This window comes from Astatotilapia calliptera, chromosome 7, assembly GCF_900246225.1.
Source record: "Astatotilapia calliptera chromosome 7, fAstCal1.2, whole genome shotgun sequence".
NCBI classification, from domain to species: Eukaryota; Metazoa; Chordata; class Actinopteri; order Cichliformes; family Cichlidae; genus Astatotilapia; species Astatotilapia calliptera.
In genome coordinates, this window is record NC_039308.1 from 37592128 (window position 1) to 37717588 (window position 125461).

Sequence of the window (125461 nt, forward strand, 5' to 3'; positions counted from 1 at the left end):
AACTTGAAATGCAAATAGAAATTGTACATTTCTAAAAATTATGCACAAGTTTTGCAAACAACAAAGTTATATGGTACTATTTATCTGAAAATGCAGCCAAGGCCTCAGGCGTTTTTTATATAACCCTTTAAATCTTTTTACAGAACAATCAGGTGTGCTGCATCAAATAAGAAGGCACACAAATTATTTGTGCCAGTCCAAAAAATGTAGTTTGTGTTCAGTATAAGACAGAGGAGAACACCAAAGGCCTAAACCCTGCAGGTCTGACAGCAGGAGGTGCATCAGTCCAGTTTTCCATGCGGGAACAGCATTTACACTGGAATCTGCCTTTGACGGCTTTTTTTGGAGAAAATATGAAATTCAGCAATATAACTGACACACAATACAAGACAATAACTACACAACAAACTAACTACAGCCTCCAAACACGCTAAACGTCACTAATGTCTGACATATGAAAACTCGCGCTCTCTCTGTTTTTCGCTCGCCCGCTTTCCGTCGCGGGTGTCACTCCTAAAAACTTCCCCTTCTCCCTAAACATCCAAATGTCACATGTTGCCATATCATTTTTTTGATTGGCTGACATGGTAAAATCTAACACCAATAGGGAAGGGGTGTTTTTTCTTTTTTCACTCGCAAGCAGAGAGTGTTTGCTAGCACTGTCTGTAGAAAACGCCGTTCTTCCCGCTGTAAACACCGAGTGTTCGCCCAGGGCGCCAAACAGGCTAGGACCGCCACTGGGTGGAGGAACCTTAAGATCAGGTGTAGCGGTGCATAGTGGGAACAACAATCACCTAGAAATAAGTCATATAATAATTTGCGGTGTGAGCTTCAGTGGACTTTATTCTCTTAGAGTCTGTGATCAGCTGACCTGTGATGCTGCTGCTTGATATAAGCAGATGGATCCCAAACTATCAGCTGATGTTCAACCAACAACAGACATAATTCAGAGAGTGAAACTAATCAGCATCTGAAGCTTAAATTTAAATTGATGTCTGCTACCTCTGATGTAAGCTAACATGGACCATGAATGGAGAGGACAAGTTTAAAAAGCCAAATGGTAAAAAAAATGTTTTTTATAAATGAGGGTTGAAATATTCCCCAGATAAACATCAGTCATGACACAGCCTGCAAGCAAACAGATCATAACAGGTCAGTAAGCCTGGATCTTATTGCTTTTTTACCTGTCTAAATTACCACGGTAATGCTGTACACATCACCTACTGTAGCCCAGGTGATTTTCAAAGATTTGATTTAAAATCAGGTAAAAGTTCCACATTTTCACTGAGTTCTTTCATTTATTCAAAGTCTGCTTTCAGTGGGAAATCCTCTGCTGAAAGAGCTTTTTTTATATATCAGTCTGCACCTTTTTAACACAAACAATACACCTTTAATTTTTACCTGCATGAACTCTGAAGTGTCATATTAGAAACAAACGGCATCACTGAGAGCACATTCAGTAGTCCTGTTGTGAGTTCATCAGATTTAATGATTTTGTACTGAAGCATTCATTTTACTGATGCATATTCTTTATTGATCTCTGCCACCTGTTCCTCTAATAGTGTTTGACTGCTGTAAGCTGCTCAGCTGATCCACTTTGTGTAGTCAACGTGTGACGCCCCTCCTTTCATGTGAGCGCACTCAGAGCTTGAAGTCGAAACTTTGGTTGGCAAACACAGTTAATAACTGGTTTCCCGAACTATCAGCTGATGTTCAACTAATAGAATTCAGAGAGTGAATCTAATCAGCATCTCCAGCTTAAAGTTAAATTGATGTTTCAGACAGAAAGATGGACAATAGAAAGTGAATAAAAGAAAGTTAAGACAGAAAACATCTGACAAAGAAACACAAACTGTTCTTGTTTAACTTTCTTGTTTTTATGATGACTTTTACTTTTGTGATGATTTTCTGTTTTTAGCTCAGCTAAGTTTCACCGTTTTGTTTTCCTCTGCAGTTCATCCATGTTTACTATTCGTTTTTTATGTTTTGTTGTCTTCTTGTTCCACTTCCTGTTTATGTTAGTAGCTGCTTTTCTTTTTTTCTGTGTGTGGTTTTATCAGAATCAGAATACTTTATTGATTCCTAGGGGAAATAATTTTTCGTTACAGTGCTCCATTATAAACAAACATTAACAAAGACAGACAATACACTAACTAAGAATAGCACAATATATACAGGCATACTGGCCTTTTGGATCAGTTTATCAAGTCTGTTGGCATCTGCGACCCTCAGCCTGCTCCCCCAGCATGCAACAGCATAGAGGATCGCACTGGCCACAACAGACTCATAGAAAATCCTCAGCATTTTCTGGCAGATGTTGAAGGACCTCAGTCGCCTCAAAAAATAGAGAAAAAACTGGCCCTTCCTGTAAAGTGCTGTGGTGTTTTTAGCCCAGTCCAGTTTATTGTCAATGTGTACTCCAAGGTATTTATAGTCCTCCACAATGTCAACACTGACCCCCTGGATTGAAACAGGGGTCAAGTGTTTCCTGGTCTTCCTGAAGTCCACGATCAGTTCCTTGGTCTTTGCCACGTTGAGCTGCAGATGATTCTGCTCACACCACGTGACAAAGGAGTCGACCACAGCCCGGTACTCTGTCTCTAACTTCAGCCTGTGTGAGTGTCTGACCTGGCCTCATTATTTTTCTCTGCTGTTAATTATTTGTATCTGTTGTTGAATGTTCTCACCTCCATCTCATCTTCAGTTACTACAGTTACTCATATTTTGTATTTTAAATACATAACGCCGTACATGTATTCTGCTACTCCCCAACACTGCAGAACAATGAGGCGACTGCTGAATGTTACAGGTGCTGCCAGAACGCCACCAAAGGCAGATTACAGTGTAAACAGTGTCTCCAGGTTGTCAGACCTGCAGGTATCAGGCTTCTGATGTTCTCCTTTATAGTGGACAGGAATTATTTTTTGGAATAGCACAAATAATTTGTGTGGCATCTTATTTAATGCAGAACACCAGATTGTTATGTAAATAGTTTGAAATGGCTATTTTAAAAAAAAAAGGTAAATGACAGCAAATAACTTGCTGTTTGCAAAACTTGTGCATATGATTTTAAAATGTACAATTTAGATTTGTATTTAAAGTTATGAAATATGATTCAATAAACATGTTTGTGGTTGTTACAGTAAAAAATATAACTTTTTCTACTCTGATTTTATGTTTTTTGTCTGATTTTAGATCAATTGTGTTAATACAGTCTGTAAAAATGAAAAAATAACTCCAACTTCAGATACTTGATGTTATGCTGAAATGCAGTTTTTAGTTTTGTTCACACATGCAGTTTTAATTGACCTCTTTATGGTTACAATGAGAAAAAAAAACCATCTGTTAATATGAGTGCCATGGAGAATCAGTGAAGCTTTTAAGGGTATTTATTAGGAAGCATTCTAACTATTGACTGACCTTACCAATTACGACAGAAGCTAATATATGACATTGGGTAATTAGTGAGTGCTTCACGATCAGTGTTGGTCAAGTTACTTGAAAAAAGTAATCAGTAACTAATTACTGATTACTCCCCCCAAAAAGTAATCCCGTTACTTTACTGATTACTTATTTTCAAAAGTAATTAATTACTTAGTTACTTAGTTACTTAGTTACTTAGTTACTTTTTAAAAACACGATTTACAACCTGAATAGGTGATAAAGCGATAGATCTTTCAGCCCAATTCTACTTTTTCTACATAATCCATCATACAAAATGTAATCAAATGGAAAAGTCTCTTTTTAAAACTTGTTTTATCAGTTTTAATCTTTTAACTTTATGCATCAAGCAAAACATTTAATTATATGCAACATTCTCTGACTTGAATAAATTAGTTTAACATTTAAACCTATTTTCTACACATTCCAGCACATAAAATAAAATATTTTTTGTGTTTTCACTCACTCTTTCAAACAGATGCAAGTAAAACACAGCAGAAAATAAATAAAGTCAAAGACTCAGCGGTCCTTTTGCTCTATTTTCACCTGTAAAGCAGGAGCAGGGTAGGCGGAGGGTTACCCTGGTGCAGGTGTGCTGCGGTCAGTTGAAGAATCCGCGCGAGTGTCTCTGTGAGTTTCCCATCATGTCGTAGCTACTCGGTGCTTGCTCGGAAGTTTAGGGGTTTTTTTCGCTGTAAAAAGAAGTTTTCTTCCCACGCACGATGGACGCTAATGTTTTTGTCACTTTTTATGGAATCAAACTCAAAGTAAGGTCAGTACTTCCACGCTTTAAACGCTGCACGCTCATACTCTCTCCCGCACTCGATATATTATCCATTGTTGATCTGCACACAGCTGCTGTCACCAACGTCGCACTTGCTTACGTCACTGTCATGAGACATTCTCGCAAAAAAAATCACGGTTTTAGTAACGCAGTAACGCAGCGTTCCTATGGGAAAGTAACGGTAATCTAATTACCGATTTTGCAATAGTAATCCCTTACTTTACTCGTTACATGAAAAAAGTAATCAGATTACAGTAACGCGTTACAAGTAACGCGTTACAAGTAACGCGTTACTGCCCATCTCTGTTCACGATAGTATAAACTGCATAGTAACTTTAAGCTAACAGAAAGCTAACACAAAGATGGTAAAACACACAATAATATCTACAAAGGTATTTACAAAACTCATATCAATACTAATGTTACACAACAGTATTTTTGAAATGCTTACTGATGTACGCTAACCACAATTTATATTCTGTCCAGTTGAATCGTATTACCAATACACACGGACTCATCCTTTGTCAGCCAATTATAGTAAAAATGGATTCTTATTGGACTGAATCTGGAGTCTTCCTGTTTTCCTGTGTGTGATCATCCATGAATTGAGGAAACTTCTTGGATGAGAGGTGAAACATCTTCAAGGAAAATTAAAGAAGTCCAGATGCTTTTCTTTCCAAGCTCCTTAGACCATGTGAATAAATGATAATGAGAACTCTGACTGTCTAATAGTAGAGGATCCTTCCTGACCCATATCTGTGAGGTCAGGTGGATTAACAACCTTGCAAGCGTGTGGTATGATGACATGCGAAAGCATGAAACTAGCATTTAGGTTCATGAATGAACTGTACTTGTGCTACATACATGATGATGTCTGAGCTCTACACAGTGAGCTGTCTGTGAAGACTCTAGATTAAAACAGCAAAAATGTTCATTCTTTTTTTTCATTAGAAAGATAAAAACTTTCGAGATTTTAATGGCAGATTTAACACATTTGCTTCTGATCATCACAAAGACATGCTTTCTCTTCAGTAAATCTTCCTGCTCTCATTGATTTAGATTAGATTAAAATATTAGGACGATAAATAAAATCAGGTTCTCCATTCTCACTGAGACAGTTTGTTTCTTTTAGCAATAATGTCATCATCTTGTTACCCCAACATTAGAAGTGATCTTACGTCTGTTGTTTCTGGATGTTTGTGATGCTGAGGAAAGTGAAAGAGCAGAGAGGAAGGAGACAAACAGCTTAGAGAGGAGGAGCCACCGACCCATGTGATTTCTTGGAAATCGCAGCTTTAACAGGAACCCTTCAGTTTATGTTTGTTTGCTTGTGTGTGTGAGATTGTATGATTGTGGGGTCTTTACCTTACAATATTTAGCTCCTTGATGTGATTTGTGATTTTCCACTTTATATAAATCAAACAGAATTGAATTGTGTCTGTGTGAATTGCTGATGTCAGTACCGATGTTTCTGTGGATGTTTTCTGCAAAGATAAAACACATTTCTGCAAAAAATTGTGTTTTTGTGAGAGAATTGTGTGAGTATCAGTATCCCTGAAAGCATGCATTGAGCAGATTTCTCTCTAGGAAAGAACAATTTCATGGTTTTAGTAAGAGCATCATCACTATAGCATTAGTTTACCTTTCTGACGTAGTGAGGTAAAAATGCTGAATATTAACAAGGTTACAGAACAGAGAAGGTTTGTCAGGGACAAAGAGCTGGATAACCATGATGGAAAGGCATGGTATATTCCCCACCATTGGCTGTATTGTTCACAGAAGAATAAGCTAAGATTTGTTTTTGCTTGTGAAGCTCCATTCCAAGGAACATCTCTGGGTAACAGCTCTTTTTGAAGAATTACCCACACATTCTTCTCCAGTGGGCCTGTTACCGATTGAGTAAAGGGGGTTTAAATGCCCTCTAGGGCTTTAAGGCTTAGGCTCTGAGCATGCTCACATAAAAATATTCATATTTTGTAGGTCATATGACTCTTCTTCCACACAACATAGTACAGTACCTGTGTGCAGCAATGTAGCAGCAAATTGTTAGTCTGGCGATTTAGCGTGCAGAGCGGTCAAATAAACAATTTAATTCCAGTTAAATATTTTCCCACAGAGTGCGCTCAGTGGGAAATTCTGTTCAATTCCCTTCACAGTCTTCTCCATGCTTCTTTATTACCTTATTCAGTGTTAACATAAAAGTGGGTAAATAATAAAAACCTGCAGTTTGCATTGGAAGTAGACAATACAGACCATTCAGAGGACACAGTACAGTTAAAGTGAGAGCAGAAAAGGTTTGGGAATAACAAAGAAGTGTAACAAAACAGAACTTCAGGACCAGAGAGTTCTTCTCTGATCTGCTGCTCTTTACCCTGTCAGGAGCAGAAGAAATGTAACAAAGCATTCAGAGGACAAAGCAAAAATAATTATTAACAGTTGATATACATGATCTAACGAAAAGTACCAACAGACGCCATGAAAAACAAAGTAAGTCTGAAATCATGTTGATTTTTTAGTTTCCAAGTGGAGATGAGAGGATTATGATGATGTGAGAGGATGATGGCAAACTAGACGAGAGAAACAACATTTGTGTGCTCCGACAATATCTTTATTTCTTTGTTTGGTTCAGTTTGCACTTTATTACATTATGTTTATTACATTATTTTTCATTTGTGTTCTGAATACTTTGCAATATCTTCTTGAAGTAAGATTGAACTATTGTAAATGACAGTAATACTGAAAAGACTTTGCTGCTTTCCAAGTGGGTTGTTTTTTGTTTTTTTAGGATTTATAAAATCCTTGAAAGTCTGCAGTTCATCGTTCAGGAGTGAAGTTCAGCATTTTTGCTTTGAAAAGTTTTAAAATATCTTAAAATATGCAAAAAACCAACAACATTAAAACTGTTTTAATGTTTACTACTGTTAAAATTTCATTTTTTTCATACAGTATATCATTTTCTGTTATAGATTTGTTAAATACATATTTCTTTAGTTCAAAAGTCAAACACATGGTGTCCAGCTGAGTGGACATGTTTGTAACTCCATGAAAAATAGAATCACAAACAAAATTTCTATTATAAATATTGTCATGGTCCTGGGTCATTTTGACCCAGCGTTTTGTGTTTCCTTGAAGTTCAATTTTGTGCCTTGTGTTTATTCTGATTTTGTATTCGTTTAGGGTTGAACCTGAAGTTTGGTGCTCTGGGCCCTGTTTCAGGAAGCCGGTTTAGAAAACTCAGAGTGAAAAACGATACGCAGGGTTGAGTAACCCCGAACTGTCCAACTCGGAATATTCGGTTTCAGAAAGTGTTACGGCCGGGACCGTTTCAGACGAGTGACAGGACTCAAACGCAAGACGCCGAACAGCTCGAAAATATATTTTAAGAATAATGTTTAATGTGCACACAAAATATTCATAAACAAAAGGTGAGCGTAGACGTTAACTAAATAATGATCTGGTCCGGGTCCGGGGATTGGACTGGAAAGCAAGTCACAAAAGGTCCAGGAAAAGGTCGGGGTCACTGTAACAGAATGCAAATGTTCAAAACATAGATAAGGAGGCATATGAATATGTTGTTTGGCTCAAAATCCTCCTTCGTACTGCGTACTTGCCAACGGAGGTCGGAGATGACATAGAGGGGGAGTAATCCGGGTGTGTAAATCCAAAAACTCCTGGCGTGGAGGCAGAGAGGCAGGTAGGTAGTTTTGGTGGTAGCCTGAGGGACTGCCAGAAGGTCCAGCATCCAAGTAGAAGCTCTTCGCCAGGGGTTTAACAGTTAGGTGTAGCTGAAAAAGGGAGGCGCACAAAAAACAAACATACAGTGAAGCAAAGGTGATTCACAAAAAAACACGTAAGGAAATTATGGTGGTGGCCTGCACTGACTGATGTTTAGCAGAGAATCTGGCGAAGAGAGATTGAGAACGCTGGCCTTATGAGTCCCCCGGCTAATTACCCACAGATGTCAGCGATCAGCAAAAACACTGAGGCCCCTCCCAGGGGTGGAGACGCCGGCTCGGAGGGAGACACACTGGCACACACCCGGACCATGACAGAAAGGCTGATAACAAGTAGTTCAGTCAACGCGGAGTTGCTTTAACCCCAAGTGAAGCGCGCGGACGAGGATACATAAAGCCCTGATCAGTGGAGCACAGATTAAGCGAGTCACCATGGAGACGGAGGGAAAGAAGGCGCGGTCAATGTATTTTACAGCGCTTGAGGCCGAAATTCTGATGGCAGTATATGCCGATAACATGCAAATTCCGCGGAAAAAAGTAACACAGCCTCAGCTGCAAAAGAAAGGGAGCATGCATGGCAAAACATAGCCGACAGAGTCAATGCATGAGTGTTAATATAAACATTGATCTAGGGATTTCCACCCATTTAACACGTTATTTTATTCTATTTTATTTTATTTTTTATTTTATACATTTCATTTTGTGATGTGATGTGAGCGCAGGTGCAACCCAACAGGCCCCAAACGTTCCTGGCAGCAAGTAAAAATGAAATATAAAAATATAGTCCAAACAGGTAAGGTGTAATTGTATTATGAGCCACAGTGCTTGGTCAGTTTGTCCCATGTAAATCAATTGCAGTTAGAGGCTACATTAATTTTCTGTCTGTAAGCACTTATTGAAATTATCTGAGCACATTACAAGTACATATTTGCTTACTCTGTATGCTCAAATGTGGCCCGTTATAGCCAACAGAAAAAAAGCGGAGGCCCGAAAAACAGGTGGGGGTCCTCCACCACCACCACTCACAGAGGCTGAGCAGTTGGCCCTCAGCCAAAACAGTGGGCGCCCTGTGGCCGAAGGCATCTCTGCGGGGACATCCTCTGAGGCAATAACCCCGCAAGACACAAGTGCCTACATAGGGGGTAAATTCAAAATAATACATGATGTGCATACATCCTTTCTTCACAGTCACCTTTGCAGTGCTACTCATTCATTTGATAAACTCTTTACCATAATGAATTATTTTGTAGTGAAGTTATTTTCCTACTGATTTTGCCTTCCCTCAGTCTTGGTTGTCCTTGAGAGCATAATGACAATGAAGTGTAAGCTGATTGGTATGTTTGTTAATTGCCATTTGGTCCGTTGTAAGTTATAAGTGACCTGTATAAACCTCATATTCTATCAGTTGATGGTGGTGGTGTACTGCATCTGGTGCAGCCTCCTGTTGAGCCAGACCAACATGCAGTTGTGAGTAATACTCCACAGATTATATGAGTTTACAGTAGAACAGCAATGTTGTTTATTTCTTTACTACAGGAAAATAATGAAGAAACATTGACAGCTGTTACAGAGGAGGAAGCAACAGAGACACTTTATGAGGTTTACATCTTTTAATACTTTGTGTACAGGAAACACAGGCGACCAATAAAGCCAGTTGAACAAAAAATCTGTTTATTCTTCTTTCAACATGTTGAGGTGATGGGTCAAAAGAAATGATTGTGACATATGGTGTCTCTGACTGCGCTTCCATCTTGTATGTCCGTGGGAGGGTCAGGATGTTCATGGTTTGGATCACTGCTGATGTTTGGTTCAGAAGGACAGTGTTCTCCTCTAATTGTGGCAATGTTGTGAAGAATCACACATGCCACAATAATGTCACATGCCCTTTCTGGGGTGACCCTGAGTCTTTGCAGGCACTGGAACCGGGCCTTAAGCATTCCGATAGTCATTTCAACTCTGGCTCTTGTCCTGCAATTAGCCAGATTATATCGCTGCTGTGGGCCCGGTTCAGGGTCAGGGTAAGGGGTAAGCAAATAGGGTAAACATGGATACCCGCAATCACCAAGCAAGTAGCCAGTGAACTCTCCTAAGACAGAAGGATACACTTCAGTTCAAATGTCCCTGAAGCAATTGGTCTTTATATATTTTAAAGTATTCTCAACTCACCATGTCCAAATTTTGTGCTCAGTGTACATTCACGGAATATTTGTGAGTCATGGACAGAGCCTGGCCACTTGGCTTCCACATTTGTGATAATGTTGGCAGCATCACATATGATCTTCACAGTGCAGAGAACACAAATTAGCATCCATTACTATAATGAAATAATTTGTTAGTTTGAAATGCTACAGGGAACTATGTACCTGTACATTAATGCTGTGGAAAGACTTCCTGTTCACATAGTCTCCTTCATTTACTGAAGGAGCAATGATTGGAATGTGAGTGCCATCTATACAGCCAATCACGCCTGGGAACCCTGAAAATAAATGTAAAATTTAAGTAGTAGTTCAAGTATCACCACATCATAAATTAAGTTTTGGTCATCCTGATACCTGCAATTTTGTGGCATCCTTCTTTGATAAATCTTGTGGGTCTATGACCGGGGAACACAAACGAGTACAGGAGACGTTTCAGTGCAACTGTAACATTCCTGACTGCCCGACAGACGGTAGCCTTGGAAACGTGCTCAGCTTCACCAATATTATACAGAAGGCTCCCGTTTGCAAAAAACCGAAGTGCAATACAAATAATATGTAATGAACTGAGAGAATGTCCGCGATGTCACATGCGTAATATATGGCCTGAGGATGTTATCCAAATAACTTATAGATTGTGCTGAGAAACGGTAACGTTCACACAGAAAATCATCAGGAAATGATAAAATGTCCATACGCGCTCTGATCACTCTCTCCCGGCGGAGAGCTCTGCGGAGAATTTGGGCTTCACGATCTACTGGCTCTTCAAGGAAGGAGCACGCCATGTCTGACACTTCCTACTGTCAGGTTTCCGACAAAGGGGCGGAGACAGTCAGGGTTAGTTGTAGTAAACCTGCTAGGGGGCAGGTTAGCTTCACGGCGTGTGTCGTCATAGTGACTCACTCAGGCTTCAGCTGAACTCGCTTTGTGAAACCGAAAACCCAGAGTTTTCGTTAACTCAGGGTATACTTACTCAGTTTTTCCACTAAACCGGCTTCCTGAAACAGGGCCCTGTTCATGTCCCCGTGTTGTGTTGTAAATCAGTCTGTGTGTTTCCTGCTTTACTTTGAAGGCTCGTGTCCTAGAGTTCCTGTTTTGTTCTGAAAGTCTGTGTCTGTTGTCATTGTGTTCAGCTTGTCTCCTCCGGTCCTCATGTGTATTAGGTTCAGCTGTTCTTCCCTCCTGTGTGTGATTACCTGATTACCTTGCGTGTGTATATTTAGTGGGTGTCGGTCTGTGTTCGTTGTCGGTCTGTGTTCGTTGTCGGCTCGTCTGCGTTCATCTGTGTCTCTCTGCCTTTCACCCCGTGTCCTGAGGATTTCTAGTTGCTCTTTAGTTTTCCCAGTTTAGGTTTCCGTTAGTATGTCTCATGATTCGTTGTCTGTTCTGCCACTGTCACCTGTAAATAAACCCTCACTCATATCGTCGGCTGTCTGCATTTTGGGTTCTCCTTTTCCTCCACACCACACGGCTCAACCCGCCAGCCGTGACAAATATTTTCTAGGTCCAAAGAGGAATACATTTCTTCACTAAGGATCTAATAATTTATGCATAAAAGGGTTAATAAAAAGAATGAATTAAATATAAATAAAATAAACATTTCTATTTAAGAAAAAGCTCTTAAAAATAATTTTCTATATAATGAGAAAAGGAGAGAGAGCAACAAAACATGACATAAAGGTAATAAATAAATAAAAGACACATCATGCAAAAAAAAAATATATTCAAACCATTTTAAAACCATTTACTTATTTTAATACATTCAGAAACAATTTAAAAAAATAATAATTTCTTCTTCAAGTGTCCTAGAAATAAACTTCAAACAGAAAATATAAAATGCTTCAGTTTCTGCTTGTTTTGAATGCAGAGTCCAAAATACAAAATCCACCAAATGTAAACAAAGAAATCTCTCATCTCTGTAATAAACAGAGAGCATCCTGGGAAAGATTCACCCTCTTCTACATTTCCCTCCAACTCTGAGCCTCGTTCACAGACTTGTGGCATCTGCTCTCATCCAGTTTGACTCCTTTTGAATGTTGTGAGCATTATTGTGAAACATCTGGCTAAACAACCAAAGCTATAATAACTTTGTGTTATTCAAATGTTGCATGAAAATACTGTTGAGCACTTTTGTTCAGGATAAAAAGGTTTGTTTGCTGCACTGTCAGTACAGCTCTGTGTTGGTTGGTGCAGGGTGGCTGTGGTTTCATGTTAGCAACAGAAAATCTTTTTTTTTTCTTTTCTGCCTGTCCCATTTGGTTCTTTAGCCGTCAGAATTGTTGTCTGAAGACCAACAAGGATACCCAATGGATTTACTTTGCCAAATGGATCATCGTGGCATTGCCGTATTGGTCCATTTGATCGACCTTTGCTTTTATTATTTATTATATTTTATTTTCAGATGTTACAGACGGGACAGACATGAGTGAGGGATAGGAAAGGGAGAAAGAAAGAGGAAGGAAAGGAAAAACAGAAGGGGAGAGGGACAGTGAGAAAGGGGGGGAGGAAAAAAAATCTCCTGGATCACCTGTTGAGAGAAGAATAGAAAACAAGCAAAAAAAAAACAACAAAGCAACATACTAAACACAACACCATCGCATTAATCTAGCTAAGTGTAAACAGCAGTAAATATTAAATATTCAATGTTGTTGTGCAGCACGCAGGACAGACAGCGCACAATGTGCTTTGAAGTAGCAGCCAAGAAAGGTGTAATTTAAGTCTACGAGCAGTGAACATCCGTGTGCATACCTGTGTGGATCAGCGCGCTTGTATTCAAATGGTTCCCACATGTAATGGTCTGCAAGAGGATGTAGCGAGCCATAGCCCCGTCCCCCAGGGCATGAAGCAGGCATGGAGGAGATCCAGGCCCCAGACATCCAGAGGCCTCAGAGTGCGAGAGCCCAAGGAGGACCACCGGAGGGGCATCCGTGCCACCCTCATGGGAAGGGCTGAGGATCCCCAGACGAGGCGTCACCCAGTAGCCACCGAGCAGAAGCTAGAGGGGGCTGCACGGGCGTGCCCGCCGGCTCTGCCAGCAGCCAGCTGTGCCAGAGTGAACCGAGCCGCAGGCCCAGAGGCCGGAGGCCCGAGGGCCCCCCGCACCCCGGAGGAGGCCTGACCGAGCAACAGGCGCCAGGCCCCGCCAGGTAGCCACCGGGAGTGAGCTGGTACATACCTGAGTGCCCAGCCAAGACACCAAGAACCACCAATACACCGACCCCTGAGGGCATCAGTCACCGGCAGGGAGTGTGGTGAGGGGAGATAGGCCTTGGAGGGCCTGGGAGTTCCCAGAGAGGTGGAGTCTAAGACCCGACCTGAAATATAGACACAGACAAACAGGCACACACAGACACAAACATGCATTCCCACCCTCATGCACACATATACAAACACTCAGCACTCACCCAACGTAAGGATTGACATAAATGGACATGTACACACAATCACACTCCCCAAACATACTCTATACTCCGGGTCCAGGTACCCTCACCCCCAGAGGGGGAAACAGAACCCAGACCCAAGAGATGTTACCCTTCCCCCCGGGGTGGAGGCAAGCAGACCGCCTCAGGCTCCGCAGCAGCAGGGAGGCCAATCGGACAGCCAACATCTCCTCCCAGCCCCCCCGCCCCAATGGCCAGCAGAGAACGGGGGTGTGTGAAGACCCCATACCTCCCTCCTCCCGCTCATGTGTAATGTTGCTGCGTGTTGTTCTAAAGTGCATTTAACACAAGGGAGAGCATGGTGCTGCTGCCAGAGAGCAGCAGGTGTTAGCACGGCCCCTCCCGAGAACCCTCAATGTCTACATGGATTTAAAATTGAGAGGTGGGCACCAGCGCCAGAGGTAGGTTTGAGTACACAGACCGTCCACTGGACGCCGTTAACGTGCCCACCCTCAAGGCCCTATATATATGTGTGTGTTATGAGAGTGTAAGTAATGTGGATGTCTAAGTTGTGAGATAAAATTGAGGCACAGGTGGCCAGAAGGGGACAGAGGGGGGGGTAATGTCTCCCCTGCACCCTTGTGACACACCCGCACCCCAAGGCCCTACCTGTGTGGGTGAGTGTGGTGGAGCGGGAAGAGGGAGGTAGCCGGGGATGGGGAGGAAAAGGAGGGAGGGGAGGATGCCCCTCCCTAGGGCCAGCTCCCCTGCTGACCCCAGTAGGCACCCCTGTCCTCTGGTACCCACCAAGGCAAGGGAGCCCAGGTCCATCCAGACTGGGGCCTACGGTAGCACTGCCAAGCCCCACAGGACCCGGGGCAGCCCACCCTACCCCATCGCAGAGGGAACTGTACCCACCCCAACATTCAATCGTCTCCCAGACTACACAAGACAACAGACACCCAGGTTAAGTTTATTCTCCACCTCTCTTATGTCTCTCCCCCACCTGCAGAGTGGACTCCTGCAAGGATGGAACAACCTCCCCGCCAGTTGAAGAGCCCCCCAGTTAGGCCAATGCACAAGAGGCCCCCTGCGCCAGGGCTGAGCCCCCGTGCACCCACCCGCTCACAACCTCGGTGACACACCGACGAGGACCGAAGCCCCCAAGGCCCAGCCAGAGCCCCAGCACGGAGGCGAAGCACCCCCAAACCCCCACGCCTGCCCCGGATCCACTCAGGGGCAGCCAGGCCACCAGGCCAGTAACCTACGTCCACCAGTACAGAGGATGGTCTTCTCTGCTTGTGTCCTACATATCAGTCTGAAACTGAGGACATACATTAGAATTAGACTTTAAATATTTTTATTATCATGTGATAATAATATTCTATTGTCATATTAATATAACACAAGGTTCAGTTTTCTTGTTAGTAGTGTTGTCCTTCAATAACTTACTTTTACTTTCTTACTCTGAGTACTCTTCAGTAGGGGTGGGTTTTGATAATCGATTCATCGATTAAAATCAATTCTGGCTCGGATAACGTGATATCGAGTCATTAAAATCCTGAATCGATTTTTCAATATAAATGTATTTTGCCCAAAACGCCAGAATCTCAGGTTAAATCTCACAAAATTTCTGTTAGAGTGAATTGTTAAATGTTGTCATTTCTATGCTTGCCAACTCTGATGAAAGAAATTCCACTGTCCTATACCCCCAGATTCTCGAGGTTCTGGTGGGGGGCTGTAATGTTTTATTGCAGATACATCCTATCTGGAAGATCTGCTTCTTTTGATGTAAGATTCCAGCGTTTACGACCCTTTGGTCAACAGGAGGTCTGACACACACACACACATTCTTACAGAAGTTCACACATATACATACAAGGCCTTGTCTTAGAACCATGTGGGCATGGCTTTGTTCTGATGTTTTTTGTGTGAACTGTGTCTCAATAAAAAGGGCAGCAAGGGAGGTCGTCGTCGGGGTCATTTTCGTGGTGGACACAGGCCTCCCTTGCGCAAGTGATTGATCGGTCGACTGTCTTGTTTTCTTCATGATGAATAAGTCTCTAGAATTAGCGGGGCTTGTGGAAACACAGACCCAACAATTTCAACAACCACCAAACAGCTAAAACAGTAAATGAGAGCAGGTACACGGATTCTGCACAAAGACGTAAACACAAAGCGCGGACCCGCCAGCGGATCAGAATCAGTGAGATGTCGCTTTTCTAACCCGACGGCACGGACACGATTGGGGCTGAAAGCCGACAGCTCGCTCGATTCTGATGTTTCGGCAGGTCCGCGCTTTGTGTTTACACCCTTTTGCGCTGATTCTAAGGCTGTTAGTTTTATCTCTCTCCAAACAATACAGTGGGGCAAAAAAGTATTTAGTCAGCCACCGATTGTGCAAGTTCCCCCACTTAAAATGATGACAGAGGTCAGTAATTTGCACCAGAGGTACACGTCAACTGTGAGAGACAGAATGTGAAAAAAAAATCCATGAATCCACATGGTAGGATTTGTAAAGAATTTATTCGTAAATCAGGGTGGAAAATAAGTATTTGGTCAATAACAAAAATACAACTCAATACTTTGTAACATAACCTTTGTTGGCAATAACAGAGGTCAAACGTTTACTATAGGTCTTTACCAGGTTTGCACACACAGTAGCTGGTATTTTGGCCCATTCCTCCATGCAGATCTTCTCGAGAGCAGTGATGTTTTGGGGCTGTCGCCGAGCAACACGGACTTTCAACTCCCGCCACAGATTTTCTATGGGGTTGAGGTCTGGAGACTGGCTAGGCCACTCCAGGACTTTCAAATGCTTCTTACGGAGCCACTCCTTTGTTGCCCGGGCGGTGTGTTTTGGATCATTGTCATGTTGGAAGACCCAGCCGCGTTTCATCTTCAAAGTTCTCACTGATGGAAGGAGGTTTTGGCTCAAAATCTCACGATACATGGCCCCATTCATTCTGTCCTTAACACGGATCAGTCGTCCTGTCCCCTTGGCAGAAAAACAGCCCCATAGCATGATGTTTCCACCCCCATGCTTCACAGTAGGTATGGTGTTCTTGGGATGCAACTCAGTATTCTTCTTCCTCCAAACACGACGAGTTGAGTTTATACCAAAAAGTTCTACTTTGGTTTCATCTGACCACATGACATTCTCCCAATCCTCTGCTGTATCATCCATGTGCTCTCTGGCAAACTTCAGACGGGCCTGGACATGCACTGGCTTCAGCAGTGGAACACGTCTGGCACTGCGGGATTTGATTCCCTGCCGTTGTAGTGTGTTACTGATGGTGACCTTTGTTACTTTGGTCCCAGCTCTCTGCAGGTCATTCACCAGGTCCCCCCGTGTGGTTCTGGGATCTTTGCTCACCGTTCTCATGATCATTTTGACCCCATGGGATGAGATCTTGCGTGGAGCCCCAGATCGTGGGAGATTATCAGTGGTCTTGTATGTCTTCCATTTTCTGATGATTGCTCCCACAGTTGATTTTTTCACACCAAGCTGCTTGCCTATTGTAGATTCACTCTTCCCAGTCTGGTGCAGGTCTACAATACTTTTCCTGGTGTCCTTCGAAAGCTCTTTGGTCTTGGCCATGGCGGAGTTTGGAGTCTGGCTGTTTGAGGCTGTGGACAGGTGTCTTTGATACAGATGATGAGTTCAAACAGGTGCCATTCATACAGGTAACGAGTGGGGGACAGAAAAGCTTCTTACAGAAGACGTTACAGGTCTGTGAGAGCCAGAGATTTTCCATGTTTGAGGCGACCAAATACTTATTTTCCACCCTGATTTACGAATAAATTCTTTACAAATCCTGCCATGTGAATTCATGGATTTTTTTTTCACATTCTGTCTCTCACAGTTGACGTGTACCTCTGGTGCAAATTACTGACCTCTGTCATCATTTTAAGTGGGGGAACTTGCACAATCGGTGGCTGACTAAATACTTTTTTGCCCCACTGTATTGACCGAACCAGCAGCAAAAGAAGATCCAAACTACGCTTCACATAAACATCATCATGAATTCCCTCTTACTTTTGCTGTTTTGCTTCCACCAGGATAAAATCACACGTCATGCACAGCTCGCTCTCTCTCTCTCTCTCGCTCTCTCTGTATACTTCAAGAACAGTTTCCAATCTAAAAATCTGTTTTCTTCATTATTCGCTTGCTTGTTACGCACAAGTCTATGGGCTCAAATTGTGGTCATAAATATTTTGTACTTGTAAATCAGTTTTGTACTTGTAAATCAGGATTTGTATGTGTAAAATGAATTTGTGTGTACATAAAAAAGATTTGTGTGTGGACTTAGCCCAAAAAAAACTGTATGAAACTCTGCAAGTTACAAGTACGAATTTTAACCCTATTTTTCTTCCTTTCATCTGATTGGTCAATGTCATGTCAATCACAAATGTAACAATCCAATCAGAGAACAGATGGGTTTGGCTGTCGGAGGGGCGCTTCTTTGAACTTGTCGCACATCAGAGCAACATGGTTCTGTCAAAATTTAATAAGTACACCAGTTAGAGTATTTGTCAAATCTGGGCCCGACAGGAGATGATCATCTAGGCAAGTTCCCTTGTACTTAGCCGAGCAATCAAAAACCACTCAGAGCTTCTCTGGTTTTTTGGAATGATAAACTCCGTGGTGTGGAATATACACATCATTGTTTTTAATTACCTCATTCAAAAACATTACATAGTGAGTCTTGTAGTTCTTGTTGTTCAGCAGCTTTCGTTTGAGATGGTTGAGCCGGATGATAGCTAACTGCTTGTTGTTGGGAAGGTAGGGTCTCTCTTTAAAAGGGAGAGATCTCATAGTGACCATGGGCGTTCACGCGTTGAGTCTCGCGTTGGAAATGCTTTCCTTTAGCATATTCAGGAAGAGGATGTCATCTTGAGACACTGTTCTGCTGTCCTTGTTGATGTCCTTAAAGTCAGACTCAAGTACTTTAATGGCATCGGATGGCGTCACTGGAGGAAGCTCTTTGACAGTTACTCTATGGCATATGTTGGCAACAGGAGGAGATTCAAGGTGAGGTGGTGAGCAGCCAATGATGCTCCATCCTAGGTCTGTGCGGACTACATAAGGTTCATTATCTCTTCCTAGCATGACCTGTCTTGGTGCTAGTGCCTGTGAGCAGTTATAGCCTATTAGAAGACCAACTTCACAGTCTAAATGTGGCGGAATGTCATCTGCTATTGCTTTGAGATGATTCCAATGCCTCGCCGTTTCACTGGTAGGAATGTGCCTTCGATTCACTGGTATGCAGGCTTTGGTATAGGCAGGAGGGAGATCAATGAGATTTGTGGAGGTATAGCCACGCACTCTGAGACCTGAGACTCTTTCCCTGTTTGTTACTGTGTCCTTTCCGATCATGGTGGTTAGCTTTAGCCTTACAGGATAGGTCTTGGTTGTCAAGCTATGACTAACATCTTCATCAATAAACACAGTGTCACTCTGGGTGTCAAGCAGAGCATAGACAAGCCTTTCTATTCTAGCGTTTTTGCTTTAAAAATCTTAAAATGTGCAAAACCATCAACAACATTAAAACTTGTTATTTTCATTGTTTTCATACAGTATACCATTTTCTGTTATTGATTTGTTAAATACATATTTCTTTAGTTCAAAAGTCAATCACATGGTGTCCAAGTGGACATGTTTGTAACTCCATGAAAAATAGATTCACAAACAAAATTTCAATTATAAATATTTCTAGGCCCAAAGTGGAATACAGGATCTCATAATGTCACAGTCCCCGTGTCAGCCCGGCCAGCCCCGCAGGGCTACATGTGTTTTTGTTTACTCTTTCTCTCACCTCTCTGCCTGGGCAGAGCTCACTGCGTGCTCCCGCCCTTGGCCCACACTGTTAGGGTACCTTGGTCATTGACCCATTGTTCTCATTATGGTTTTTGGCTGCAAGTGTTTTGGGCTTCTGTTTTGTGTTTTCTTTGTCTCCAGTTCTTCTCGGTTTGTGATTTTCTAGTTCTTAGGTTTTAGTTTCTGTACTCTCTCTGTTCTCACAAATTATTTGTGCCACTCCAAAAAAATAATTTCTGTCCACTATGAGATAAAGGAGAACAACAGCCTGATACCTGCAGGCCTGACAACAGGAGATGTATCACTGCTGTAACACCTGTAACATTCAGCAGTCGCCTCATTGTTCTGACACACACAACAAAACTATTGACTACACTACACACTAACTACACAACAAAACACACTAACTACACAAGATTTGAGCTAAACGTCACAAATCTCTCACATCTCAAAACACCGGCATCACTCCTAAAACTTCCCCCCGTTTCTTAACTGAATGCCATGTTGCCATATCATTTTTTGATTGGTCGACGTACATTTTTCCACCAATAGGAAAGGGCGGGGTTTTTTGGTTTTGTCTTTGCTCACAGGTGGAGAGTGCTTTCGTTTTTCTTATAAAATGCCATTTTTACCGTTTCTCCCCGCAGTAAATATAAACAACGACAGTATTCAGGAAGAAAACCAAACATTGCAGATATTTTTATCACAACTCTGGTTTTACGTGGCCTATCAACACAATTTAAAAACTGGTATAAAGTCCACACTTTTTCCGTCAATTGTTCCGTCTGTCCTGCTCACATCTCCAATGGTTGTACACGTTGTCATTACCGTGGCTTCACTCCACATCAGCCGCTTTGCTAGCTAAAACACCGGCGTCGGCACATAAGGACGCTGTCATAGCCTGTCAACGTTGATTAGCTGCGTATATACGAATGTGAATCGCGTGATTGGCTGGACTATGGGATAAGGTGGCATCATTGTAATCCCATACAGGAGCAGCCAGTCACTTACTGACTAACACTGCAAAACAGAATTGTTAAAGTTTTAATTTTAATTTCAAATCAGGTTAGATCTTTTTTTTTTTGTGCGCAACGCAAATTTTCTGTGCGCAGAGACCGTGCCAGCAGTGCGCAATTGCGCACGTGCGCAGCTTAGGGGGAACATTGGTTATAAGTGTACTGGTTACAAAGGTTCATTGTACCACTGTTTGTGGGAGTGTGAAAAGATTCAAAAGTTTTGGTGCTCAGTGTTAAAATATATTTCTCAGATCACATCTTCCCTGTCCCATTAACCCTTTAGAGCCGGTCAGAGCGGGCACGCTCTGTTTTGCGTAACTATTTTTAAATCCCGGTAGCTCTGCAACCACGTAAGCTAGTGCAATAATTTTTTTTGCATATGAAACCGGAGGAGATGTACTTACATCTTATGCCATCAGCTTGAACTAGGTCACGGTTTCCTTCCACATATAGCTTTGCAAAAACTGCATAAAAAGCACTTGCAGCAACAAAAACATAATATTCCAGAAACACGCTTTGCCGATCCAATCAGCTGTTTGTAACACTTCCCACGTTGGAATAGACGTCAGCGCGAACTTTTGCCCGAAACCGGAAGTGACGTCGTTTTCGCGGAAATGTAGTTTTTTTTACCATCAGGGCCTGATGAGCCTATACTGGTGTTTTTAAAAGTTATCTTTGACTTTATGACTTTCTTTGTCTTTTCTGGGATGCTTAGGACTCATATTGCACTGCTGGAAATAGTTTATTTTGATGCATATGCTGCCTTTTTGCAAATTTGCAGTATAATATTTATTTTCGTTTTTCCTGCAGTATATAAAAATTGGTGTATTTAAAAAATAAAACTATGAAGGCACTCAAAATAAATTTCCTGTGGTGGAAACTATTTTGTGCAACTTTTTTGTATTTACAGTTTTGAGGGATAAGCCTCTTAAATTTCTCTAACTAGAAATATATGTTAAAAAAGCAAAAACGATTTTCAATTTTTTTGTAGTTTATTGCACTTTTTTGCAATTTATGTAATTACTATGCACTTAATGAATACATATTATTAAAATCTGGGCTATAATTGATGTATTGATGTATAGCAACTTGAAATGCTCCCAAAAATGGCACCACACCATGTAAAAATATAATATAAGCTCTGGCGGACTTGGTTCTATGGTAGGTCTTAAAGGGTTAAGTCCTAAGGTCTGTATTTTAGGCATTTATTCAGATGACTGTATTTCAACTCAGACAGAGAGAAAGATGGTTGACTTTTGCTTACTCCAGGCCAAACGTTGTATTGCTATATGCTAAAAGAATGTTGGTGGCCCCTCTTTTGACCAATGTTAAACAATGTAAATTTAGTTCTTGAGAAACTGACCTATGTGGTTAGGAAAAGATCATCAGAATTTTTTGATATTTGGAAGATGTTTCTGGAGCTTTTAAAGACCGGGGACGTTGAGGAACTGGAGAGAGAGTAATGTAATGAAAATATGCAACTAAATTTGGGAATGTATACAGTACAGACTATCCTGTACTTTTTTTTTTATTTTATATTTTTTAAATTTCCTTTAGTATTATTAACATTTTTTTATTTGTTTTTTGAATGTCTTGTGTTCTTAGTACTTTCTTACTGCCATATGTTCAAGTTGTTTAAAGTGTTGGATGTTTCTGAATACAAAATTCAATAAATATATGTTTAAAAAAAACAAAGAGGCAGATTTTCTCCATGTTTCAAACACTGAAACACATTTATGAAGCTCCAGAATCTGTTCAGCTAAAGTCAGAGAAGTAACATTGTAACACAAAGGATACTACTGCAGAATCATATTTAGGAAAATTTAAACCTGAATGTAAATTTAAGATATTTTAGTCTGAAAGACGTTATGGGGATGTTATTGTAAAATAGCTGCACACTGACACACTTCTCTAAAAAGGTTGTTATAAATATGGCTAATTCAACATGGCTGACCCCTCATTAAAAAGCCAAAAACAAAACCACTGTATTTTTAATATTTATTTCTTTATGCAGACAAGTCTTATCTGTAGTTGTAATACAAATAGATTAATTCCACCAGGACCAATTCATTTAAGCACACTTGATATGTTAGGGTACATAATCCCATGTTCAAGAAAATTGCAAACACTGGTTCTTAATATATCTTAATATCTAAAATAATGATAGACAATATTGGAAAAAACACATCTGCGTCTATACGTCACAAAAAGCTGCTTCCCCTTGGCAATTCTTCCTTTTCTCAATGATTAAGTTAAAAATGAGGATGATAAAAAAATCAACTTCTACATTAAATTTATCTTGATTTCCTGATCCCAACATTTGCAGTGATCTTACCTGTGTTATTTCAGGATGGTCAGTGATGCTGAGGATGCAGAAAGGGGGGTGAGGGGGAGAAACAGCTTTATACCCAAGAGACAATTCAAAACCAAACAGGATAAAAGAAAGTTAAGACAGAAGAGAACATCTCACAGTAACACAAATTGTCACCATAACTTGTTTTAACAACATAAAGCTGTTAAAACAGAATAAGTAAAATGATGATCAATGTTCAGTCTAAATCTCACTGGAGTTTAACCTGCTGTTGCACATCATGATACTTCCTGTGGATACTGTGTGACATAAAACCGCCATGAACTGTCATTTGTCATGTAAAAGGTAAATGGACTGATTGTTATATTTCTACTCTCCCAGAGCACTCAAAGTGCTTTGTACAACATGTGGCACATTAATCAGATTATTTCTGTGTATTTCTGGACTCTAGCTTTTGTTTCCTTTTGTATTTTGGTTTGCATGTTTTTCTTTGGCCAAATAAAAATTTCTCTTTTACTTTAAATCGGCAGCCTTGTTGTCCCAAATTTCAATTCCCTTCACACTCCTTTCCATGCTTCTGCAATTTACATTCAGTATAGACAATGCAGAGCATACAAAAGACAGAGTACAGCTAAAGTGGGAGCAGAAAAGGTACAAAGTTTCTGAGAATAACAAAGAAGTGTAACAGAATAGAGCTTCAGGAGCAGCAGCATCACTTGGTCTCAATAATCTGTTTTCTTCTGCTTTGAGTCTCTCTGCTCTTCTTCCCTCTTGCGTTTCTGGACTTGCTGTGATCCCTTCTCATTAGAGGGAGCTGCACTCATCAAGGACTGAGAGGATCCCTCTCCAGAAGATGGATTACAAGCAGTCTTTAGATTCTCATATAATTCCTTCTTTTCTCCTCTCAGTGTTTTCTGTACTTCTTCAATCTCGTCTTCATCTGCCAGCCGATGAAGGAGAGGTCCACAGTAAAGCCTGACAAAGCAGAAAATCTCAGTTAAAGTTGATGAAGTGTGTTAAACATCTGTGGAGCGCATCATTGGTCTGGTGTTTACCGGGCACACTGAGGTTCTGGTAGAGGGGAACACAGCAGCTGGTTCAGGTGGAGGCTCTGCCTCATGCAGCACAGCCATTGGCTGAAAGCATGAGCCACACGGGGCTGCCAGTTACTCACACCTTCATCCTTTAAAGCTTTCCTCTTCCTCTCAAACTCGTCCTCTACAGACAACATAAGACAAAGTTTCAGTGACACAGAACCAGAGACCAGCAGCAGTTTGTCTTCTTGATCAGGCTGATGTGGAAGCATCAGTGCTGCTGCTGTCACAGAAACTCTGACTACAGTCCATCTGCTGACTGCTTTCAGAGAGACTAACCTGCTGACAGCTGACCGTGAATAATAAACCGAATAATCAACTTTATGGAGCTGAAACTGTAGAGCTGTCACAAGTGTTCCTAATTAAGTGACTTGTAACTATGCATTTCGTTGTAAATATCCATCATGTTACCCAGTGAGACTCACCTGGACCATGTTGGTCAAACACAAACCCCAACAGGAGGGCGTGGAGGCAGTGGACAGTTTCAGGTTTTGGGTGGTGTTGTAGCCTCTTGAACCAGAAAACAGTCACACAGACTGGCAGCTTCAGCTGGTCGGGGATGTTTTCTAAGGCTGAAGTCTGAACCTGCAGAGCTTCTTCAAACACTCTGCGACGCAAACCCTCAGGAGCCTGCACAGAAAGGTACCACACAGACAAGATGCTCACGTGTACCACAGAAACACATCTATGACCTGTCAGAGTAATTAAACACATATTTCATGATTAACCTCAGTACCTTATGCAGACGCTCTAGTTGCAGTTGTTTCTGTTCATCACTGCTGAGGAGTATTGATGGGACACGCTTGTCTTTGATCTCTTCTCTATCCCTGTCATATTCAGTGCACATCTTATCTCCAATTAACAGTCCATAGAAGTACTGTCTGATACGGTAAGCAGCTGTGTAACTACTGTGCTGTGAAAAGTCCTCCACAACTGGAGTCAGCATCATTGTCTTCTGATCCACAACACTTGTGACGAAAGTGGTGAGTTCTCCAGACATCATATTTTCATGCATCCACGAAGGCAGATTAGAACTTGTTTCTTCTGGTTCAACATATTTTTGAATGGCAAGTTTGAATGTTTTGTTCTCTTTTTCACCAACATGACTTAAAGCTTGACTCAGAGCACGTTCTCTCTTCTGTGAGTCGTTCAAACCATCCAGTTTCACTTTACTTAAAAACCTGAGCATACCATCCAGTCTTTTAATGCTGTACTCACAAGATGAAGATGATTGTCTTGCAAACCTACCTCTATCTTCTAATCTTGAATAATCATTTCCTGCTATTGAAGCAAAGACTGGCATGAGAGCAGGGTCCAATTTAAAATGCTCACAAAACTTTGAACGTGTGTAGAGCTTAGCAGGAATTTTGCCATCCTTCTTTCTTTTCCATTCAAAGTTGTCGAGATGAAGGAAACCTTTGTGCACATCATAGATAAGGAAATCTGTGTCAGTGGCCAGCACAGCACATTGTTTCTGATTTGCAGCAGAAAAAACCTCAGGGTCTGCCTCTCCTAAACACTGTTTAAACTCTATGTCTTTCTCCTTCAAGATTTCTATGAAGACATCTTTGACCAGAGGTGGTAAGACGTTACATCCTTTTGGCACAGCGTCAGGCTCACTCTCTGCTATTGTCTTTGCTTTTTCTAGTCTATTTCCAAGGCGAGACACAACTGTTTTGTGCTTGTCAGGCCCTGAGCCTCCATCCAAGATGACGTACGGAGTGACTTCACAGTCCTGCAGAGTCTTAAAAAAGTTACAGACCTCATCTTTGAATCCAGGATAATCTCCTCCACAGCGCTGGTCCAGCTTTGGATCAGAGTTATAATACAAACAATAGTACAGAGCTGCACCATCAATGATGAGACCTGTTTTTTCTACTTTAACCTCTTCACAGAGACACAAATCATCTAGCATTTTCTTTAACTTTGAAACCCCCATGATTCCTTACGGTGTGGTGAAGGTGAGCGGTGGTTATTGTGCTAATGCCTTTGTGTCTGGTGATTAGTCGATGCTAGCAGTGATGTCAGCAGAGGGTGAGGGTGCACCACCAGATGTTCTAATACTATTCAAAGCAGTGGAAAAATGTTGAATCGACCTCCTGACTGATCAACTGGAAACTTTGCAGAAATTTCTACAAAAAAAAGAAAAGATTACTGCCGTTTACAATAGTTCAGTCTGACTAACAAGAAAATGTAACAAAGCATTCAGAGGACAAAGCAAAATGTATTATTAACAGGTGATATACATGGTCTTACAAAAAGTGCCAACAGACGCCATGAAAAACAAAGTAATTCTGAATTCAGGATGATTTGTTAGTTTCCATATAAGATGGGAAATGGAGATGAGCGGGTTATGATGATGTGAGGGGACGATGGAGGTGAAACATTTGTGTGCCCAGACAATATTTCTATTTCTTTGTTTGGTTCAGACGGCACTTTATTAAGACCTGTTATCTGAAAAATTTTCTGCAGGGATTTCTTCATCCTCTTATTGTCTTCACCATCATCACTTCTAACAGAATTGCAACCAAGGAACTTGGCTATGCTTGCTATGCTTCACAGGATCTGAACTTTCAGGGAAATTCTTAGAAAAAAAATCAGTTTTCAGGGCAGCAAAAATTATTACAGCAAAGATCTGTGAATACAGAGCCTGAACATGTTTCTCTTTGTGTACCAGCTCTGAGGTTTCTAACTCTCCTCAGGGCTCGCAAAATTTCAAAATCCCTGGTAGCCCTTCGGGCAGGGACTCTTCAGTTTTTTGTAGCCCAAAATAAATTTAAGTAGCCCGAATAAAAAAGAGCAATTTTTTGATTGATGTTTTGTTTCCTGTTTTGTTTCCTTTACAATATTATACATTAAAGTATAATATTGTAAAGGAAACAAAACATTAATCAAAAAATTGTTGAAAAACAAATTACAACATTGTATAAAAATTACAATCATCAATTCAAATACTTGGTTCTAATTGAACAGAAATTTCTATGAACTTGTAAGAACTGTGTAGGACATGAATCAGTCTGTGTCAGATCCTGAATTTGAAATTTCCACTGAAATCACAGGTAAGAGACAAGTGGAACCAAGATCGAGGCCATTTGCTTTTTGAAGTTTGCAAAGACTGCTAAATTGTGCCAGTGGTAGTTCACTCTTTGCAACATAGTACGCTGTTTTAGACTGATTTTCAGGTTTATTTTTAGTATGTTATTTGCAACTGGTGTTTGTTCTGGGAAAGACATTGCAGACTGAGCAATAATGCATTTCTTGCATTTCTCATGGGTTCTAATGGGGGCCTTTCTTAAAATGACTGGTCCCAGTAACAAAGATGCTTGTCGACTCAGAAATCGAGGGAAAACCAACAACACACCCGGCAGAACATCATGTTATTTACACGGGTGCACATAAGTGGTCTGCATGTGCGCAGCGCATTCGCTGTCAAAATAAAAGATGCGCACCAGATAAGAAGTTGCAACACGCGTTTGCGTCCATATAAAAAGCACTGTTTTTGTCCGCTAGAGTGGGATTTTCACGGCACATTCTGCACCACATCTCTGTGCGTTCATCATTTGTTTGAAGCCAGCTCACCTCCTGCAACCACTTTTTCGAGAATACGTGCTTCTTTTGTGGTTCGGACTCCTTCTGACATTTGTTTGGAGGTGGAGGAAAACCAAAGTAATTGCTTAAAGGAGCTTGCTTCTTCGACATCTTTAAGAGTGCTAAACAAATGTCTGTCCTCCTCCAGAAAATCTTATGTACGCAAACGCGTGTTGCAACTATTTTGACAGCAAATGCGCACCTGCGGACCACTTATGTGCACCACTGGTTATTATATAGCTCGTCATATTGCAGCCACAGAAATTCTTTTGTCCATGAAACCATAAAGCTGCACTTTCTTTTTGCCTTATAGTCTGATTTGTCATAACTTTTCCGTTTTGTGGTAAGCTTTTCTTTGGCTGTCACTTCTTCACCCTGACCTGTCTTATTTGGCTCAGCAGAACTAAAATATATATCCTGCTGCTTTTACACACGCACTCACATAACGCTCAGCGATTCTCTGCGCGATCAACCTCTCACATGTTTAAGCTGCGGGAGATTTCACTTGTCATGTTTGCATAGTAAGCTAACGATTAATAAGACGATGTCAGAGGAATTGGTGTGCAAATTATCATCACTCACCAATCAGTACTGTCCCTATCTATACACAGTTCGCGCGATTGCAAAGTGAAAGCAAAAAACAAGCGCGAATTCAATATGTCACATATTGACAGTGGCTCACCGATGCCAATGACATAATTACCCAGCTACATTTCCGAAAGAATGCAAAAGCATTGACATATATTTTTCCTTCCTACATTAGCCCGACAGGCAGGGCAGAGATGGTAGCCCGACTGGAAAAATCGCTAGCCCCGGGACGTCGGGCTAGCGATTTTGCAAGCCCTGCTCCTGCTGTGATGACGCAGATCAAACTCAGATCCCGTACAGATGAATACATCTGTTATGAAACTATTTTCAGTCTCTGAAAACTCTTCAGGAAAAACGTTTTTAAAAAAACTAAAATACTCAAAAAAAAAAAACACTTGTTGATGCTTATGTAACAAGTGTCACCTGGCAGTTTGTTGCTCGCTGCCAGGTGATTGGCTGAAGAGCTGTGAAAAGGTAGTGGGTGTGTGGGGTGAAGTCAGCGCTCTTCTGTGGAAAAAACCAGAGGCAATTAATTCACTCAGGTGCGAGTGGGTATACTGTCGGTAAGAGACTTTTGCCATTTTTTGTTTGGATCTTTTGCTATTGCATGTGCCTATTTTTTAATGTGTCATTGGACTTTTTTAGTGTGACCACGAATTTTAATAGAAGAATTGATCAAGCCCTAGATCGACTGCGCGCAGGGAAACTGATCAATATTGTAGGTATATTGAGTGTTTGTTTTAGTTTCATGATTTTGAATGGTTTTATAAAATTGCTATTTTATTGGGTAATATTTTAATTGATAATGTTGTTTGTTTTTCAGCTGTGCTGTCTCTGCTGTCCTTTTTTTTTGTTCTTTTGATTGATTTGTAATTTTGTTTTGGTTAGTCCGTCCAGCCGTAGAGGCGGTTATTGATTGAGAGTAAGTTTTGTAAGGGCGGACTAACCTCTCTTTTGTTTTTTTTATTTTTAATTGTTTGTGCCACTTCCCTTTATCTCTCAGATCACAGGCCATACATAGCACTGATTCCCAGCTGCGCTGAGACCCGAATTGTTTGCAGTGTGTGCCACGATTGCAGTGTCACTAAGCGGGGTGTGACGGGTTGTAGTGTTATTTCGCACAGTTTGTGTGGTAAGTCTCATGCGCAGCTGGGATATCGGCAGGATGTGTTGTAAGTCCTGTCTGGAAACGACTGGGAATTTGTATGTTTAACTTATGTAATAAATAAATGATCAATTATTTCTTTGCCCCGTTTACTCATCCCTTGTCCTCGGTTACACTTAGTTTCACTTTCATTTCGCCACGAACTCCAAACAGAGTTTATCTGAACATTATCTGAGTCCTCCTTCCTTCTTTGGCTCTCTGTCTCTCCAGCCTCTCTCTCCTACCTGCACAATCACTATGACATAACGAGCGGATTCTCACCTTTTTAGTCTGCAGAAGCTGAGAGTCCGAGCAGCTCCGACGAGTCACTCTTCAAAATGTCTGAGCAGTAGTGATGTTCGATTCGTGAACGAATCGTTCAATACTCGAGAATCACTTTACTGACTTGTGAATCATGATTCACAAGCCCAACTGACTCACTGACTCATCCCTGTTGCTGTTAGCAAACTAATTCCATTAGTAGAAATATATCTAGCTTATAATTAAAATTGTGGGGGGAAAAACAACAGCCAGTTTCGTAACAAAAGCATTTCTGCTCTGAACTGAAAGAAAACCCCCTGAGTAGAAGCTCACATCAAGAAAATAGCTCCTCGGTTCACAGTAGCATTGCGCTGCTAACATGCTAACATCACATTTGAGCTACTCACCCCCTCCCTTCCTGTGCTGAATCGTAAGCATAAGCGAATCACTCAGGACTCACTAACCCGAGAAGGGGGCCGAGCAAGATGGCGGCGTGATGAGGAGTGTCTTTTCGAGCTCTCAGCACTAGAAAGATATAAAGCATTTTTACAACGCTTATTTGACGTCTTTGTAACTTTCAAGACTTTTTTGAAGATCAACACACTAAACCTGCTAAACCTGAAACCAAATTCTGCAACAACAACATGTCGAAATCTGCTCAGAAAAGGCTGAGTAACTCGGGCAAACCACATGCAACTAGCATGCTAGCTAGCGACCATAGCTACATAAGAGAAATGGAGTGTCAGCAGATGGTTGAAGAAGAATTTCCACCCCTACCAGTTACGCCTTCCAAGCCTCCAGTGGCTAAAAAACCAACACTGTCTACCAGTCACTCTGATGACGATTCCCTGAAAGCTGATGCGGTCAACACTTTGATTAATCTGATCAACACCAGAAGTGACGCAATTGAAGAAATGGTAGGAACAGTTCGTACGGACTTAAAGGACATAAGTGATAAGATTATGGTCATTGAGAAAAGGGTTGAGAAAAACGAAACGCTTACACAGAAATGTGACGAACACATCTCTGAAGTTGAACGCTACAACCGCCGTTGGAATCTGAGACTGTATGGGGTACCGGAGTTGGAGAAGGAAGATGTGCGCGCAAAGGCGATTGGGATATGCCAAACGGTTCTACCTGCGGAGAAGGAAAAGTTTTCAGAGGTCTTAGACATCGCTCATCGAGTGGGGAAACCAAAACAAAATGACCCGAGACCCAGAGGGATCATCATCCGGTTCATCTCAAGGAGAATTCGTGATGCGGTGTGGAAAGCTGCCAAGAATAATACTTTCCTTCAAAATAATCATCTGAGGTTTACTGAAGACCTAACGAGAGAGGACAAAGAAAACAGACTGAAGCTGTGGCCCATTATAAAGAAAGCACGTGAAGAAGGGAAATCTGCTTACTTTATTGGAGGTCGAGGCTTTGTAAATGGTGCTGAAGTTCACACATAAACTCTTCAATATTCCCTGACCCTTAGTTCTTCTCAGGTTTGTTTACAAGGTGTTCTTTATATTGATGTGCCTGATATTTGTAGATATTAATAGTTGGCTGTCTAAATTGCTCTTTGGTGTTAGCAAAAAGCCAAATTACTGTTAAATAGGTAAAACCTTTTTTGTTATGCTTTTATTAGGCGTCTAAAGTTTTTTTATATATATATATATTTACTCTATACTGTGAACATTCTCATATTCTAGTGCTGATCTCAGTGTTAGGTTAAAAAGTTTATCTTCGATTTACTTTTTAATACATATCTTTTCTTTGTCAACTTGTGTTCTTTGTTTTTTGTTTCTATTAATGCTAGGGGTCTTCGTAACAACTTAAAACGTAAAGCCACTTTTCTTTATGCAAAGCAACTTAAATCTGACTTTGTGTTTTTGCAAGAATCTCACTCTACTATCGACGATGTTAGTTTTTGGCGATCTCAATGGGGAAATTCTATTTGGTTATCTCATGGAACTGAACGATCAGCTGGGGTATCAATCCTAAAAAACAGATATAATGGGGATGTTTTACATACAGAATGTGATTCTGCAGGTCATTACATATGTCAAGTCATAAGATATAATGATTTAGTCTTAATTGTTACTAACATATATGGGTTTAACACGAAGCTAGAAAATGATCATTTATTTTTGACGATTGAAAAAAAAATATCTAGCTGGTTAAATAAATTTCCAAATGCAAAATTATTACTAGGTGGAGACTTTAACTGTATTATGGATGCTGAATTAGATAAATTTCCTCCAGGACATTCGAAAAGAATTAATACCACATTGAAGGCTGTTATGGTACGCCTGAAACTTACAGACATTTGGAGATTCAAATTTCCTCAGTCCAAAATGTTTACTTGGTGCAACAATTCTAACTCGAGACATTCAAGGATAGACTTTTGGTTAGTCTCAGAGAGCTTTGACAGCAATAGCATAGATGTAGGTGCTTGGCCTTCTCCAGCAACAGATCATAAAGCCATATATATTAAAATAAATCTAACTTCTCTACCTAATTCTTCTGTTGTTAAATTTACATACTGGAAACTCAACAGCTCATTATTACAAAAAGACGATGTGAAAAAGGATCTTAAAGAACTGATCTCAAACTTTTGGTCTATAGCTCAAGAAGATTTAAAATATGGTAATAACTGGGAATTATTAAAATTTGAAATTGGCAAATATTTAAGAAAGATTGGCAGCCTTAATGCAAAATCCAAAAGATTGGAGGAAGAAAATATAATTTCTCAAATCACACAGTTATCTAATAAACGAATTGACACTTTAACTGAAGAGGATAAAATGAACCTTGCTAAATTACAAGATAAATTAGATCGTTTATACACAGACAAAGCAAAAGGCACTTTTATCAGATCAAGATCTAAATGGCTTGAAGAAGGTGAGCGTAACTCCCATTACTTCTTCAGTTTAGAAAAGAAACACTCAAGTATAAATAATATTAGCAAATTAATGATAAATGGAGTTATAACAGAGGATTACAGATTAATCTCTAAATATTGTAGTCATTTCTATAAGGAACTTTATAGTTCTACATTTTCTCAGGAAGATGCAAATCATCTCTTAGGATCGCTGAATGTTAAATCTATCAGCCAAGAAGAATCTATATTATGTGATCAACCCATCTCATTAGAAGAAGTCAAAGTTGCAGTTGGGCTATTGAAAAATAATAAATCTCCAGGTACGGATGGTCTTACTGCTGAATTATATAAAACTTTCTCTGAAGAGTTGTCTCCCTTTCTTCTTGAGGTATTTGCAGAAAGCATAGGAAACCAACAGCTTCCCACTACGATGAATCAAGGTTTGACTACATTGATCCCGAAGCCTAATAAGGACCTATTAATGATTGATAATTGGAGACCGATTAGCTTGCTAAATAATGACTATAAAGTATTTGCTCTAATTATAGCTAACAGACTTAAGATGGTTCTTGACTCTGTTATTGATGAAACACAATCTGGCTTTATGCCCAAAAGACACATAACTAACAATATCAGATTGGTTTTAGATGTTCTGGATTATTCTGACCTCATAGATTGCAATGGTTTCATATTATTTTTAGACTTCTACAAGGCCTTCGATACGGTGGAGCATGAATTTATATTTCAAGCTCTGGATAAGTATGGTTTTGGCTCTTACTTCTCTACAGCGATTAAAACATTATACCATAACAGTAACAGCAGTATTAAATTAACAAACGGTACTTCACCCAGATTTAACATACAAAGAGGGATAAGACAAGGCTGTCCCATTTCTCCATACCTGTTTTTGTTAATTGCCCAACTATTGTCTAACCATATGAAATCAAGCAATGTAAAAGGTATATCGCTAATTGGCAAAGATTTACTCATAACACAGTTAGCGGATGACACTACATTATTCCTAAAAGATGAACATCAAATCTCTATTGCTATTGACTCAATCTCCATATTTTCCAAAGCTTCTGGATTATACTTGAATATTCCTAAATGTGAACTTATGGCGATAAAAGACTGCTCGAAAACAGCTTTGTGTAACATTCCACTTAAACAAGAAGTTCGTTATTTAGGTGTCATAATAACCAAGAACCAGGAAAGTAGAATAACTCAAAATTTTTATCCTATTCTAGAGAAACTCAAACACAGATTTAATCAGTGGCTCTTAAGAGATTTGTCGTTAAAAGGAAGAGTATTAATAACTAAAGCAGAAGGCATCTCTCGTCTTACATACGCTGCATTGGCATTGCACCTTGATAAAAAGCTTATAAAAGAGGTTGATAAGTTAATTTTCAACTTTATCTGGAAAAATAGGACACACTACATTAAAAAAAACAGTTCTTATGAACTCCTATGTCAACGGAGGACTTAATGTGTTAGATTTTAACACTTTAAATAACACATTCAAAATAAATTGGTTGAAGAATCTAATTACTAATCCTACTTCCATTTGGAATGCTATACCTGTATTCATGTTTTCTAAGTTAGGTGGCACTGAATTTTTCCTTACTTGTAATTTTGATATTGATAAAATCCCGTTAAAGATCTCTGCTTTTCATCGTCAAGCTTTTTTAGCTTGGACCCTTATTTACAAGCATAACTTTAGTCCACACAGTTATTATATCTGGAATAATAAGGATGTTTTATTTAAAAGAAAATCTCTCTTCTTAGATAGTTGGTTTAGGAATGACATTGTTTTAGTCAACCAATTATTTGACTCAAATGGTATGCTTTTCTCCTATGAAGAATTTTGTTTACACTTCAATTTAGCTATAAATCGTCATGATTATACCAAAGTATTTGGCTCAATACCATCAGGGGTTTGTATGCTGTTTAAGAATCAACCTAATATCACTTCATTCCACAGGCCGTTGACATCTCCCATACAAACTTTTGTTGGCAAGATTTGCTTTTCTAAGCAATCTAAAAACAACAATAAATCGATTAGAGCTTTATTTCAGAGTACCATAACCACGCTACCATATGTTATTTTTTTCTGGAACCGGCTGTCAGATGGTATTATGTGGAACGAAGTTTGGAAACTCCCTAATCAGTTTTTAATTACCAACAAAATTAAAGATATTTCTTATAAATTAATACACAGAATTTATCCTTCTAAAGATTATCTTCAAAGCAAATTCAAATTAGACATTGATACAAGCTGTAGCTTTTGTAAAACTTCCAAGGAATCTACTACACATCTTTTTTGGTTTTGTAACCTTGTACAAGATTTTTGGCAGAGCTTATGTGTTTTTATTTCAGAAAATATATTTAAAGGATTTGTACTGTTTTGAAATATGTTTTGTTTGGTCTGCACAAAAATCAAAAACAATTCAATTTTGATAACAGATATATGATTAACTTGTTACTTTTAATGGCTAAATTTCATATTCACAAGTCCAAATATTTAGGAAGACATCCCTCTTTCTATGTATTCTCCTTTGAACTTGTACAGTATCTTAACTCTATTAAGAACTCCACTAACCCAAAAGCTATAAAAACTATTGGTGTTTGTGAAAAAATCAAGATCTTTCAATCACTTTGTTCTTTGGCTTGATTAGTTACTTTCCCCCTAGCATGTTTCTATTGTTGCTTTTGAATGCTGTTCTTGTATTTGTTTATCTATCCATACAATTCTTCTGTAAGTACATCACCATTATTATAATACTGCTTAATTCCATTTTGTATTGTACTGATGTTTAAATAAAGATTTTGGGAAAAAAAAGAAAAAAAAAAAAAAAAAAAACCCGAGAAGGGTCTGGCTGCAGCCACTGTGGAGCTCCATAGTAACCGGATACACGTGACCTCCACACTGACCGGAAACACGTGACCTCCACACTAGCCGTAAACACACATGGATACCATGGAAGTCTTGCAAGTTGATCACAAAGGTTGGTTAAGTCTTTCTTAAATAAATTTGCCGTTAGTGATTTTATAATTCTAGGAATCGTCTAGTTTTCTTACAATGATCATGTTGCCACTTATTTAGCGTTACAATTTATTTTAATGTTTTTTCATCGTGCTCCATGGCAGAGAAACACACAAATATGCTTTTTCCTGGGCCTGGTTTAAGTAAGAGAGCTGGATTAATGGCTTCTGTGGGCGAGAAGAAGCAAAAACCACATTTTGCATTAGAGTATGATTTATTGTTGGCGTCAGAGATGCAAAATAACGAATACTTCAATACTGTACTTAAGTAGAATTTTCTGGTATCTTTACTGCTGTACTTTTTTGTGCCTACTGTATACTTCTTTATACTTCTACTTCTCACATTTTAGCACGCCTATCTGTACTTTGTAATCCATACATTTGTAAATCAGCCCCCCGCGCGCATGCTTTGGACGCAAGATTACTTCAAAATTTTGTACATAAATTATATTTTAGACCCTGTACTTCTTACTTCGACTTGACTAAAAAGTCGAGTCAGTGCTTTCTAAACAGAGGTATCTAAACTGTAGTAAGGAACGTGTGTACTTGTGACACCTTTGGTTAGCGTCAACACTGTAAATTTCGTCACAAACAGATTTATATATTTATCAATACTTCTATTCGTTATTCTTTTCTGTACAGCTTTTTTTATTGCCCAGATTTTAGTTAGCCCCTGTTCAATTGACTGTTATATGTCAATAGAAACATGTCTCACAAATTAAAGTGTCTTGTAAAATATTTGTGGGGTTTTTTTCAAGAATTTTCTTCCCAAATCTATTACATGCCAACTGTAAATTGTTATTTCTGCTAAAACCTTAACTTAAATGTGTATATGGTGTTTATCTGTTTCTCTCTCTGTTTTAGATGCACTTATCAATCTGGAATTCGGGCTTAAAGCCAGAATTGCAGGAATGCAACACGTGTTGCAGAGGACTCTTTCACTGCCCTCTGTGCCCCACTTTCAGCCCTACTGTCAGGGCAAAGATTGAGGAGCATCTAAGTGTGCATATAAAAAAATGCTTTGCCTTTCAAAGGTATGTTTGTATTAAATATACGTTATAGTTATAAATATGCACTTTTTTAAGCACTTCTGCAGTATCTTTGTTGACTTAAAAGTTGCTGTTGATATTGTACAGTTCAGTGCATTCATCTGCAACAAAAATAGTGTTTTTATAAAATATATTTTTATTTACTTTTCACAATTTTTCTTGACATAAGTTTTGTGATCCATACCATTTTGCTTTCATTATTGAGGTTGGCTTGGATGTTTTTGTTAACATGTACAATCTGATTGTTAGACAAATTGATTGCATTCTATACAACTACATTTAAATTACATCTGTTTGTTTGTTTGTTTTTTTCTCTTACAGATAAAATGATATGCCGGTGCAGGCTGCCTTGTAGGACAACAGGACACTTTCACTGCCCTGTCTGTAAGATTACAATCATACGGCGTGGGGATATGGCAAGGCATTTATTGTCTTGTCAGCATTCTTCAATACCAAGTCAGCCACCATTATCAGGACTGCTCCCCGCTGAACTCTCCGAGGAGACCCGTATTCCTCCGGCAGTACTCTTCGAGGAGCCCCGTTTCCCCCCCAAGGTTTTGTCTTCGGTATCTGAACCATTTTCTGAGTCTTTGTTAGAACATTCATTGGCTCTACCCTCTGTGTTCAATAAAACTGCAGCTGATGGAAAGTCCTTGAAAATGACATGCCCTCACTGTGGCCTTACTCTTCGTAGCTCTGGCAAGCTATTTGCACACTGGCGAGAGGAAGCCAAAGCTGTGCTTGAAGGACAACACGTGCCCATTTTCAGACTGAAAAAGCACAAGTTCCAGGAAGTCAGTCAAGTCAGTATTCACTTTAAACAGTATAATTACATGGTTAGTGAAATTTGAATAACTGTTAAAAAACTGTTCTGCAACAGAGAAATAACTGTTTTCATCCCCATTTGCCTGACACAGGAGCCAGCAGTTGTTGAAGATCTGCGTCCTGCTGTGCAGTGGGTTGTCCAAAATAAGGCACTTTTCTGTGGACATGTAACAATGCCCAAATATCTGTCCTTAAATCAAGGGGACCAGCAGAGGGTCTTAATAGACATGTCAGAGGAAGAAGACACTGGAGCAAGGGACTTGTTCCTCTTTGTTTTTCAGTTTGCAGAGGACATGGAGCTCTTTTTGAAAGCATGTGCTGATGAGCAGGGGCTAAGGGTCAGTGCTATGTTTGACATGTAATGGACAAATGAAGGCACTGGCTGTGTTTGTTTGTTTGTTTAATATGTTGTTGTTGTTGTTTTTTTGTTTTGTTTTTTGCGTAGTACAAAATTCCAATTAAACTTATTTCAAAATGTTGTTCACTTTATTCTGTGTCCATACTTATAATAAAGGATTACAGTGTAACAGCATTAAATGTAAATGTAACAGCATTTTTTTTTAACTTGTAATTTCAAAATAAAAAGCTTATTGTTGATATTAACAGTAAAGAATTGCAATCAATAATATTTTTATACATTTTAAACATTAACACTCTGGGCTCTATCCTGGCCATCTGTGGACACTTCACTTATTCTTTTTTTTGACTACTGCACTGCAGTGGACCAAAAGAATGACACAGGTTTGATCTTAAGGATCTAATAGTTGTGTGTGTTGTGCATGACATTGCCACACAAATATGTATTTGCAAGATAGAGTAGAATAAATTATGACGCATGAAATATTACATAGGCTGCAGTGAATTTCTGTTGATACAGCCTATTGAGCTTTGAGTTTCCCAGTCAAACTTAGCTTTGAAGCACATGCTAAAAACACTTTTACTCTTGTACATTTCATAACAAGACACCATAGCCAAAATATTAACAAAATATATATTATTAAAAAATTCAAAGCTGCAGCACATACAGCAACAAACACCGTTAGTAAATGTGTCCTGGAGTTTATGCAGGTGCAGAAAGTGCTGATCAATTATTTTTCTGGAAAGATGGTAGGAAGGGCATCACTGCTCATTTCTACAATCTCCCAGATCTTGGAATACAATCCCTTTGTACCATGAAACCACTTCGCAGTACTAGGAGTCCACTAAAACCTATAAAGAGAGTGATCCCGGAAGAAATGGGGCACACACTAGTGACCTCAACAATTGCAAGACAGCCTTTTCCCCGATGCTCAGATACAATTTTGATTTTGATGAAAAGGACTGGTGCTATTTTAAAGAGTCACGTCGGCAAAAGTAGATAAATGTTTTAAGAAATATACATTTTATAGCATTTTGTGAACATACACAAAAAGTGGCCATTTTTGGCAACAAACAAGCTGAGAGAGAGTTTTATATTTTTTGCTCTCCTTGAACAAAAATAATAGTGCACAATAATCAATGTTGATGTTAATCAATTAGATGTCCCAGACACTACTATTAATAATACAGCAGCCCCTCGTTTATCGCTGGTGTTACGTTCTAAAAATAACCCGCGGTAGGTGAAATCCATGAAGTAGCCAACTTTATTTTTTACAATTATTATAGATGTTAAGACTGTAAAACCCCTCACTACTTGCTTTATACACTTTTCTCAGACAGGCATGAACATTTTCACACTTTTCTCTTTTGTTTAAACACTCTTAGAGTTCAAACCTTCGTAGAAACATAAGTCCGGATTATGGAATGAAACCTAAAGGTGCATTTGAGGGTGCAAAACGTTTCGTCGGCATTGTTGTGTTTGTTTGGGAGAAAACTTACAAACATACAGTACAGCACTTCAGAGTTACATTGCTAGGGATCGAAGATTTATGTAAATTCGACAAGCTAAACGCATTCTGTACTGTACAGCAGGAGTCCCCAAGCTTTTTGCACCACAGACCACTTTAATGTCAGACAATATTTTCAGGGAACGACCTTTAAGGTGTCGCGGATAAATACAACAAAAGAATTAAAAAAAAGAAACTGTGGTATTTTGTAAATATAATAATAAACGTGACTTGAGCTGTGCGCCAGCAACAATGACAGTGACATTCTCCTCTCTGCTTCTTAACGCTCTCTGGTCGCTATGGTAACGCGTAAATAGTTCTTTCAAAATAAGACACACAACTACAACCATACATTTCACACCGGAGGATCAACTCTCGCGGAACGGTACCAAAAGACTCACGGACCGGGAGCGGTCCGTGGGCCTATTAGGGACCGCTCCTGTACAGGAGACACTGGACTAGATTGATTGACAATGGTCTACAGCAATCAGAACGCACAACGCGATGTACTGTAAAAAATAAATAAATCAGCGAAACAGCAAGTGTCACTTTTGGCCACGAACAATTTAGGGGATGGTGAATTTTTTTGAACAAACCCAGAGTGTTAAAAAAAAAACCCCACTTAAAACCATTTTTATTTCTCAGCAGCATCAATAGTAACAAAAACGCAATTTAGTTTTCGCTGTCATAGTCGATTTAACTGAAGTTACGTGTTTCCGGTTACTGTGGAGGTCACGTGTTTCCGGTTACCGTGGAGGTCACGTGTTTCCGGTTACCGTGGAGGTCACGTGTTTCCGGTTACTGTGGAGCTCCACAGTGGCTGCAGCCAGGTGCTCTTGTGACTCACCCCCTCCCTCCTGTGCTGAATCATAGACCGAGCGAACGAATCACTCACTCACTAACCCCCTCCCTCCTGGCTCACAGCTTCTTCTTCTTCTTGGTTGGCAACCAATGTTCTTTGCAAGCTCCTTTGACCAATGTTAAGGCGCATTACCGCCCCCTGGCTCACAGCGCAGTGGACATTTAGATGAGAAAATATATATTTGACACACTTAAGGAAAATACAAATAAAATACAAATAAACAAAATAAATGTTTATTAAGCAATTTTGATAAGAAATTGCTTAATTTTAGAAATGTTTTTGCTCTTTGTTCTCTATAAAATAGTTGTTTGTTTTTTTTGTTGTTTTTTTAATCATTCATCTTAGCAGTGGGATTTACATGAAAAGGGAAACAAATTAAGTTTGAGTGAAAACGTAAAATTTTTGCACTCTCTGGTCAACTGACTCAGTGAATCAAATGACTCAAAACACCTGATTCACTTTGGTGAGTGACTCATTAACACTCGATTCAGTAAAAAGAATCAAATTTACCATCACTACTGAGCAGCTGAGATGTCCTCACTCAGTCCCACCATGAGGTTTGTTTCTGAAATCACATGGTCTCCAGTTAGCGCTTTTTAAAATTAATGTGGACCAATCAGAGTCACAGATGCTGCTCACAAACAGCATGAACTCTGATATCAGAGCATCGCCTAACTTTGAGGTTAAGTTTTCTGAACCAATGAAAGTGTCAGTGTAAAGAACTGAAAATGCACATTAAATGCCTCAATTATCTTAATAGAAGAAAAAGAAGCTCAATTTTAACAGTTCACCTAAATTTCTTTAGATGATAAAAAAGTATTGCTGTATGAAATGACAGAACTCTGTCCGCACGATTATAAGAAATAAATATTTAAAAGTATAGAAAATATTCTGGCAGTTCATATCTAAGGCTGTCCTCTAATTATAAAAGTTTTCTTCATACACAGAAAATCTTCTCTTTCTTTCTGTTTTCTTACTGGGGACCAATTTGCAAAAAAAGAAAAGAAAAAAATCTATTATATAAAATTACTGTTTTATTCTTTATTCTTCTGAAAGCTGTGAGTATGTTTAAAGTAACGAGTACTTTGGAGTATTTTGAAGAACAGAAATATTTAAATTTAAAATAAATACATTAAAATACCTCGGGATGTTTTTCTCTTGTGTTATTTGTGGTGTTTAGAGGTAAAGAGAATCTGAGACAGACGCTCACTTTCACCAGTAAGATATGCTTTAGTCTCCATGAGTCCGGTTATTGATTATCTGCAGCTGGACACATCAAATCAGACATAAAGGGAGTCCTCCTGCTCTGTGTGACACTGATGGGATAATCTGTGAGGGTTTTTCTCCTGTCTGTAACGTCTGTCCTCCTCTGGGCCAGAAACCAGCGTTGGCCCTCCATGCTGAAGAAGGTTTCTATCAAAGTCTCCTCATGTCATGGTCCTGGGCCATGGTGGCCCAGTATTCTTAGTTTTCATGTATTTGTGTATTGTCCCTTATTTAGGCCATGCTTCCTGGGTTGCTCTGTTACGTTGTTCCTTATGTGTTTTTCCCCTTGTGACTCTTACCCCCTGTCTGTCCCTCTGTGTATCTGTGAGCCCTCGTCTCTCCTTGTGTTTTATTCCATGTTTTCCCCGTGCTCTCTCTCCTCCTGTCTGAACCTCTGTGTACTTCCTGTTTTACTTTGACAGTCTCCCGTCAGTGTTGTGTTCACCCCTGCCCTGTCTCATTACGATTATCTGTGTCAGCTGTGTTCCCCATGTGCTCCCACTTCCCTCGTTTACCCTCTGTGCATTTATGTCCACATCTCCCTCAGTTCAGTGTTGCGTTCTCCCTCATGACTGTGTGCGTGCCTCTGTGTGTTTCCTATTTAGTCAGTTCCTTAGTACTTCCCAGTTTAGTTTCATGTTATTTTGTATTGCTGTTATCTTTTGTCAGCAATAAAGCTGTATTTTGAGTTCAGTCCTGTTTTCCCGTGAGTTTGCGTTTGGGTCCTATTTCCTGCCTGCCACACAGCCTGATCATGACACCTTAAGCTGTAAAAAGACATTCTTGTTTAATTTTATTCATTTGTAAAAACATAAAATTGTTCCAGTTTATTATAAAAACCTTAATCAGAACTGAAAAATGTGAAACACTCAGATGTTGTTCATACAATCTGTTTATTGATCATCATGAATCATTTTAAAGCCTCTGAAGAAGAAACAGAAGAGCAGCTTTTCTAATGAAATGGAGAAATAACTGGTCAGTGTTACAGAGTTCAGTCAGTTTAAATAAGCTGCTAAGCCTCTAACATAGAATTATTTCTCTGTCTGCTCACAGTCTCCTTCTTACATCATTAGACAATAATGATGTCATCATGTATTAAACTGTTTACCAGCTCCTGGTATTTATCAAACCTGTATCTCAAATCTGCTCTGCTTCCTTCACCCACTCTGCTCCTCATCTCCTCCAGTGTCTCGACCTTGTCTTTCTCCGTTCTGATTTATTCTTCTCAAACTTCTTCACATGTTTTATTGTCTTCTGAACTTGTAGGGCGAACTCGCTGTCTTACACACGAGCATCTGCAGAAGACTTGTTGATACAAATTGTGCATTTTCCACTTTTGATTTTCTCACAGTCCCTAGGTTTCTTTGCCTTTTTGCATGGCTTGTGACAGTCCTCCTCACGCTTAGTGCACCAGGTAACTCCATAACGTTAACTCAAATCTGCATACTCAAATATTTTTGTATCTTTGTAGAACTTAGCTTCAGGTCCTGTAGGTTGATTGTTCCCCATGTTCCTTCAGAGCTTCTTGATCCTGTTTGATTTCTGCCTGTGTCCCTCAAGCCAGGTTGATTCTGTCTTTTAGGGTTCGGGTGCTGGCAGTGCACTAAGAAATTTGGAGATCAGTCTATAGTTAACCAAGACAACTGGATCAAGTATTACAGCCAACTTTAATACTAAATTTGATAAATTTATCTGCATTAGCAGGGTTTTAAGCATTAAGTCTTGTTTGATCAGTGTTGTAACTTATGAATGGGACCTGTGCTGGCTCATGTGTTCAAACTGTTATCTATTTAAACAGCTATAACCTGTTACTCTAACGTAAATAACAAAGTCATAATAAAAGTCATCAGTTATACTTTCATGTGCCAGCAGGTTCTTATCAGTCAGTCTGAATTGCTCAACATAATATTATTATTGTAATTTTGACCTCCAGATCAGAGGTCAAATGTGACTTTTATTTTCTTCATGTCAATGACACACACCACACGTGTAAAAATCATAGTTCCCAGGTTAAAAGTCTTTTGTCTGTTTTCTACCAATTAATTAATTAAGACCACATCTGGATCCCCTTCAGTTCGCTTATCAGCCTCGTCTCGGAACAGAGGACGCCATCATCTACCTGCTCAATCGTGTCTACACCCATCTGGACCAGCCGGCGAGCACAGTGAGGGTCATGTTTTTTGAATTTTCCAGTGCTTTCAACACCATCAGGCCGACCCTCCTGGGTGATAAGTTAGCAGCGATGCAGGTGGATGCTTCTCTGGTGTCCTGGATTGTTGATTACCTGACAGGAAGACCACAATATGTACGTCTCCCACAGTGTGTGTCTGACAAGGTGATTAGCAACACAGGGGCACCACAGGGGACTGTCCTCTCCCCCTTCCTCTTCACCCTCTACACCACAGACTTCAGCCACTGCACAGAGACCTGCCATCTTCAGAAGTTTTCTGATGACTCTGCGGTGGTTGGATGCATCAGCAGGGATGATGAGACAGAGTACCGGGCTGTGGTCGACTCCTTTGTCACGTGGTGTGAGCAGAATCATCTGCAGCTCAACGTGGCAAAGACCAAGGAACTGATCGTGGACTTCAGGAAGACCAGGAAACACTTGACCCCTGTTTCAATCCAGGGGGTCAGTGTTGACATTGTGGAGGACTATAAATACCTTGGAGTACACATTGACAATAAACTGGACTGGGCTAAAAACACCACAGCACTTTACAGGAAGGGCCAGAGTCGTCTCTATTTTTTGAGGCGACTGAGGTCCTTCAACATCTGCCAGAAAATGCTGAGGATTTTCTATGAGTCTGTTGTGGCCAGTGCGATCCTCTATGCTGTTGCATGCTGGGGGAGCAGGCTGAGGGTCGCAGATGCCAACAGACTTAATAAACTGATCCGTAAGGCCAGCAATGTTGTGGGGATGGAGCTGGACTCCCTCAAGGTGGTGTCGGAGAGGCGGATGCTGTCCAAGATAAAGACAATGTTGGATAACACCTCCCACCCACTCCATGACATGTTGGTCAGCCACAGGAGCTCGTTCAGTGAGAGACTGAGATTACCGAAAAGCACCACTGAACGACACAGGAAATCATTCCTGCCTGTGGCCATCTCCCTGTACAACGCATCCACTTAACACACTGTTTGCTGCTACAGCTACACATGTTTCTTTTCCAAATATTTATTTATAAGTGACTTATGTATGTATGTATGTATGTATATATATGTATATATTGTACTATTCTTAGTTAGCGTATTGTCTGTCTTGTCTTAGCAAGCAATTTCCTAATGTTGTAAACCTCAACATCTGGCAATAAACCCATTCTGATTCTGATTCTGATTAATGTTGGTTTAAAATGGAGCACTGTAACAAAAAATAATTTCCCCCAGGGATCAATAAAGTATTCTGATTCTGATTCTGATAATGATTAAGTTGATGCATTTGGTTTATGTTGTCCTGGTAACCTGGATAAGTGACACAAAGTGGAAGGATGAAAGCAAACATGGTTGAAACACTGATGTCACCTCCAAAATGGACCCAGAATAAAACCAGCCTCACACAGAGAAAAAATATCAATCAGATTATTTCAAAGAATAAATTAAATGTTTTAAATAAATGCTACATTTTAATATGAACTGACTTCACTCAGGAGAAACGAGTATACATCTAGATTAGATATAACTCAAAAATGAAACCAGTTCAGTTTCTAATGCGCCTCAGCTCTAATGTAAGATCATCACATTATGCAGAGAACTCTTTTCTGTATTGTTTAAATCTGAAGCTCCTTCACAGTTTGAGCTCCTTCGGCAGAAAACCAGGAAAACCAGGCAGAATATTGCAAAGTTTTATTTCTCATCCTGTTCCGACTCACGGTTCTGTCCTGTTTCCGTCCAGCAGGTGGCGGCACTGAGCCGAAGCGGAACCTTGCTGAGCCGGCGGAATGTGTTTCCTGCCGGACTTGATTCCTCGTGGCTCCTTCGTGTGTGTTTTCTCTGCGGCTCCTCGCGGTGCGTGCTGTTTACCTGTGTCTCCCTGTCTGTTCGGTGCTCTCTTAGGTGTGCTGTTCTCCGGTGAGCGGACATGCCGGCCGGCGGCAGCTCTTTGTTCTCCGGTTTCCGGGTCCTGGGACTTTATTCCAACCACGTGCCGCACGCGCTCCGGTACCACTTGAAGCACCGGGAGTCCTATGTGGTGACGGCGGTCGGCCGGAGCTTCCACACGTTCAACGTAAGAACAGCCGCACGTGCTCACACACAGTCTCACACTCAGTGTAAACCTTACTAAGACCGCCTGCCGGACGGGGAAAGGCCGAGACTTTATAACCGCTTATAAACACACACGGGGTTACGGTGGCTTTACTTTAGGTTATGACGTTATGTCCACTCACCGCCCACTTTATTAGGCGCACTTTGCTGGTACCGGGATGGGCCTCCTGCTTTAAAATATTTTGGTTCATGTTGACATGATGTCATCACTCAGCTGCTGCAGATGTGTCATCTGCATCCATGATACAGATGTCTCAGCACGTCCCAAAGGTGCTGAGAGGGATTAAGATCTGGTGACTCTGGAGCTTACTAGAGTGCCGTGAATGCACTGGCATGTTCAAGAAACCAGCTTGGTATTAAATGAGCTTCATAACCATGTTCATCATAAGATGTTGATCCTCATCTGAGCGTCTGAGCTCCCTCTGTTTATACTCATTACTGATCTATGCTCTGATTGGTGGATTGCTGGTAGGTTTTTTAAAGTGCACCTGCAGCCTGAACACATTTTAAGACCCAGGTTTAATCAGGGTGGTTTGTAAAGAGTTATCCTTCAGTGATATGATAATCTTGTTATGACTGAGACATACAAAGAGGATCAGCGATGAAGGTTTTATTGATACCATCAGGAGTATTGTTTTATTTGCAGATTTCTGATCAGTTTCCTGTGTGGAGTCCATCCTGAGCGCCTGTTACTCTGAAAATAACCTGAATGCTGTGGCTGATATCTGTTGATTATTGATGATCTGTATTGGTCTCCTGCAGGTGAACAGGTTGGGGATCGTTGCTGTCAGTGAGTACTTAGATTTTTATTTTATTTTATTTCTCTCTGATTGGCTGCTCTGTTGTGATGTACTGTAATCAAATTGTGATGTTGTTGTCCAGGTAACAGCCTACCAGATGAAATCACCTGTTTGGCAGCCGACAGGATGTTGGTGTTCGCCGCCACCGGACGGCTCATCAGCGCCTTTGCCAGGAACAAAGAGGTACCAAAACTGTAACCAAACATTATCTTTTTTTTTTCTTAATTTTAAATTCTGACTTTTACTTTTTTTTTTTTTTTAGTTAAACAAATTATTTAATTTTCAAACATAAAAACAATCAAATATTTATAATGTTTGGTGCTTTTGCTTTTCTGAAATTCAAATTAGAAAACAAAATATTAAATGTTATTTAAATAACTAATTTAAAAAATCTGTTTTATTTCTATTTGAATAATTTTTTTCTTTATGGTCAGATAAATTAAAATTAAATAATAAAATTAAATAATAAAAACGAGCAGAAAATAAAAATGAACCAGTAGTTTGCTCTCCGTACAGGTGGTGATGCATTACAACGGTCATGAACAGGAAGTGCGCCTGCTGCTGCCTCTGGGTGATCAGCTGATCTCTGCTGACAGCGGCGGTGATGTCATCGTGTGGGATGTCCAGAGTGGGGGTGAGTCTGAAGTGGTGTGGCTTGCCCTGCACTCACCTGCTGTAGCATACATGTGCTCTTACCCATCATGCCTCACTCTCTCTGCCTCTCAGAGGTGTACCTGCGGCTGCACTTTGACCCATCAACCTTTGACGTATTGGCCATGATGCACCCGAGCACCTACCTGAACAAGGTGCTCCTGGGGAGCTCCCAGGGTGCACTGCAGCTCTGGAACATCAAGACCAGGTGAGGGTGTAGCGCTCGACTCTGAACACTGACAGAAACACACATTCAGAAATCCCCCGAGAGTCTGTCTGATTTTAGGTTTTCTTCCATGTCTCTGTGATGGTCACTGTGTAAAACGTGCAAACTGCATACAAACACCAATGACACAACAATGACACAACTACCATCAGCATGTTCAAAGGAGCCTCGACTGTCTCAGCTTGTGGGCCTTAGTCTCTTACAAAAGTATCTTCTGCTGCAGCATGCTGTCAAAAATAAATTATTTTAAAATCGTAAAAGTTTTTTATTCTTTTATAAAAAGTGACACACGTACATGTGTTTTAAATAAATATTTAAATTGTTGATGTTAATACTGTAAGCTACATCTGTATCCATATTCCTGCGTCAGTGTTAATGTTAAAGTGATGAGGTGTTAATAAAGTTGTTTGATCCTCAGTAAGCTGCTCTTCACGTTCGCTGGCTGGTCGGCAGGAGTCACAGTTCTGCAGCAGGTCAGGAACTTCACAGACTTTTATTGTTGGAAGTAAATACACACCTGATTCTTTTACTTTGAAAGATTTGTAAATGAACACTTAACTTTCCAGAGTCCTGCGGTGGATGTGGTTGGTGTTGGCACCGCAACAGGTCGCATCATTATTCACAACATCCGACTGGACGAGACATTGATGAGCTTCACGCAGGACTGGGGACCAATCACATCGCTCTCTTTCAGAACAGGTACACGTGATGATGTCATGCCCGTGGCGCTCGCTGCCATTGGCTCCGTCTCTCTTCACGTATTCACCGTATCTTTACCTCTGTCTGTCAGACGGCCCTCCCATTGTGGCGTCCGGCAGTCCTCAGGGCCACATTGCATTCTGGGATTTAGAACGTCACCAGCTCGTCACTCAGCACAGACACGCCCACAGAACGTCCATCGCCGGGGCAACGTTCCTGCAAGGAGAGCCGATATTGGTTACCAACGGCGCCGACAACGCCATCAAGGTAAAAAACAAAACAAGCGAGAGAGATTTATGAAAACCCTTTGATAACTTTCTAATGTTTAACTTTATTTTTAAATATTAAAGAAAAATTTAAAAAACACAATCCCACTAACAAACAACAAAAACCACGACAGCAAATAAAATTAAAACAGCTAAAAGTGTAAAAACAAAATAGAATATGAAACTACAAGAATAAACAGGGTTTGTACGGGTGCTTGAAATCCTTGAAAATGCTTGCATTTCAGATGTGGTGCTTAAAAGTGCTTGAAAGTGTAACTGTATTTCATTCACCACAAACAACTATCTGATTGAATAGTTTTCTTATTAGATAGAGAAATAAAATGAGTCGCAAAATGTAAAAGCAAAATTTCCCCGCCTGGGCTGCCTTGCATCTGTTTCAACGTGTGACCCCGCCCCTCCCTCGGTCAGTCGAGGATGAGTGCGCTAACATACCTGCAGGTTGCTGTTTTAATGAGTGTTTGATGGAAAACGACAGTCGCATGATAGGTGAGTTCTAGTAAATAATTTTCCAGTATGCGTACGTTACACACGCTATTTTAATGATAATAATAATAATGATAATAATAATAATGGATTGGATTTATATAGCGCTTTTCTAGGCACCCAAAGCGCTTTACAATACCACTATTCATTCACTCTCACATTCATACACTGGTGGAGGCAGCTACAGTTGTAGCCACAGCCCTGGGGCAGACTGACAGAAGCGAGGCTGCCATATCGCGCCATCGGCCCCTCTGGCCAACACCAGTAGGCAAGTAGGGTAAAGTGTCTTGCCCAAGGACACAACGACCAGGACAGAGAGCACGGGGATCGAACCGGCGACCTTCCGGTTACAGATGCGATTCCCAACCCCCTGAGCCACGGTCGCCCCATTTTTTAAAATTATGATTATTATTTTGCTATCAAACTCACTGGAGAAATGATTGAAATGAACTGAGTGTGATGCAGTATGGCAGCGCTATTATGGAATATGCTGTGAACTTAGCTAACGTTAGTTAGCAGTGTTAATTTACTCAAGTGAAAGCTTTAAACATTAGCCCGATGCATAACTAGCTAACTTAAGGCTTTCTGATCAACCCTCTGGGGTCGACGGACCCAGAGTCTCCATTTCAACTTGGGTCGAACATGCGGACTTCAAACTATATACCAGTGTTTAAACTGTGTTGATAGGCCACGTAAAACCGATGTGTTTTGAATAAAACAGTGGCGTTTACTCTGGGAGGAAACGGTATAAACGGCGTTTTCTATGGAGAGTGCTAGCAAACACGCTTTGCTCGTGAGTGAAAAAAGAAAAAACACTTCTTCCCTATTGGTGGAAAAATGTACCATGTCGACCAATCAAAAAATGATATGGCAACATGTGGCATCTGGTTGCTTGGGAAGAGGGGGAAGTGAGAGAGCACGAGTGAGCAAAAAAGAGAGAGAGAGTTTTGATACGTGAGAGATTTGTGACGTTTTCCGTGTTTGGAGTCTCAAGTTAGTGTGTAGTTAGTGTGTAGTTAGTGTGTAGTTGTTGTTTTGTTTTGTGTGTCAGTTCTACTAGTGAACGTCACAGTTGCTGCCTTAAAGCAACCAAAGGCAGATTGCAGTGTAAACGCTGAGTGACACACCTGCTGTCAGACCTGCAGGTTTGCCCTGTGCTGTTCTCATCTGTGTTATAGTGACACACGCTATTTTTTGGAGTTGCATAAATAATTTGTGTGCCTTCTTATTTGATGCAGAGCACCTGAGTGTTCTGTAAATAGTTATAATGGTTATACGAATAACGTCTGAGCCTTGGCTGCGTTTTTAGGTAAATAGTACCATATGACATTGTTTGCAAAACTTGTGCATATTTTTAAAAAATGTACAATTTCAATTTGCATTACAAGTTATGAAAATGATTCCTTAAACATGCCTGTGGTTTTTACAGTCAAAAATATCACTTTCTACTCGTATTTTAAATTACCGTATTTTCACGACCATAAGGCGCACTGTGCTAAAAGGCGCAGTCTCAGTTATGTGTGCCCTTACTGTATTTAACACACACATAAGGCGCACTGGACCATAGGGCGCATACAAGTACCGTATGCGTATTTAAAAATAAAGCGGGAGCAAACCTGAGTTCGGTACCTTACTCACATTTTTATTACCAGTAATCGTCATCATCAACAACACACAAGCATACAAGTGTGCGTATTTAAAAATAAAGCAGGAGCAAAACAAAGTTTGGTACTCACATTTTTATCATCAATCAAACCCATCGAAGTCCTCATCCTCTGTGTCTGAATTGAACAGCTGCGCTAAATCTCCATCAAACATGCCAGGTTCACTTTCTTCACTGTCAGAGTCACTTTCCGTGCCGTGCGGCTCCTCGGAAATGATGCCGGCTTTTGCGAAAGCTCGAACAACAGTGCCAGCAGACATGTTAGCCCAAGCATCTACAATCCATTCGCAAATTGTGGCGTAACTCGCCCGGCGCTGCCTTCCACTCTTAGTGAAACTGTGGTCTCCACCGGTCATCCATCGCTCCCAGGCCGCTCGCAGCCTTACTTTGAACGGGCGGTTCACACCGATGTCCAGCGGTTGGAGTTCCTTTGTCAGGCCTCCCGGAATGACAGCAAGCTCACAGTTCATTTGTTTCATTAGTTTTTTCACATCGGCTGTGAGATGGGCACGCATAGAGTCACAGATTAAGAGCGATGGTGATGCGTGGAAAAAACCACCTGGTCTCCTTACATACACCTCCCTCAGCCACTCTTTCATCATTTCCTCATCCATCCAGCCCTTTTCATTTGCCTTAATGATGATTCCTGCTGGAAACTTCTCTTTAGGCAAAGTCTTTCTCTTAAAAATCACCATAGGCGGCAGTTTCTGTCCATTAGCATGGCAGTCAAGCACAACAGTAAAAGAAGACTTTTCGTGCCCCGTTGTGCGTATCGCTACCGTGCTGGTCCCCTTCTTCTCCACAGTGTGACTCACCGGGATGTCAAAAGTGAGCGGGACCTCGTCCATGTTTGTGATGTGGCTGGGCTGGATGTGTTTGTCGGCGATGTGTTTGCTGCAGTAGGAGCGGAAGATGGCCAGCTTTTCCTTATAATCCGCTGGAAGTTGCTGCGCTACCGTAGTCCTGGTCCGGATGGAAAAATGGCACCGTTTCATAAAAAGTGAAAGTGAAACTGCTTTTAGTCGAATGGTGACCGTCGAAACGCTTCTCCCGCTCGTTCTTTGCTCGATGATCCACCGCTTGAGTCTTTCCTCCAACTCGGGCCACCTCGCCTTATGTCCGCGGAAACTCAGCTGCGTTTTCTTGATATGTCTGAATTTAGATAAATTGTGCTGACACATTATGTCAAAATGAATAAATAACAGATTGGCAGGATAAACAGTTTTTAAAGGTGAAATATAGAGGCCAAATCAAAAGTAGTCAGAAACGGCCAATAGACCCCAGAGGGTTAAAGGCTAAAAGCAAAGTTGTCACCAAGTACTGTTTATATTTGTGTGTATTGCTGCAGCTTTTTTGAGTATTAACTTGGTGCCTTTGGGTGAAATAATGGTAATATGAGGGACTGATCCATATGGTCACAAAGAATAGCCACTTGTTTCTGTGCTACCAAAGTTCCCCGGCTTTCATTCAAAATGTGTTTATCGTCAGCACCGACACATTAAACTACTTAAACATTATAAATGTCTGCAAGCTCACACTGAGGCCTGTGGGACACCACCAGCCCCTGAGACAGTACACACATTTATGTGTTTTTGTATATGAATATTTCATACTTTCAGGCTGCCTGTTTATTTAAGGGAGATACAAAATACATTGGAACTGTACAAAATAATATCATGGATGATAAATTAAATAGATTTTAAGTAGATACTTGTGCATTCTTAAAGTCTGATATGTTGAATTGAACTATGTTTGTTCAAAGCCTCCCAGTCAGTGCTGTTCTCCATGCCTGTCTGACTGTACATGATGTTATTAGCACAAATTCATCATGATCATGATTCATGATCATTTAGGACTTCAGCATTAATACAGACAGCAATGTAGTTAGCAATAAAACAGTTTTATTGGGAATTAACTTAAAAAAACAAACAAACATCTGTCTCCTATTTTCTGTCACACAGGAAAGAAGCATCAATATCTGATGAGAAGACTTATTTATTTCTTTTTGGGGGTTTTTTCAACAGGAGAAGAACATCTCAAACAAGCTGATTCGTTCACATTTTCACATCTTAATTTTTAAGTGAAATGTGCATTTTGAGTTTATACACTATGTGTATAAGGCAACCGTTTCCTTTTGCAGTATTTTTGTGTGGTGCTTTTTTACTATCTCTTAACAAAAGGTGAACAAAGGTGTTTAAGTTCACCCTGATTTGTTTTAATTTTCACATGGTCTTACTGAGGTGATGCGAGTTGTTTTTTTGTTTTTTGTTTTTTTTGGGGTGTTTTTTACGGGGGGTGGGGGGATGTGCTTAAAAAGCTTGAAAAGGGACGTTGAAAGTAGGGCTGCTCGATTATGGCAAAAATGATAATCACGATTATTTTCACTGAAATTGAGATCTCGATTATTTGATGATATTTATTTAACAATAACAATGTATTGAATAATGGCTTTAAAGATTGTCAAAAAATAATATAAAATAGTGTGCAAATACTGATAACAGTGCAAATGTTTGCAATATAAAACATAAATGAAAAATGTAAACATCTATGTTTCGTGAACTTTGCAGTGTTGCTCTGTGGTGCAGCTACGACACTGTAGCAAAGTTTACACACTGTGTGTACTTGATCCACGTCTGACTCCGCGAACCCATAATGTTTCCACACCACTGAAGTTTTTTTACCTCTCTTTTCAACCAGCGGCAGTCACTCTCCTCTCCAAATAACTTCTGCTTAGCTTTCCGAGCTTCCCTTGGGTCCTCTTAATTGTTGTGACACGTGTTCGAAACGCAGAGAGGTGCACTCGATTTGCCACACGGAGCAGCGCGAGAGTAAAGCACGAGGGAGGGGCTAATAATCGGCTCAGTCACTTTTAATGATCGTTGAAAGCCCAGATCGTAATTTAGATTAAAATTCGATTGAGCAGCCCTAGTTGAAAGTGCTTAAAAAGTGCTTGAATTTGATCCTGAAAAAGGCGCATGAACCCTGAATAAAGTGATTCCATTTAAAAACAACAAAAATACAACTTTTAAAATTAACTACATATAACTAAATAATAACTAAATCTAACTAAAATCAGAGACTACGATGAATAACCCTCTGGGGTCCAGGGTATAATTGGCCAATTTTGGCTACTTTTCATTTTCTCTCCATATTTCACCTTTAAAAACTGTTCATCTTGCCTTGTTTGGTATCAGTTGGTATCAGATTGTAGAGTTATTTTTTCATTTTGACACACTGTATTAACACAGTTGATCTAAATTGAGACAAAAAACATAAAATCCGAGTAGAAAAAAGTTATAATTTTTACTGTAAAAGCCACAAACATGTTTAACTTGAAATGCAAATACAAACTGTACATTGCACAAGTTTTGCAAACAACAAAGTTATATAGTACTATTTAACTAAAAATGCAGCCAAGGCCTCAGGTGTTTTTTTTTTTGTTGTTTGTTTGTTTGTTTTTAAATAACCATTTAAAACTATTTAAGGAACAATCAGGTGTTTTGCATCAAATAAGAAGGGACACAAATTGTTTACTCCAAAAGATAGTTTCTGTCCACTATAAGACCGAGGAGAACACCACAGGCATAAACCCTGCAGGTCTGACAGCAGGAGGTGGATCAGCCCTCCTGTTTTTTAGCTGGAGACAGAGTTAACAATACATTCTGCCTTTGGTGGCTTTTTTGCACCAACTGTGACATTGAGCAGTATAACTGACACAAAAAACAAAACAATGACTACACTACACACTAACTACAGCCTCCAAACACGCTAAATGTCACAAATCTCTCACGTATCAAAACTCGCTCTCTCTCTTTCTTTCGCTCTCTCTCTCTCTCGCCGGTGTCGCTCCTAAAACTTCCCCCTCTTCCTAAACAACCAAATGTCACATGTTGCCATAGAATTTTTTTTGATTGGTTGACATGGTAAACTTTAACACCAATAGACAGGGAAGGGGTGTTTTTTTTCTTTTTTTACTCCCAAGCGGAGAGTGTTTGCTAACGCTGTCCATAGAAAACACTGTTTTTACCATTTCTTCCCGCTGTAAACACCACTGTTTGAAAAAAACATTGCTTTTATTTTTTATGATAACTCTAGTTTTATGTGGCCTATCAACATGATTTAAAAACTGGTATATAGTTTGAAGTCTGTGCATTCGACACAAGCTGAAACTGAGACTCTGAGTCACTGCATCTTGACCAGAGGGTTAAAACCAGAGATCAATAAACAAAAAAAGAAGTATAAACAAGAACTGCAGTAATAATAAAAACAAAGCAAAAAAAAAAAACTCCCAACAAAAGTCAGACATTGAGGAAAATATAAAAAATAACTTATATTATAAAGAAAATAATGAAAAGCAACATTCTCAATTAAATAATTACAACAAAATATAAAACAGTAGAAAACCTTTTCCCCCCTCAGGTGTGGATTTTTGATCAGGAAGGAGGCGGAGCCAGACTGTTGAGGATCCGTCAGGGACACAGCGCCCCGCCCACCACCATTCATCACCATGGCAATGACGGAAAAAACATCCTAAGTGCAGGTAAGATCAGATGATAGTATACATATTTCTTTATTTATTGTGCCATTTTTATTTTTTCTGTGTCCTCCTGTTTTGAACCCGCTGTTTATATTTTCTGATATTTTTTTAACTTCTTTATATTTATGTTTTGTGTTGCTTTTGCCCGCCCTGCAGGTCAGGATGGGACACTGCAGTCTTTCTCCACCGTCCACGAGCGCTTCAACAAGAACCTGGGTCATGGTAAGCTCAGCCCTCCCATCAGACTCTGTTCAAAAAATGTGACATTTTAGAGTCGCTTTCTCAGACTCAGTGTGTCTGTCGGCAGCCTCTCGATAACAATAACACAAAAATTATGACACAGAAAACTGAACTCTTACTGTTCGACCTATTTCCTTTATTGGCTAAGAACATCCTCCTGACTTCACCCACTGCAGTTTCATGTTGGACACTAAATGCTGCTGCTTTAATAAAAATCTTCTTTTTTTTAATTGAGTATGGTTTATATTTATTTCTTTTAGGCTCTGTTAACAAAAAAAAGGAAAAGAAGAAGAAGAAAGGACTGACGTATGAGGAACTGCGACTTCCTGCCATCACAGCGTTCTCCTCCTGTGAGCACTATGACAAGCTGTGCAGAAGTCCATACAGAAAACGTTCCCTTAAAGCTGACACTGTCCTTTTTCTGTTCACAGCTGTCACTCGTCAGTCAGACTGGGACGGCATCGTCGCATGTCATCGTGATCGCCTAGCAACAACCACATGGAACTACCAGAGGTGCACGATGGGAGCGCACCATCTGCAACCACCAGGCTCACGGAGGGGTGCCATTGCTACGGTAATAGCATCTTTAAACCTGTGTTTCTCTAAGCTCCTCTCCTGGATGGCTCTGAGGGTCACATGACTTCCTGTTTCTGCTCCCAGGCTGTTGACATCACTTCCTGTGGTAACTTTGTTGTAATTGGGTCATCTTGTGGCCGCGTGGACGTCTACAACCTGCAGTCCGGACTGCATCGGGGTTGCTACGGTGACGATGAGAAAGGTGTGTTCACCTTTTTCCTGTGATTGCAGCACTGTCTCATTTTATTAACCCAAAGCCCCCGGTAACTGCAGTTTAATCTGTCATGCTATCGAGCCTTTTATGCAAATATGAAAATGTATACACAGAAATCTTAGAATCTCAGCTAAATGCTCATATAAATCATTTCTACAACTACCAAACACAGCGAAAACAAGCGATGATTAAAAGAGCAGTTGCGTATTTGCTAAAAAGTCCACTAAGCACAAACAATGGAGCCCCAAACCAACCCCACTTCATGTAACACTGTAAACAATGGCTTGTTAGCTCTCAGAGACCTCGTCAATAATTGCACAACGCCTGAATAGTGCTGTCATTTTGCACTTTTTGGCTTCAGAAGCATAAATCTTTCCACCGATGATGTTTACATGTTGATTAATGATTTTCTGGATTAAAATGTGAACTTGGGTGTCATTTTCGAGCAGGAAGCTCAGAAATTCCTGTAGTAACAGGTTAACCCCTGTGTCTTGCTCCTCCAGCTCACAATGGTGTGGTGCGAGGCATCGCCACGGATACCCTGAACCAGCTGACCCTTACCACAGGCTCTGATTGGCTGCTGAAATTCTGGCGCTTCAAATCGAAGAAGCTGGAAGAAGAGATGAAACTAAATGCTGCGCCGGCTAGCATGAAGCTACACAGGGAAAGGTAGCTAGGAGCTAGCATGATGCTAATAAACTGCATGATTAGCTGCAGTGAATGCTAACAATTAGCATTCCCTAACACTGCTCACTCTGTTTCTCTGTTAGTGGGATGCTAGCATTAGCACTGGATGACTTCACTCTGGTGGTTGTCGACATAGAAACCAGAAGAGTCGTTAGGAAATTTGCAGGTCACCACGGCAACATCAACGACATGGTGGGTTGGATGAAGGTGTTAGCATACATACACTACGTCACACAGTATGCTAACAGGAAGCTAAATGTTTTTATTCCTCAGACATTCAGCCCTGATGGCCGATGGCTGGTTACTGTGGCAATGGACTGTACCATCCGTGTCTGGGACCTCCCCTCTGGAAGGTAAGACTGAAAATTTTAATGAGTGACTGGGACAACTAATCAGAGACATTAGCTGATCATCAGATCTATCATTTTCTTCTATCCTCAGTCTAGTCGACTGTTTCCTGGTTGCCACGGCGCCAGTGAGTGTGTCCTTGTCCCCGACAGGTGACTTCCTTGCAACAACTCACGTTGACAGTCTGGGCCTCTACCTCTGGTATGAACTAATCACAATGCAGCCTTTGCTACAGCAACCAATCAGGGGCTTTTTTTCTCATTCACAATTGGTCATATGAAAGTCCATTATCAGCCAGTCACAGTGCAGTTGTCCTCCTTTAGGACCAATAAGAGCCTGTGTGGGCCTGTGGGGCTCCGCCCCCTCCCAGCTGACTACCAACCAGTTGTGGAGACTTTACCGGGCGTCACGGTGGAGGAGACAGAACAGGAGGTGAATTCTGAGGAGGAGGAGGAGGAGGATGTCTATCAGTCAGCTGAACAACTGGGGGCGGAGCTTGTAACTTTGTCTCTGCTGCCAGAGTCTCGGTGGAAGAGTCTGCTGCACCTCGATGAAATCAAGGTGAGGAACTGTCACTTTATTAGGAACACTGTGAGCAGCTGTGGTCCTTGATTTCAAAATCATTTTAGTGGGGAGGACAAAATATAAGAACCAGTGATAGCAGTTAAAACGTGAAGTGAAATGATCACTTTTTCACTTGGGTTGTTGCCAAAAATAAAAACAACATCATAATCCTGTGAAAAAGGAACAAACCTGACTGTGATTGATTCCCAGTCCCATCTTTGTATTTATTAAATCAAATATTTATGTTTTGTTTTTTTCATGTTCAGTCTGCTTCTTTTTAAAACCTCCCTGCAGCACATACTGTTGATTCTTCCACATACCAGCTTCACCTGGGAGTGTGATGAGTCAGCTCATGAACAGATTAATTCTTTACATGATCACAAATCAGCTGATGGTCTCTAAGGATTGAGTACTGATCATGTAACAACCTCTCACCTGTGTGATTTGGTGTTTGTAGAAAAGGAATAAACCCGTGGCGGCCCCTGCTGCTCCAGCTGCTGCTCCCTTCTTCCTGCCGACAGTTCCCGGACTCACGCCTCGATTTGCGACGCAAACACAAACCGAGCACGAAACACAGGTAACATATGCCTGGGACCCGCTCACATCGGGACCCGAGTATGTTTTAGTCCAAACTGAGGATGTGCACTTTAATCATGTGTAAATAAAGTCGTGTTTCCTGTGTCTCAGTCTAAGGTGCTGAACTGGGGCGTGCTCTCTCAGAGGTCAGAGTTCATCTGCACTCTGGAGTCAGCTCTGACCACGGGATCATGTGAGTTGGGACAGGATTGGCTCACCTTCATGCTTTTATTTTTTTAATACTAAAATCTAAAGCTGGTATTTAATCGGAATTTCAAAATAAAAGCTGATTACTGAGCTGACAGAAAAACAAAATTAACGATAAAGAAAGAAAACAGCTTAATTTTTTTATACCTGAGGAGAGTCTGTAATGACAGTAACTGAGTCAATTATCCAGTGATTGATTAAGACGTTTTTGTGGTTTTTAGTCCATATCTGATATTGTCCGTAACATTATACTTTTGTATTTTATCAGAGTATAAATAGATGGTTTTCATCAAAGTTTGAAACACAAACCTGAGTTCTGATCAGAGATCAATACTCTCTCTGCAGTTGATCAGCCGCTGCGTCTCCTGAAGGATTGTGGGCCAGCAGCGCTCTCTGTTGAGCTCAACTCTCTGGCTCCAGAGGGGGGTGGAGCCAGAGAGCTCCTGCTAGTGTTCATTCAGATGATTGACAGCATGTTGGCCAGTGGGCGGGACTTTGACCTGGCCCACGCTTACCTGGCGCTCTTCCTAAAGGTTAGCCAATCAGAACACACTCGTCAACTGTGCCATCTTTTATTGTGGAAGTCTCTTCACGATTTCCTGCTAACTTTTTTTGTTTTGTTTTTTTTAGCTCCATCTTCGCTCTTTATCACAGGACGCCACCGCCATGGAAGCTTTGAACCACCTCTTGTCCCGGTTGGAGAAAGGTTGGGCGGAGCTACAAGCATCATTTGACCAATCGTTATGTCTGCTTTCATACGCAAAGAGTGCCCTGCTGTGACACACATACATACACTTTTTGTATTCTAATAAATTTGTTTTGGATTCTTCTTCTGTGTTTTTATTTCAACCATTCAATGAATCTTCTTAATGAAAGATTTCAGTGCTGATGTGCTTTTCTTCATCACTTTCCTAATGCATGATCTCAATGGCAACATCTCAAGCTAAAGGAGAATAAATGAGAGGTTTGGTGTTTGAACTACACAGTGGATGTCTGCCTTATAAAAACTACAATATCCAGAAATTGGACTACAAAATGCATACTTTACTTCACTCAAATGTTTTTACTGAGATGTTTGAGCAGTTTTTATAAGCGTGACATTCAGAGTTCAGTTGTGGGTTCATCAGCCTTTCAGGAAATAAAAAACACCATTAATGAACATCTTTGTGATCTGAGTCTGTCTCATGAACATTTCTGTGGATTATGGGATGGTATCATCTCCTATTGCAAATAGTATGTAATAATAGAATAAAATAAAAATCGGTAAATGGCCTGTATTTGTATAGCGCTTTACTTAGTCCCTAAGGACCCCAAAGCGCTTTACACATCCAGTCATCCACCCATTCACACACTGGTGATGGCAAGCTACATTGTAGCCACAGCTGCCCTCGGGCGCACTGACAGAGGCGAGGCTGCTGGACACTGGCGCCACCGGGCCCTCTGACCACCACCAGTAGGCAACGGGTCAAGTGTCTTGCCCAAGGACACAACGACTGAGACTGTTGGAGCCGGGGCTCGAACCGGCAACCTTCCAATTACAAGATAAACTGCCAACTCTTGAGCCACGATCGCCTGAAAACATAAACCTTTAATTGTCCCACAGGGGGAAATTTGGTTGTAACAGCAGCAAAAAAAACCAAACACATATACATACAGAACAGGACATAAAATTTTTACATATTTACACAATCTGCACTTTTTGTGTATTGTACCTCTGCATTAAAAAGTGACATGTAACTTCCAATAAGTTATATATATAAACTGAGAAAAGTAATGTGCAATAAAGGGAGAATAGAAGCTGCTTATGTCAGAATTTAGGATTTGAGCATCTCTGATTGAGGCTGCAGAGACTTTGAACCTCAGTTGCTCCACCCGAGAAGTGGAAGTGGCCAAGGATGTGACACCTGCTCTTCTTGTCTAGCTTTTGCTCCTTCTGATAAGCATGTTTTTTTTTTTAAACGATTTCCGTTCATGCGCACATTTACCATCACGCATACATGACAGGCACCACTGACACCCGACACTTTCACACGTGAAGTACAGTTTCTTTAAACAAAATGTGTTTTCAGGTAAAGAAGGAAATCTTTTCATAGTAGTGTCAGGAACAGTGGATGAATAAACCCCTTTGAGTCTCCGCCGTGTACAAACAGAGCATGTGTCTGTATTATCAAGGACATATTTACACACATTTGAGAAGCAGTTCTACCCACCAATATTTGTATGCGAGAGTGAAAACATTCTACATTAAGAGCTCGTTCAGTCCTTTTCTGTGTAAATGCCATTATTGTTCTGGGACTGAGGGATGTTCTGATGGAGGAGTGTTGAATTTTTAAAATCCCAGATTGAAATGCTGTTGTCAGCTGTGATGCTGTAGTTGGTTAACGTTACAGCGTAGTCGCTTAAATCTGAACTATAGTGTGATAAATATTTAACTTGAGTGACAGTTACAGTCACCAGGAGCTGTTCCATAAACATGTTTTCAGACCAATGAAGATGTTTTCTGTGTGTGATGGTAATATTGTTCCATATCAAACATCTGGGAGGAGAACAGCTGTGCTGGTGCAGAACACCAAAGAAAAACATCTGCACACATTGGCATTTCTGGGTAGAGTCACAGGAGTCGCCCCCTGCTGAACACTATTTTCACACATTGGGAACATAAAAAGTTTTTTACATTAGAAAAGTTTCCCGATGAACACAGAAATGTTTTAATTATTCAACAGGTTCCCAACAATCAGAGAACACCTCTGAACAATGAAGCGAGCATAAAACAGAGCCACCTTTGTTTTTCTTTCAGAACGTATTAAACAAAGAATGTTACTGAACAAAGATCTGTTCCCAATGTGAGCAGGTGACAATAGCAGGTGAAAAAAGTCAAATATAAGAGGGCCACCTTTACACCACGTGACTCAACGGAAGTGACGTCGTGCTGAGTAAGCTCAACCAAGCAGGAAGGAAAACAAACGGCAGTGCGCAGGCGCAGCAGCATAAGCAGCCTGGTCTGACTCTGCCAAAAGTCCGAACTTTATTTTTGTTCGATTTTAAGAAACTTTTAATTTATTTATTGTTTTTTATTCGGTTCGTTCTCACGGGAGGCTGAGGTCACGCAGTGTCGTCATTGCGCACGTAAACTGCGGCACGAGACGCAGTGAGAGCGCGAGACCCGCCAGCGTTTGTACCACCCGGAAGTAAGGAAGGAAAAGTCTGAGTGGAAGTTAGTAAAGTTTGATGAATTTTCTGTCGGAGGTTCTTAGACCTGCAGCGGAAAGCATCAGGTGAGCCGGCAGGTGAAAATATTCTAAATTATTTCTATTGGTCAGTTTTACTGCTGCGTGACAAGTTTGACTTAAAGAGCAGCTGTTTGGTCTCCGGAGAGCTGACGGGCAGATTTTACCGCAGGAAACGTGTGAAAGTTTCCTGTGAGCAGGAAAATTGTGAAACATCCACAGAAACCCTGGAGACTTGCGCAGTTTATCCGAGCTCGGAAACTCACCTGTTCATCACGTGCTCACCTTTTAATGTCCCACAGAGGGAATGACACTCTGCTGCTGTACACGAGACACGAGGACAGGACATAAAACCAGTTAACACATCAAATAATACAACATAAAACACATGGGAAACCTCAGAGTTTAGACAAATAATGTAAACCTAAAGAAAAAACACACACTTAAACAAACGTAACTTTATGGGTAATGCTCTGTGAGCGCTTCAATACTGTGCTTTCTCCTTCATGTGCACTAAAAAGTGAAAAGTCTGCACATATTAAATTTCTTCAAACGCGCCTTTAAACTCGGAGTTTGGAGCCAGAGGATGTTCTCCAGATGTGCGTCACGTGATGCTTCGTTTCCTGTTCGCTAGTAAAGTCTTTGGCAGGAAATTTGTGCTTTTTTAAATGAATCAGCTTACAGAAAACACAGAAACCAGACAGCAGCTGACAACATAAAGACTAAATATAACACAGCGAGTCTCACATTTAACTCTTTCCTCCTGAAAGTGTGCTAGGAGGAACCATTGAAGCTTTTTTCTGAACCATCACATTTCAGAACAAAATGACTGGATGTGTACAAGCTACTCTGGGGCGTACAGAGGAGGGCGTCAGATGTCGACTTTATGGGAGAAAAGCTTAAAAACTTTCAAACAGCCGGGTAAACGGTCTGTAATGTGCTGTAACTCACTCTCTGCTTTGGAGTGCACAGCTGGATCCTAGAGGAGGACTTCTGAGAGTCCAGCCTGTTTTTCCTGCACTGTGATTAATGATAATATTTTGATGTAAATGTTTTTATCTGTGTAAAGGAAAATTCAAATGTCAGACAGCAGGCTGTACTTTATATTTAAAGCAGAGATTCTGCGTCATTTACTAATGATTATTAATAAGGTTTCAGTTCATTTTCTGCCTGCTCAGACTCTGCTCTCCTCTGCATGTTTGCTTTTAAATGTGTAAAGAGTTAAACTTAATACTCATATCAGATGATTTTATTTAATTTAAGTTAAGTTGAGTTTCTTTATTACACTCTGGACTTTATCATCATCATCATTACTGTTTACAGCACAGTTTGTAGAACTAGTAGCAACTTCATGAAGAAAAGTTCCAAGTGTGCAAAAAATGAGTGTGTGTGTGTTTTTTCTTGTTAATAATATCAGCAGCAGTGCAGTAACCCTCCTGAACTCTATTAATGTCTAAAAACTTAGCCTGACTCCTCCCTCAGAGCTAACCTGCTGGTTTTGAGACTGAAAACTTTGCTTTTATGGAAATGACTGATCTTCCTGGACTGAGCAGTGACACAGAAATGAAAAACAGGTTCAGGAAAAGTGGGAAAAAAAAAAGAAGTTATTTCTGCAGAAACTCTGAGTTCACTGTCCTCAGGAAGGAAAGTGCTCACATCTGCACGGACAGATGGAAACATCCAGATCTCTGGAGGTCTCCGATATTTAAAAGACCCAGCATGTTTAAAACTGAGTTTTCTTAGATCTTCTGATCATATCTTTTATTTCTTTAAAGATCCCCCCCCCCCCTTTTTTTTTTAAAAGGGAAAGACTATGAAATTCATCCTGCAACATGGCTGACTTCCTGTTGTATGTTATGCAAAGCAGAGGACAAGTAAAGCGAGTCAGGAGAATTGCACAGAATTCATTAACAAGTCAAAAATCGCCTCTGTGAGCTGAGCCGCTCCGTTTGATCCATGGAGGCAGCGTCACTTCCAGACTAAGAAATCATGACTGAGTGTTTTCAGATGCTATCTCGTAGCCTTAGATCTGAACACCTGCAGCTTTCATGTGATTGGTCCTTTTCTTCTTTGTATTTGTGGCCATAAACGCTTTAATTATCAGCTGATAGTCTGTCATCAGTGTCAGCCAGTCAGGAAGTATTCAGCCCTCCCGCAGGAAGAGGTCACGCCAGGTGAAGCGACTGCTTTAACCTCCAGATCTACAGAAGAACAAAAACAGGAACCATGTGTTAGACTGCCAGGTCAGCCTGGGGTTCACCTGTCAGGTGTCCTACCTGTCGGGCAGACCCTGTCCATCTGTTGTGGTCCCATTGGTCACAGGGTCTGTGGAGTCTTTAAAGAGGTCAGACAGTGCATTAACACATCAAGCCTAAAAGTAGTCTGATTACTCTGCGGCACTAACATAGAGATGATCGTAAACTTCTGGGCCGATGCAGGCGGTTAGAAGATCAGTAATTTATTTTTAGTTTGTTTATTTTAGTCCCTCTGAACTCTTGAGCAGTGAAACATTACAGAAATAAGTCCTTCAGCTCTCTGAACATTTAACCGGTGCAGCTGTGAGAGCAGACAGCTGCTGGGCACTGATAAGAAAACATGAGTCAATAATTCTCATATCAGCTCTGAAATATTTACTTTGACAAACGGACTCTGAGGTTCAAAGTCTCCACAGTCTGTTTGTGCTGACCTGACTTTAAACTGTGTTTCCTGCTCAGAACGAGCCTCGACTGCACCGCTAAGCATGAACGATCAACCTGTTGTTTTATCAGTGAAATTAAATTAAATAATTTTATTTGGTCATTTTTAATACATTTCCAGCATCGAGCTCATGAGCCTGATTATTTTTGCACATGCACATTATAAAATAAGTGTAATGTATAAAAATTATTACATGACATACAACTTACAGTTTTCCTAAAAATCAAAGCAGAAATTATTGGAAAAAAAAAAGTTAACTGATAGAAAATGTGTTTCTTTGTTGTCATAGCGATGAAGAGGAGTCGGATGTTGGCGGTTCTGGTGGGCGGAATCTTCTGCGTGGCTGTGATGTCACTGTACCGCATGCTGGACCTCATGCAGGGGTCAGAGTCTAAGCGATATGGGGAGCCACCTGGTGGACAGGTGGATGAGGTGCGTCCATAAGAGTTTAAATTTTTTTCACAATAAGAGCCTGTGGATTTTCAAAATAGTGTCATTTGTGAGAAAGAAAATTTAAACTCTTTTTTCACATTAACTTAAATTTTCTTTTTAGCTGTGATTCTTGTCATTATTCATAATAATAATAATAAAAATAAAATTGGCCCATAATAATAATAATAACAACAACAACAACAACAACAACAACAACAACAACAATAATAATAATAAGTGGTAGTGGTAACTTTTAAAATTATATAAATATTTCATTACCAAGGAAAGAGAAACGAATTCAAACTAATTATAAAAATTGAACCAATCAGATCTCTGGGGTTTTTTAGGATTTGGCCCACCTCCAGCAGAAGATTGACGGGTTGGAGCGTCTCCTTAGCGACAACAACCGATTGGTTGCCATGCTCCGTGACACTCTGCTCCAAAGCAAAGCATCAGCGTGGAAAAGAGCCAACAACAGTATAGACTCCGCCCTCGGCAGGAGGGGTGAGGCTCTTCCTGGCTGCCGATTGGCTAAAGAGATGAAGGATGGAGTGGACGGAGTTCAGGTCTGCAAAATTTTACATTTATATTTTGTTCTGTCTCAACTTTAGAAGATTTAACTGACAACATTTACTCAAGTTTTGCAGTTTTTAATTTTTTATTACTTTTTATTTAAAGATGCTGATATCAACACTTTATCAAACGGGAACCAGCAGTTTAACGTGTGACTAACATGGCGTTGGCGTGGATCGGCTGTAATGTCAAATGAATCAAACACTTATTTAAGATAAAATTTATTGATCTTAAAAGTATTTGACCCTGAACACAGGCAGATATGGTTAGCATGTTTAGCATGTAGCTGCTGAATAACTAAAAAGTAAATCAATGATGTTCAGCATCCAAACACAGGCTCAGGGAATCTTTCAGAACACACTGGTGTGGATGTAAACGAGCAGCTCGCACACACTGTGTCAGTTTCATGGATGTGTTCGTGCTTCCTGTTTACCTTTGGTTCCTTGACGTCACAGTTACGTGATTCTGGTTTGGCACCTCTGGTGAATACACTGTGAAAGTTCATCCTCCTCACATACTGACACATTCTGATCTCTGTAGATTATAATACACTAAACTATGAAAGTTACTCTGGCACACATCCAGCCTGTAAGGACAGAAATGTCCTTTTTTCACTCTCTGAATACCTAGAATAACATCCCAGCAAATATTTTTATGCAGAGTAACGGTTGTTTGAGTGTGTCCACCTCTAGTTTGAAAAGTCATGCTGACATCAGAGGGGTTACCTCACCGTCTGCTGGACATCCTTGGACTTCCTGTGTTTGAGAATTTTCTCCTTTTATTGATTAGAACAAAATTAAATAAAATAATCTTGATGAGGACAGCTTGAAGGGTTCATAGTGCTGGAGTCTGGAGACAGAGAGTTTCTCTTATTGATAAAATCATGATAAAATCATCAGATGGATACATTAATAATGATTTTATTTTTTAGTTTAAATGGGTTTCGTAAGTTTGAATGAAGAACTGAAAGTTACAATAAATATAAATATTCAAAGGAAAACGTGTGTAAATCTTTATTAACATATTCAAAGTTTTTATTAACATAGAAATAAAGTTTTAATAATAACCCCTCCTCCATCAGCTGCTGGATGTTTATGACCTCCTGCCCTTCGATAACCCCGATGGCGGTCCCTGGAAGCAGGGCTTTGAGATCACTTACAAGGGCGACGAGTGGTCGGAGCAACCTCTGGAGCTCTTCCTGATTCCACATTCACACAACGACCCTGGTGAGTGAGACTCTGAGACTCTGATGGCGTGACGGTGGCTGAACTAACACGTGGAGGTGATTTGGTTTTTTTTGTTCTTGTTGTCACAGGCTGGATAAAGACGTTCGACGCGTACTACCACGACCAGACGAGACACATCCTCGACAACATGGTGGTCAAACTGAGCGAGGACAACAGGTACGCCCACTTCCTGTGCACTGACGCGCCTCACAGACGGCTTCCTAAACCTAACACTAAAGTCAGGTTTAATATTAAAGCAGCATTTATCAGCAGATTTGCATCTTATTATATTAATGTTTTTATTAACCACAGAGAAGGTTTAGAGGTTAAAATCAACCTTCATAACCAGGCTAGCTGAAAACAACCCCACCCAACATTCTGTTCTCTGATGGTGTAAATGTATTTATTTATGTTTTTTTTTCTTTGGTTTTCCCACCATGACACAGAAATTAGATCATTTTAGACACCTGTTAAAAATGTTTGGAGCTTTCAGAGTTTTATAAAAAAGTATGATGTGAATTATGAGTTTTGCCATCATCCAATGAGATCAGGAATAAAATACAAATCAGACTGACGATAAAACAACAACAATAAAACACAAAAACAAACATCATGACGTGAAACAAAGACACAGCAGCACAGACTGATGTTGGTTTGACTCTGAATAGGAAGAAATGATCTTCATATTTTTCCAAAATAAAACTTATTTACATTAAGTTTATCAGAAGTTTGATTTCTTTATCAGTTTGTGCTTCGTGATGCTGTTTATTGATCGAGTTCCTGACAGATTATCGATCATGTCATGTTTTCTGCTCCTCAGGAGGAAGTTAATCTGGGCTGAAATCAGTTATTTCTCCAAGTGGTGGAACGACATCGACGACCAGAAGAGAGCAGCAGTCAAACGGTAACTTCTCCTCAAGCTTCCTTTCATTTTCATGTTTGTTTGGGTTTTTTTGTTTGGTTGGTTGTTTGTTTGTTTTTTCCAGTCACTTCTGAACATGTCCAGAAAAACCAAAAGTAATTATTCTTCATTTCATTTTCTGAAAATTAAACAATTAACCAATGTTGTTTATATACCAGAAACATCTGGAAAACAGGAGGAAGCACAAAAATAAAATGAAGTGATAAACACAGGCAAGGATGTGCAGAGCTCAGGAGTCGAGCCGCAGACAGTTTTGGTTCATTGAGTCTGTATCTGATGCCATTTCCCCCCTCTCTCTAGTCTGAGCGTCTGCTTTGAGTCTCATCTCTTTATAACATGCTGCAGACACCAGCCTCCATCCAAAAACCCAGCAGTCATCATTCTCGTCCTCTCTAGCTTTTTATCAGCACTGTTCATGTGCAGCTCGTCTGTATGCTCAGTTTTTAAAATCACAGCCCATCACAGCTTCCCAAATATTTGAAGGATTCAGAAGATTTCAGTGGACATGAAGCTCAGGATCAGGACTTTCTAATATAAACATAAAGCGCTCAGCAGCAGATTAATAACAACCTCGTGCTGTGGGGCAATCCTCTCAGACCTTCTCTTTTTTGAACATTGGGTCTGTTTTCAGCAACTACTTCCTGTCTTGTGATGGCAGCTGTTAAAACAGTTTAACCCTCATCCTCTATCTTCATTAATGCTAATGTGTTAATGTTAGTCTAACCAGAGCTTTGTAGCTAACCATCAAGTAGCATAATGTCAGCTAGCATGACTTCACTGACCCTCCAGACATGGCTGCGGTGTAGTTTTCTTCCTCTTTTACAACCAGAGTGATATCAGCGCCTTTCAGTTTTGTTGAAATCCTTCAGTCAGACTGTCGTACAAGATGTCATCCTTAGATGGATGCTAACCCCAGAAAATTGTGGCTGTCTGAATGTTAAACTTTATTGTAACAGCTGGGAGGAAAAAAACAGAAGCAGACTTTATTTTTTTAAACTATAACTAAAATTGTAAGCTGTTTCTTGCTTATTCTGAATTTTCCTTTCAGTTTAATTTCAATTTTTCTCTTATGTCATATTTCCTTTAAAAGAAAAACTTGTAAGTTTTAACCTGCTTAAATAAATGTAACTACATTCTTTCTGTTAATTTTTGTAATTAAAAAAATATATATTTTCATCATTTGAAGCCATTTTTTCCCCTGTTTTCTGTTTCCTTTCGTGTGATTGGCCAGCCTGGTGGAGGCGGGGCAGTTGGAGCTGGTAACGGGCGGCTGGGTGATGCCCGATGAGGCAAACTCTCATTACTTCGCTATGCTGGATCAGCTGATGGAGGGACACCAGTGGCTGCAGAAACACCTGGGTCACATGACTCCCCTGTTTGGCACGTTGTCGTGATGATGTGTTTCCTGTTCGCGTGCTTAACCGTGGCGTTTTCTCTGTGCAGGTGTGAAGCCGAGGAGCGGCTGGGCCATCGACCCATTTGGCCACTCCCCCTCTATGGCGTACCTGCTGAAGGGGGCGGGGCTTCACAACATGCTCATCCAGAGAGTTCACTACTCTATCAAGAAGCACTTTGCCCAGCAACAGACCCTCGAGTTTCTATGGCGACAAAGCTGGGGTAAATAATGTTTTTTCAGTGATGGAAAAATTTATCATGAACAATACAAAACATTTGGAATTTTGACAAATATTTGAAATAATAATTTAAATGATTAAATATTGTAAGTCATTTAAAAATGTGGATTAAATTCAGATTTTTATTAATTTTTTTAATTTAATGGTGTTACTGAAGAAAATATAGTCAAAAAACTTTATTAATAACCAATAAAATACAAAAAGGAAAAGGGGCAGTTAGTGTTTAACTCTGCCCACTTCCTGTCCATCAGACTCCTCCTCCCGTAGTGACATCACATGTCACATGATGCCCTTCTACAGCTATGATGTGCCGCACACGTGCGGTCCAAACCCAGCGGTCTGCTGTCAGTTTGACTTCCAGCGGTTGCCTGGGAGACGGACCTTCTGTCCGTGGAAGATCCCACCAAAGCCAATCACAGACCAGAATGTCCATGAGAGGTGAGCAGGAAGCGGGGCCAAAGAGAATAACAATATTATTATTATTCTGTTATTATTATTATTATTTATTATTATTATCATTAGGTGTATTATTGAATTTTGGAGCTTTCTTCTTTTTAAAAGAAGGGTTATTTTATTTTATTTTACTTTCACTTTTAAGGAATTTTCGTGATTCATTTATTTATTTACCATTCAAATTTAGGCAACTTTTAAAATTGTTTTAAACTTTTTTTTTTACATTAAGCAATTTTATTGAAAATAAATGTAAATTTTTTTATTCAAAACTGTTTCATGGATGTTTTATGTTTTAACATAATTTCCACCTTTTTAAGTTTTTTATTTTTCTTCCTTTGAACTTTTTTCTTGACATTTTAAATTTTGATTGCTTTTTTAATCTTTTTTAGTTTTATTTTCCTTTTCTTCTTTTAATTTTTCCTTGACATTTTCTTTTTTTTAACCTTTACTTTGAATTTCAGGTATTCTAAGTAGAGTAAAGGTTATTGTATTATCATTGTCATTTTCTAGAATGACAGTGATAATACAAATAGTTTTCTAACAAACTTCATTAATTTAACATAGCAGCTTCTCTTCTTCTTCGGTTACTTTGCTGTATTTCTGCTAGTTTTGTTGTTAATAATCACTCTGATTGATCAGAGCTTCTATTGATCCACCTGTCGTCCTCTCAGAGCGCTCCTCCTGCTGGATCAATACCGTCAGAAGTCGCGACTCTTTCGCTCATCTGTCCTTCTTGTTCCTCTTGGCGATGACTTTCGATACGTTGAGTCAAGCGAGTGGGACGTTCAGTTCAACAACTACCAGAAACTCTTTGATTACTTCAACCAGCACCCAGAGCTCCACATCAAGGTGAGCTCCCAGGACACCTGGTTCCCAGGTGGGACCAACTGATTATCAACATTTGGAGACATTATGTTGGTCTTTGCTGTTCTTGAAGAGGCCCGAGTATGCAGCCATGTGGAACTCCACGTGTGATTTTTGCCTGCTAATATTTATCATTACTGCCTGACAAATAGGTTTCTCTTTGCAAAAATGACTCAGACAAACTTGACGCAGTTCCACAGGGTCTCGATCACTTTTCTAGAATATTTTATTTTATTTTCCATTTGTTGAATGTCACACTAATATCCAGTAAATACCCATGCAAAAGAGTTTTTTAAAATTATTATTATAATGAATCACAACTCTGGCCATTGTTGTTTCAAAAATTGATGTGATTAAAAACTATCAGTGTGTTTATGTCTCATGTGAAAAATGGCAAACACAAATATGATTCATGATATCTAAAATATTTTGAAACAACATCTGGACATGCAATACAAAAGTGACAAAGAAAGCAAATGAGGTGGTTATCAGTGCAAACAGTCAGGTCAGCAACATCAGCTCTTCGCTGATCGACAGCTTTCCTCTTCTCTTATTTTCAGGCTCGTTTCGGGACACTTTCTGATTACTTCCAGGCTCTTCATCGGCGTCTGAGCACCACGAGAACGACTCTGCCAAAGCTCCGAGGAGACTTCTTCTCGTATGCCGACCGAGACGATCACTACTGGACCGGGTACTTCACATCCCGGCCATTTTACAAACGCCTCGACAGGAAGCTGGAGGCCACGCTGAGGTACCGCCGCTCTGTGTGGTTACACGATACACATCATGATGTTGTCTTTATTTTTATGGTGACTGTCTATGAGTCTTCTTTCTGTGTCAGAGCAACAGAAATCCTCTTCAGCCTGACACTGGCTGAGATGCGTCGTTCCCATAGCGATGGTCGTCTGGCTGAAAATTTTCCAGCACGTGAGTACTTCCAGTGGCTGACAACGGGGAGGCGGAACCTGGCGCTCTTCCAACACCATGACGCCGTCGCTGGCACCGAACGGGAGCATGTGGTGGTTGACTATGGTACCAGGTAGTTACTTCATGTTAGCAAAGTAGCATGTTAAGATAATCGGGAAATAAAAGCAATACATTTAACTTATTAAAAGGTCAATCAAACACAAACAGAGCATTAATCTCTGCCGTGTGAAAGAACAGCCAGGTAAACATTGAAGCTTGCAGTAGACACATTAGCAAGGAGGGTGGAACAATAGAAGAAAATATGTACAGCACTTTCTTTAGTGAATTGCTTTTATAACTTTTTTAAACTGACAAAAATGACCTGAGAAAACACAAAATACGGTGTTTAAATAATGATATCTAAATGATTTCATTTATTAAGGGAAAACTGCTGATCTGTTCCTGTGTTTATAAAAAAAAAAAAAAAAGTGAAACAATTGCTCCCTAAACCTAATAACTGATTCTGCCAGCCTTGGCAGCAAGAACTGGAATGTAGCATTTGAAATAAAGTCTTGTTTTTCCCTTTTATCATAAGAAGTGATAGTGTTGGCCCATTCCTCTTTGCAGAATTGTAATAATTCAGCTACACTGCAGGGTTTCCTAACATGAACGGTCACCCTAAAAATTAGATTTTGTTTTGAGTCAGAGGGGTGAGTTGCTAGCGTGTTTTGGATCATTGTCTTGCTGCATAACCCACAAATGTGTGGTTTTATTAATTACAGCAACTCGTACGGGTCCCAAAGGACCAAAGCAGCCTAGACCGTCACACTACCACCCCCATCTGTTGCTCTGATGATCTTTTTATGAAGTGCTGTTAGTTTGATGCCAGATGTAATGGAACGGAATCAAGGTGCAGCTTTTTTCCCCCCACAGAGTATTTTCCCAGCAATCTCAATTCAATTCAATTCAATTTTATTTATATAGCGCCAAATCACAACATAAGTCGCCTCAAGGCGCTTCATAGATACAGAGAAAAACCCAACAATCACAAGACCCCCTATGAGCAAGCACTTTGGCAACAGTGGGAAGGAAAAACTCCCTTTTAACAGGAAGAAACCTCCGGCAGAACCAGGCTCAGGGAGGGGCGGGACCATCTGCTGCGACCGGTTGGGGTGAGAGAAGGAAGACAGGATAAAGACATGCTGTGGAAGAGAGACAGAGGCTAATAACAGATATGATTCAATGCAGAGAGGTCTGTTAATACATAGTGAGTGAGAAAGGTGACTGGAAAGGAAAAACTCAATGCATCATGGGAATCCCCCCCCGGCAGCCTACGTCTATTGCAGCATAACTAAGGGAGGATTCAGGGTCACCTGGTCCAGCCCTAACTATATGCTTTAGCAAAAAGGAAAGTTTTAAGCCTAATCTTAAAAGTAGAGATAGTGTCTGTCTCCCGAATCCAAACTGGAAGCTGGTTCCACAGAAGAGGGGCCTGAAAACTGAAGGCTCTCCCTCCCATTCTACTTTTAAATACTCTAGGAACAACAAGCCTGCAGTGTGAGAGCGAAGTGCTCTAATAGGGTGATACGGTACTACAAGGTCATTAAGATAAGATGGGGCCTGATTATTTAAGACCTTGTATGTGAGGAGCAGGATTTTGAATTCAATTCTGGATTTAACAGGAAGCCAATGAAGGGAAGCCAAAACAGGAGAAATATGCTCTCTCTTTCTAGTCCCTGTCAGTACTCTTGCTGCAGCATTTTGGATTAGCTGAAGGCTTTTCAGTGAGTTTTTTGGACATCCTGATAATAATGAATTACAGTAGTCCAGCCTGGAAGTAATAAATGCATGAACTAGTTTTTCAGCGTCACTCTCGGAAATCACATATGGATGATCTCGGGATCATCCATATGTTTTCTGGCATATGTGAGACAAGCCTTTTTGGTAGCAGTGGTTTTCCTCTAGAATTCTCCCGTGAGATCCTTTAGCCTGCTTCAGTTTGTAAAACAGTTTCTGTTTAAGTGAGTTCTGATTCAGCAGGTCTACCAGGAGTCAGGTCTGCGAGTGGCAGTGAAACTGAGCTCAACTTTCCAAAAAATGTGCTCAATCACAGTTACTTCATAATTAAACAAGAGGGATAATTACTTTTTCACACAGGATAACATTTTTTCTTAATAAATAAAGTTATAATTTAAACAGATTCATTTTCTATTTAAACAAATTGCCTAATATCAAAATTTGTTAGACATGTAAATGTAACAAAACTGCAAAGAAATATCAGGTATGGGGGAAAAAATACCTTTTCACAGCACATCAGTGTTAGCATCACCTGTATCTGTGTATTATTTTTAGCATTAGCCTGTTTTTTTTGTCTCATTTGTTTCCTCCATGCTTTCTGTTGAAGGACGGCGTCGCCACTGGCAACGGTAACAGGTACCACCACATCTAGTGTGTGCAGTTAGCATTTAGCATTAGCCTCCCATGACACCCATTCATCTAGATTTAGCATCTAACACTAATAGTCCATCACTCCTGTTAAATAAGCGTGTTGCTGGCATGTTTTTGCCGTGTAGACTCTCAGTTGTCGTGTGTTTGGAGACTTTAAATATTGAACTGTTTCCTGAATTTAAAATTAAAGGAAAAAACATAAAGAAACAGAAATTTTTAGCTAATGTTTGTTTGTTTTCCAGGTTATTCCAGTCGATCCTGAATCTACACCAGGTGTTGCAGAGCTCCGCTCATTGGCTGCTCCTATTGGACAAGAGCCAATATCACCACGACCAATCAAAGCCCTTCTTACAAATGGTGACTTTTAACTTTCCTCTGGACTTCATATATTTATGAAGAATGTTTTTAATGCTTTCATCCTTTAACGTGATTTATATCCAAGTCCATGTTTTTATTCTTGGTGGCGCAGCTTAGTTCACAATAATCCTTATGTCATACTGGGCCTTGGTGCAGATCCTCAGGCCATCCTCCATGTCTTTACTCCTTAAAGAGGCTTCACTGACTTTAGTAACTTTTGAAGTTAAAAGATGAGTTTAGAAAGTTTTAATGTTAGAAACGATAAACTGTTTTAATGTTGTGACTTTCCTCCAGGACGAAGTGATCTCGGCGCAGGACGCTCTGCCTCAGAAGACCACGCTCTCACTCAGTTATGAGCCGAGGTATGTGGGTGGAACTGAAGAGGCCTTTTTTTCCCCTTTTTTTTAAAAAAATTTTAAGGTGTGAATTTAATAATGAAATAATCCGGTTATTTTATTATTTTACTACTGCTGTTTAAACTGAGCTTTATTAATACTTTTCATATTGTGAATGTGTAAATTGAACAAAGGGGGGAAAGAGCAGATATAATCTCAATTTCGTATTTACAGTTCAGATTTTAGACGATCGTCTTTATGTCAAAACACAAAACAATAAAGTAGAAAAAGTGTCTTTAAAAAGTAATAAAATGAGTGAGAAAAAAATGGCGGGCCTCTGGGAGTGTAAATGTCAGTAACTCCTGTTAGCGGCTGACTTCAATCACAATCACTTCTATTGATTATTGGATTCTGCTTCAGGTCATTGATCATCTTTAACCCCACCGAGCAGCTCCGTACCTCTGTCATCAGCGTCGTCGTTGACTCTCCGGACGCACAGGTTATTGACGCTGAAACGGGCCGACAAATGTCCACTCAGATCTCTGCGGTGTGGGCGGAGCCAAGCCGGCCATCCACAGACACTTTCCAGGTGAGAACCAGCTCACTGATCAGGTTATTGATCACTGCGGTTTGCTTTAACTTCCTCTTCTCTCACTCTAGCTCTCCTTCGTGGCTGAACTTCCTCCTCTGTCACTCGTCGTGTACCATGTGACCAAAGCATCCTCTGGCTCCACCCCTCGGGTACGCTACACAGTCCATCGTCGTGGCAACCCGCTAGATATCCACACCGAGCACTTCCAGGTGTCCAGCCTTCAAGGATCTGAGGCAGACGCACCCCTGTCACTTAGCAACAAACACGTCCAGATATGGAGCTCACCTGAAACGGGCCTGCTGGAGGTCAGGATTTTCAAACTAAAAGTCTGTTGTGTGAATGTTGTTGGCAGACTTCCATGTTCTTAGTAACAAACTGTAAGAACTGATACATTCAGTAAAAGGGATTAAAAATAATGAAAATTCAAAAACATGACTATAAAATGTAAAAATCTGAGTCAAGATTGCTTCAGTCTCTGTACGATTACACCTTCAAAACCAGCAAAGAAGAAAACAAAATGTGAATAAAATCATGTGTGGTTAGATATCATCTTATTTTCAAAATAAGGTTTCTTTTTCACTAAAGCATCTTGTTGACCTGCTTTTACTTTGAAATCCAGAAGCTCCGCCTGCAGTCTGGTCTAGTCCGTAAGATCCAGGTTCAGTTCCTGTGGTACGGAACCAGAACCGGATCCCGGGACAAGAGCGGGGCCTACCTGTTCCTGCCCGCGGATGAGGGGGCTCAGGTGAGACCAGCATGAACACACCTGAAACTCTCGCTCTCTCTCTCGCTCTGTCCTCTGACTTGTTGTTAATGTCTCCTGCAGCTCTATATATCCTCTGAACCTCCATTGGTCCGCATCTCCAGAGGTCCCATCTTCTCTGACATCACTTCCCATTTCCCACACTTTACACACACAGTGCGACTCTTCCACCTGGATGGTAATGACTTCATTCATAAATTTATAAAATAAATTATAAATGATTGTAAATATGAATTTGCTTTGAATAATTCTTAAGCATCTGCTCTGCCTGCCTGTCCCAGGGCATGCTGGGAAATCCCTGGAGATTTCAAACTTGGTGGACATTCGGTCTCAGGTCAATCGTGAGCTCGTCATGAAGATTGTTAGTGACGTTGCCAGTGGCAACCGCTTCTACTCTGACCTCAACGGTTTCCAGGTTTTTACACAATTCTGCTGCTTTTATTTTGAAATGCAGTCCCTTCTGTGATTCCTTACTGAGTATTGATCTGTTATCGGTATAGATGCAGCAGCGTCGAACGCTGGCGAAGCTCCCCCTGCAGGCTAACTTCTACCCGATGACATCAGCGGTATTCCTGCAGGACTCGACGAGTCGCCTGTCGCTGCTGTCGGCTCAGAGTCAGGGTGTCGCGTCACTCAAACCAGGTGAGCCCACAGTTTACATCACATTTCTATTCTGTTTTAATAGTAGCAAAATTATCAGATCAGTAACGTTGCTGTTTAAAGAGTCACTGCAGTTGGTGGACCTTTGACCTGTGGGACTCCTTAACTGTGCAGGTGAACTGGAGCTGGTGTTGGACCGGCGCCTGCAACAGGACGATAACCGCGGCCTTGGGCAGGGTGTCACCGACAACAAGCTGACAGCGAGCCTGTACCACTTGCTGCTGGAGGACCGTGGGGGCGGGGCTAAGGTAAGGGACAGAAATAATAGTTGGCAGAAATAATAGCTAGATTTGTCGGTGGGGCCTAGTCTCACGGCACAGTGTTTTGTGAGATCAACGCTCATCACTTTTTCGCTTTTGTTTTTAAATCAAAGGTGACTTGATTACTTTGAGCAGAAAATACTCAAAGTTTTCGATATGACACAGAAACAAACCGCCGTCGGAGCTTCGACAATAACAACAAATATTTTTTCTCACTCTGGTTTTATTGTGTTTTTGTTCTGACAGGAAGTGGGAGGAGCCTCAGTTGATCACCTGTCGCTGCTTGCCCACCTGGCCTCCCTCTCCCTCTGCCACCCGCCCATGACCATGGTTGCTACCAGCAACAGCCAGCTGCTAAAGCTCCGCCCTTTCCAGCCACTCCACTCGTCGCTGCCGTGCGACATCCACCTGCTGAACCTGAGGACGCTGGAGGACACGCAGGTGAGAGATGCACCTGGAGTAAAGGTATAAAATAAATGATGAGATAATAACCTGTGTGATGTCACTGCGGTAACGGTAAGGAAACACCTGTGGCTCAAACTTCCTGTCAAGGTTCTCGATCAGCGCGACTCGATCACCTGTCAGAAACGAGGTCATTTTTTTGTGTTTGTGTAAACAGGAAGCAGATACACCATCACAGGAAACCGCCCTGTTCCTCCACAGGAAGGGGTTTGACTGTAGCACCGCCCCCGAGCCGGCGCCTCAGTGCACGTGGAGCGAGCATGAAGAGGTGATGACACGCTCGCCATTTATTTAAGATTTAAAATGACATTAAAAGATTGTATGACTTAATTTTCTTCTTGTTGTGTTTCCAGGTGAACCTGGACGACCTTTTCTCTCCGCTTCAGTTCCAATCAGTCCGTCGGTCGGGTCTCACGCTGCTGCGAGCTGACGACGAGCCAGAGTCTGCCCAACAACGGCATCCGCCGCGCATCGCACAGCTGCGGCCAATGGAAATCAGCGCTTTCCGCGTACAAATGGACTGAAATGCTGACGCTGCTGCAGCCACTGAGCAGAGATTGGTACTTATGGTTCTCACAATCAGAGAGCAGACAAACAGGGACTGAAAAAAGTCACATTTAAGGTGAAAAGAAGCAGAAAATTAAAAGATTTAACAGAGAATTTTTTTTTTTATCTCAGATGATTGTCAGACTCGGAGAGAAAATCTTTCAGGGACCAAAACAAAACAGGAAACAAATAGTAAGAAAGGATTCTTTCAAAATAAAAGCCATGATGTTTTCTAGTTTTAGTCCAATCAAAGGTCACATTATTTATTCAAATGAAGAAACACTGAAACTGTGACCAGTTGGTTTGTCCGTTCGGTGTCCAATGAGCGTGTGCGAGAGTGTTTCTATGGTGATGGTCTGTTACTGCTGTTTTACCTGTGATAGTGGAAGTGTGTGTAATTTTGTCTCATTGCTCTGCTTCTAAATGCACATATTGATTTTTTTTTTTTTATGATTTAGTTTGTTGTCGCTGTGAAAAGAGAAGTTGCAGGGAATTCTGGGAAAGCTTTTTTTAATGTAGAGAGATTCTCTCGGGTGAAAGAAAAAAACAGAAACGATTTGTTAAAATGCTTTTACTGCTGGATAAATTTGTGTTAATATAAATAAAAAAAGTTTTTTTATATTTCTGAATAATTTTTTACAATAAGGTTCAGAGTTTCCTGTTTAAGGACTCAGTGATGCTTTGTGTTTGAAGGCTTCAGTCTGGTCACACAGGTTCATTTTTAAGGTGGTAATTGTAAATATCTTTAAAAATAGTTTCAAACCTTCAAAATTAAAAATAACAAAATTCAGGGTGGAAACAAAAAGTTGCATTTTCTTAAACGACTCGTTCCTTTTTTCTGCTTATCTCTTCCTGTGCCCGCCTCTCTGGTTTGAGGGGCCACAAATACAGATACACAAGAACTGAACTAAAAATCAGTGAAAACAGGTCTAATGGAGCGATGAGTCCAAATTTGAAAGTTTTGGTTCAAATTATTGTCAGCATGTACAAGAGAAGTCCAACAGTGAGTGTCTAGCCCTCTGTAAAACACAGTGGCGGCTCAGTCATGGTTTGTGTCTGCGTTTGAGCCCGTGGTGGGAGATCTTTGGTAAAATTGGTGGAGTTATGAACACAGATTTTGATTCACCATGTTAAACCATCTGGAAAGAATCTGATTGGCAAACGCTTCATGTTTCAGTGTGACAGCGACCCTAAAACACACCGACAGTGCAGTAAAAGCAAATCTGAACAGAAAAAACACACAGTGGAACACAATCGGTCAAGAATCGGCCTCCCAGAGCTGCTTCATTAAACACATTTGGCAGTTTATCTGGATACAGATTAAGACCAGTTAATATTTACAGTTACACTGAGGCTGAATTTGCAGCTTAAGGGCCCCCTAGTGGCTGTGGGATAGTCTGAAAATCGGGGAAAAAACGGCTCAAAAACTAAGTATGAAAATAACAGGTTGGCTATGGTTTATTTATTTATATATGGCAGATCTGTGTGAGCTCTTTAGATAACTGTAAATTGTAAGCTTGGATCTTCTTAACTTGACTTAAAATAATAACATTTCTTCATTACATAACAACTAAAAATCAGAAAAAAGGTACAAACAAGGAAGACAACATGAAACATTAGAAAGCTATTTCAGGTTAATCCACCCCCATACATGCCAACCCTCCCGATTTTTTTCAGGAGAATCCTGAATTTCAGTGTCCCTTCCGAAAATCTCCCAGAGTCACCATTCTCCCGAATTTCTCCTGATTTTCCACCCGGACAGCAAAATTGAAAAACCATGTCTCAGATTAGCCCAGCCACTTCCAGTTTCCAACAATGGCTACTACTACTGCAGCTACTTAGTTTTAATATTACTCTTCTTACTCTTTCTGGGTTGCAAAATAAACTTTTAACATATTTTCATGCAAGAATGTAGCTGTGTAAACTTCAAATATAATCTGTTTATCAAGACCACATATTTTCAAAAGTGCTCTGACGGCGAGAACAGCGGACTCCCGGCACAATGTTTTCAACCCCTCCCCCCCCGCGCGGTCTTTCTCGCTACTCAGGTTAAACATGATATATAACCCACATAGCAAAATTGGTATGGCCCGGATCTGGCCCACACAATGTGCTTACACATGGCCCACATACCGCAAAGAATGACGGCCCTTTGGTGGCCCAGATCTGGTTTGCCAGAGTTGGCCCACACATGGGCCAGCACAAGGCCAGTTGCAGACACACTGGTGGTCCTGTGCTGAGCCACGTGTGGATTACCTGGCAAACCTGATCTGGGTCACCAAAGGGCTGTCATTCTTTGCGGTATGTGGGCCATGTGTAAGTTGTGTGCAGCCATGGGCCAGTTGCAAACACACTGCTGGCCCTGTGCTGGCTCAGAACAGTTTCAGCTCTGGCCCCAGATGTCAGCCTAATGTGTACCTTCATCAAACAATGTAATAAAAATTTGCTGGAACATGATAGTGCAAAAGAAACATGATGAAACTCTGTTCAGACAGTGAATAGACTGATTCTTATATAGCACTTTTCTACTCTCCCGGATTACTCAAAGTGCTCTCTACAACATGCCATGTTCACCCACTGTCTTTAAACTGAGTGCTTCCTAACTACATTCATACACGTTCACACTTTTGACATGCAGACTGGAGGAGCCAGGGATTGAATCACTAACCTTCTGTTCAATAGGTGACCTGCTCTACCTCCTGAGCTACAGCCACCCGGTGGTAAACATCAGTAAACCCTAACTAGGTTTTGGATAAAGTGTACACTCACAAACCTGTCAAACCTGCATTTGAAACGTTGGCCACCATAGCAGTATAGTATTGCAATATGGCATTTGGGTCTTCTAACTAAAATAGGAACATAAATAGTGCCATTATTGCCAGACCTTGCCCACATCTGGTTGACATACACCCTGCCATGACAGGCATCAGGCAACAGGTGTGGCCCGGATCCGACATCAAGTGATGTTTTCTATGAGCCTGGGCCACATAAACCAAAAACCAATCGAACCAGATATGGCATGCCATCACATAAACAGTGCTATCATTGCCAGGCCTGGCTCATCTCTGGATGACATGCCACTTACCATGCCAGAAGTCAGCTGGCTATAGTTTTCACACAGCTGAATAAACGTCAAACAGAAAACTGATTAAACAAAAGTGTGAGATGGTCGAGAATTTACTCCAATGCTGTGTTATATATTAGCGAGAGAGGAGCAGATGGCTGAGTTTATTAAACTGCACCGAGACAGCTGATGACGAAAATCTGGCTAGACCGTCCCATTTCACAGCCTCACACTTCCGCCCTTCTCGGTCTTCAAAGGACCTGGCCCATGTAGACTGCAAAGGCCCAGTCCTCCGATGGATACAGCCTATGAATTAGGACAAAGCTAGGATTTAATCACTTGACTATCATAAGACTCCTTACTGATTAATTATTTGAATAAATAAATCTTTGACTTGATATATTTCAGTTGGTGTTTACTGAAAATATTGCTTCATGTTTATGAGAGCAAGGAATAATTTTGGGAGTTATGGTGACTTTTACAAAGAGGCAAGTGGAAACATAAAAGCATCTTAAATGTAATAAATGAAATCTAATCAATTGCTATACAATATTTAGATTTAACATTAAATGTCATATTTAAATTTAACAGTTCACACTGTTAAGACTTTTAAATGTAGCAGAATTAATACTTTGATCAGTGTCACTTTGCTATGCTTTATGGCTGATAAATAGTAGCTGCCATCTGAACATCTCTCTCTCTCTCTCTTTTGCTCTCCTGTTGCTGACTCTGCATCCGGGTTTCTGCTCACCTGACTCTCATACCTGTCGCAGGTAGGAGTCTTGTTTATGCCCCGTCCCCTCGGCCTGATCAGGTTGTTCCTGATTTGTATTTATGTTGGCAGTCCTGGCGTTCCATATCCTGGAGGCTGTCCCTCTGAGGTTTGTTGGTATGTCGTTTATTATTTTGTGCTGAAAGCTGAATTCTTTCCCTCAGGTGTAAACAGGTGTTCTGATTGTAGGCTGTAGCTGGGGAAGTCTGGCACTGGCTGCTTCTTCCTATGACCAAGCGACGCTGCTTCATCAATGAGAAACTTCAACTTGGATTTATTTCTGTTATCATCGCTCCCAGGTAGGCTAAATGCGCTGTGTGCGGGGTGGTAGCCGCTTCGTACCTTAAACGTGTGTTTAAGGTACGAAGAGGCTGTCGTCATGCCTACGTGCTACTTCTCTTTGCGCCATCCACACAGAGAGGGATTCCGACGCCTTTTCTTTCTGAGCGATCCTTTTCCCACTGAGAAGCTGGAGCGTCAACGTCACATAGCGCTGCTTCAGCGGCTTCCAGCTGCTCTTTGTGCGACGTTCACGAGCCACACGCTGATGTTCCTTGTGGGCTATGTCAGCGTTATGTATATCGCTATTGCTGGTGCCTTTAGGTGCAAATTCAGCAAACCATTCTCCCGAAGACATATGGTTGTTTAAAAGGCTGCTTTGGTTCATTTTCCTTAGTTGGAATAAACATATCTGTAATCACTTTGATGTTCTTTTTGATGTAGCTACTTAAAACAGCTCAAAGCACATCTGTTTAGACAGGCATTTAGGTAATATTGATGTGTAGTAAACTGTTTTATTGGATATGCTATTATTCCCATGTGAAGCACTAAGACTCACCTGAGAGGTGTTATATGTGTTGAGACGAGACGCGTAACTGTGATGCGTAAGTGACTGAATAAAAATATTGGTGGCGGCCAGTTGTACACCTCAGCCTCCTAGGAGATGCACCTATGGTATCAATTAAAAAAAATCATATATAGCCGTATTCTCAAATTATTGCATTTACAAGTTTTAAAAAAACTTGACCTCTGACCTTCAACCTTGAGGACAAGGTTACTTACATTCAAACTCTGAGATCTGAGATTTTTAATAGTCACACCTAAGGTATCAATTTGAAAAAGCTACATCGCTTCATCCTCGAGTTATCGCATTCACACACTCGGGTGTCAATGTTTCCCACCTGGCAGGGTTGTGATAACACTCCATCAAAGGCTTCAGCTTTCTGAAGACTCAGTGTTCCTCAGGCACACAGCTTCTACAGCCAAACAGGTAAGAATCAGCACACAATATCAAACTAACAGCTGACAGCAGGATGGAGACAAAGGGCTGGTTGGCAAACAGTACATAAACTGTGGAACTGAAACTAAATTTTACCCAAAAGGTAAATCTGTGTTTCTCTGCAGGACTTTGGCAGTAAATCATATGGCCAACACTCATAAACATCAGTTTGAGAACTGATACTGACGCTGTTATTGTGATACCTGTGGGTGTGAATGATTTTCTGTTTCTGTTTTACAACAAAGGGAGGGAGAGGAGTCTTCCAGTACCGATGTTTTTTGTTTCATGGAGATGTTATAAAGTGGGTGATCAGGGTTGTTCAGGGTGGCTTCAAAGGTCTCTAGTGTGCATCTTTCCATCTCCACTTCACCTTAGTTATTAGGATAACAGGATCATTAAAAAAGATGAAGTTTCTGAGCAGTTATGAATGTGATTCTTGGTCTAATGGTGAATGTCTTTTACAGTGTTAGTCAGTAGTTGGTTCATCCACTCTGTCTTTTCCCTTTTCTGTTATGTCATTGCAGCTGCAACCTTAAGTCTAGTTTCAAAACATATTTATATTGTCTGGAATGTTTCCCTTTGCAAAACTCTATTAAAAGTTGCAGTACTGCCTCAGGGTTGTACATCTCCACCAACTGGTTCAACTGCAGTTTCCATCCGTCTGTCAGACTGCCTGCAATAAATACAGTAACGAGTCTGCAGGAATTTAACAGGTGGGTCCCAAAGATTATAGTATCCATTCGGTTTTCAGGTCAAATATAAATTATAGTCACAGTTTAACTTGGAGCTGGACATTAAGCTGGACATACAGCTTAATGTTTGCATCAGCTTAATGATTGTGACAGCAAAGAAAGTGATGCTAAAAGTTTCTGGGTGTTGGCTCAGGAATGTTGAGTTGAATGCAGCTTCTAGAGTTTGCCCTTCTTTCATAATGACAAACTGTCATTTTCAGTGTTGATGTATAACCGAAGAATGCTCTTTGGTGTTGTCATTACATCTTGAACTATTGCCACTGGGTTGTTGGGTTTCTCAGAGTAATGTTGTAGACCAGCGGTCCCCAACCCCCGGGCCTCGGGCCGCGAGAGTAAAGGCTCCGGTGTGAAATGTATGGTTTTCAGGGTTTTTATCGGTTGTCAGCGTTATTTTGTTATTGTTTTTATCGTTTACTCGGTTTTCCTGGGTCTTTTCACGTGTGTTATGAATAAATCTTCTTTTTTTCGGTACCGGTACTAGTTTTATTTTGTTGTATTTATCCGCGACACCTTAAAGGCCGGTCCGTGAAAATATTGTCGAGCATAAACCGGTCCGTGGCGCAAAAAAGGTTGGGGACCGCTGTTGTAGACTCTTTACCAGTGTTGAGTGTAACCCATTACCTATTATTCAGTAATTACATTACAGTTACAATTATGTTGTTAGTTACAATAAAAAGTGTTTTCAGTTATCTGTATGCCAGGTGGATAGAAGGGGGAAGAAAGAGTTTTAGTTCACATGTGAGGAGGAAAATGATGGAGTGATACAACAATAAAGCTTTTGAGCAGTGGGGATATAGACATTACTTTTATTTTTATTGCAGAAAAGGACGAGAGTGCGAGGGTGAAGTGCAAACTACGTCCAGGACAGAAACATCTGCATTATACTGTTAACACAACTTTGGCTAGTCGCAAGCACCTGCACAAACTAGCCAAGAACCCAGTGATGATACAGCTGAGTGAATGCAAACCCCAGCACGCCCTGAAATCTAACAGGTAAGAACCTGATGAACAGTCAGGCTGCAGCCACTGTTTTTACCTGCTCATACTTCTACAGTAGAATCACTGTGACGACCGCTTTAAACTCTTTTTGTGCTGGTTTTCATCTTTGATTTGTGCTGTTGACTGTGTTCATACATGAATACTAGGAGGAGGATAATAAGTGTGTCCTCATTAGGATAGGGATCTGTGTTGTTTGTGTAGGGCTGTAGCCTCAGGTTATTATTGTTAAATGATAATTATGTGACAATGTAGTTTATTTTTGTTTAAGTAACATACTAAATTACTTTTATGAAAAGTAACAAGTAATGTATAATACATTACTTTTTTCAAGTAACTACACCAACACTGGTCTTTGCTTTACAATATAAAGTGTCTTGACTTTCTTTGACTGGGTTTTTCCAGTCTTGAATGTGTTTAACTCACCTGCATCAACGCTTATCCACAGTTAACCTGTCAGACGTGAAGCTGTTCACCAGACTGGGCAGAGAAAAACTTGTCAGTACATCCAGTTTCGAGGAAACTGCAGAAAATGGCCTTGGCTCCAAAAACAGCAGAAGGCACAGACATGCAATGCTTATCTACAGTAATGGAAAAACTTATTAAAGATGCAGATTCATTCTTCCAACAATTTAAAAGTCATCAATCAAGGATGAGAGAGATTGTAGAAAAGCTTAAGGGGATTTCTGAAGAAGTACATTCAACCCCTGAAGAAGATGAAAAGTTAAGAAATTGTATCATCCAATCAGCTGACAAGACTCAGAGCCTGGTTGATGAGTGTGCTGTAATGAAGACTGACCTCAGAGAGGTAAGTAAAAGCAGAGTTTCCCATCACACAGTAATCACTAGTAATCTCTAATCACAGTGTAATCACACTGTGTTCACATTTTTTTAATTGATGAGTTCCATCAAGAGGAAGACCAAAATGTTGGACACTTAAGAAACAAAAGACACACTACAAGTAACACAACTGTAAGAGAATAATGACAAAGATGTAAAACTGAACACTAGATTCTGTGAACACAGACAACATGATGACTGACAGAGAGACCAAACCCCCTCTAGACTCTTTTCATTAAGGAAACTTAAATTTCTTCCTGTGATAATTCACAAGGTGAAGCGCTGCGTTGCTTGTCCTGCTTCCTTGCATCTCTTCTCTCTCTACCTTACACCCTCACTGGGAAGATCTAAGATGTGTGGAAGATACATAAATTAAATTCTGTGCTATATCAAAGTAATGATAACAGCAACATTAACATTTACACAGACATCTATGAGGCTGAAATGTTTTATAAAATTATCACCATAAGTCTTAATATTTCTGCTTCTAAATAAGCTAGAAAATTAATTTTAACTAGTAAATCTACACGTTTAAAGGCCAAGTAATTCAGTTTTGCCAAATAAAATTAACCTAAAGAGACTATGATGCACTGACTGTACAGCACAATGTGAAAGAGAAGATGAGAGTATGATTAAGAAACCTCAGTCCATGTGTCATAATCATAATGTGTGTGCATCACTGCTAGAAAACTGTCATCATTTTTGCACTAGAGCAAAATATTAATAACAAATATTTTCACGCCCCATCTCAACAAAACTGAAGGAAACTGTTTCCAGGGCCTACTCCGTGGATCGGCTTCCTCCGAGGCGTGGACGTCTATCAGCAGAGAATGTACCTTCACCTATCAGCAGAGAATGTCCCTTAGTCTGTAACACAGTCAAATATATTCTCAAGTAATATTCAAGCATGCCATTCAGCGTGTTAGTACGAGCTCGGGAGCAGCTTGGGAGAACAAGAAAACAGAGACTGCTTTAGATTGTCTTCCCAAAGTGACTCAACTTTATTCACAAGTACAACAGTTTATATAGAGGGTAAAATTCATGAGACAGCAGATTATCAGTTTAAACCAGTACAGACCAAGATAAGGCAGCGTCTTCCTGCCCTTGGGTGAAGAAGCATCCTTTGTGTAGTTTATTAGTTCAGCTACAATTGTGATTATCTCAGCGACATATTTTCAAGGCACAAAACGAAGAGTTCGTACATTAGTGAAATCTGAAACAAACCATTTGGCCTTCAACAGGCGTCTAAAAGATTAAGAAACTAATGTAGCTGAGGGAGTGATCTCTGTGGTATTTCAACCTTGTACCAGCCTGTGATTCTCACACATCAATTCTTGGGTCAAAGAGAAAAACACTGAAACAAAGGGGCCTTATTGAATGACAGAGTTTTCCTGCATGATGTCACTATAAAACAATATCCAGTAAATGCTCCCATGGTACTAAAATACCTAACAGTTCCACTCTTTTTTTATTATTATTTTTTAAAAAAAAATAATAACTCAAATAGAAAGGAAAAATCACAAATGTAATAATATAATATAAAAAGCAAATCATAAAATGTAATAGTTCACAACCTAATGTTCAATATACACATCAGGAACATCATTGGTAACATCTGGCACATCCTCAGGATCAATTTGTGCTAATTGCAAATACATTGAAGTAGCTGTACTGGTAGCTATATGGGTTATCATTGAGCGTACACAGGGTATCACACAACAGGCAATAATCATCAAAAACAAAATAATACATGCTACAACTGTTACAAAGGCTACAATGAGTTCCTTCCATTTTCCAAACGTGTCCTGCATCCACTTGTCTAGCCACAGACCGTGACCTGTATTGGCTCTTAGTTCTATCTGCAATGCTTCAAGTTTATTCATAGCTTGTGTAAATGAACCGTCAGGGGCGGTATTATTGGGAATAAAAGTACAACAAAAATCTTCAAACATAGCACAAACACCTCCTTTCTCAGCTAACAGCATATCTAAGGCCATTCTATTTTGCATGGTCATTAAGGAGGCAGCAGACATCTGTTCTCCTAGGGCTTTAAGGGCCGTATTGGTCAAATTAGTAAGTCTTTGCTGATTGTAATAAACATAATTGATCCAGCCTACATTTTTGTTTACCTGTATCCACGGTAGTATTGAGACAAACCCTGCTGATATTTCTCCTTGTGCCTTTAATTCATTTGGTATCCCGCGTGGAACTCCTATAGCATCTATGTAAACGTTATGTGAATAAGCGGAGCGTTCCGTCCGTCTGCTGGATACAGGCAGATCCGAGGTTTGTTGTATCAGTAGTTCTTGAGCTAAAGTTACTAGACCGCAGGTACCGGTCCAATTAACAGGTAAGGCTAATCTAAGAGTATTATTGCACATCCAATAAGCATGTGGGATTGGTCTGGTCAGGCGCGAAGCTGTAAAGCCTTTTAATATGCCTCCCCAGTACGAGTCGTTTAGTGTGTTGGGCGAATGCAGGATTGTTGAGTTATCTGAATGCGTACTTATATATGCATATATATAAGAAAACATATGTTTATATTGTGTCCTGTCAACACTCGCTGCTAGCCATGTTTCGTTACAGCGTGCTCCTGGAGAGTCAGAAAAGAACGTATAGTTTTGTGTGTCATAATTTATGTTTTCAAGTTTTGGTCGGTGTATGCATGTCATCAAGATATTTGGGTGATGGCGCACCTGTGTTGGGGGCGAAAGAGGTTCAGTGCGGTCTTCGGGGCGCTTCATTTGGTTGCAGGGGTGGGTAGAATCATTAATCATGCTAACATCCTTACTAGAGACTTGTGCTGTGTATATGAATAAACAATCTAAAGGACTTAGTTCTACTCGCAGCGCTTCAATCAGGGTTACCGTTAAGGGCCCCTTTTTATCATTTTTGAATAGCATCTTTGTTAAGGGAAAACCTGAAATTGGATATCCCACTATGACCTGTTCTGGATTACCCTTTGAACAGACATAACAGTTACTGTTTCCTAAGTCACGAGCGGCTGTTCTGGCATTGTCATACCAGGCGTTAGTTCCTGTTCTAGGGGGTGCATAAGATGGTTTATTGGTGGTGTCTGTGTTGCTTTCTACTGATTTTAGAGAACGTGACGAGTGTACTAGGTGGGTGTCTTGCCAAGTGGAGCATGAGGTATTGTCAGCAAAATGTGGCTTGCAGAAATGTGAACAGGGTTGCACTTTACAATACGAAATAGTAAATAAAAATCCTAAGGTTAATGCAGTAGATATGATTAATAACCTAAATATATAAAAAAGACAGTTCTTTAGTCGTCTCCTGGCCTGGTCCCAGGTTCGAGAGACACCGTATAAGCGTTGTGTGATGACAATGGGCATTTCATTTTCTCCATTATCAGGATGAAACGAGTCTATCTTTATCAGGTTAGACATTGTGTGGTACTCTAGGCTTTCTGTTCCTGCTGGATGTTCGAGTACCTTGTTGTTGTTCAGGTGGGGGATCAAAGGGCTTTCTGAGTCTTGGCTCTTTCAGGCGTTGTGTGTTAATCAGTGATTGTGTGTGTGTAGGTGGATTGGATCCGGGCGCTGGCTCGCCTGAGTCGTCATCTATAGGTGTATTGAATCCGGGCGCTGGCTCGCCTGAGTCGTCATCTACTTGATCCAACGCCTTAGGTGGTTTGGTGGGGCTGGTCTTAACCCTGCTGGCATGAATCCACTGAGGTTGTCCGTCTGTTAGGATGCTGGTTCTCGTCACTGCAAGTACAGTCTGGGGGCTGGAACACGCGGCCTCCCCGAGTGCCCTTGGTTTTAGCGACTGTACCAACACCGCATCTCCTGGTTTCCACGGATGGGTTGGATCTATGGAAGGGAGAGGCTGAGAGAGACAAACTTTCTGATAGTTATTATTCAGTGTTTCTACCAGGTTATGAACATAGTCAGACAATGCAGTGTCTATGTCCCCTTCCAATAGCGGTGCCCCTCTGGAGGCTGACCATGGTGTTGGAAACGGTCTTCCCATGATTATTTCAAATGGAGATAATTTGGTTGCTGCGGATGGAGTCATTCTAATCTCGCAGAGGATTTGAGGAAGTAGTTTGATCCAGGTCATTCCTGTTTCTATCATTGCTTTAGTCAGGCGATTTTTTATGGTCCTATTCATTCTTTCTACAACTCCTGAACTCTGAGGATGGTATGGCACATGATATTTCCAGTCTATTGCTAAAGTTTTAGCACACTTTTGAATTACTTCTGATGTGAATGAAGGTCCTCTATCACTGTTAATTTGGTGAGGTATTCCAAATCTGGGTATTATTTCATTGCACAACTTTTGACAGACTACTTCTGCAGTTTCTTTTGATGTTGGGTAAGCTTCTACCCATTTACTAAATTGGTCCACTATTACCAGTAAGTACTTGATGCTTCCTTGTGCTGGCATGTGTGTAAAATCAATTTGTAATGTATGAAATGGGAAATCTGGTTGTGGTAAATGCTGATGTTTTGCTTTTGGTTTTCCTACATTAGTTCGTGCACATGTTAGACAGGTTGCTAATATGCGTTTTACTGCGTGTGATGTTTTCTTGATTACAAATCTTGATTTTATTGCTCCTATTACCCCTCTTTGTCCGACATGACTCACACCGTGAAAATGGCGGACAAGGATTGGCAGTAGTGAAGATGGGAGGGCAATCAAACCCTCAAGGTTTTTGTATAAGCCGTCTCTGTTATCTAAGGTACAATCATTACTTTCCCAGTAAGTGTAATCTAAGGCAGAGGCTTGCTCTTGTATGAATTTTAGGTCAACATTTGTTTCTAAATAGTCTGGGAGCGTGACAAGTGGCAGCTGTAAAGGCAAAGATAATACTTCCCTTCTGGGTGGTTGCTGTGAGGCAGCAGCTGCTTTCGCGGTTACGTCTGCAAGAGCATTTCCCACTGCTTCGTCTGTGTCAGCCGTGCTGTGCCCCTTCGTTTTAACAACTGCAATTGCCGATGGCAGCTGTATAGCCTGCAAAAGTCTTTGAACAAGGTCAGAATTAGCGATCGATTTTCCATCAGCAGATCTAAATCCTCTTTGTCTCCACAATGTGCCAAAGTCATGCACCACACCGAATGCATAACGGCTATCAGTGTAAACTGTTACATGCTTATCCAAATTTAGCTCACAGGCGCGTATTAAAGCCATGAGTTCTGCTTTTTGTGCTGAGTGAAATGGTAATGAGTGAGCCTCTAGTATGATGTCAGGCAATGTCACCACCGAATAGCCACAAAGAAATAAGTTGTCATTTGGTTTTGAACAGGACCCGTCCACATAAACAATGACTGAGTCTGGGATTGGTGTCTGCTCTAAGTCTGGGCGTGGTGCTGTGGATTCCTGTATACGTGTCATACAATCATGAACGTCAGGGTCGTCTGAACCATCCTGTCGGTCAGAAGAACACAGCATACGAATAAGTAAGTGTGCTGGCGAATTGGGTGTGCTGCTTGCTTTTATAGTGAGATTTGCTGTTGAAGTCAGTGTAGCTTCATAACCTGAGTGACGTTGTGCGGTCATGTGTTGTGTAGTTATGTTTGCTAGAATGGTCGTGACCTGGTGATTGGTGTGTAGAATAGTGTCATGTGAGAGTGTGAGCTTCTCGCAGTCCCTTATCATGATAGAGCAAGCTGCTACTGCTCTCAGGCAGGCCGGCATCCCCTGAACTACTGCTGGCAGCACCTTTGAGTAGAAGGCTACTGGACGGTAGCCACAGCCATGCTCTTGGGCCAATACACCTGCACAGGTCGTGCCGTTCTCTGTGACGTACAGGTGGAACGGTAAGTGGTAGTCAGGCAGACCCAAACAAGGGGCGGAGGTCAGCGCTCCCTGTAATGCATTGAAAGAGGCAGTCATTTCTGTGGACCACAGTATTCGAGGAGGCTTGTCTTTTTTGCAGCATTCACGCAGAATGTGGTCATGAAAAGAACAGTCTGGTATCCACTGTCTGCAATAGTTCACCATGCCTAGGAAAGACAGCATTTCTTTCTGTGTAGTGGGCTTAGGGACAGAGGTCACAGCTTTGACCCTGTCTGTAGTCATAGAACGTTGTCCGTGAGACAGTGTGAATCCCAAATATTGAACAGAAGTCTGACAGTACTGCATTTTCTTTGCTGATGCTTTGTGGCCAGTCTGTTGGAGGTGCTGGAGTAGCATGTGTGTGGCAGTTTGACATAGTTTTTCACTATCAGCACAGAGGAGGAGATCATCTACATACTGGATCAGAGTACAGCCCTCTGGAGGAATGAAGCCGTCCAGGGTAGCACGTACTACCATTGAGAAAGCCGCAGGGCTGTCTACCATGCCTTGGGGTAAGCGAGTCCATGTGTACTGCTTATCTCTATGTGTAAAAGCAAATATCGGCTGTGTGTCTTTATGCACAGGCACTGAGAAAAAGGCGGAGCACAAATCCACCACAGTAAAATGTGTAGCTGTTGCTGGAATAGATGTCAGTATGCTGGGAACATCTGGAACCAGAGGTGGCAGAGGCATGATGACTGCATTAACTTGCCTTAAGTCTTGTGTGAAACGCCATACGCCAGGTTTGTTAGGCTTTGGCACAGGATTGACAGGAGTGTTATATGGAGATACTGTGGGCTTTATTACTCCAGCTGTCAATAAATCTCCTATGATGATGTCTAAGGCTGCGGCTTTTTCAGCGGAAATGGGATATTGCTTGACATATACCGGCTTGTTGTTTTTCAGCTGAGCATGATAAGGTGTACAGTCAATAAATCCTACATCATTCTCACCTCTTGACCATAATGTCATGTTTTGATATTCAGCTGGCAATGTGACAGCAGAGATAGTACAGTGTATGGGGTAGGTTAGATCCATGTGTTGACATGGTGCAGTGATGTCATAGCCTATGTCTGAGTTATGTGACAAAACCACTGTTTGGCCTTCACTGGTGTGAGCAGTTATCATGTTGTTGAACAGTGTGAGAGAAACAAATATGTGGCTTCCAGGCATGGGGTTACCTGGTAGTGGTGTCTGTACACGTGTTTGGCACAGTGTGTGACGTGGGGTACCAGTCAGATGGATATTGAGTTCATTCTCCGCTGAGGCGTCCAGCTGACACAGAGGCTGTTCCTTCTCCATGGTGTCGGTGCATAGGGCAGAGAAAACATAGCTGTTATCAGTGTCAGCAAACATTTCACCCTTTGTGTTAAATGAAATACACAAGTTCATTTTTGCCATTAAATCTCTGCCTAATAGATTCACAGGCGAGTTTGGAATAATTATGAATGGATGATATGTAATTTCGTCTGGTTTTGGGCCCCAGCGTGTTTTTAGAGAATGAGTTTTGGGGCATTGCACTAGAGTTCCGTTTATTCCCATGGTGTTGATGCACACAGAGGAAACAGGCCCACTATAGAATTTTCCAGACAGTGAACTTTTAGTGGCTCCACTGTCAACTAAAAAGGAATAAATCTTTTCACCTATCTCTATATCTAACATGGGCAAGCCTTCTGTGTTACGGGACAATTGCAAATGCAGCATCGTGTGTAGTGCTTCACACTGTCCCTCATCTTCACCTGGGCCTCCCTATGGTTGGTCCAGTCTTTCGGTATCATATGGGTGGGGATTAAAATGTGGATTATAAGGTTGCTGCCTAAGTGCAAAGGGGCCATTATTTTGATGTGATTCCTGTCTGCGTTGCCAGTTACCTTGTCTGTAAGAGCTCTGCTTACGCCTAGTGGCAGGAGCTGGTCCTGTGTTCTGTGGTTGAGATCTACCTGCTGCTGATTTGCATTCCGTCCTCCAGTGTCCTATTTTTCCACAATAAAAACATACGTCTCCACTCCTATCTCTCCTTCTGAAATCTCCCTGCTGCGCTTGTTGAGGGGGCGGGGCCCCTGCATACATCATTTTTTCACTTTCCTCTGAGCCTTCAACATCAAAATTCAACAACATCTTAACAGTTTTAGCCTTCGTGCTGTTGGGGAAAAGATCTGCACCAGCTTTTGTTTTGACAAGTGTGATAAAGTTCTTTATTTTCATGTCATAGAGATTATCAGTGGCAGTCAGCTTCAATAGTTGTGAACATTCTGGATGAATATTGTTTAAGAATGTTGTTATGAAAATCTGATCATTTCCTCCTTCAGGCATGCATGCCTCATTAGTCCAGCAGTGTGTGAAACGTTTCATAAACACTAGAATGGATTCATCTGGCTTTTGCTTACACATGGTTACTGCATTTAAATCAATTTTATCTCTAGACATTGTGAGCAGAAATCTCTTTAGATTTTGAAAAAAGGCTGTGATTTTGTCATCATTTATCCACAAAAACGAGGTGGTGTTGGCTGCTTGGTCATTTTTAGGGTCTAGTTCCTCTACTTCTTCAATAAGCTGAGATTCAGTCACACCTGGGATTCGTTGACATAATATATATCTATAGTCAGGCCCACCCAAGTGGTGGTATCTGGTACTTCTCTGTAATGCAGAAACAAAGGCTGTAGGATTTTGTAGAGGATCGGGAAGTTCTTTAATGGTTGCTGCTAACTCTGAAATTTTAGGGGGTTGAATGCAACACATGTCCCCTATTATCATGAACGGGAGGGAGGTGCTGACGTCATTAAATTGTGATCCCTGCTTTTCTTTATAACGGGTGTTTTTGTGGGGGCCCTCTTGAGTTTTTTCCTCTTTTTTCTGCTTTAAGTAGTTCCTTATTAAATTTCTGGTGTTAGTTATTGCTTTTGGCACAGTTAAACCATTCGCTACTCTAGTGTGGCGCTGAACATGATTATCTATGACAGAAACGGCTTCCTGCAGTTCGGCTTCCGTACGTTCAGTTAAAGGATCTTTCATGATTTCCTCACACTCTGTCATTAACTGTTTTGTTTGCTTTTTATGTTCCTGTAACTCTCTTTCTCGTTCAGTGTATTCTCGTTCCTGTCTTTGATCTAGGTTAAACCAGTCATCTTCTTCTGATTTAGGTGTCATTTCAGTGCCTTCCTCACTCTTTTGGGATTCTGCTGTTAAATCAGGATATACGCGCTGATGACGTGCAGCCGCCGCAGCAGCTATTAATTCTGTTTTTTCATCATAAGGCGGCGGAGCCGTAGGTTGAACGGATGGGCATATAAGGCTAGTTTTTTCTGCAGTGGATTTACTAGAGCCTACACTGGCTTGATTTAAAGCATTTACGTCTGGCTCGGGTCCTTTTTTCCATAGTGGTAGCATGCGATTGGTCACATCACGACATTCTATCATATATTTTTTACAGGACTTTTTAATCAGCCTACTTTTCTTATCACAAATAGTATTTAACATTTCTACTGACCTGTTTTCTGGCGATAATCGTTCGGGATAGGGCTCCGGAAATACATTAGGATGCATTAAAGTTATAGTTCTTAAGTTCGAGACGAAATCAGTCACGTAAGCACTTCCGCATGTTCTGGATACGTAATCATGGAAGTCTTCATTGATTCGCGAGCGTGGGTTAAACGTAACCGGAAGTGGGAGTCGTACTGAGCCGCTATTTGTGATTTTATATTTTATTTTTTTCGGTTTTACAGTTAATTTTGAGTTTTTATCGGACCCGTCTAAGGTCTTTGAATTATTCTGACCCATGGTCAGTGATTTCCAGAGGGGTTTAGACGCTTTGAAGGATTTAAGTTAGTATCTATTTTTGCTGTGGCACACCTGAGGTTACTTGATTTTTTGCTAGCAATTTTATGTTTTTAGTGAGCAACTTCTCACTTTTTAACGAGCAACTTCTCGTTTTATGACCCCAGGCAACTTCCTGTGTCCTTTCTGCTGGTGAGCAACTTCTTAGTTTATGACAGCAGGCAACTTCCTGTGTCCTTTCTGCTTTTATTTTACAAAACAACAGGCAACTTCCTGTGTTTCTATGTGGGCCACTAAATAAGGCTCCTCAGTGTATCCCACTTGTTACTATGTGGGCCACCGAAGAAGGCCTCGTCAGCGTATCCCGTTTCTATGTGGATCACTGAGAAAGGCATAACACAGTCTTATAAAATAAAAGACACGTGCCTACCTTCGTCAGGATCCCACTTCTGACACCAAAATTGAAGGAAACTGTTTCCAGGGCCTACTCCGTGGATCGGCTTCCTCCGAGGCGTGGACGTCTATCAGCAGAGAATGTACCTTCACCTATCAGCAGAGAATGTCCCTTAGTCTGTAACACAGTCAAATATATTCTCAAGTAATATTCAAGCATGCCATTCAGCGTGTTAGTACGAGCTCGGGAGCAGCTTGGGAGAACAAGAAAACAGAGACTGCTTTAGATTGTCTTCCCAAAGTGACTCAACTTTATTCACAAGTACAACAGTTTATATAGAGGGTAAAATTCATGAGACAGCAGATTATCAGTTTAAACCAGTACAGACCAAGATAAGGCAGCGTCTTCCTGCCCTTGGGTGAAGAAGCATCCTTTGTGTAGTTTATTAGTTCAGCTACAATTGTGATTATCTCAGCGACATATTTTCAAGGCACAAAACGAAGAGTTCGTACATTAGTGAAATCTGAAACAAACCATTTGGCCTTCAACAGGCGTCTAAAAGATTAAGAAACTAATGTAGCTGAGGGAGTGATCTCTGTGGTATTTCAACCTTGTACCAGCCTGTGATTCTCACACATCAATTCTTGGGTCAAAGAGAAAAACACTGAAACAAAGGGGCCTTATTGAATGACAGAGTTTTCCTGCATGATGTCACTATAAAACAATATCCAGTAAATGCTCCCATGGTACTAAAATACCTAACAAAAACAATAAGAGAGGTGTAACTTTATTTAGATAATAACTCATTCACATTGAATTCTTCAGTAGTTTTTCTTGTAAAAATAAAAGAAAAACTTTAATTTCGAACAACTGTTTGCATCACTATACTGCTACATCAGTCCTCCCTTTTCTTTTTTTTAAAAACCAGTGACAAATTAAATAGACGGGGTCCTTTATCAGAAATGCAATAATAAAGTTCAGTCTTATAAAAAAGAGCAAATCCAGAAACTTGTGAAGAAAGATGGAAAAATTGTTTAGTGAGAGTTTAAAACGTTTCACTCTTAGTGGCTGCAGTGAGCCTGTTTTTCACTGCGCAGCTTTTCAAAATGTTTTTTGAGGCTTAATACTGCTGCTCTCAAGTCATGTTCAATATTCAGCCTCAATCACTGATTTTGTTTGCTACAAGGAAGATTCTTGTCTCTGCCTTTAAACGGAAGATTTAAATCATATAGCTTTCCAAATATATCGCTAAGATAGGCCACTTTCATCAAAACGTTTTCATCATTAAGCTCCGCTTCCAAAAACATCTGAATTGTCTCATTGAGCATCGATGACACCATATCTAAAGTTGCTGTATGAGCTTCTCTGCTATCCTGTGAGGTTTCTTGCTCTGGGCAATTTCGTATGTGACTTTGTATGATGCCATTAGTGCTTTGCTGTTTACTGATGCAGATTTTAGAAAGCATCTTCCTGCTGAAGATTCTCTCCAAATAGAGTGGATTGTTCATGTCACTGGGGTGTAATGTCCCTTCCTAATTTGTTGGGCCTCATACCAGTGGCGTGTCTAGAAAATTTTTGTTGGGGGGGCCAGGTAGGGGCACAGATTTGGAGAAGGGTGGCAGATGTAATTGGCAGATAATGTTTAAAATGCTGGCTTGCTTGCAGTGACCTATTGTATTAAATTCTCTGCTATCTTTCCATTATTGGTGTCTTTTATCATGGTGGTACAGTCTTACCTTGCTATAACCTATGTGCTGCAGTTTACTCTTATTGGTGGCTTTTATCTGTGAACATAATCCGTTACTTTTATGAATTTGATGTTAATGTGTGAACTGTTTTATTTTTTATTGTTTTATGTAAAGCACTTTGGTATGCCCAAGGCTTTTAAATGTGCTCTATAAATAAAGATTGTTGTTGTTGTTGTAAAAATAATTCTACCAACTGTTAACCATAATTCAATAACCCTATAAACCTAATAACCGAATGCGCTTTTAACTCTTATTAGAATGAGATTTCAACCACTACGGTGCAAAGTTTTTAGATACTGCGTTGATAAAGTACAAGAGATACAATCAGTGCTTTGTCAGTGTTTACTCAGCATTCAAGGACAGCAATATTTGCATAGTATTTTTACTGACATATAGTGCACATATGTTTTGGGCAAAAACATTTTTGAATATTAAAATACGAACATTTGTAACAAACAATTGACAAATTAGCCAGTTCCAATGTAAAACTTTATCTGCCTGTTTAAAAAAAGAAGATAATCTTCTCACAAACTGGTGTTTGGTTTTGAAACAGGAAAAAAGTGGGGAAACAACTGAAAAGACTAACATTTGAATAAAACCTGAAAGCAAGTAAATACTTTCTATGCTGCCTTATGGTAAACTTTGGTAATATTGATAAAGAACAACACTGGCTGATGATGAAATACAGTCAGCTGGCATGGTGACACTGCCAGTATTAACCTGCAGGGCTGGACTGGGACAGAAAATCGGGCATTTTGACTAGAGACCGGCCCACCAGGTATTAAAGCCATAAAGACTTTGAATGAAAACAAATGCTGTTGTGACAGTGATGTACACAGTCTTGTTGGTATATGTATCATTTCTATACATTTTACGTCAGATAAAAACTTTGGTTGTAAGATTTAGATAATTATTTAATAAAAACTAGGTATTTTAAATGAGAATAAGAAAGAAAAGTATTTCTTTGTGCCCACCTTTCCCTGTTAATGCCCTACCTGGCCCCCTGGCAACACTTTCCTAGATCCGCCCCTGCACAGCTATCAGCTGTCAGCTGCTTAGAAAAGGATCCTGGTGTTATTTGTCTCTCAGAAACAGTTCATAACTTCCCTTCAACTCATTCATGTCACCTAAAAGGTAAACCTGTTTCTCCATCACAGCTCTGATGATTCAGTAAGGACATCTCCTGGTTTCATCTTCATGTTTCCCTCTCACCACATATCCAAACCAACATCATGACCAGCAGCTTTACAGCTGTGGCTCCAGCAAACATCAGCTGATACTAGAAATTAATATTAAATAAATTCTAACAACAGCTGATCAAGCTTAAACGTGCTGCTGTTGTTTAGCGCGACATCCGCTGGTTTCCTCTTTCTGGTGCAAAGTGGGCGACAAACAAGAGAGAAAAGCCGATCAGCTGATCATTGATCAGTTTCATGATTGAAGTAGCAACAGGAGAGGGAGGGGGAGAGAATGAGAGAAGAAGAGGCAGCTGTGCAGCATAAAGACAGAATAACTCCAGCTTTGTGTCTTTTTTTCATTATAGCGAAAGTCTGGGACAAACTGCGTCTCTTCTCAGCTCAATACGAAACGTGTAATATTTTCTCTGAATGAGGGACCATTCCATTTTTTTAAGGAGCCGTTGGCAACTCTACTAACTAACCTTATGAATAAAATAAAGTTCACTATCAGTAACATCATAGCACCCACCCAGCTGTATAAAAACTCTGTCAAACTGGCTAGAACGCAGTACGAGTTATTGCAACTGACGGTAAAAAGTCAGCACAACGAAAATAAACTCCACCTAAACTTGGTTTATATCTGACCCAGATAGACTGCAGGTCATAACTTCTTACCTGAAGTTCAGTTCACCTGACACTCGGACTGGCGGCCTCCTCGGGTCTCTCCTCCTGCCTCCCCTTCCCTCATCCACCTGTTGCCTCTGTGGAAGCCCCGTCATAGCCACCACCAAACAACTGAGTTATTTTTACACATCGACCTGCATCTGGCCAATCCACCACCTCTCATTGTTCATGCCATTACAAAAAAAATAAGTCACCGGGCATATGCCCGGTATGCCCGATGGCCAGTCCAGCTATGTTAGCCTGCAACCAAATCTGCAGCTCCATACAGCAATGTTACGACTTAGATTATATCTTATAACTCATAACTCTTATGTTAGCTCCCCTCAGTAGCATACTGTGTGATATACTCCACGGCTGCAATAATTCTTTAAGTGTTATTTTTTCCTTGGTATTCTAATTTCACGGAAGTTTACTAAACTCAACAAACTTAATATTACTTACCGGGACATTTATTCTGTCCTCATTTTCTTTCACCGAAAAATTGTTTCCTGCAGTGCCGTCTTTCTGCTTGGCTCTCCTACCTTTGCTAACGTGATACACATAGCGCAGAAGCCGATGCTGCATTCACTTACACTCGGATATCTGAGCTTCACCGTGAAAATATAATCGTACATTTGATATTTGATTGAATTTTATTGTTTTGCCTTTGGGGTGGCACCTGGGGTGGCCAGTCTGGTTGGGGGGGTGGCCTGTGCCCCCCCAGGCCACCCCGCTGGACACGCCACTGCATGAGGGAGCAAATACAGTCTCAGTGTGGTTGGTTGTCTGTGTGTTAGCCCTACAACTGTCGAGGGTCCATGGTGTACCGCCCCTCTTCCCCTATGACAGCATGGATAGGCTCCAGCCCAGATATGAGGAATGTGTTTTTCAAAAAAAAAAAAAAAATCTAATTTTGTTCAGTGTTCAGTGTCAAAATAATTCCAAATATTTTAACATAGTAAAATTTCAAAGAGAAACTAATTTATACTTATCTTTTTTATGGCCAATTTGGTAAGCAGGTGAACACTTTGGAGAATCCAGGATTTATTTTTTTATTTTTTTTTATTTTTTTTTATCTGTCCCGTTTTGCTCTTTTGCCATCAGAATTGTTGTCTAAAGGCGAAGAAAGATGCCTAACGGATTTACTTTACCAAATGGACCATCCCAGCCTTGCCATAATGGTCAATTTGATTCACATTTTTTTATTGTTTATTTTATTTCATTTTCACTCACTAAATACGGGACAGACATGACTGGGGGGGGAAGGGAGAAAGAAATAGAGGCAGGGAAAGAAAAACAGCGGGGAAGAGGAATGGTGATAAAGGGCAAAAAACAAAAACCAACAAAACAAACAGACAAAAAATACATATATCAATCACCTGGATCACCTGTTGAGAAAGAAAAAAGAGAAAACAAGCAAAAAAAGAGAGCAATATGATAAACAACATCATTGCGATAATCTATGTGAATATAACAGTAAATACTAAATTAGAGCAGGGCGATATGCAAAAAAACCCATCAATGTATTTTCACTTAAACAAGCAGCTGTTTTTTATGTGCATTAAAGTTGTATAAAAATGTAACAGTGCAAATTCCTTGCTGACAGTTTAACCAAAAGGCATTTCCAGTGGAAACTGGCCGACAGATCCTCAGCATAACCATGTATAATATCCACAAAACTTAAAAAGAGGTTATACACACACAATACGGTAATATTATGTTGAAGCACGGTATGTATCACTCCGCGAGGCTCCTGCCTACGATAGCCGTAATGCTCCGACAATGCATCAAGCAATGCGGGTTCGTAGCTTAGCAAAGTCGTACTAAAACATTTGACAGATTTTCGAGCGCCGTGTACGACATAAAATCGTTTCGAGGTCAGTAAACACAGCCAGAATTCATACATAAGGCACACGGGATTATAAGAGGCACTGTCGATTTTCAGAAAAATCAAAGGATTGATTTTAAGTGTGCCGTATTTTCCAAACAACACAGTAATAACGACGGCCCGCTAGCATGCTCTACCAAAAATAGTGCTTTGTTGTGTATCTGACGGACGAAAGCTAAACCAGTTCCACACCACTGAAGTTGCAGCATTTTTACAAACCAATTCTGGTTCATCCGTTTCATTTAACGATCCACTTTCGCTCTTCTCATTCTGCATCGCCGCCATGTGCGTATGTAAACATAGGCACTGCGCATGCGCGTTTTACCCATGTTCTATCGCGATATTTCATTTTCCTATCGTTGCCCAAAATTACACCGGTATTACCGTGAACGGTATGATATAGCCCAGCCCTATACTAAATATTGAATAGTATTGTGCAGCATGTAATATCAACAGCGCACAGTGTTCTTTGAGGCAGGAGGCAAAAAGGTTGTAGTTTGTCTGTGAGTCCCCATGTGTACCCCTGTGAGCATGAGCGCACTTGTATTCAAAAGGTTCCTTTATGTAAGGAACCTTTTGAATACAAGCGGGGCTATGGCTCCCCTTTTGAGGGTGTGGGGAGCCATAGCCCCGTCCTCCAGGACATGAAGCAGGTATGGATGAGATCCAGGCTCCAGACATCCAGAAACCCTCAGAGCATAAGACACCAAGGAAGACCAACGGAGGGGCAACCGTGCCACTCTCCCGGAAAGAGCTGAGGAGAGCCCCAGATGTGGGGTCAATCAGCAGCGGCGGAGCAGAAGCCGGGGGGGTTGCAGTGACGTGCCTGTGAGGTCCGCCGGCAGCCGGCTGTGCCAGAGTGACCGAGCTCCAGGCCGAGAGGCTGAGGGCACCCCACCCCCCATCAAGCAGCCACTAGGACTGAGCCGGAGCGTACCTGAATGCCCATCCCCGGACACCAAGAACCACCAATGCACCGATGTCTGAGGGCGTCTGCCACTGACAGGGGGAGTGGTGGGGGAAGATAGGCCTCCATACCTTGGAGGGCCTGGGATGTCCTTAGAGAGGTGGCGTCTGATACCCGACCTGACATATAGACACAGACAAACAGGCACACACAGATACAAACATCCATTCCCACCCTCATGCTCTCATATGCAATTACTCAGCACTCACCCAACGTGGAGACAGACATAAATAGACACTGTACACACAATCACACTCCCCAAGCGTACTCTGTACCCCAGGTCTGGGTACCCTTGCCCCTAGAGGGGGAAACTGCACCCAGACCCAGGTAGTGTTACCCTCTTCCCTGAGGTGGAGAAAAGCAGACCGCCCCGACTCCACAGCAGCAGGGAGGCCCCACATTCCAGACCCCAATCGGACGGCCAACTCCTCCTCCCTGCCCCCCGTCCCAACAGGCAACAGAGAACGGGGGGATGTTGTCATTTCTTGTGCTCAAGGAGCCGATTTCTGAGAACTCACGGCAGTGTGCCTCCCCGAGATGTCATCCAATTTGCGCCCAGAGATCTTATTCCGAGCTAGCCCTTCCGAGATGTATCCATTCTGCAGTCAGAGATCTTATTCTGAGTATTCACAGCATCCGTAGCCTCTCCAAGATCTTATCTGTGCTGCACTCAATGAGCCCATTTTGAGAAACACGCCTCTCCCATCATTCCAATCCCAGCGGGCAGCTTTGTGGGGGTTCGAACAGCTGGTTCCGCTTTCTTAATTCTTCGATAAGTCAGGGACAGGCCAGCTCCGATCCGCCAGAACCCTGTTACCATGGTTCCGAATAGGTAGATATCTTCAGCACTCAGGCTCACCCAAGCCCAAACTTCTCGTTGAGAAAGGGGTGTCAATTGCATTTAGGGACCAGTTGATCCAATCCATAATTCTTTTAGGTTTTAGAGAACAGACTGTGAGAGAATGTTCCAGGGAAAAGTAATAAAAAACACAAGACAAGACAAGGACATGAGGAGCTAAGCAGGGAAGATAAGGGAGAGGAGAGGAGAAAAAGTGCGACCGCCTTTGCTGAGAGCCAAACGAGAATGACTACAACACACTGGCCACCTGGCCGTGACATCCATGTTACAGGTTTTTTGGGGTTTTATTTTCCCCATTGTTTGGTTTTTACTCAGTTTATTTATCGTTATCTTCATTTTCACTTTCCTTGTTTGTGCTCCGCCAATAAACAGCTGGCCTTTTGTTAAGACTACATTTTGGGCCCTGCATTTGGGTCCTCATCACACTCCACTCCATGCCATCTGCGCATGAATTTAGGGACAATACTAGAAACAAAGTCTGTTGACTGGTTGAGTCATCCATGAGTGGGCTAGCAAGGACTAAAGTATTTGATGAATGGGTATCCATTCTACTGTTTAATGACCAGCTGTGTAACTGTTCCGGTTCACAGGGGTTCTGATGGTTCAAAAAAACAATTATGGGGTCTGGCTCTTACACAGCATGCCTCAATTCCCCTTCAGAAGAGACCAAAACAAGTTCTGGTACCCTAACTCCTCCCTGCCCCCCGTCCCAACAGGCAACAGAGAACGGGGTGTGTGAAGACTCCAAACCTCCCTCCGCCCTCTCATATGTAGTGTTGATGCATGTGTGTTCTAAGGTGCATTTAAAACCCAGGAGGGCATGGAGCTACCTGCCAGAGAGCAGCAGGTAAGCGCATAGCCCCTCCTGATAGCCCTCAAAGTATATGTGTATTTAACCTCCTAATACCCAAAATCTTCCATGGCATGCATTTTTAATTTCTCTTTGATATTTGGGCATATTGGGACCCGATGAATGTAAAAACAAAGAATCACCAGATTTTTTTTTTACCTGATTTTTGTTCCTAAGAAAAATGAGAGCCACGTATGAGGATATTTGTTTTAAATTTTGATGAAACAGAGGCAGTATAATGTCCTCGTGAGTGGATATCAGGCAGTTGTAGAGCAAAATTGAGTATTTTGGTCTAGACAACCCAAAATGTGATGTCCAGATATGTGGACGCCAGGTCCTAGGAGGTTAAAATTGAGAGGTGGGCAACGGCGCCAGAAGTGAGGTTGTACACCCTGTCGGTCTTCTGGATGCCGTGTACCGTGCCCATCCCCAAGGTCCTGTATGTGTTATGAGAGTGTGAGTAATGTGAATGTCTAAGTTCTGGGATAAAATTGAGGCACAGGCAGCCAGAAGGGGACAGAGGGGGGGGATCATCTCCTGCACCCTGGTGAGACACCTGCACCCCAAGGCCCTGCATGTGTGGGTGATTGTGGTGGAGCGGGCAGAGGGAGGCAGCTGGAGATGGGGAGGGAAGGAAGAGAGGGGCAAGTGGCCCCTCCCTGGAGCCAGCTCCCCCGCTGACCCCAGTAGGCACCCCCACACTCTGGAACCCACTAGGCCCATCCGGACCAGGGCCCAGTTCAGCAGCCCTGCCCAGCCCGGGAAGGCCATCCGACCCCACCACAGAGAAAACTGCACCCACCCCATCATCCACTCATCCCCCAGACTACACAAGACAATAGACACCCACGTTGAGTTCTTCCTCCACCTCTCCTATAACTCTCCCCCACCTGCAGAGTCAGTTCTCCCACCAGCTGAAGAGCCCCTCAGGTGGCTCGATGCACCGGCGGCACCCCGCGACAGTGCTGAGCCCTTCTTTTGTTCTTAATCAGTTGTTTTGCATCTTTCACTGACACTTTATGGCATCTGAATGTCTGTATCTACAGTGGCGAGAAAGTGTTTGCCCTCATTCCTGATTTTCTTTCTTTCTTTTTTTTGGCATCTAATGAAGGTGTTCATGATTAAGGAGAAAAATCCAAACCTACATAGCCCTTTGTGACAAAGTAATTGGCCCTCAAACCTAATAACTGGCTGCTTCACCCTTAGCAGCAATAACTGCAATCAAGTGTGTGTGATAACTGGCAGTGAGTCTTTTACAGTTGTGGTGGAATTTTGGCCCACTCATCTTTGCAAAATTGTTGTAATTCAGCCATATTGGACTATTTTCAAGCATGAACCGACTTTTTAAGGTCATGCCACAGCATCTCAATTAGATTCAGGTCAGGACTTTGACTTGGCCACTCCAAACTCTTCATTTTGGTTTTCTTAAGCCATTTAGAGGTGGACTCGCTGGTTTGTTTTGGATCATTGTTCTGCTGCAGAACCAAATGTGCTACAACTGGAGATCATGAACAGAAGGCCGGACAGTCTCCTTCAGGATGTTTTGGCAGAGGGCAGAATTCATGGTTTCATTTATCACAGCAAGTCCCTAGATCATCACACTACCACCACCCTATTTTACTGGAGGACTTACAGGAAGTCCATCTCAGAGTTTAGTTTAATGTAATTTAATGCTCTTAAAAATAGTATAACTTTTATACGCAACAGAACAGGAATCAGTCAAACCTTGGTCTCATTGTCATATTTGAATATTTTTCTGCATCAGTGATCCTCTCTAAGCAGCCCTGCAACCTTTGAAAAGTAGAAGACTTCAGATCTCTTTACTCAAAACTTGCTGAAGAAGCATTTTTATCTATAATTATCTATTTAAAAAAGTGTTTCCATGCTGTAAATGTATGAAATTACATTATTATGCTGTCAACTGTAATTTTTAAAGGAGATGTTTAAAGGGATTTTGTGATAATATTGTGGCTGGTTATATGATTGGGGCAGTATTGACTGTGGTTATGATCCGCCTGTTCACCTGGAACCAGCAGGGAGGGAGCGGGTGAACATGGGTCACTGCAATTTTTCTAAGTGTTATCTGATTTGGGGAGCTTTAAATTGCCTTTTTGAGTTTGTATTAAGTTGCTTTCATGATTTGTTTTCTTTAATTAATGAAGATTTCAAATTATTTTTCAATCTCAGTGAATCATTATTCCTCATTACACATCACAAGCTTCCAGTCTCAGCCTCTCCATTAAGTCCATGAAGTCGCTGCATCATCATTGATGGCGTAGATTCTGTTTCAGCCACATTCCCATATCACAAAGCACAAATCACAAAGCACAAATCTTGGTGAAAAGCTATTTGAGGTCTTTATTTTGGGAGTTTCAATTGTTTGATTGATACTGGCAAACACACCAGCATTGGACTATTAAACTCTCACTGCTTGCTGATAACAAATAAAGAAAGAAGCAAAAATCAATGAAACATTTTATTTCACAGATTTTTGTAATAACAATGTCCGTGGGAGATGAGAGTGGGAGGATGTAAACCGTTGGTGAATTCCAGTCATATGATGCTAATGCTTTGTGACATCACACATTAAACAGGAAACAGGGTAGGTGGAAAGGTGCAGGGTCCATCAAGCTCAAGCAGACTCAGCAGATTCAGCTCAGCAGGCTCTTTGATCACATCTAGTAGGAAAGTGATGATAATGTAAGCTGCTCGTCATATGTACTACAGTTAAAAAGAAAGATGCATCATTCAATTTATTTTGACCCTCATTGTTTAAGACTTGATCAAAAATCAATGCTGTGTGTTTTTGTGTTAGATTCAGTCCTGCAGTGCTGTGCAGGAAACTGTGAGCAGGACAGAAGAGAAGAGAAGAGCTGCTTTCTGCACTCGAGCTAAAGCTTTAACATCCTCAACAAAGAGCAGCTTCACTCATCGTAGACTCTCACAGGTTTGATTTCCTTTGATATGATACACAAATATAAGCTTGTTTACAATTACATGTATGACTCCTGATATATTATCCAAGGGGAGGTACATGTGCAGCTCATATTGCGCACACACTGTAGTGGTACAAAATATAAGAACTGAATGTCATTAAAGCAGCATTCGGGTTATGTTGAAGCATGCAGAAAATGTTGACAGGATTGTTACAAATGGACAACAGAGCCCCAAAGTCAAAATAAAGCCCTAAAATCTCCTTTTGAATTTCTACGGTCTGATATTATTGAGTCTGAAAGCTGCAGTGTTATCTGCTGGGAAGAAGTTTCAAATGTTAATTGAAAAATTCAGATTTCTGCTATCAGAATGACTCTGCTTCAACAGAGTAGAATAGCACAGCTACTTTACTGTCATTCAGAACATGCACCAGTATAGATAGATAGATTTTTTTTAAAACGGTAGAAAATTATAAATAAATATATTGTATAGTTAGTATTCATTACCATTCCAGATACATAGCACATTTAAAACAGTGCAGGAGCAGTTTCACTTTCGAGAGAGGGGAGAGGGGAGTGGTTGCGGTGGGCTTGCTGGGTGTTATTAAGAGTTCAAGAGTCTGACAGCTTGGTGAATTAAAGTAATGCAGATTCTGGCTCTCCTGGTCCTGATGCTGCAAAACCTCTTCCAAGAGGGCAGCAATGAGATGGGTGGGGTGGGTGGATTCTTCGATGTTGTTATGGGCTCTGCTGAGACAGCATTTGTGTTTGATGTCCTGAATGGATGGAAGAAAAGTTCTGATCTAACCTTGTTAATGTCGTCTAATAACTTCTAATCAGACCCTTCACTGAAAGATGATGACTAACTTACAGCTACAGCAGAGATGTTTTTTTCAGTTACTGTTAATAGTCGAAGTTCAGTCATAATTTCACATTTAACTGGTAGAATCCAAATATATTAAAAGAATTACCAAAGATTTTTTTTGTGGAGCTGTCTACATGTTGGTCCGCTATACTTTAGATATCATATCATATATTTCAGTGTAATTTAGAATAATTGATGCAGATCATCTTGGGACATAATAAGTCACTGGGACTGAATATCAAAGAGGATCCAGATGCAGTGAGCTGGGAAATTACTGGATCTCCGTTCTGAGTCTGTCATCCATTTTGGATCTGTGTCACTTTTATCAGGGTCAATGCACTGGGACTGATGGGATTTTCAGTGAGAAATATTTTGAGGTTCATAGTCTGAATTAAAGACTCTGGTCCTCTCAAATTCTGTTTAAGATCATTTAATGACATCATAATCTGTGAACATATTTTAACATGAAATGTAATTAGATTACAATCAGTCTACAGCTGCATTTAAGAAGTTACTTTAAATGCTTTTAGAATTTTAAAGTAATTTCAGCCTCATCTTCACTCAAATGTTCACATCATCTCCAACTTCCAACTGTGTCTAAAGCTTGTTTTATTTGAACACTGATTGCCAGGATAACAATGTTACAATTTGCTCCTTTATCACTTTGACAGTGATTTTATGAATCTGAGTGTCAGTCAGCTGGTTCAGGTGCACCAGGAAGGGAAGAGTCACATTCATTTCTATAATAACCTTATGCTGCCATCACCTCCCAGTTAAATATAGAAAGAATCACATAAACAACGAAGCTCATACACATGTTTCAAAATAACTAAACCACAGTTCATTTCAGGAAGTCATGTGGGAGCTGCTGTTGATCTTCAGTCTGCTTTGCTGGACGTCTGAGGGCAGTGTGACCTGCAGAAATGAAAACAATGGTGAAGTGGACTGGTAAGTCTCCTCATAATATACATATATGTGTATGGAAGGACGGGCCCCTGCATGGTATGTACCACTGGCAGACAGAGGAAGTGGCTGATATCCAGAAGTCCTATCAATGGCTTGAAAAAGCTGGACTGAAAGACAGCACGGGGGCACAAATCATGGCAGCACAGGAACAAACTCTGAGCACAAGATCCATAGAGGCTGGGGTCTATCACACCAGGAAAGACCCCAGGTGCTGGCTGTGTAAAGATGCCCCTGAGACAATCCAGCAGATAACAGCAGGGTGCAAGATGCTAGCAGGCAGGGCGTACATGGAATTTATTTAAAATGTCCGTGCAGTTTAACATAGTCCAAGTAAAAAACATGAAACTGATGTGAAGCACATAAGTTTATAGCTATTTCTAATTTGCCATAACCAAGTGGCCGGCATAGTGTACAGGAACATCTGTGCCGAGTATAACCTGGAAGTCCCGAGGTCAAAATGGGAGATGCCCCCAAGGGTGGTGGAGAATGACCGAGCTAAGATCCTGTGGGACTTCCAGATACAGACGGACAAAATGGTGATGGCTAACCAACCGGACGTAGTGGTGGTAGACAAACAAGAGCACGGCCGTAGTGATCGATGTAGCGGTTCTGAATGACAGCAACATCAGAAAGAAGAAACACGAAAAATACCAAGGGCTCAGAGAAGAGCTTGAGAAGATGTGGAGGATGAAGTTAACATAGGTCGCAGTGGTAATCGGAGCACTAGGTGCGGTGACTCCCAAGCTAGGCAAGTGGCTCCAGCAGATCCCGGGAACAACATCGGAGATCTCTGTCCAGAAGAGCGCAGTCCTAGGAACGGCTAAGATACTGTGCAGGACCCGCAAGTTCCCAGGCCTCTGGTAGAGGACACGAGCTTGAATGAAACGATAGACCGCCGTGCCTGGACAAGCAGATGATTGATAGATAGATAGATAGATAGATATCCAAAAGAAAAATTTTAATACAATAATATAAAACAATATAATACACACAGATACACACAGATGACGATAATCTGAAATTCAGGTGGCAACAGACAGGAGAATAATCTCAAACAGGACATAAATGAAGGCAAACCCTAATGTGACCAAGTGGTCGGCGGGGTTATGAACAAAATAAATAAACTTGACAACGCCACCTAGGGGAATTACACCCCCAGGAAATATATTTAAGAAAAATAAATAAAAGGAATAAAAGAAGACCGCACAGATTCAAGGATGCACACTGAGGCAGGTTGGCTTCCAATATTAAAACAGTTTTATTTATAGAAATGAATAAAATATTATAAATAATATTTTATAAATAAAATATTAAAAGTCAAGATGTAGCGTCATTATTGACAGTGTCCTACAGTAAAAATAAACAATCGTGGAACTTGGACTTACCAGCAGCCGTGGAACCAAAAGAAAATCACACCACAAGAATCACTGCAGACCACCCAGTGCTGTACAAAAGAAAGTGTGAAAACGACCCACCACCTGAGGTCCCAGGGCCACTGGCTCGTCCTCCTTCACTGAAATAAAACACAGAAATGTTAAAAGAATAAAAGGACGCTGAGCGTCAGGCTCGCTACAAATCATAAAAAGACTAAAACACACTTTAATAACTTTAATAAAAGAAATCACACACACACACACACACACACACACGGGAAAGGCTTATTCCCCACGGGTCAAACTACCACTCGTGCTGGTAATAATTATTCTCAGGCGTAGGCCGGTCTGGCTCCCCACCGGCTGAGACCGGCCACCCAGGCGATTTAGAGTCCCAGCACGACACTCGGGCAGAGAATCACTTCAGCCCGATCACAGAAGTATGGGTACGAGCAACAGTCCAGGGTAAAATAAAACACCAGGCGAACCCAAAAAAGGTAAGCCTACTTAATAAAAACAAGATAAGACAAAACAAGACAAGACAGCAGACTCCACCAAGGAGGAGTTCACAACAGCAGCTGAGAAGGCAGTCCACTCTTCCAATTTAGGTTGGACAATTTACCATGGAGAGGTGAGTACAGCAGTGAACCCTGAAACAGATAAATGTAACCTTAAACTCTTATAGCTATGAATGCTAATAAAAGTAGTTCTAACGGCTTACCCCAGGACCGGAGGCACTATACTCTCATTGGTGGAGATACCACGAACACCTCTCTCCGCAATGGCAGAATTAAACAGACTGCCGCGCTACAACAGGCCGGAAAAGGATATTAACACCAATTCCAGTATTCGGAGGGAATCTGAGGTTAAGCGAGAGCATACCTGTAGCTGTCATATAATCGGCTCTTGCTGATCAGTCCGTCGCAGTACGCCAGCATTTACTGCTGTATCGTACCAGAAGCTCGGGAGGAATTAATCCAACAAGACATCGGCTTAGCTTTATACAGGCTAGCGCCACCCTGCAATCAATGTGCAGGTGGGTTCCCAATTAACCCAATCACCTGATACAAGGAGCGAGTGCAGCGGAAAGAGAGCGAGGGTGGTAGAGCGAGCGAGAGAGAGAGAGAATGAGAGAAGAAAAAAAACGGAAGGCGAGTAGCCCATCTGGCTACATTAAAATGCAGAGACAAGGACTTGCGTGTAAAGACAGACCCAAAGGAACACTCAAAGACAGAGACAAAAAAAAGGAAACTGGAGCTAAATAAAGACCAACATTTCTAAACTCTACAACAGCAAATCATAAACAGGCGTTCACAACTCTGTGAAAACTACCAGAGCAATAAAACCAAAGCTCAACATACTAAAAAATAATGAAATCATGACCCGAAAAACAAACTGCTTACAAAGAAAATCACACTTCATTACAGAAATTGGAGCAACAACAAAATTACAATGAATCACAAACAGACAGGTATCCAAAACTTTAAACACTAGAATAATTAAACCTCAAAATAAATATAAACACAAAATTCCTGAGACTATGACCTTTAGGTGATGAAGAGCAGTCTGCAGACTGAACTATCGAGCTGGTATGAGATGAAGTGGGCTTTGCTATACCCAATACAGTTTGAAGACAAAGTGAGGTCAATCCCTGACACTTAAGAAAAGCAGCCACTGAGTGAAGCTTTACTCCACAATAAAGTTAGCAGTTTTGTTGGGAGCAGTTATATTTTGTTCATGAGCATAGAGAGTGGCATGAGTCCACTTGGGCAAGGCCAAAAGTCTCTACGTGAGTGCAAAACATTAATGTGAATACTATCAATTTTATTCATGCAAGGTGCAAATCAGTTGTATCTCATATGGAAGCATCAGTAACTGGTTACTGTGTTATGTGCATGTCATGTTTATGCTGTGATCAAAAGGTTACGACTCAGTTTCTGCACATAGATGGTAACAGAAGTGACGGAGTCAGAATTCAAATAGTCAGTGTTCTGCTGTAAGGGGGAAATTTCAATACAAACCACCTAAACACACAAGATTTTAAAAAATGTAAGTGTTGTTCATGCTACTCACAAGATTTAGATCCCTGCAACTTCCTCATGCTCTTCCCAGAAATAATTCCAAATTTCAGAGTTGCTGTTTTGGATTTGAGGCGATTTGTGTTTGAAGCACTGACAGAGCGGGCTTCAAGATGCATCCCATGCATGTCATGGACATTTTGGATTTTACAGGCACAGTCAGAGAACTGGTTGACCATATGTCATGTGTATACTTCCCAATAACTATAACTTTTTAAAAATTGTCATTTCAACTTTTTGTCATTAGGTACATCTTATACAAGACGCCCAGTATAAAAAATCAATTACAGGGTGTGGAGTATCTTTATATCGATTCACATGGAATGAGAACAGCCAACAAGGCCATCAGCGATTCTCAGGGTGTCCTGGCCAATACTCTCAAACCCCTTTTTAACCCAGGCGGATCCATGGTGAGCAACAAAGCTGCAGCCTATAGATATCTATATCCATATATCTATATGTATCTCTCTCTCTCTCTCTCTCTCTCTCTCTCTCTCTATTATATATATATATATATATATATATATATATAGAGGCAGAAATGGATCATGACAGAAACCTGAGACTTTTCCTGGAATGCTGCAGAGAGAGAAACATCAAGTTAAATGTGGTAAAACTCAAGCTTAGAAGACAGGAAGTACCATACATCGGACATCTACTCACAGCAGAGGGGCTGAGAGCTGACCCAGAGAAGGTACGGGCCATCACAGAGATGCCAGCACCAACTGACATAAAAGGGGTGCAGAGACTAGTTGGAATGGTCAACTATTTATCAAAGTTTTACAAGCATCTGTCAGACGACTGTGAGCCTCTCAGACAACTGACGCACAGAGACAGCCTATGGGAGTGGACAGACGTGCAGGAAGATGCATTTACAAGACTGAAAGAAAAACTAACACAAGTCCCAGTTTTGAAATATTACAGCCCTGAAGAAGAGCTGACGCTGCAGTGTGATGCCAGCGAGACAGGACTGGGAGCAGCTCTGACTCAACATGGAAAACCAGTGGCATTTGCAAGTCGTGCACTGACGCTCACTGAAAGAGGTTATGCACAAATTGAAAAGGAATGTTTAGCTATTGTGTTTGGGATGGAGAAATTCCACCAATATACATATGGTCGTCTTGTGAGAGTGCAATCAGACCACAAGCCACTCGAGAACGTTATTAAAAAGCCACTGTTACTTGCACCTAAGAGACTGCAAAGGATGTTATTAAGGCTGCAAAAATATGATATAACCATAACATATGTTCCAGGCCGCGACATGCTACTTGCTGATACTGATTGTGAAGTTTATAGAGAGAACAAGATAAAACAGCTTCTACAGCCGAACAGAGCAGGCGGACTAAAACTTTGTTATCGGTAAGCTGGAGAAATTAACCTCTAACGAGTTAAAAAATACCATCTAAACTGATATTTTTCACAAAGTATGGTTTTGCACTTGTCGTCAAGGGCAGAGCGAAACCAGAAGGTTTACTGAGCTGTGGCTTCACGTAAACGCTGAGCATCCACTTGGCGGCGGTAAGCTAAATGTGGCTAATCAGACACGTGATGTGCGGAGTGTGGGTACAGTTGTTGGATGTCTCTGAAATTCACTGTTGTTATGCTAGTTAGATCGTTAACTAAGTCATTAACATGTGAAAAGCTGTAAATGGTTAAAGCAGCTAAAAATAACTTTATGCGAGATAATTGTAAGCAGACTTTATCCTGCTTCCTGTTTAATTTTGTGATGTCAATCAGTTGTTTTACAATACTCAGTATTGAACACTTGGAGGTAATTTTTAGTGCATTTCCACTTGTACCAGTAGGCCTATGGTACAAGCGGGATTAAGCACGTCTATTTTAATACTCCTATTTGTGGACTGAGTCCTTGTGTTTACGTGTTATTGAAATTGATTATTTGCACTTTGTTCATTTCTGATAAGCGTTTGCATATTATTCCATTTCTTAAAAGGGGTAATATACTTATTTATTTGTGATTAGATATATATGTACAGTGAGTTTATTTTGATGGATGTAATTAATGTTTACAATGAAAGTGAATTATATGGTGGCTATAATTCCTGAATGTTTGCAACCTTGTAGATAATCTTTAATGTTACTGCAGGTTACAAATAAGTATTGAACCTTGATACTGTGAAATTTTGGATATTGATACTTTGAACTTTGAAACTTGATATTTTAATGTTGTACAACATGACTGAACTGATGATGATTGAATTGATGATAGCTGATCTGAATAGTAGTTACTGCACTGTGACACTACTTTAGGTTAATTTGTGAGAGTTATCCTTAAAGGGGACGTGACATATATTTGACCATTGTTTATAGGTCAGGTTTTTATATGGAACCCAGAGTGTTCCAGTGTTCACTGGATGGCGAGCCAACCCAAGATCCTAGGAGACGATATACATATACATGCACACTCATTTACACATTGATGGACTACAATCCTCTACTGTACAAGTAGTACGGTAGGACAAACAATCACACACACACTCCTTGTCGGACCAATTCTATCGCAATACACCCGTTTGTCATGGGCCCCACCGGTACCATTTGGACTTAAAAAAGACTAATTCTTTTACTTGTGCACAATTTTATTTTATTCTATCTTTTGCTACTTTGGGGGAAATTTTTATACTTGACATTCTGTTAAAACTTGTTGTAATACTGTGTTGTTTACAAATTTCTTTTACAAGGCTTAACATCACTAAAGTACTTTTAAAGCCACACAACTGTGTTTGTCTGGTTTCTCTGCCATTCGTGTACCAGAGCTCTAAGAGTCGTTCTTAATCTTCTGATACTAGCCCAAATTACTCATTACCTTGGTAATTATCCATTGGTACTTTATATAACTCCACGTAAGTGCTACAGGTACATGTATTCTGTTACTCCTCAACACTGATGGCAACATATTCCAGTGACAGCAAAATGCAACTGGACTAAAAATAGTTTGGCAAAATATGTTTACAAGCACATGTAAATTTTAATCAGTGATTTTTAAAAATCATGTAATAAAAACAATATATAATACTATATAATATAATTTGAAAGAGAACAATTCACAGGCAAAGGAACATATACCTACTGTTGCCTTGATTTTTAGATCAGCGACTACACTTAATGTAACTAACATACTTGTTAGTTAATGTCATAATCCGGGGTCTTTGACCTCATGCTTTAGGTTTCATATTTTAGTTTTGTTTATTATTATTTTTTCTGCACAGGCTGTTCCTTGTCAGATTTGACGAGAAAACATGATATTTTTATAATCTAGCCTTGTTTTCTCTTTTTTATTTTTCCACTGTTAGGTTGATTTTGATAATGTTGCCATTGTTGTACTTAAATTTGTAAACCTTGCCTTAAACTGCATGTTTAGATATTCTTCTGTTCTCCTTCCCTTACACATCTAGGTTGTGGGGGGGGGGGGGGGGCACATCCTATGTGACGATTCTCTGTCCTTATTTAGTGAGGATGTTTACTTCTTTCCATGTATGGCCTCACCTGTGCTTGTGTGTGGTTAGACCATTAGAGGGGTTAAGCCATATACAGGGTGAGGGGAGATGACCCTTTTTTATGACCAAACAGTTGTAACTAGGAAGTCACGCACACAGAGAGATAGACACTCACTCACATGCACACATACACACACACACACACACACACACACACACACACACACACACAGAGTGCCTTATCTTTTATAACCATAGGGGGGTTACAATGGGTGGTGCTTGTGCAAACTGTATGCATTTTCAATAAAAGGCGGCAAGCGGAGGCCGGGTCGGAGTCGTCTGAGGATGGATGCAAGGTGCTGTTCTGAGATCCCAAACAGGCTCCCCTTGCTAGCAGGTTAAAACCGGTTAAGCTGTTTTTCTTGCCTTCTTCACAGGTGATAATTCTCTGAACTAGCGGGCCTGCTAAGCACAGAACCCAACATCCACAATATCCTCTCTTCAGTTATTGTTTATTCCCTGAGGTTGTTTTCCTGCCCTTCTGTTTCACCATGTTCAGTCTTCATTTTGGGTTTTCACTAAATTCACTAAATAGGACAGAGCAATGTAGCCACACAATGGACCCAGCAGACATTTCTGTCAGGCTGGATGAGGAGAGATTAACAAGGAGTTTCAGGGTTTTTTATTTTTTTGTTTTCTAGATTTCTACATGACTTGATTGGATTGTTTTGTCTGTGGGACTTTCTTCAATGAGGGGATTGTTTACGCATCCTCATCTGGGTCAGTGTCCTACCATCTCAGACATTTTTAATTCAATACTATGCATGGAATCCCAACTCCAGACACAGAAAGCCCAGCTTCCCAGCTGCTCAGTGCTCTAGCTTCATCACCAGCTGTCTTCAGAAGGAATCAAGGGTTCCAGCAGCATGCTAGTGACTGTAAGCAGGATTTTTCTTAACCTCTGACCACCTGTCCTTCTTGCTGGACCTGGTCCTGGGACGTTAGCATCTAGCTCTGCCACTCATCTCTCTAGCCAATCCTATCAGAGGAAGATCCCGCTATCTCCATCAGGTCCACCTACCTTCCTGGTTGGGCTGTACCAAGGACGTGGAACCTGCTACCTTTCTCCCTCTTCTAGGAATAAGCAGGGCAACAGCCCAAGTTGCCTCAGGTCCCAGACAGTGACCCAGAGACTTAAACTGAGCCTTCTGACACTAATTTCACAGACTGAACCTTGTTTTTCTGGTTGAATGGGCAGCAGTCCGAGCACAGATTAACTCCAGGAGCAGTCAGGAGTCTGCCTGTAATTCAGACCTGTCCCCAGCTGAAAACATCTGGAGCTTAATTAATATAAGTGTTTTAAATGGGGGCATTTCATTAAATTTTAAATATGAGAATTTGTTCCCTTTTCTTCTTCTATTAATTTATTAATTGATTTATTTTAATTCAGTTAAAATTAAAAGCAGCTAGTCACTTCCCCTCAGACACAGAGTGTTGAAGGTGTTGATGAAGCTCAGAAGGAAACATGGTGGAGATCTGTGTTTTTTAAAAAAAGTGGATATAGGAGGGTTTTTTTTGTTTATTTGGTTTTGTTTCTTGATTTCTGTTTTGTTTGTTGTTCTAATACTTCAGTAAAACCTGCAGCTTGTTAACAGGAACCTGCAGGTCCCAAGGGGAAACCGGAGTCTTACAATCACTAATTTGTAGAAGTCAATGTTTGAGCCCTTTTTTTTTAACTCTGTAAATATTATATGTTTTCACAACTCATTAGTTTGTTAAAAGAGTCCAGCAGTCTGTGTTCTGTGTGATATCTGTAAAAGCGTAAAGCTCAGAAATTTGTAAAGCATTTTTGTTAGGATGCCAAAAAGATCTCTCTGGGCCAAAGCCAGTTCAACTCTTGAATGAAACTTGCTGAAAGCATCAAAGAAAACACTAAAAAGAAGATCTTCTATTATCAGACTGAGTCATTCATATGAGCTGGTCTGCACAGAAGCTGAGTATTATCGGCAACCCAACCCAAGTCTACAGGTAACAATCAGCCAAGGTTTCGGATGAACTCATTGTGAAACCTAGCCCCACACTGTCATGTGATTTCCTGCAGTCACAAGGCCCAGGATGTGAATGGGCATTAAGGCGTCTGGGAAAGGATCTCAAAACTGGATAATAGATGGCAGACAGATGGTCGTACACAGTGGACATGTCCACTGCCTCTGAGAGTGCTGGAACAATAAGGTCCAACCAGCAAGTGTCAAATGAATATTGAAATAAAATGTAACCAGGTTTATTGTGATGATGCTTTATGTTATCTTATATATATAAAAGAAATTGTTTCACTCTACACGTTTAATAACTTAAATACATATTGAATCAAAAACTCCGTTAGTGCATTTGGAAAAATACACCATTGATTCAGAGCCAGGTCGAATGGGCAGCAGCCACTTTTAATTCTGTTATTATGACAGAATTAAAAGTCTGTGAATCCAGCCTGTAAGTAATGCTGTACTTTTATTTAGTACTTGTAATTAATCATAGTTTGTTAATTATAAGCAAATGGTCTTTTTACTCAAATGACTGCAATAAATTCATAACTTAAAAATAAATAAATAACTGCTGAGTGTTACAGTATAAATCAGAAAATGTATCCTGCGTCACTGTACATTGTAAAATGTGCATATGAATAACCTTGATTTGCCTGTGAGGTAATATCAGAGTGACTGTAACTGCAGAAAACACGTGTTCATTTCTGTTTATATCATTTATTTGTGCAGAACAAGGTCCACGTTTGCTAATGTTTGCTGATCTGAAGGTTTGTCCTTGAGGTTTATACGCCGTAAACAGACGGATTCCTGTAAATGTCACATCAAATAAAAATAAGCCAAGTGAATGCTGATTGACTGATTTTGGGGGAGTGGGAGGTACAGGCTGAGGTTCATTTCTGCAGTGCTTAGACTAATAAAACTGTGAGCAACATAAAATAAAAGTGCTCTGTTCTACTAAAGCTTTAACATCTTATATATTATACTGTATATTTTCTAACTAGATGCCAGTGCGCAGCCAACTCTCTTCCCTAACCAATCACTGGGACTCTGGCAGGAGTGTAGGCCCATTGAACTTTAGTTAAGTTGCAGGCCACCAAATAACTGAGACTGATGAACAAGTAATAACATTTTAAACTGGATCTTGAAATGGACTGAAAGCCAGTGTTGGGACGGCAGAACAAACTTGATGTGATCCTGCTGTTCCCTTTCTGTTTAAATGTGAGCTGCTGCATTTCGTCAAACAAAAGACAAAAAAAAAAAAAAAAAAATTGCACCAGTGAACAACAGAAATAATTCTAGTGAGTGAAAGGTGTTGATTCAAATAAAATTATGTCAAACAGTCCTGCATGCCAGAAACGCACAAAGTTATTTAAATATTCTTCTTACTGTTTCCTTCAGAGAGAGGGGTCATCTCCATCCTCCACCAGCTTACTAAGTGTTTGCAGCAGATCTCGACGGGTCAATTTAGGAAGGTCTGCCAGCGTCTGCAGGGCAGCATCCTTCATCTTCAGTCCTGCAGCAAACACAGAAGCAGCAGCAATGATCTGATCACACTGTCAGTAAATGAAAGCAGAGTGCCAGAACAACCAGCAGGTATCAAAGTGAATATTGAAACAAAATGTAACCAGGTTTATTGTGATGATGCTTTATGTTATCTTATATATATATATATATATATATATATATATATATTAAAAAATTGTTTACTGTACAAGCTTAATAACTTAAATATATATTGAATAAAAAACTCCATTAGTGCATTTGGAAAAAAACACCACTGATTCTTGTTTTTCTGGTTGAATGGGCAGCAGTCCGAGCACAGATTAACTCCAGGAGCAGTCAGGAGTCTGCCTGTAATTCAGACCTGTCCCCAGCTGAAAACATCTGGAGCTTAATTAATATAAGTGTTTTAAATGGGGGCATTTCATTAAATTTTAAATATGAGAATTTGTTCCCTTTTCTTCTTCTATTAATTTATTTAATTGATTTATTTTAATTCAGTTAAAATTAAAAGCAGCTAGTCACTTCCCCTCAGACACAGAGTGTTGAAGGTGTTGATGAAGCTCAGAAGGAAACATGGTGGAGATCTGTGTTTTTTAAAAAAAGTGGATATAGGAGTTTGGCCATAACGAACACCCTGTTCGAACATAAGAGTGTCCATAAGTGCACGTGGCACCAGGACGCTCTAGGCCGTAGGTCGATGATCGATTTTGTAATCGTATCACCAGACCTGCGACCATATGTTCTGGACACTCGGGTAAAGAGAGGGGCTGAGCTGTCAACTGATCACCACCTGGTGGTGAGTTGGATCAGGTGGCGGGGGAGGACGCTGGACAGACCTGGTGCACCTAAACGCGTAGTGAGGGTGTGCTGGGAACGTCTAGCAGAGGCCCCAGTCCGCGAGATCTTCAACGCACACCTCCGGCAGAGCTTCAACAGCATTCCGAGGGAGACTGGGGACATTGAGTCCGAATGGACCATGTTCAGCGTCTCCATTGCCGAAGCTGCTGCATTGAGCTGCGGCCGCAAGGTGGTTGGTGCCTGCCGTGGTGGTAATCCCCGAACCAAATGGTGGACACCAGAGGTGAAGGGAGCCACCAGGCTGAAGAAGGAGTCCTATCGGGCTTGGTTAGCCTGTGGGACTCCGGAGGCAGCCGACAGGTATCGACAGGCCAAGCGGAATGCGGCTCGGGCAGTGGCTGAAGCAAAAACTCGGGTGTGGGAGGAGTTCGGAGAGGCCATGGAAAAAGACTTTCGGACTGCCTCGAAGAGATTCTGGCAAACCGTCAGGCGTCTCGGGAGGGGAAAGCGGTGCACTACCTGCACTGTGTATAGTGCTGGCGGAGCGCTGCTGACGTCGACTGAGAAAATTGTCAGGCGGTGGAAGGAATACTTCGAGGACCTCCTTAATCCCACTGACACGTCTTCCGAGGAGGAAGCAGAGTCTGGGGATGAGGGGAATGACCCGCCAATTTCCGGGGGCGAGGTCACTGAGGCAGTTAAACAACTCCTTGGTGGCAGAGCCCCTGGTGTTGATGAGGTCCGCCCCGAGTTCCTGAAGGCTCTGGACGTTGTAGGGCTGTCCTGGTTGACACGCCTCTGTAATGTTGCGTGGAGATCAGGGGCAGTACCTGTGGACTGGCAGACCGGGGTGGTGGTCCCCATCTTTAAGAAGGGGGACCGGAGGGTGTGTTCCAACTACAGGGGGATCACACTCCTCAGCCTCCCTGGGAAAGTCTATGCCAGGGTGCTGGAAAGGAGAGTTCATCCGCTAGTCGAACCTCGGATACAGGAGGAACAATGCGGTTTTCGTCCTGGTCGCGGAACACTGGACCAGCTCTTTATCCTCTCGAGGATACTTGAGGGTGCATGGGAGTTTGCCCAACCAGTCTACATGTGTTTTGTGGACTTGGAGAAGGCATTCGACCGTGTCCCTCGGGGTGTCCTGTGGGAGGTGTTGCGGGAGTATGGGGTGTCTGGCCCATTGCTACGGGCCATTCGATCCCTATACAACCGTTGCAAGAGCTTGGTTCGCATTGCCGGCAATAAGTCGGACTCGTTCCCGGTGGGTGATGGGCTCCGCCAGGGCTGCCCTTTGTCTCCGGTTCTGTTCATAATTTTTATGGACAGGATTTCTAGGCGCAGCCAAGTGGCGGAGGGCTTTCGCTTTGGTGGCCTCAGAATCTCATCTCTGATTTTTGCGGATGATGTGGTTCTGTTGGCTTCATCGGGTGAGAGCCTCCAGATCGCACTGGAACGGTTCGCAGCCGAGTGTGAAGCAGCGGGAATGAGGATCAGCACCTCCAAATCTGAGGCCATGGTTCTCAGCCGGAAAAGGGTGGAGTGCCCACTCCGGGTCGGGGATGAGTTCCTGCCCCAAGTGGAGGAGTTCAAGTATCTTGGGGTCTTGTTCGCGAGTGATGGGAGAAGGGAGCCGGAGATCGACAGACGGATTGGGGCTGCAGCTGCAGTAATGCGGACGCTGCACCGGTCCGTCGTGGTGAAGAGGGAGCTGAGTGTAAAAGCGAAGCTCTCAATTTACCGGTCGATCTACATCCCTACCCTCACCTATGGCCACGAGCTGTGGGTAGTGACCGAAAGAACGAGATCGCGGATACAAGTGGCAGAAATGAGCTTCCTCCGAAGGGTGGCTGGCCTCTCCCTTACGGTGTGTTCACACCGAACGCGATGGACGCGAATAGAGCGTCAGGTTTACATGTAAAGTCAATGGAAAGGCGCGATGACGCGCGATTGCGGGTCCCGCGAAAATTCGGAAGCAGATTTGCGTCGCCAAAACGCCAAAACGCGTGAAACGCGCGTCAGTGTAGCGCGTCTGGCGCGTTTGACGCGCGAATAAAACCACGCGCGTGAGTTTTTGTGTTGCATTTTGTGCATACGCGCGTTTCGCGTCTACCGCTCGAGTTGGAAAAAGCTGAACTCCAGCGTCAAATCGCGCCGCGACAACCAATCAGGAGCCTGGTGACGTGGCTGTGACCTAGGTCAAAGGGGCAGATCCAGCCAAATCCCTTCATACTTCAATGGAGGGAAGGCTAATCAATGCGGTAGCAAACAACTCGGAGCTGTACGACACCAGCTGCTTTCTGTACCGAGACAGGAATAAAAAGGACCGAGCTTGGAGGAAGATATGGGAAGAGATCGGGCAACCTGGTAAGTTCATTCATTTCTCTTTTGAAAGTTTTCACTGACCCGGGGAAGCCGCACAAAAGCTAGCAAGCCACCGCTATTTTCCCACTGACGTACAAATACCGTTCTGCTTTTATGCATGTTGTCATATAGGAATATATATTTTTTATTAATAAACAGCACACAGTGGTCCCGCTCATCCGTCACTGCTTCGCTTTTTCGCTGATTTTTTTATTGCACCGTACAGCATTGCATTCTGCAGCCTGATTGACAAATCTGCTCCGTGTCGTGTCTCCTGCGCTTGCCAAATTTATCACGTTTGGTTTTGATAACCATCACGTTCAATAGAAAAAACAGCACAAAAACACCCATAACTGTGACCCTCATTCGGAAATAAACACCTGCACCGCGAGGGAAAAAGGTGCACGAAAGTGGCGGGCAGATGAAGACAAACCGCGGCATAATAATACTTTTACGTTTTGCAATCTACAAAGGTTTGCACTTTGAGAATCAATTGTGAGAACTGTGACCAATGTTCATGTGTGTGTGTGGAAAACAGTGTATAAAGTGCGTGACCAGGGGCTAGTTATTCTGAGAACCCCTGCTGCAATAAATGAGGGACCACTGTCTACTCTACGATTATTATATTCAACCTGTTAACATTTAATACTGTATTGATAGAACCAACTGATTCTGCAGCAGAGCATCCCCAGTCCCTGAGCTCCTGCTGCTGCACCCACAGATATGTACAGCAAGCACTGATACCTTTTTAGTCAGTGGGATTGCCTTGTGATCACGTTTACTAAATATCTAAAACCAATCTGATTATATCCTGTTTTTGTTTTTTTCAATGTTGAAATTAAAATCTAGTAGCAGCCTTCTCATTTCTTTGTGTTTTGTGCTGTTTTACAGGCCCACAGGGGAGGACGGCTCCGAGGCAGATGAGGGACGGGTCCCAGGACGGTCCATCGGCGGTGGAGCTGGCCATCCTGGTATCCCTGAAGAGTTCACACCAGTCTCCAGAGCATTTCCTCCTCAGCCTTGTTCCTGCTCTGGAGAGCAGCTGGTCCTTTTTATTCCTGTCTCTCTGTAAATTCTTATATTTTATATATTTATGTTTAATGTTTTTCTGTTTGAGAATTTTAATATTATTTCAAATAAATTTTTATAATGACTAATGTCTCAGTTCTACTACACAGCAAATGTTGGCACACGACTTGACACATGTAGAATTTATTTCATATTATACTAATGACAAAATATACTAATACAGTGGGATGCAGAAGTTTGGGCAACCTTGTTAATAGACATCATTTTCCTGTATAAATCGTTGGTTGTTACAATAAAAAATGTCAGTTAAATATCATACAGGAGACACACACAGTGATATTTGAGAAGTGAAAAGAAGTTTACTGGATTTACAGAAAGTGTGCAATAATTGTTTAAACAAAATCAAGCAGGTGCATAAATTTGGGCACCACAAAAAAGAAATGAAATAAATATTTAGTGTATATCAATGTGTGTGTCTCCTATATGATATATGGGGTGCCTTTGTCTGGACGTGCTTCCCATCCAGAGCTGCACAGCAGAGAGGAAAGTTCCAGCGCTCCTGGAATCCCTCTGTGATGGACCGCCAGTCTCCAGGTGAAGGCACAGCCATGAAATCGTCCACTAGACAGTCCCAGATGGCCGTCGCTACCTGGGGGATGATCTGGCTCACCGTGGACACACCAACTCTGTAACTGAACGCTTGGTCGTGAAGGAGTCCCTGGTGACAAGGAACCTGGACAAAATTGTTCAAAATCAGTATTATGTGTACTGCAGTTACAAAATACATTATTCAAATTCCAAAATACTTTTGTGATGTCAGATTTAAATCACAAAACTTAAATCTTACATAAAACATTTTGTAATTATAAGGATAATTACAAAATGTATATTAGATAATATCTAAAACAGTTGTATTTTGTTTTAACTTTAACATATCATAATTTGATTGGTAGCAACTTTCACAACTACAGTGAGCCAATCACTCATAATTCCTAAACATGTCAATCAGGTAGGAATGAAGTAAAACATTAATAGAAATAAAGAGTTGTATGTTGACATGTAGCCCTTTCCTTGCTTAAATCATTAATATTTTTGAAAAATTAATCTGTGATAAGACATAGCTTATCAAGATAGAACCATGTAACTAAAGATGAACCAAACTGTTCACAGTTTTATCTAACTCTGTTTTAATAAAGGCTGGTGACCCCTGTTATAGTCTGACAGCTGCAGGGATTATATACAAATATTCAACTATCCCAGAATTAAACCAGGTCTAAATAAAAAGGAGTGAGTATCACTACAAAGGTTAACTCAGTGGTCCTAATGCTACAGTTTGATATCAGCAAACACCGAGCGCATACATTGATGTGACACCACAGCCATGCTATCATCGCAAACACTGATAACAGCATAAATCGAATTAAATCGGGACTTGATGAGAGCTTCTGAGTATCACTAGAAATATTATAAACAGTCTCCATACCACAGTTTTCTTTCAGTAAACACCGACAGCATTCACTGTTAGCATAGCACATCCATGTTAGCAGTGTATAACTGGATGGTTTAGCATATTAGCACAGGTATCAATAAAGGACTACCGTATTAAACACTTTTACTAACCTCAGGCAGACGGACAGGCGCTCTGCAGGTGGGATTGAGCGTCTGTAGTTGGTGTCTAGGCGGGCGATGCTGGGACCGACGAGGGAAAGCAGGTCCTCAAACTGGCCGACGGTGATAGCGCTGGAATCGGCCGTCATCCAGGCGCAGCTCCTGGAGCAAATGGTGAAACTCACCAAACTGCTCACGCCTCTGGAGGACCTGATGGACCCAGGTATGGCGAGGACATCTTTTACGCTGCTGCTCTGCTCTCCACAGTACATAGAGAAGGGAGAGTCTCTCTTCAAGCGCTAGCTCGACAGCTGCCATCTTGCAAAGATGTCTGGCACAACTTCCTCCCACATTCCTCCCACATTTCCGGTTGACGCGCGTCAAAATATGATATTTTGACGCGCGATGGATTTTTCTTGGACACGCGTTGAGACGCGAATGTGCACGCGTCAAATTAGGGGCGTTTGGGGCGTTTTATTCGCGTCCATCGCGTTCGGTGTGAACACACCGTTAGAGATAGGGTGAGAAGTTCGGCCATCCGGGAGGGGCTCAGAGTAGAGCAGCTGCTGCTCCACATCGAAAGGAGCCAGCTGAGGTGGTTCGGGCATCTGACAAGGATGCCCCCTGGGCGCCTCCTGGGTGAGGTGTTCCAGGCATGTCCCACCGGGAGGAGGCCCCGGGGCAGACCCAGGACACGCTGGAGAGATTATATCTCTCGGCTGGCCTGGGAACGCCTTGGTGTTCCCCCGGATAAGCTGGAGGAGGTAGCTGGGGAGAGGGAGGTCTGGGCCTCTTTGCTTAGGCTGCTGCCCCCGCGACCCGGCCTCGGATAAAGCGGATGAAGATGGATGGATGGATGGATGGATATAGGAGGGTTTTTTTTGTTTATTTGGTTTTGTTTCTTGATTTCTGTTTTGTTTGTTGTTCTAATACTTCAGTAAAACCTGCAGCTTGTTAACAGGAACCTGCAGGTCCCAAGGGGAAACCGGAGTCTTACAATCACTAATTTGTAGAAGTCAATGTTTGAGCCCTTTTTTTTTAACTCTGTAAATATTATATGTTTTCACAACTCATTAGTTTGTTAAAAGAGTCCAGCAGTCTGTGTTCTGTG

General features: G+C 41.2%; 4 protein-coding genes, 2 long non-coding RNA genes and 1 pseudogene across 10 annotated transcripts; 3 read left to right on the top strand and 4 right to left on the bottom strand.

Moving 5' to 3' along the window:
* Positions 1-7598: 7598 nt before the first annotated feature.
* Positions 7599-8271, bottom strand: LOC113026152 (uncharacterized). The gene is made up of 2 exons (XR_003272881.1): positions 7833-8271; positions 7599-7745 (listed from the first exon to the last, which is right to left on the bottom strand). It is a non-coding gene; the product is annotated as an uncharacterized LOC113026152 (long non-coding RNA).
* A 1891-nt stretch (positions 8272-10162) lies between these two features.
* Positions 10163-10939, bottom strand: LOC113026150 (putative nuclease HARBI1; annotated as a pseudogene).
* An 11416-nt stretch (positions 10940-22355) lies between these two features.
* Positions 22356-29497, bottom strand: LOC113026145 (protein asteroid homolog 1-like). Its single transcript, XM_026174610.1, has 5 exons — positions 29379-29497; positions 24513-25908; positions 24202-24406; positions 23738-23900; positions 22356-23657 (listed from the first exon to the last, which is right to left on the bottom strand). The coding sequence occupies exons 2-5, from the start codon at positions 25713-25715 to the stop codon at positions 23405-23407; spliced, it is 1824 nt and encodes a 607-aa protein (XP_026030395.1). The 5' UTR covers positions 25716-25908; positions 29379-29497; the 3' UTR covers positions 22356-23404.
* Positions 29498-45011: 15514 nt separating this feature from the next.
* On the top strand, positions 45012-58985 carry wdr36 (WD repeat domain 36). Its single transcript, XM_026174617.1, has 22 exons — positions 45012-45360; positions 46161-46188; positions 46281-46381; positions 46715-46832; positions 46925-47057; positions 47494-47548; positions 47642-47774; positions 47866-48041; positions 54627-54747; positions 54901-54966; positions 55245-55334; positions 55416-55558; positions 55645-55762; positions 56278-56443; positions 56545-56653; positions 56735-56814; positions 56903-57010; positions 57133-57370; positions 57831-57950; positions 58061-58142; positions 58502-58689; positions 58787-58985. The coding sequence occupies exons 1-22, from the start codon at positions 45214-45216 to the stop codon at positions 58934-58936; spliced, it is 2670 nt and encodes an 889-aa protein (XP_026030402.1). The 5' UTR covers positions 45012-45213; the 3' UTR covers positions 58937-58985.
* Positions 58986-61088: 2103 nt separating this feature from the next.
* LOC113026155 (alpha-mannosidase 2-like) lies at positions 61089-78134 on the top strand. Of its 2 annotated transcripts, none has more exons than XM_026174619.1 (24): positions 61089-61443; positions 64370-64512; positions 64860-65078; positions 66167-66311; positions 66401-66488; positions 67132-67215; positions 68465-68592; positions 68677-68850; positions 69119-69305; positions 69992-70169; positions 70745-70935; positions 71026-71223; positions 73781-73895; positions 74190-74257; positions 74651-74819; positions 74891-75127; positions 75442-75567; positions 75649-75763; positions 75867-76000; positions 76086-76227; positions 76360-76493; positions 76752-76946; positions 77125-77235; positions 77321-78134. In XM_026174619.1, the coding sequence occupies exons 2-24, from the start codon at positions 64372-64374 to the stop codon at positions 77489-77491; spliced, it is 3450 nt and encodes a 1149-aa protein (XP_026030404.1). In that variant the 5' UTR covers positions 61089-61443; positions 64370-64371; the 3' UTR covers positions 77492-78134. The 2 variants fall into 2 exon arrangements, with proteins under 2 accessions (XP_026030404.1, XP_026030403.1); XM_026174618.1 differs by having other exon boundaries at positions 61089-61431.
* A 3157-nt stretch (positions 78135-81291) lies between these two features.
* On the top strand, positions 81292-114284 carry LOC113026158 (uncharacterized). 3 transcript variants are annotated; one of them, XR_003272884.1, is made up of 11 exons: positions 81292-81458; positions 81539-81648; positions 82538-82619; positions 83228-83341; positions 84202-84373; positions 84825-85184; positions 105934-106039; positions 106155-106286; positions 107988-108085; positions 111802-111964; positions 112088-114284. XR_003272884.1 is itself a non-coding variant. In XM_026174620.1 (5 exons), the coding sequence occupies exons 1-5, from the start codon at positions 84909-84911 to the stop codon at positions 112115-112117; spliced, it is 699 nt and encodes a 232-aa protein (XP_026030405.1). In that variant the 5' UTR covers positions 84845-84908; the 3' UTR covers positions 112118-114284. The 3 variants fall into 3 exon arrangements, 1 of the variants encoding a protein (XP_026030405.1); XR_003272883.1 differs by having other exon boundaries at positions 83245-83341; XM_026174620.1 differs by lacking the exons at positions 81292-81458; positions 81539-81648; positions 82538-82619; ... (1 more) ...; positions 84202-84373; positions 105934-106039 and having other exon boundaries at positions 84845-85184.
* Positions 109060-111869, bottom strand: LOC113026159 (uncharacterized). 2 transcript variants are annotated; one of them, XR_003272886.1, is made up of 3 exons: positions 110359-111869; positions 109743-110283; positions 109060-109616 (listed from the first exon to the last, which is right to left on the bottom strand). It is a non-coding gene; the product is annotated as an uncharacterized LOC113026159 (long non-coding RNA). The 2 variants fall into 2 exon arrangements; XR_003272885.1 differs by having other exon boundaries at positions 109743-110126; positions 110198-111869.
* Positions 114285-125461: the final 11177 nt, after the last annotated feature.

What these genes read in the sequence shown, in the direction of transcription:
- LOC113026145 (XM_026174610.1), bottom strand. Translation starts at nt 25,715, where the DNA reads ATGGGGGTTTCAAAGTTAAAGAAAATGCTAGATGATTTGTGTCTCTGT. An exon ending in AACTAGAGCGTCTGCATAAG is followed by an intron (nt 24,407 to 24,512) that starts GTACTGAGGTTA and finishes CTTTCTGTGCAG; the next exon opens with GCTCCTGAGGGTTTGCGTCG. An exon ending in CCAGAACCTCAGTGTGCCCG is followed by an intron (nt 23,658 to 23,737) that starts GTAAACACCAGA and finishes CTGCTTTGTCAG; the next exon opens with GCTTTACTGTGGACCTCTCC.
- wdr36 (XM_026174617.1), top strand. Translation starts at nt 45,214, where the DNA reads ATGCCGGCCGGCGGCAGCTCTTTGTTCTCCGGTTTCCGGGTCCTGGGA. An exon ending in CTCTGGAACATCAAGACCAG is followed by an intron (nt 47,058 to 47,493) that starts GTGAGGGTGTAG and finishes TTTGATCCTCAG; the next exon opens with TAAGCTGCTCTTCACGTTCG. An exon ending in AGCTCTGACCACGGGATCAT is followed by an intron (nt 58,143 to 58,501) that starts GTGAGTTGGGAC and finishes CTCTCTCTGCAG; the next exon opens with TTGATCAGCCGCTGCGTCTC.
- LOC113026158 (XM_026174620.1), top strand. Translation starts at nt 84,909, where the DNA reads ATGGCCTTGGCTCCAAAAACAGCAGAAGGCACAGACATGCAATGCTTA. An exon ending in CTCATCGTAGACTCTCACAG is followed by an intron (nt 106,287 to 107,987) that starts GTTTGATTTCCT and finishes AGTTCATTTCAG; the next exon opens with GAAGTCATGTGGGAGCTGCT. An exon ending in TTAACCCAGGCGGATCCATG is followed by an intron (nt 111,965 to 112,087) that starts GTGAGCAACAAA and finishes ATATATATATAG; the next exon opens with AGGCAGAAATGGATCATGAC.
- LOC113026155 (XM_026174619.1), top strand. Translation starts at nt 64,372, where the DNA reads ATGAAGAGGAGTCGGATGTTGGCGGTTCTGGTGGGCGGAATCTTCTGC. An exon ending in AAGCTGGAGGCCACGCTGAG is followed by an intron (nt 70,936 to 71,025) that starts GTACCGCCGCTC and finishes TTTCTGTGTCAG; the next exon opens with AGCAACAGAAATCCTCTTCA. An exon ending in CAAAGCCCTTCTTACAAATG is followed by an intron (nt 73,896 to 74,189) that starts GTGACTTTTAAC and finishes ACTTTCCTCCAG; the next exon opens with GACGAAGTGATCTCGGCGCA.